Here is a 144,179-nt window from a genome sequence, read left to right as displayed (position 1 = left end):
ATATATATATTATATAACTGAGCAACCTTAGGTAGGTTTTTAAATTAAGCTTTTTATTTAAAAAAAAAATTAATATAAAGTAACAGGTGACTGTCCCCTAAAGGAAGTACGGACTAGGGATCGGTCAACAGCTGTTCTATGGTGTCCTTGTAGGATTCTTGGGAGTTCTAGCATAGATGAAGATCTATGGAAGGGCAAAGGCAGGTGTTGGGGAAGAGGAAGATGATCTCAGGGGAATAGTTAATGTCTGGGGGAAGCCCAGGCTGTTGTTGCTTTGAGGGCTTGGGACCAGGAGCCTTGGAAAGTGAGTGGAGCAAAGCTCCCCTCTCTCCCAGCCAGCTGAGATATCTCTGGGCAAGATGACTGTATCTAGTCTGTCTCCTCCCACAGAACAGGATAGGCATCAGCAGGGAACGGCCAGCAACCCTCTCCCAGCCCAAAGGAGGAGATCTGTGGGACTTGTGAGCAGAGGAGAAGGCTGACTGAACCACTGCAGACGCCAGAAAGTAGGGGGCAGGGTGTGGGTGCTTGGGACTCCTGAATGAAGAAGGAGGGTGGGTCCAAAGGCCTTAAAAGTCTGTTTTTGAAAAAAGACTAAATTCCCCCCATTAAGGGGGGAATACTCTGGCCTGAGAGTAAGTCATTACCAAGGAGGGAACTGAGGGCAGGCGCCTGCAGGGCCACCTCAAGCCACGAGGAGGCACCCTGTGATGGCATCCATTTACTAAAATCATAAAAAAAGTGTGTGTATGCATACAGGAATGTGTCAGTAACACACATGCTGATTTGAGCTGTTTGAATATTATTCACTGAATAATGTATATGCAATTTTTTAGCAATTAGACAACTAGATTTTTTGCTAACTTCAGGTGAAATTCACCCCGATATTGAGAGCACAAGATTCATATAGTAATCAAGTCTTCAAAATAGGACTTTAGTAGGACTTAGGTGGGGCATGGGCCTGCACTGGTCCTCTGAACAGACAGGAGGTAATTTAATCTTATTTGCAGAGTTCAGCCAGTCCTGTGGCTGGGTGACTACTGCTCATCAAATAACTTATTCAATGTCAAACGGCAAATAAATAATTTTTCAAATGACTCATGTCAGAGCCAAAGCTGGTCAAACAATGCAGGAAGTATGTAGCTGACAAAGGAGTTTATGGTTTATCGCTCAATAATACAGTGGTATCAGGATGTCTGGAGTTAATACTGGTAACTTATTTAGTGCAATTCCCCAGTTACAGTAAATCCTCTTTTCTGTACGCTAGAAGCTAATGCCTGGTGATAGTTACACATTGCCGTAGAAACTAGGACAGTTCATCTGTAAATCAAAGGTTATAAAACAAAATTTGTCATTATAGATTGAAGTTGCCCCAAACACATTTCCTTACGAAACACCCCATTATTTTGATTCAAGCACATCTTTGTGTGTGTCAACATGGTTTCTGTTGGTTTAAGGAGGATTCACCTTAAGGTGTTGTACAAGATAACTCATTGATTTTGTGTGTTTGCAGTTGTTTGCAAATGCTAGAGTGAATGACAGCACAAACTCTCTGTGGGATTGTTGTAAGCCAGCACATTGATGACTCATTGTATATGATGTTGTTTCACACTATAGTTGCTTGCTTTACATACTGTACATATGTGCAAGTCAGTAAAATAAAATTCAAAAGCGAATATAGCATGGGAACAAATATATTTGTGCAGTATACTTCACATCCAAATTCACAGGGATTTGGACAATTGTTTGTCAGAGGGTGAAGTTCACCCTTCTTCAGAAGACAAAAAATTTCACATAACATAGGGTTTAGGAGGAACCTAAGGATGTCTACACTGCATTTTGAAAACTGCTCAGCAAGTCTCAGACTTGAGCTTGTGGTATTTGTGCTATGCCACTAAAAACAACTGCATGGACATTTGGACTTGGCTCTGAAGCCAAGGTGGAGGCTGAGCTGAGTCTCAACGTTTACACTGCTGTTTGTAGCCGATCCCAAGACTGTAGACCTAGTCTTTGAGAGTCGCTGCTGCGGCTTTTTAAAATGCAGTGTAGACATACAGAGCAGTGCACAGGGCTTGCCTTACCATGAGGCGAACTGAGGCGGCCGCCTCAGGTGCCAAACTGTGGGGGGCGCCACTAGGACCCAGAGTGTAGAAAATTGTGTCTGTTGCTGGTGCATATGTAGTCTCTCTGCTCTAGATGCACAGAGATGGTGGAGTGCTGTGCTGGAGGAAGGAGCACACAAGAGACATAACAGGCAGGCAGGAGAAAAGGTGAGAGGGAATAACAGAAAGCAGCAGGAGCTGCAGGGAGAGGGAGGAGGAGGAGCCTCTTATGTACCTCTCTAGCACCCCCAGGAGCCTGGACTGATTAACACCAGCTTCTCCGGGAGCTTCCTGTTTCCTGCTGCTTCCCTTGTATCCACTTGAGGAGAACATGCAGTCAACTGAAGCAGTAGGAGCCAGTTAGCCCTTAAGACGCGGATATCTTCCCTCACTCAGGCCCTGCTACCGGCCTGCTTATTTGTCCCCTTCAGTTGAGTGTTGAGAGCCACTATAGCTGGCACAGAACAGCAGTCATGAATGAAAGAAGAAAATGCCCCTTTGGGGCAGCATTCAGAAAAAGAAAGCAAGCAAAGGAAGCTTTTCTATCTAAGCAGGAAGGAGCTGTCCTGAGATACATAGACACAAATGTTCACAGTGAGTCTTCTGGCCCCAGTGAGGATGTGAGTGGTGAGGAGATGCCTGATCTTCCCGTTATTCAGAGTGCAGGTGACCCGGCAGCTACTGCAGCATCCATATCTCCATCTCAAATGGATGTAACCATGCACATTCCCAAAGAAAAGTGTAGATCAGAGAAGAGTGTGGTGGAGGCGCAAGAAACAGCTGCTGTTGAGTTTAGTTCCTTAAGTCTAGATGATCCAGGACTGTGGACCCACTTGAGCAGTAGCCTGAGGGACTTCCTTGTACTTCATGGGCCACAGCAAGTGAAAAACTTCATATTCCTGAAAGACTATGAAAATAGAAGATTCCATCCAACGCATTACGGATGTGAAATCCCCAATGGTGACACAGTGGAGAGGCCATGGCTTATGTACTCAAAAACCCAGAATGCTGCGTACTGTTTTTGTTGCAAACTCTTCCAGTCTAACATTCCAGCCACACTGGGCTCTACAGGAACAAAGGACTGGAAAAATCTGGCTAGAAATCTGGCATGCCATGAGAAGGCAGCAAATCACCAGAGAGCATTCCATAGGTGGAAAGAGCTTGAGATGAGACTAACGTTAAAGGCCAGCATAGATGATCAGCATCAAGAGAAGATTGCATCAGAGTCTCTTTACTGGCAAAATGTTCTGAAAAGGCTCATTGCCATTGTGAGAATGCTTGCTACCCGAAACCTAGCACTGCGTGGCACTTCAGATCAGCTGTAGGTGCCAAACAATGGAAACTTCCTTAAAATTGTGGAGCTAATAGCTGAGTTTGATGCTGTACTCCAGAAGCATCTAAGAAGAGTCACCACCCAAGAAATGTACACACACCACTACCTTGGAAAAACAATTCAAAATGAGATCATACAGTTCCTGGCAACAAAAGTCAAACAGAAGATTGTGGCAGATCTGAAGTCAGCAGCATATTACTCTGTTATTCTGGATTGCACACCTGACATCAGCCATAGAGAACAAATGACTTTAATGGTGCGTTTTGTAACAACAACGGAACCTAGTGAAAATGTCCCTGCAATGGTGACTGTCAGAGAGAATTTTCTATAATTTATTGACATTGATGATACTACAGGAGCTGGTATGACAAATGTGCTTCTTAAAAAGCTGGAAGATACGGGAATTGCGATAGCTGACATAAGAGGTCAGGGCTATGATAATGGTGCCAACATGAGAGGAAAGAACAGAGGAGTGCAGACACGGATCCGAGAGTTAAACACTCGAGCTTTTTTTGTCCCATGCAGTTCTCATTCGTTGAACTCGGTGGTCAGTGATGCAGCATCAGCTTCTAGTGAGGCTGCTGAATTTTTTAATGTAATTCAAAGCATCTATGTATTTTTCTCTGCATCAACTCATTGATGGCAAATTTTGAAGCAACATCTGGGAACATCCTCTCTGACACTGAAACCACTGAGTGCCACACGATGGGAAAGTCGAGTGGAGGTGATAAAGCCTATCAAACACCAAATTGGGAAGGTAGATGATGCCATAGTTGCCATTATGGAGGATAATGCTATGACAGGAACTGTTCGTGGGAGAACAGTGGCAGAGGGAAATGGAATCACCAGAAACATACATAACTTCAGATTTCTGTGTGGCTTAGTGTTGTGGCATGACATACTGTTTGAAAGAGAGACTGCAAGGTGTTGACCTTGATATATCTGGAGCAATGGAACAACTGGACAAAGCAAAGTCATACCTACAGTCTTACCGGTCAGATGAGGGATTTCAAAACGTTCTGAAGAGTGCACTGGCAGAGAAACTTCACGCTGAAGCTATTTTCCCACCCACTCAAGAATACAAGAGTCACCGAAGAACACATTTTGATTTTGAGGCATGGGATAATCCCATAAGAGACCCCAAACAACAATTCAAAGTTGAATTCTTTAACCAGGTGCTAGATTGTGCAATACAGTCAGTTGAAGAACGTTTCATGCAGCTGAAGGAACACAGCAGTATATTTGGGATGTTGTATGATATTCCAAAACTCCTCACTATACCTGAAGAAGACCTACACCAGCAATGCAGCGCACTAGAGATACTGTTGACACATGATGACATGCACGATATTGATGCGAGTGACTTAGGTGATGAACTGAAAGCCCTTTCAAGATACATTTCAGCAGGATCAACTCCAAAGGCTGTTCAGGAATATATGTGCACAAATAAAATGACCACCCTCTTTCCAAATGCTTTTGTTGCTCTGCGCATACTTCAAACACTTCCTGTAACAGTTGCCAGTGGAGAACACAGCTTCTCCAAGCTGAAGTTAATAAAAACACATCTACGCTCCACAATGACACAGGAGAGGCTGGTCGGCCTTGCAACCATCTCAATAGAGCATGAGCTGGCCCAGACTGTGGACCTTCAGGAAGCAGTTCAAATCTTTGCAACCAAGAAGGCACGGAAAGCACCACTTTGATTATTCAAACAGATAAAAATGCCAGTGTTTACTATGTAAAGAAGAAAACTTACATTTTGCTGTTCAGGCGTTTGAAAGTTAAGCGTTACTTAAAATTTTTGAACAAGGCATTTTAAGTTGTTAGTTCTCCTTTATTGGGGTAGGTAGCAGAGCAGTACCATGAGAGGAGTAGAACAGGAAGAAGGCAGAATTGAGACCTTTCAAAGTTTTGGCCCAAGCGAGGGGGCATGGGGGCGTCATTTGAGCTCCCTGCCTCAGGTGCCAAAATGTTGTGGGCCAGCCCTGGCGGTGCATAGGCTGTGTGCTGACCTTCTGAAGGGGGCAAAGTTCATGCGGAGTGTGGAGCAAGTGTTCTGAAGGTTTCTGATGTTGTAAGCTCTCTGGGGGCAGGGACTGTCTCTTTGTTCTGGGTTTGTATAGCACCTAGCACAATGGGGTTCTGGTTCATGACTGGGGCTCCTAAGTGTTACCACAATACAAGCAAATATATAATAAAATAATAATAATTAGGGTGACCATAAATCCCAGTTTGGCTGGGACAGTCTCCATTTTCAGGTCTGTCCCGGCTACAAGGCAGAGTATAGAGCTGCGGCTGCTGCCCAGGGCTCAGATGAAGGCAGTGCTTCCCATCAGCAAGAGAGTGGAGAAATTTGCTGCTGGCGGGCAGCGCTGCTTTCAGAGGTTACCTCCTGGGCGGTGCAGAGCTCAGAGGGTCAGCCCCAGCTAGAAGCAGAGTGCGGCTCTGGCAGGCCCTGTGCATGGGGGGCAGGGTGGCTCGGGCAAGCCCCGGGCAGTCCTGTTTTTACTTTAAGAAATATGGCCACCCTAATAATAATGAACTTTGCTTTTATTTTGAAAGGATTGAGAGACTGCCAAAGGATAGCTTGCTTTTTCCCCCCCTCTTTTCTCCAGAGCTCAACCCAAATCTGAATAACAGCATTTTGCAGTGGGAGGGATTAATTTGTTTTGTTGCCACATTTAAAAAAGTTAAACTGTGATTCTGTAAATATAATTTAAAACATCGAGATTTGATTATACTCTGAAAGCGTCTCCTGGGAACAATTCCAGTCTGAGGCCAGTTCAGTAATGGTGGTGTGACCCCTCAGAAAGTTTGCCTCTTCCCAAAAGAAATAATAAGGCTCTGAGATAACTATTATGTTATTTCTGTCCATCTGATGTTCTTGACTGTTCCCTTAGACCTCATCTCCTCTCACTAGGAAAAAAAATCCAATATTTTATTGATAGATTTCAAATCCTTAGGGACATTTTACTGAACATATAAAAGCAATTCCAACTATTGTTGCATATCGTCAATGAACACAGGAGGAAAAAGGGACGGTCTGTCCAGGAAATATTTTCTCAAAATGACTGATTCTTTTTCAGCTAAACTAGGAGACAAATCTGCACTCTTAAAACAAAAACAAAAAACCCCTCAGGCAATGAATTTATACTAATGGCCTGATCCAAAGCCACTGAAGTCAATGGAAGTCTTTCCATTGACTTCAGTGGGCTTTGAATGAGGTGCACATAAATTCCCCTTTGTATGAAGTGCCAGACCATTTCAGACAATGCTGTCAACCCTTTAGCAGCAAGGGTCCTCACCGAGTCTAGGTTGTGCTCCTGTGAGCTGTAATGTGCACTGCAAGTACGTTCGTGTTAACCGAGTGTTCTGTGATGATCATTTGAACACCTTGGGAACTAGAATGTCTGCTACAGCATCATGGCCTTGTTGGCCATTATCAACATCCTTTTGTTGAACTGAAAATCCCAATCACTCTTCCCCAAGCTCCCTAAACAAGCACACTCATATCACTTAGACATATTACTCACTCCCCCAATCCTGTTTGTCTCTGAAATCTGGCTCCAGCTGTCGAGGCATAGGAATTTGGATCAGATGATAGAAGGAAGGTGGCACTCAAAACCTTGCACCCCAAATGTGAATTACTGTAGATTTAGTGGAACCACACAGGCGGGGAGCTAAGCAGGAGTTAGGGGAAAGGAAATCATATAGGCAGGCCAGAGGATTACAGCACAGCTCCTCCGTTGGCTCTTTCAGACTCTGGGTTGGAATAGTGGTTGCTTCCTCTCTCTGCCACCTCCATGCCAGTTTCTAACCATGGAGGACAAATTTGGTCTCGATAATATGCAGGTATAATGTGTCAAAGAAGTAACAGACAGCAGAACTGAATGGGATCCTTCTTGTTTTTCAAAAAGCATTTCTGTTCACTTGTAATTTCCCTAAAGTGGACCATAGTGTGGTGTTGTAGTGAAAAACTAATGAGGATTTTGAAAAGGCCTTGAAAAGAATGAGTACCTCCTAAAAACCTTTCTTAAGTCTTTTTTACTCAATAGTTGTGTACTACATATTTTTTAACTGTAATATATCAGCTCTCTAGTTCTGAGCATGTTATTTCTGAATTTCCGGGATTCTGTGGATTTAAACTTCAGACTTATTGAATATGTAGGATTCATGCTCCAATTTTGCAATTAAGTAAACATATATTACAAACACCCTCTTAAATGAATACACAGGCATACATTTCAGTGAAGACTTTAAACAAAATGAACATGCTATAGGTATCCATCCCACCTTGCAGTTAAATTCCATGCCTCTGATGGATTTCCCTAAACTGTTGCTAGGAGACCAAGATACTGCCTAACAAAGGGCATATTGATAGATTCTTTTTGTAAAAATTTTCAATCTTGTTATGGTAAATGCTGTTTTACTTAAAATTGATGTCATAGGATCTATTAATACAGCTGTTGCAGTGGAGAAATTGTACATGTCAAGAGAAGGATGAAATTTTTCCATCATGAAGGCTGGGTTTTTCTTTTTCTTTCTTTTTTTCTTTTTTTTAACGTGATGCTTTTCAGTGTGTTTAGTGCAGGGCTAGTATAATGAATGCATTACTCATTGATATTTTTCCTCCTTCCTTGACTCCATTATTTCTCCTTCTTGGAACACATTTCGCTTATTATTAAGGTTTCCATTAGTCTTATGGGAAGCATTGATTCTTTCCTTTACTTTAAAACAGAACAAATTATTCATGACTCCTGACATCATAGGATTTTGGCATGTGGGTAGCTGAATGCAATGGTAAATTAGGACAAACTGTTCCTTTAGAACCTCGAGTACCTCTAAATTAAACTCTAGACTGCATAGGAATCTAGTTAGGAGGGGAAACTCAGCAAGAACACTGCTTGAGATACAAAGATCCAGAGCTGTGAATTCTCACTGAAAGAGATAATTTCTTCAGAGTGATGAGTTTCTCCCTTTTGGGGGGTAAAAACAAACCAAAAACCACCCCAATAAAATAAAACTCTTCTCTGGAGAGTAAGGTCAGCTAAAGCCTAGCAACTATGTTCAGTTCTGTTCACTGTCATCCCAGTAGTTTATTATTCAATAGCACAATGAGCGTACTTGGCACCTTGCTTGTTTCCAGGGTCTCTGGCTCCAGGGCAGACCTTCTGTTCAGACTGCCCTAAGCCAAGCACCCCAGAGCTTCAAGCATCTGCAGCTCTGGGGAATCCCCCATGCCAGGGCTTCCAGGCTCCCTGTCATGTAGCCAGAAGCCCAGGAGCCCTGGCTGTAGCCAAGCCGCTCAGTCTAGCTCTTAGCTACACATGATGGAGTCTGGAAGCCCTGAGCCTCAGCTTGAACTGGGCTCTCAGGAGTTCCAGGGTCCCTGAGGTGGAGTTGGGAGCCTGGAAACCCTGGGAGTCTTAGCTCTTACTGGAATCTGGCTCCTGGTTCCTATGCAGGGAACCTGGAAGCCAAGAGAATCCCAGCTTGTGCCAGGTGTTCAGGGCTTCCAGACTCCCTCCTGTGGAGCCAGGAGGGTCCTGGGAGACCTAGCAGCCGCTGTCTGAAGTTGATCTTCAGTTTCACTCAACAGTTGCAATGATCCCTGGAAACATATTGTGTTTTGGAAACACCAGGTGTTGATATTTCCAAAATGATTTTCTGGCGACTTCTGGTTTGTGAGAAATTTTAGCAAAATTGGTTTTATTCTGATTCAACACAAAACCAAAATTTGAAATATCAAAATTTCTCATGGGCTGGAGATTGCAAGTTTCAGATTTGTGTAGCCAAAATGGTACTTGCTCTCCATCCCAGTTAGAGAATGCACATACCTAGCATGGGTGTTCAAAGCCAATGAATTCATGTATTGGAGAGAACATTGTTTGGATACGAGTCTGTAATAAGAACCTACGTCTGCAAATGACAGACCCGGTTATAATATAAATCTCTCTCAGACTCATGTGCACACAGATACACTAGAATCCCGGTCCTTCAAAACACAGGCATCCCCCACTTGCACTAAGGTAAAACTCCCATTGCTGCTCAACAGTTGGTCCCTTATCTTCTCAGTATTGTGGGCCACCACAAAGAGGACAGTTTTATTTGCTCGTAAATGGAAAGCCAGTATGTTACAACAGGGGAAATATGAGGGAAGCTGTTTGGGTCTTCTGTGGGAAAAGGTGGCTACTGTGGGACAGAGAGTTTGGGGAGAGGAGGGAAATAAAAGATTTAAAAAAACAGATTTGTGAAGAAGAGTGGGCTTAGAGGAAAAGAAATCAAATAAGATATGGAAAAAGGACTGACACATGGACAGCAAGTGTGGTGAAGAGGAAAAACAACGGAGGAAATTAATGGAAGAGAAAAGGGAAAGAAAACATGGAAGAGGGAGGTTTCTTTTTTCCTTGTAACTCACTTTCTGTAAAGCGTGTGTGTGTTTGTTTCAAAAAATGTGAAGCTACAACCAAATGGTGATTTGGGCTTGTAGTTAAAAGCCATCAGAAAATCATCTAGAACTTTTCCCAGCTGTGAGCAATGCCTTTTTCTGCACTCCTTTTTTGGGGGCATTCTACTTGACCCATGTTTTCTTTTTTGAAAAATGTAACAGGTATTTGCTACCCCAAGTGCTCCCAACCTCTAGCGTTCATGTGCTACCCCACTGAGCTCCACACTCTCTTCACCCTTGAACTTCAGACAGCTTCAGATGTTGTGATGGGCAGTCTTCCAGAGCCCCACAATGGGCCTGTACTCCCTGCAGATTACTTGCCCACTGTTGCTCTTGGGCTTGATCCAAAGCCCATTGAAGCCAATGGGAGTCTCTCTATTAATTGGAATGGCATGTGGGTCAGGCGCCTCTGTGGAGGCCACACACACATAGTGGAATGCATGTCTATGAGGTGATTGTGTTGTTTTGATTTGTAATGGAAAATTTCTGCTCACCAAAGAATTCATTTCAAAGAGGCCTGCACAAACAGTCGCAATGAATCTGGATCTCTGTCCCTTGGCAGGCATTTATAGATGTTCAGTGAATTTCCTTCACCAAACTTGAATTAGAGCACTTTAAGTCACTCAAATGTAGCCGAACTTGGTCTCTGCTTCCTCAGGTTCAGCTGTAAAACAATTAAAAAACTTTTTTTTGTCCTTTGAAAGTTTCTGTGTCACTGACCAAACAAAGTTTCCACCTTCTTGATTGCTTTAGCATAGGGACAACAGTTAGCCATGTATTTCTTGAGCTTATGTGTTGGAAAGTCGAAGTGGGAAAGGCCATTTGATTGAAGTGGATGCACAGAAGAAACTTGCAGCTGCAACCACAAGGTACTGTCTTCTCTGATTGCCTTTGCAGTTGCAAGGAAAAGCCTCACTTCTCCTAGTTCCCATTATCTGTCAACAACAGGCACTCACTTTCCCCAAGTGCACCAAATTTAATATTTTTAAGTACCCGAATATAACTTTCAGCTGTCAGAAATAGCTTCAGACTTGCAAAGAGTGAATGAACCTTGTAGAGAGAGAGGAGTCTTTGTTGAGCCTGGCAGAATTAGCCTTCCACTAGTTTCTCAGGCTAGCTACTGCTGATATCTAGAACTCTTCAGCTCATATAGTGCTATACTCTTTCTTCCTCTCTGTTCCCCACTCTCTACACTTCACTCTACTAGGTACAATAATTGTCCAAAGACACAATGAAGCCAGGAGTAGCCAGAGAACCAAAGGATGTAATCAGAGATCTCACAGGTATTTTTATGTTTGTCTTCTGTGAAATCCAGCCACACCTGAATATGAATTTAGCTGAATAGTCCTGCTAAAATGATCAGCAATAAAATAGTAATAGTTTAAATGATGATCAGTAACCTTCAGAGTTAACATCCTACTGAGATGAATACAGTACACTCCCATTTATACTAACTCCCTTTTTTCCAAAAATCCTAGTTATCTGAATCCATAGTGGGTCCCCCAGGTAGCCCTATGTTAGTTAATCATCCACTAATAGCTTCTTGATTAGCCTCTTGGTACCTGGTGAGTGTTAATCAACAGCTTTGTATTTGTATAGTATGTCTGAATGGTTAGCTGCTATTATAGAGACCTAATTTTTTCTTCAGTAAGTTTCTATATCAGTGAAACTGCAGCTCAGATTAGCACTTCTGTTTATCCAAATGCTTCATTATCCAAACATTTCGGATGTTCCCCAGGCCACTTGAATAAAGGGGAGTATACTGTAGTAGCCATTTATAATAAAGCTATCAGTAATGGCGCTCTACAAACTGAAGGAGAAACCACTGCATCAAATAACCATGTGAGGCCACAACTTTCAGTTTTTAAATAACAGCTTAAATTCTTCAGAAATTCCCAGTGAGGTGCAAATATCACCTTCACAGATCAACTGCTGTAGAGGGGTAGAGAGTAGCTTTATTGTAATCTCTGCTAAGTACTAGCACCATCTAGTGCACACTGTGTGAAATATGAAACATGGTCAGCACCGCATTACTTTATCCACTTTAAAATACTTGAGGGAGTTAGTTAACTGAGAAGAGAAATAACATACATTTGTGTTGTCATCGCTTAGCCTGGTTTATAAATTGTATATGCAGAACGGCAAGTGGGAGAGCTCCTCAATGAGATCCCTAAAATCCCCAAACCGGTAGCTGCCTTGCCGAGTCATGATGCAGTGGTTAGAACATACCATTATCAGATCCAGTATACTCCCCTCCCATTAAACCATTCACCTAGCTCTGTTGGGTGGCACGTGGGTTCTGCCTCCTCTCATTCCCTCCCTGCCTTCTTACGCATGCAGGGCACTACAGGTGCAGGACCCCTGATCTTGATCATATGCCTGTGTCCTAGAGTCAAATATTTTAAACTCACATTCCATACTCAGGCTCCCTGGCAGCAGGAGGGGCAGTGGCAATAGGAATCAGTATAGGATTTGTCTTTAGGAAATCAGAGGGAATTAACATTATAATTAATTGTTTTCTTCAGAGAAGGATCTTGCAGAAAACAATAATACATTTATCAGCAGTCACTGCTGTAGCCATAAGACAATGACTTCTACACAATAACTGCAAATGGCACTTATTCCTGAGAGACATCCTATATTGTATCTTGGTGACCTCTAAAAAAGGTGTACTTGTGGCACCTTAGAGACTAACAAATTTATTTGAGCATAAGCTTTCGTGAGCTACAGCTCACTTCATCGGATGCATCACGAAAGCTTATGCTCAAATAAATTTGTTAGTCTCTAAGGTGCCACAAGTACTCCTTTTCTTTTTGCGGATACAGACTAACACGGCAGCTACTCTGAAACTTGGTGACCTCTGTGTAACCTACACTATTGTTCTCAGCTGGTACTGTTGTTGTTCACTGCTGCTGAGTTATCTACTAAGTGCTAAAGCTTCAAACCTGCATGTGTATATTCAGATATATAAAGTTTCCTGTGCTCCCCTGTCTGTATCTATCCATTGTCTCTCGTGTTATACTTAGCCTCTGTCCCAAAGAGCTTAAAATCTGTCTTTTTGTTCTGTTTGTACAACACCCAGCACATTGGGGGCCTGGTCCACAAGTGAGGCTTCCAGGCACTCTGGCAATATAAATATGAAATGATATATGTACATGTGGGAAATACACACAGGAAATTTTGTAATTTCATAAATGTTTCTGCACGAGAACACTTTTTTAAAATCGGGCAATGTGCAAGTACTTACACTCATGGAATGCCCCTTGCCTTTTCTGTAATTTGCTGCAATGATATGCTTTGATCAGGCAGACATACACCACCAGATCTTCAGCTGGTATGAATGGATGCAGCTCTGGAGTATCATTAACATGACATGTGTTGTCTGTGTTCCCCCTGCTACTCTGAGAAGTTTGACTATAATGTAATGCCCATTTTTAGAAAGAGCTCAATAGGTGATCCTGGCACTTACAGATCAGTGCATCTAACTTCAGTACCAGGCAAACTGGTAGAAACTATAGTAAAGAACAGAATTATCATAGACTCACACTTTAAGCCTAGAAACTCACCCACCCCCTTCTATAATAGACCTATAACCTCTGGCTGAATTACTGAAGTCTTCAAGTCATGATTTAAAGACTTCAAATTACAGAGAATCCACCATTTACTCTAACTTAAACCAGCAAGAGACCCATGCTCCACAGAAGTAAAAACCCCAGTGGTCTCTGCCAATCTGAGCTGGGGGAAAATTCCTTCCTGACCCTAAATATGACAATCAGTTGAACCCTGAGCATGTCCACAAGACACACCCCTAGACACCTGGGAAAGAATTCTCTAAACTTAGATCCCTCAGAGCTTGGAGTCACTGTGGAGAGTTCTCTGAAAACTTCAGCTCAACGTCCAGTGGCAGTCAAAAAGGTAACCAAATGTTAGGAACGGGGAAGGTATAGAAAATAAGACAAAAAATATGTCACTGTGTAAATCCATGGTGTTTCCACACCTGGAATACTGTGTCTTGATTGCCCAGTCTCAAAAAAGATATAGTGGAATTGTAAAAGATTCAGAGAAGGGCAACAAAGATGATCAAGGGTAAGGAACGGCTTCCATATGTGGAGAGACTACAAAGATTAGGGCTGTTCATCTTGGAAAAGAGGCGACTAAGGGGAGATGTGACAGAGGTCTATACAATCATGAATGTGTGGGAAAAGTGAATAGAGAAGTATTGTTCACTGTTTCCTAACAATACAAAAACCAGGGGTCACCTGATGAAATTAATAGGCAGCAGCTGTAGTACAAACAAGAGGAAGTACTGTTTCCATATGACACACAATTAACCTGTGGAACTCATTGCCATGGAACATTGTGAAGACCAAAGTATAATTGGGTTTAAAAAGAACTAGATGAGTGCTTAGAGGATAGGTCCATCAGTGGCTATTAGCCAAGATGGCCAGGGCTGAAACCCAATGCTTGGGGGGACCCTACACTTCTGACAGCCAGAAGCTAGGAGAGGATGACAGGGGTGGATCACTCCAACTGCCCTGTTACGTACACTCCTCCTGAAACTCTGGTACTGGTCCCTGGTGGAGACAGGATACTGGGCTAGATGTACATGCTGGTCTGACCCAGCATGGCTGTTCTTTTGTCCCTATAAAGTACTGGCTAGTAAATGAGAAAATCCCTCAGATTGCTCTTCTGGCTCTCAAGAGGTCATCCATGGCAGTGTTTGTAAAGCCCTGGCACCAGCTCACTGGAATAGATTGGTCCATACTCGACTGAGACTGAAGCCAGAACCCTATATCTGAACAAGCCTGAAACTTGGGTGACTTCAGAGCAGGATCCAAACTTAATGGCAGACAGAATGTGAAAGAAAAATATCCCGTGACACAGAACCTTATGGAGATAATCAGCAAATGAGGGAACTTGCTTACATTCAAAGGATCTTAAACATTTCATGGATGCTAGGGGCATGAAAATATATTTCCACCTTAGTTGTAATTGTTCAAAAAGTTATTCCAAGTGAAAGCCTTTCATGATGTGCAAAATGGGAACAGTCAGCTATAGAAGGTAATAATTGCATCTTTTTCCTTCTCTGTGTGGGTATGAGTTATAGCAACAGGACTTTTTTCCTACAATCTACATGCACTGTTCTGGTCTCTGCATGCTTCTGGCCTGTATCGGGCACAGGGATTACTTTGTCCCATTGTGTATCAGTGTGTCAGGTATATTTGCGGATGAGTCCATAGTGGATCCTGCAGTTGGTCTGTTCAGGGTGGACATGGAGCAAGTTGATCTCTAGACTCTTACCAATACTGGGATACAGTACAGAATGGGCAGTGCAAGGTATCCAGACTGTCATGGGGAGGTGGGTGAAGGATGTTCTCATGTCAGTTGTATGTGTTTTTAGAAAGAGGCTGGTTTGCATGGGGGGGGGCTCTGATTTGGGGAGAGGAGGACAGAGTTTATCAGGCTGGGAGAGCTATTTAGGGCAGGAAGGCCATGCCAGGGATGATTCTTCCCTTTCTTATATTGCAGGCCACAGGAAGGGAAACCACTGTAAGATTTCTTTCCTTTCTTCGCTCCATGAGAAGAGACTCAAGAATGAAGGAATGAAGGTAGGTGGGCCTTCTGAGGGAGGGTAGTCCGCCTAGTGGCTCAGATGGCTAGAAGATGTCTGAAGGAGGGAACGGGAGGTGTGACTTGTCCTCTGCCTGTGCTGAAACTGGACTAGAGAAGATAAGCAGAGCCAGCCTGATGTTCCCACACAGGCAGCACTGGCTCTGGATCACATGCCAAGCATTGTCCAACTGGACAAATGCGCAGCTGCTTGGCAGGGCATTCTAATCCTGATAGCTGTAAAAATGTGGTTGTCAGATGCCTCAGATTTTTATGATGACTAGAAGAGATAGAGTACATAGAATACTCAACATTTGGGAACTAGCTGCTCTGAGGGGTGCTGAGATTCTAAGGGAAATTATTTGGATATGTAGTAATAATACTCAGAGTATATACGGTAATGAATATAAACATGGGTGATTTATCTTTTTGCTCATACCCACAGGACTGAACTCCACACCAAATTAGTGGTAGCCAAGAACTGTTTTCCTATTGCAGATTTTCAGACTTTTGGGGGAGGGATTTTTTTTTTTTTTTGGTGGGGGGCTGGGGTGAGGTGGTCTAATGGATAGGGCACTGGACTGCGGCTCAACAGCCATAGGTTTGATTGCTGTCTCAATCACAGAGACCCTGTGTGACCTTGGCCAAGTCATTTACTCTGTCCGTATGCCTCAGTTCCCCACTGGGGTGTGATAAGGCTAAATTAATTTATCCAAGACTGCATGGCATTCAGATACTCTGATGATGAGGGCCATATTGGCATCTAGATAGATTCCTCTGGAACATAGTAGTATGTGGTCATATTCCATGATTTATTTTCCTCAGTAGCAATCGCAGTTCATTCTTTCCTGACTTCAGTTTCTGTGTTTCCTTACAATTTACTGGCATGTTTTTTGTTTGTTTGTTTGTTTAGCTGGCTACTCAGAATAATTGCTGCAATCTGGGATCTACTGGTGAGCCACTGGTGTTGCTTTTATTTTGTGGACATGAATCAAGATGGGTAGTGGCAGCAGAGCTTGCATCCACTGAGCAGAGACATTAATAATATAAGGGAGACACAGCCTTCAGATTAGATAATCAAAGGCCGTTGTTTTTATCTGACCTGCCATGAGAAAAAAAAAAAGACTTCCTTCAAAAACAAATAACAATGTTAGCTTTCCCAAGGAAGTTGCACACATTTGTTTGTGTAAGCTCGAGAGATGTTTTTGTGAGTGAAAGTTCTTCTTAAATTAATCTTAAGTGAATAGATTAAAATAAGGCAGTGGCATTTCTTAATGAAACAGTATGTGTTATAGCACGTAAGCAAGAGATCTTCAGGTTCCTGCATATCTGGATAATGTTGCCACAGGATTGTCGTTTATTTGCTTCTTAATCCAGTGGACAATGTGACTATTTATATCACATAATAAGCCAATTCTGCAGATGGATCTAAATATTTTGTGCCCAATTCATGCAGTGGTTGTTGCTATTTGTTTGTAAAGAAAACTTCCCAGGGTAAAAAGGACTTAGACATGGAACATATAGGGAATCAATGCCAGTGTGGCTGAGTTAAAGGTGCTGTCACTGTTCTGGCAACCATATCTCACAACTTCTTTGGTTTTGTGTCTGAGTCTTAACTCTTTATCGTATAGTTTGGGGCATTTTAATATGGACATAGCAGTTTAGCCAGATTATTTTAATACTGCAGACCTTTTATATGTTGTGCTCAAACCATGCTATGACTTTCACTGGGAAATCTGCATTAACTGCCAGATTGCATGCTGATATCAGGAAATGAGTCTTCAGCTACTGGAAATGTGCTGCCAAATATAACATTCTTAAGTAAACATGGAAGCAGAGATGGTTGTTTACAGTCCACCTATTCACTCATCGGAGTTGCTGTGCCCTGTACCTCCAGAACAACAGGGGAGTTCTGAGATCTACAGTTCTCTGAGTTCTGAGAAGTACAAAGGAGATCACTTCTTTTTTTCTCCCTCAGCTAACTAAGGGTCCGAAGACTTGTCTACATTTACCGGGGGATTGATGCAGCGGTCGATTTAGCAGGTCTAGTGAAGACCCACTAAATCAACCACAGGTTGCTCTCCCATCAACTCCTGTACTCCACTGGATCGAGAAGAGTAGGGGGAGTCGATGGGAGAGCGTCTCCTGTTGACATCGCATAGTGTGGACCCTGAGGTAAGTAGATCTAAGCTACGTCGATTTGAGTTACGCTATTCACATAACTCAAATTGCGTAGCTCAGATCAAATTTCCCTCGTAGTTTAGACAAGGCTTAACTGTGCTCCCATTGAAATCAGTGAGTGTAGGATTAGCCCATCTGTGGTAGACGTTCCACTTCTGGAGGTTTCCTTTCTAACTTGGAACTGTGATGCAACTGAAATTCAGGGACATACCCTAAGAGTCTTAGGATCATTTAGTTATGTCTACACTGGAATTAAAAACCCATGGCTGGCCCATGCCAGCTAATTTAGGCCTGCAGTGTAGCCCAGTGGGCCAGCTTACCTCTATTATATTCATTGCTTTAAGGCCTTATAGTCCACTTTATTATATTCAGCAGTAATGCAAGGAACCTCCAGGCTTGTGTCCTGTAAGTCATTGGCTTCAGCGGTTAGCATGAGGGTTGAGGCCTAAGAATTTTGGCATAGATAAACTTAGGTAACTCATAAGTTTTGAGTAACTGGAATTTTGGGAAACTGGGGGGAATTTTGTCCATAATGACATCAGCCAACCACAGAACATGAATTGACACCGGCTTCTGGAAGGTCTTGGGTGGAACATCCGACTGCAAGAGTGCCAAGGCAACGAACTGATGTATAGGATAATAGGGTGAAATCATAAATACATTAACCTATAGAAGGAGGACACCTTAACATTGGTAAGGGGAGGAAATACAAATAAGGAAGAGGGGAGAAACCCCTATTGAATATGCATTAGACGTGGTAACGTCAGTGTAACATATTACAAAAGTGATGTCCCAGGGCAGTAGGCGAGAGAGATGTGGCCCTTGGGAGGGACCAGAATGATGGCCACTGGGGAAGATGAGAAGATAATGGCTAACGTTTCAGGCTGTTCTGCAGGGGATGGTGAAAGTGTGGATTTTCAGATGTACTTTCTGTATTATCTCTACCTTACTGAGTTAGTGTGTATGTGACTTTAGTAAATGTATTAATAAATTATTTATAAATATAAAAGAGTTCCTATAGTGTGAGTGTACACCTGTGCACATTGGGGTTCCCAAGTACATACTAATTTTAATAATACTAGGCCTGATCTTGGGACAAGAAACTGTCAACACTGAAAGTGATAACTGGGAATTTTTCTTCATAATCTATAGATCAGGCTACAGCAGGGTTCAGGGTGTGGGGCTGTTTAATTGCAATGTAGATGCCCGGGTTACAGGACACTGTGAGGTGAAAGGGTCCCTGGGCTCAAGCTGGAGCCTGAGCTGGAACGTCTACACTGCAATTAAACAACCCTGCAGCCTGAGCCCTGTGAGCCCGAGTCAGCTGGCCTGGGCCAGCTGCGGGTGTCTGTTTGCAGTGTAAGCATACACTGAAAGTGTGAGGCTTTCAGAAGTGCTCAGCCTTGGCCTAATTCTGATCCCATTGACTTGACTTAATATTTTCCTTTAAAGTGAATCTGAGTGCTTATGAAAGGTGATAGATAGAAATGGAGACTGAATGATTCAATACAGAGACCACAGATAACACAAGCAGTGGTAGTGTATGGCTTTCCCCTACTCTACCCAGCCAACCTTTACAAAATATCTCAAACGCCATTCTTTTCTAAAGTCTGTGCTTAAGTAAAGACTACTTGTGCCAAACTGGAGGGGTTTACTCGGTGTTTACCTGAGTTCTTACTCTGGGAAAACTCCCAGTCAAGTCAATAGAAGCGGTCTGAGGAATGATTGAATAAAAACTAAGTAAATACCTCAGTATTTCGCCTAGTGGTAGCTCAGAAACTGCATCAACACTTCTCTGGAGGTATGCCTTCTATGCAAGAGATGGCGATTCAGTTCCGGGGCCATTCAATCCTTGGTCTGTCTGCTGAGACTGACGACAATGCTGTGCGCTTGTGCTCTCTCTCTCTCTCTCTCTTTATATATATATATGCACACACACACATCTAATATTAAATAGTTTTTATTGGCACGTAGCACCACTTACAGTGTACACAGGGAGAGATAGCTGGCTTGGTTGAGGCTGATTTGTGCAAGTTCACTAATTCAAAACAGACCTAAATCTGGCTGTTATGGCCATTCCAGGGATTCCTCCAGTGGCGCAGGGGTATGACGAGGGCAAAGAGGAAGTGGCTTGGACACTGCTGCATCCAGCTGATCCCTAACTGCTCAGCTGGCCTATTGAGACTGTTGGCAACTGGTATAAGATAGAGTAACCTAATAGCTGCTCTATGAGAACTGGGGCAGTGCCAGCCAGCCCTGATACCAGGGAGCTGGTTCAGTGCTACCTTTTGTTCCCCTCTAACCGGACATTCACCGAGCACAGGGGGGATGATACGGAGGATATGTATCATCACCTCATTTCACAACAGTCTGTGTCACATTTATTAACTAGCATCATTTGATTGTATTAGAGGTTGAATATTTCATGTCATTACAATTGTTTATTCTATTTTGGGATATTGCAAAAGGTCCATCAAACAAATTCCTTTTGACCTTTTATTTTAAAGTTATGGCCTAAAATAATTGCTGTCTACATCCTCTTGTCCATTCTTTTATGTACCTCTTCTGCCTTCTTAATATCATGTTTTCATATGTTGTTTTTAAAATTGAGTATGTAAAATATGAAAATTTATTCTGGGGGCTAATGTGCCCCCCCCCTTTTTTAATATAGTCATGATTTTTTAAAAAGCCTGTAACCAGTCTCCAGACCCCCTAGAAGTTTACAAATTGGCTCTGTTTCACTTTCTGGGCCACGTCCTCTGAAGTTGTTGTTGTTATATTTATGTAGCATGTTAAAGATGGGTGGGCACAGTGTGAACCAAGAGGCTGCTGCTTGATTTTCTTTTTTTATAGGGTCTGATTTTTGTATGGAATTTGAATATATAGATCCTTAAACCCTCAGTACTATATGACCTATACCACTGCTATATCAGCTTTCGCTTAACATGCTGCTGAATTCTCCTATATCTGTTTAATGTCATGATAAAACCTGATGCTTTCTTTGTCTTTATAATCATGCATAACTACAAAATATATCAAGAATGCCAGTTATGGCGGCCGTTTATGTGTTGTAGATGTCTGTTAGCTTGGAAATAATTAGATAATTTTTTTTAATATTAGTATGAATTGAAAGTAATACAATTAAATTGGCCCTCAGATAGTAATATGTAGATAGACCCCATCAGTACTTCTGGGACAGCATCTGGAGCCAATTTAGATGGCCCCAGTACTCTTTGGAATCCTGTTTGTGTTTGGGGAACACAACTTTAGGGAAAATTCCTTTCAGTTTTAAAACTTGGCAACCTTGGCTTCAATCTGAAAAAAACTTTGTTTCCAAAACTCTGGCAGGCTTTTAAATCTAGGATTGGAAAATAAATATGTTGTTTAACATGTATTTTGTGGTCATACAACTCAAAAACGGTTTTTAGAAACTAAAAAATGACTAGATGTCTCCACTTATCAACTTACCATTTGCCTAATCAAAAGTATGTAAATGAACCGACAGCCCTGCTTAAAAAAATGACATTGTTTTATGTGGAACACAATACCATAACACCTGTGGAGCCAAAGCTTGCAGCCAAGGAAGTCAGTGAGAGTTTTGACTGAGTTAGGACTGAAGTGTTTCACCTGTAATGACCAATAGAGTTTCTACCTATGCCCTGAACAAGAGTTTGGAAAGGTGATATGAAGCTCTCTAAGTCAAGATTTAAATGAATTATAATCTTATTGGACTTCACAATACCCTATAGGCATCAGATTTTTTTCAGATAAGACAGTAAGGTGATGGAATTGTAGCAGACAATGGTGTCTTTCTGAAGTCAGTGTGAATTTTGCCATTAATTTCAATGGGGCCAAGACTTTACCTTTATTTGCGGATCATATACCACTGAAGTTAAAGGCAACACTCCCATTGACTTAAGGCAGGGAAGAGGAATCAGGGCTATAGTTTTGTAATACATAAATATTCTTAAATCTTGTTTAAAATAAAAGCAGCTTAAAAAAAAAAAAAGAGCCAAATAGGAAGAACAGTGAATTCAAAAAGCAGCCCAATGGGGCTGTGCAGCCTCTTCTGAATGTACAAAAAAATTAACTGTCTTTTAAAATAGTGTAGCTTAGGAACAGATTATTTCAAGGTGGTAAAAACCTAAAGAGTGGAATTTTCAACAGCGTGCAGCATCGGCCTAACCCTGCTCTCGCTGAAGGCAATGGGATTTTTACTGTGAATAAAGCAGTCAGGATAGTGTTGTCGGAGATTATGCCCTGGTTTACACTAGGACTTTAGGTCGAATTTAGCAGCATTAAATCGATGTAAACCTGCACCCGTCCACACGATGAAGCCCTTTATTTTGACTTAAAGGGCTCTTAAAATCGATTTCCTTACTCCACCCCTGACAAGTGGATTAGCACTTAAATCGGCCTTGCCGGCTCGAATTTGGGGTACTGTGGACACAATTCGACGGTATTGGCCTCCGGGAGCTATCCCAGAGTGCTCCATTTTGACCGCTCTGGACAGCACTCTCAACTCAGATGCACTGGCCAGGTAGACAGGAAAAGAACCGCGAACTTTTGAATCTCATTTCCTGTTTGGCCAGCGTGGCAAGCTGCAGGTGACCATGCAGAGCTCATCAGCAGAGGTGACCATGATGGAGTCTCAGAATCGCAAAAGAGCTCCAGCATGGACCGAACGGGAGGTACGAGATCTGATCGCTGTATGGGGAGAGGAATCCGTGCTATCAGAACTCCGTTCCAGTTTTCGAAATGTCAAAACCTTTGTCAAAATCTCCCAGGGCATGAAGGACAGAGGCCATAACAGGGACCCGAAGCAGTGCCGCGTGAAACTGAAGGAGCTGAGGCAAGCCTACCAGAAAACCAGAGAGGCGAACGGCCGCTCCGGGTCAGAGCCCCAAACATGCCGCTTCTATGATGAGCTGCATGCCATTTTAGGGGGTTCAGCCACCACTACCCCAGCCGTGTTGTTTGACTCCTTTAATGGAGATGGAGGCAATATGGAAGCAGGTTTTGGGGACGAAGAAGATGATGATGATGACGAGGTTGTAGATAGCTCACAGCAAGCAAGCGGAGAAACCGGTTTTCCCGACAGCCAGGAACTGTTTCTCACCCTGGACCTGGAGCCAGTACCCCCTGAACCCACCCAAGGCTGCCTCCTGGACCCAGCAGGCGGAGAAGGGACCTCCGGTGAGTGTACCTTTTAAAATACTATACATGGTTTAAAAGCAAGCATGTGAAAGGATTACTTTGCCCTGGCATTCGCGGCTCTCCTGGATATACTCCCAAAGCCTTTGCAAAAGGTTTCTGGGGAGGGCAGACTTATTGCGTCCTTCATGGTAGGACATTTTACCACTCCAGGCCAGTAACATGTACTCGGGAATCATTGTACAACAAAGCATTGCAGTGTATGTTTGCTGGCGTTCAAGCAACATCCGTTCGTGTGTTATCCTCAGGAGAGTGAGATATAATCCATGGTCACCTGGTTGAAATAGGGTGCTTTTCTTCAGGGGACACTCAGAGGAGCCCATTCCTGCTGGGCTGTTTGCCTGCGGCTGAACAGAAATGTTCCCCGCTGTTAGCCACAGGGAGGGGGGAGGGTTGAGGGGGTAGCCACGCGGTGGGGGGAGGCAAAATGCGACCTTGTAACGAAAGCACATGTGCTATGTATGTAATGTTAACAGCAAGGTTTACCCTGAAAGAGTGTAGCCAGTGTTTTATAAAATGTGTCTTTTTAAATACCGCTGTCCCTTTTCTTTTCTCCACCAGCTGCATGTGTTTCAATGATCACAGGATCTTCTCCTTCCCAGAGGCTAGTGAAGATTAGAAAGAAAAAAAAACGCACTCGAGATGAAATGTTCTCCGAGCTCATGCTGTCCTCCCACACTGACAGAGCACAGATGAATGCGTGGAGGCAAATAATGTCAGACTGCAGGAAAGCACAAAATGACCAGGAGGAGAGGTGGCGGGCTGAAGAGAGTAAGTGGCAGGCTGAAGAGAGGGCTGAAGCTCGAATGTGGCGGCAGCGTGATGAGAGGAGGCAGGATTCAATGCTGAGGCTGCTGGAGGACCAGACCAGTATGCTCCAGTGTATGGTTGAGCTGCAGCAAAGGCAGCTGGAGCACAGACTGCCACTACAGCCCCTGTGTAACCAACCGCCCTCCTCCCCAAGTTCCATAGCCTCCACACCCAGACGCCCAAGAACGCGGTGGGGGGGCCACCGGCCAACCAGCCACTCCACCACAGAGGATTGCCCAAAAAAAAGAAGGCTGTCATTCAATAAATTTTAAAGTTGTAAACTTTTAAAGTGCTGTGTGGCATTTTCCTTCCCTCCTCCACCACCCCTCCTGGGCTACCTTGGTAGTCATCCCCCTATTTGTGTGATGAATGAATAAAGAATGCATGAATGTGAAGCAACAATGACTTTATTGCCTCTGCAAGCGGTGATCAAAGGGAGGAGGGGAGGGTGGTTAGCTTACAGGGAAGTAGAGTGAACCAAGGGGCGGGGGGTTTCATCAAGGAGAAACAAACAGAACTTTCACACCGTAGCCTGGCCAGTCATGAAACTGGTTTTCAGAGCCTCTCTGATGCGTACCGCACCCTCCTGTGCTCTTCTAACCGCCCTGGTGTCTGGCTCCTCGTAACCAGCAGCCAGGCGATTTGCCTCAACCTCCCACCCCGCCATAAACGTCTCCCCCTTACTCTCACAGATATTGTGGAGCACACAGCAAGCAGTAATAACAGTGGGAATATTGGTTTCGCTGAGGTCTAAGCGAGTCAGTAAACTGCGCCAGCGCGCCTTTAAACATCCAAATGCACATTCTACCACCATTCTGCACTTGCTCAGCCTGTAGTTGAACAGCTCCTGACTACTGTCCAGGCTGCCTGTGTACGGCTTCATGAGCCATGGCATTAAGGGGTAGGCTGGGTCCCCAAGGATACATATAGGCATTTCAACATCACCAACAGTTATTTTCTGGTCTGGGAATAAAGTCCCTTCTTGAAGCTTTTGAAACAGACCAGAGTTCCTGAAGATGCGAGCGTCATGTACCTTTCCCGGCCATCCCACGTTGATGTTGGTGAAACGTCCCTTGTGATCCACCAGAGCTTGCAGCACTATTGAAAAGTACCCCTTGCGGTTTATGTACTCGCCGGCTTGGTGCTCCGGTGCCAAGATAGGGATATGGGTTCCGTCTATGGCCCCACCACAGTTAGGGAATCCCATTGCAGCAAAGCCATCCAATATGACCTGCACATTTCCCAGGGTCACTACCCTTGATATCAGCAGATTTTTGATTGCGTGGGCTACTTGCATCACAGCAGCCCCCACAGTAGATTTGCCCACTCCAAATTGATTCCCAACTGACCGGTAGCTGTCTGGCGTTGCAAGCTTCCACAGGGCTATCGCCACTCGCTTCTCAACTGTGAGGGCTGCTCTCATCTTGGTATTCATGCGCTTCAGGGCGGGGGAAAGCAAGTCACAAAGTTCCATGAAAGTGCCCTTACGCATGCGAAAGTTTCGCAGCCACTGGGAATCGTCCCAGACCTGCAACACTATGCGGTCCCACCAGTCTGTGCTTGTTTCCCGAGCCCAGAATCGGCGTTCCACAGCATGAACCTGCCCCATTAGCACCATGATGCATGCATTGGCAGGGCCCCTGCTTTCAGAGAAATCTGTGTCCATGTCCTGATCACTCACGTGACCGCGCTGACGTCGCCTCCTCGCCCGGTAGCGCTTTGCCAGGTTCTGGTGCTGCATATACTGCTGGATAATGCGTGTGGTGTTTAATGTGCTCCTAATTGCCAAAGTGAGCTGAGCGGACTCCATGCTTGCCTTGGTATGGTGTCCGCACAGAAAAAAGGCGCGGAATGATTGTCTGCCGTTGCTCTGACGGAGGGAGGGGCGACTGACGACACGGCTTACAGGGTTGGCTTCAGGGGGCTAAAATCCACAAAGGGGGTGGCTTTACATCAAGGAGTAGTTCAGGCAGGACTTCATGGAGGGTTCCAATAAGAAATGGTGCACCTAAGTTATTGTTCTTATTGGAACAAGGAGGTTAGCCTGGCCTCTGATTGATACATGGCTAGATCTACCTCGCTGCACCTTCTCTGTGAGTGACTGCAGTGTGACCTAGAGGAATGAGTCCCCTAGACAGGGGAGAAGGCAAATGTGTACAAAACAAATCTGGTCTATTTCTTGTTTTGATCCACTCCATCTATCTTTTACATCTTTGGCTGGCAGCAGACGGTGCAGAACGACTGCAAGCCATCCACATCTCATGGCTGCTCGGCAGAAGATGGTACAGTACGACTGCTAGCCATCCTCATCTCTTGCCTGCCTGGCAGAAGATGGCACAGTACGATTGCTAGCCATCCTCATTTCTTGCCTGCCCGGCAGAAGATGGTACAATACGATTGCTAGCCATCGTCATCTCTTGCCTGCCCGGCAGAAGATGGTACAATACGACTGCTAGCAATCCGTATTGCCTGCCTGCTCACCATTAGACGGTTCAATACGACTGACTGCAGGACTAAAGAGAATGACCTGGTCAAGTCACCAAAAATTTAGTCCCTGCGCCCATGTCTGCCCAGGCGCTCCCAGCCAACGTGGCCAGGAGCACCTCGGACATGACGAGGACGGCTATCAGTCATACTGCACCGTCTGCTGCCAGAAGGCAATGGGTTGCTGCTACTGTGTAGCAATGCCGTACCGCGTCTGCCAGCACCCAGGAGACATACGGTGACGGTTACCTGAGCGGGCTCCATGCTTGCCATGGTATGGCGTCCGCACAGGTAACTCAGGAAAAAAGGCGCGAAACGATTGTCTGCCCTTGCCTTCACGGAGGGAGGGAGGGAACGGGGGCCGGACAATATGTACCCAGAACCACCCGCGACAATGTTTTAGCCCAATCAGAGTGCTCCATTGTGACTGCTCTGGACAGCACTCTCAACTCAGATGCACGATTGTTTGCCATTGCTCTGATGCAGGGAGGGGCGACTGAGGACACGGCTTACAGGGTTGACTTCACGGAGGGTTCCAATAATAAATGGTGCACCTAAGTTATTGTTCTTATTGGAACAAGGAGGTTAGCCTGGCCTCTGATTGATACATGGCTAGATTTACCTCGCTGCACCTTCTCTGTGAGTGACTGCAGTGTGACCTAGAGGAATGAGTCCCCTAGACAGGGGAGGAGGCAAATGAGTACAAAACAAATCTGGTCTATTTCTTGTTTTGATCCACTCCATCTATCTTTTACATCTTTGGCTGGCAGCAGACGGTGCAGAAGGACATATTGCCTGCCTGCTCACCATAAGACGGTTCAATAGGACTGACTGCCGGACTTAAGAGAATGACCTGGTCAAGTCACTAAAAATTTAGTCCCTGCGCCCATGTCTGCCCAGGCGCTCCTGATCGACCTCACACAGGCGACCAGGAGTACCTCGGACATGACGAGGACGGCTACCAGTCGTATTGTACCGTCTGCTGCCACAAGGCAATGGGTTGCTGCTACTGTGTAGCAATGCCGTACCGCGTCTGCCAGCACCCAGGAGACATACGGTGATGGTTACCTGAGCGGGCTCCATGCTTGCTGTGGTATGGCGTCCGCACAGGTAACTCAGAAAAAAAGGCGCGAAACGATTGTCTGCCCTTGCTTTCACGGAGGGAGGGAGGGAGGGAAGGGGGGACTGACGATATGTACCCAGAACCACCCGCGACAATGTTTCAGCCCCATCAGGCATTGGGATCTCAACCCAGAATTCCAATGGGCAGCGGAGACTGCGGGAACTGTGGGATAGCTACCCACAGTGCAACGCTCTGGAAGTCGACTCTAGCCTCGGTACTGTGGAAGCACTCCGCCGAGTTAATGCACTTAATGCACTTCTGTGGGGACACACACACTCGAATATATAAAACCGATTTCTAAAAAACCGACTTCTATAAATTCGACCTTATTCCGTAGTGTAGACATACCCTAAGACCTAATCCATTTCCCATTGAAGTCAGCCTGGTAGGTTCCCCCACCCTGCGTCACACCCTTATTGATGATCCCCATTTTTATAATTTTCTATGTATGACAAGTGGCACTTCCCAGTGTCCGATGGCTGTGTAATAAAACAGTCTTGGGTCTTTATTGTCATGCTAATACACAAGAAGATAAGAGATGTTCCCCCATCACCTATTTGGGTGGATTCCTTGAACTTTTTTGTATATATGAACTTAATATATATGGTCTGCGTAAGCTGGTCTTGTAAAGACTCTGGCTGGTCCTCAGGAGAGTTCAGTTTGGTGCCCAGCTCCACTGTAGGCTCTCTGCATGATTGTGGGCAAATCACTTAGGTGCTAATTTTGCAAATTACAATGTTTGGGCTGACCCCAGCTCATATGTTGTATCTTGCAGGATCAGGGCTTAAATCTCTTGTGCCTCAGTTCCAAATCTATAAAATGGGTATAATAGATTCTTACCCCCTCCTTTTGCCTGTCTTGTCTATTAGATTGTAAGCTCTTTGAGTAGGGACTGTTTGTACAGAACCTAACACAGTGGGGCCCAATCTCAATAGAGATCCCTAGGCACTACTATAAAAGAAATGATAAATAATAATAATTCACTTATTTGGAAATGGACATCTCCATCTTCCCCCCTAACCCCCCACCCCCCAGCTCTGTCTGTGTATTTGTTTGCTCACTTGCCAAGCAAAGGGAATTGACTGGCGGTTCCCGCCCCACTCTGAATTCTGGGGTACAGATGTGGGGACCCGCATGAAAGACTCCCTAAGCTTATTTCTACCAGCTTAGGTTAAAAACTTCTGCAAGGCACAAATCCTTCCTTGTCCTTGGATGGGTACTGCTGCCACCACCAAGTGAGTTAGACAAAGATTCAGGAAAAGGACCACTTGGAGTTCCTGTTTCCTCAAAATATTCCCCCAAGCCCCTTCACCTCCTTTTCTGGGGAGGCTTGAGAATAATCTACCAACCAGATAGGTAAACATGGTGAGCACAGACCAGACCCTTGGGTTTTGAGGACTCTAAAAACCAATCAGATTCTTAAAAAACAGAACTTTATTATAAAGAAAAAAAAGTAAAAGAAGCACCTCTGTAAAATCAGGATGGAAGGTAATTTTACAGGGTAATAAGACTTAAAACACAGAGGATTCCCCCCTAGGCAAAACTTCAAAGTTACAAAAAACAGGGATAAACCTCCCTCTTAGCACAGGGAAAATTCAGAAGCTAAAACAAAAGATAACCTAACGTACCTTGCCATGTTTACTTACACTTTTTGTAATATCAGAGACTCGTTTCAGGATTGTTTGGAGGAGATGGATTTCCCTGACCTGGTGCCTCTCTGCCTCCCAAGAGAACACAAAGAAACACAAAACAAAAACCTTCCTCCACAGATTTGAAAGTATCTTCTCCCCTTATTGGTCCTTTTGGTGCCAACCAGGTTATCTGAGCTTCTTAATCCTTTGCAGGTAAAGGAGGGATTTTATGCTACCTTTAGCTGTATGTTTATGACAGTCCTATATTCAGGTTTTAAGAGTACAGTACTCAAGTTACTTCCCAAACTAGAATCCACTTAACAATATTTTAAACAGCGATTGGCAGGATGAAAGGGGGGGGGGGGGAAATCAGTGATTCACTGAAGGTTCACTGCCCACAGCATTCCCATCTGTCTTCATAACGGTTTACCTGACTTCTCTACCTAGTCAGTGATATGCAGTTCTAGAAACTCAGAAAAGCTGCCAGCAATTATTGCAGGAGCAAAAGCTCCATTTATAATGTCTTATGGACAATAGCTTCATGGCTTTATAATTTCTTCCCATGCAAACTGTTCAAGTTTTCCTTGCTGCAATATTGAATTGCTCTTTAAGATGAGCTGTTCCAAAGCCATACATCCTTATACTGTTGTGACATTCCCCAGGGTACAATCTGGACAGCTGAACAGCTGTGTCCTCTCAATCTTCCAACTTGGGGTGCCTTTCACACTTCTTTGAGAATACCCACTCCTGGCCTGTTCACACACAGCCTCTAACCTGCAAAATCACTCCCAACTGAATTATATGAGTGCTTCTAGCCAGCCATTTTTGAATTATATTGCAGAGTGACACCAGCAAATTCCCAGGCCTAGACTTGTCCCCAGAAATGTGTGTCTTGTACTGCCTAGTTCTTTCCTTCTGTGCAGTACAAGCTCATAGAAAGTTTGTCACTTCATTAATAGAAAATGATATGCACAAACTCTGTTATCTCAAATGCAGGTTTCAAACACTTCAATCCAAACACACTGGTTTAGATAAAAACAATAAAACAAGTTTATTAACTACAGAAAGATAGATTGCTTGTAATCACTTAAAATGAGGCATAAAGTCAGAATTGGTTACAAAGAAATAAAAGGTAAAATGCAAACTAATACCTAACTTATCTAGCTAAATTAATTCAAAGCAAAGGTTTTTCTTATCACCTGCTTTCATTAGCTGAAGTCCTTCAGTCAGGATCCCTCCCCCAGTTCAGTGTTCCTTCAGGTGCCGATGACGTGAGCAGAAAGAAAGGGAGGAGTGGTTGGGGGCTTCTCTTCTCATTTCTATAGTTCTTTTTTTCCCCTTTGAAAATCATCTCCAGCTGGGGTTCAGGCAACAGCAATTCTGTCTGCCAAGATGTAAATTTCTCACTCACACCAATTTTCCCAGTCAAAGAATTGCTGCTTACCCAGGTGTTTATTCAATTGATTTTGTTGACACCTGGCTGAGGTGTCAGTTTGCCTTTTGTCTTTGAGGAATTGGTTTGGGCTGCTTTTCTAAACTTGGAGCCTGTCTCAGCAATGTCATACTGTAAAATCTTAACTTTACATACAGTGTTGCTACATGCATTTTACCAGGACAATAATGTTCAGTAGATTGAATTTTCAAATGATGCTTCACAAGGCATATTTCCTACTAAATGTATCATAGTCTTGTAATAGTGGTGAACACAGGGGTACAGTCTGCCACAACTGTTACAAGAACAAAAAATCTTGCATTTCAGCATAGTTCACTTTTCTTAGCTTCCACTTAATTTGTCTCCTGTCATTGACTGTTTGGTACTTGATGGTAGTTACTTTTTAGGGATAAACAAGACCAACCCAAACCAAACCTCTGATATCACTAGCCGAGAATTTAGGACCATTCTAGGTCTAAACTTTGCAACAGATGTCTATTACGTTTTAAATATGTAGACTGGAGTGGGACTAGGAGTTTGTGCATTGTATCTACAGCAGCCCCATGGGCAAGCCACTGAACATATAATTCTGCAAAGCCTTTCTGCTTCATGTGTGAGCATGTGTGTGCTTGGAGGTCTTGAGAGCAGTGGTGGATTGAGGAAGTGCAGTTCCAGCACAGCACTATATCAGGGAATGAAAGGGGATCCCTGCAGTAGCAGGAACACAGTGTCTTTGTCTCCTGCACTGGTAGCCCTTTGCTGCACTGGATCCCAAGGGATTGGGAGATTGTGGGAGACGAACCTGCCTATTCATCCCATAAGGAATTAATCACTCCCTCCCTCCAGTGGAATGATCTAAGGGTGAAATCCTAGTCGCATTGAAGTTTTGCCATTGACTTAAATGGAAGCAGAATTTCAACCTAAGAGAATAACCTCATTGAGTTTCCATCCCCATCTGTCACTTCCCATGGGTCTTTCTGCAGAAAGAGGCACTCTGGCCCACTCTAAGAATTGCAAAGAGATGGGAGTGCAGAAAGAGGAAAACTATCTTTGGTACAATATATAGATAAAATCCAAAATATATCAAATAGTTTCAGACACAATTACTAAATTTCAGGGGTAGGTCTCACTTAAAAATTTGTAAATGCTCCTGTTATGAGTCAGGGCAAGATGTACCTTTCACTTCTGTCTCCCCATGGGCACCTTTACAAATGAAAGGCCTATATCCATACTATTTAGATTAAAATCCCACAATTCACCTTTACTCTTACACTGGTGACCAGGACACAGTACCCCTGTTTTATTAACTGTATCCTCAGGTCCAGCTGGGTTTTGGCTCCTGTTATATACTTCACTCCAGGAGCCGGTGGCCAGTATAAAAGTGTCGTGATAGGGAACAGCTTGTTCAAAACAAAGAATTATTTATCCATAGGAACATAGCACACACAGAAGAAAGAAAAGTTAAAACAAAAGGCCTATATGAATACGATTTTACCTAAACCTTAGCCTTTCTTGTAAGATGAAGTAGGCCCCCCAGCACTGAGGCTCAGTGAGACAGACTGTACCCCTCCAACTTTTGCCTCTTAGTCTGACCCACCAATGAGTGTCTCTTCCCTGAGTTCTCAGGCAGTCTTTTATTCATTTCAAAAGTTTGTCCTGGGACCCCTGAACCTAGTCCATCTTGTTTATGCACCTTTGCAGTTGGGTTGGAGGAAGACTTTCAGCGATGGGTTCACTGAATAGTCCATCTGAGCACCATTAATTTGATTACTCATTAAATGGTTCCTGGTATAACTGGAGAGCTCCAGCTGGAATTAATCATATTTGACCAGAGATACATACAATAGTCATAAAAAATAATACAGATCTCTCCCATATTCTTCACAGATAATCAACATTTCCCTCAATAAACTGTCAACAGCTACAAGTTGCTAGTATTGAGTAAACTGTGAGCATCTGATAAATTCCATTTTATCTTCTGTAACTTTCACAGTTCAGACTTCGATCCTATGAGTACCTTTATGCATCTGAGTATTGCCACTGAAGTCAAAGGGACTACTCACATTTGTAAAGTTACTCACTTATCACCATTGCATGCCCATAGCTGTCAGAATTTTTGCAGGTTCATCTTGCACTGAGCACTGCTCTACCTACAACAGTTGAACCATCAGTAAGGAATGAACTTAAACTAAACCAGCATAAGGCACTCTGGCAACAATTGAAGGGTCTGTGCAAGGGGACTGCACCGATCAAACAAAATCAGTTTCTAAAGCGGATTAGTTAAATTGCTGCAACTTTTTATATGTGGACAAGGCCTGAGACGACAAAAGTTGAAATTTTAATTTTACTTGAAAAGATTAGTTTCTAGAAATAGGATTGTACATTTGGATTTAATTTGTAGTTAGGATTTTGGCTTAGTTTATGTCTAAATATGGAATAGGTTTGAGATTTGGCTTTGATTTTTGTTTAAAGTATAGTTATATCCTGTTGTTATATTTCCTAGATTGTGAAGGGTCCCGGCAAGGTCAATAAGGCAATTTTAACAATTAATCAGTTAAGTATCTTATTTTTGTTTATCTTCAGCTCCCCAGGGGCCCTCCAATTGTTATGTAGGAGAGAGGAATCCACTGTTTTATTAATTTTGATAGAATATATGGGCCAAATATGTTAATATAACCCAGTTATTGTTGCATTAGGGTTCAGGGTTTGGTCTACAGAGACTTCAGCCTGATTAGTACCATGGCAAACACACCATTAGAAGTCTTTTAACCTTTTATTAAAGATACAGGAAAGGAGGAGGAAAAAGTTAAAGCATTTCAGATGTAAAGTATTAAATAAGGCTTTCATTTTAATAAAATCCCTTGTTACCTTTCCCCTTAGCTGTAAAGAGTTTTTAGAAAGATTCCCCCCCCCCACCTCTTGTCCAACAGTTTTTAGATATTATTAAAGATGCTAATAACTGTTCGTTTAGGGAAGAAGTGTTAATAGAAATGGACTGGAGCTGTCATTGGTGGTGTTAAAGTACAATCCAATTTTCTAAAAGACAAAACAAGATGAACACACAAAAGAATGAGAGAAAAGAACAGCAAAGATAGAAAATGCAACTTCTGTCTCTGATGTTCCAGGGGAAAACAAATGAAAAAAGAGAGCCACAGAAGTTCATCTCATCACCACTTTAATGTTCTTAAGCATGATGCCTGCGCATATTGAAAATGACAATCAGAACAGAAAGTAAATATGAATGTACAGGACTGAGATATGCTTTAGGTACCTGTCTTCCCACACTGCTGTTTATTTTTAACCATGCCAAGAAGAATTAGCTCATTTCAATTTAACACAATGAAGACAAGATTTGTGTCTGGAAAGATAGTGGTTGGGTTTATTCAACCTTTTTTGGAAAATTAAGCCCTGGCCCAAACACATACTTCTGTTTTGTTTCCTCTGAGACAGCCACGATTATCATCATTCCATGAGTTTCAAATCACAAGAGAATCTGAGAATGACTCATTGTTTCCCATTTCATTAGCTCAGGACAGGATGCAAAGCTCATTAACACATTTTGGAAGTCTTTACATGACATAAGTCTGTAAGCTTCCATATTTAATTTCCCCCTGAATTGTTGTTTATAACTTCTCTTGCAGCTCTCTAGACTCCCCACTCATAAGCATACAATTTAGCTTGATGCAGCCAGTCACATTCTCTCCATCACCCTCCCTCCACTGTTGCTGTCAGCATGTCTGAGTCTGCCTCTAATCAGTGATGTGGCAATATTAACACATCAGTATTAATAGTTCTTCGAGAGTGCAGCTTCTCATGTTACCCAAAAGTATCTCCTCCTCCTTTCCTTGTGGTGTTTAGATGGATATTTGTTGTTAACCAACACATTGCCTCTCCAAGTCAGGAATGTGACTTCTGATCAGAAAGGCAAGAGTCAGCCAAGCGGTGGATGGTTTAGTTGCTAAGTAACAACAAAAAGAGCCAAGTTCTGCTCTCAGTTACACCATATAAGTCTGGAGCAGCTACCAAAGCCAAAGAACCATATCCTCAATTGCCATAGCTCCATTAAAATAATAGCGCTATGCTGAATTACTCCAGCTGAGGCTCTGGCCCAGGGGAGATAAACTCCATTTATACCCATGTCACTTTAAGGAAATTTTGATCCTATTTTCTCATAAATAAAGATGCATACATACAATTCGGTATCAGCTGAAAGTCTAATTGCTACCTCAGAAGTTTAATCAAATGATATGGGGTAGACCTAGTATTTTACAAACTCTCTATTGGCTTACGACGCAAGATGGGTGAGGTGATATCTTTTATTGGACCAACTTCTGTTGGTGAGAGAGACAAGTTTTCGAGCCACACAGAGCTCTTCTTCAGGTCTGGGAAAGGAACTCCCAGAGTCACAGCAAAATGAAAGGTGGAACAGATTGTTTAGAGTAAGTAGTGAGCACATATTGGAAGGGACCATTGAAGATAGAGTGACCTGTTAACACCTCTGCAGTCATCAGACAAAAAGAGGGCATTAGTGGGTTACAGATTGTTGTAATAAGCCATAAATCCAGTGTCTCTGTTCAGTCCATGATATTAAGGCTATGTCTATAATGTGCAGCTTACAGTGGCACAGCTGTAAGGTATGCAATGTAGCTGCTCTTTGTTGGCAGGAGAGAGCTCTCCTGCCGACAAAATAAAACCATCCCCAATAAGGGGCGGTAGCTTTGTTGGTAGGAGAGCGTCTTCTGCCGACAAAGGGCTGTTCACACCAGCACTTCTCGTCCGTAAAACTTTTGTTGGTTGGGGTGTGTTTTTTCACACCCCCGAGCAACAAAAATTTTACCAATGAAAGTGCAGAGTAGATGTAGCTTTAGTGTTAAGCAGAATCATGAATTTAAACTTCCAGGCTCGTCTTTTGACAGTGTTGTGCAGGTTTCCTTTGACGATGAGAACTGACAGGTCAGATATAGAGTTAGCACTTTGTGAAAAGTGTTCACCCACAGGTGATAATATGTTTTTTTTCTATCATTTTTCTCTGTGAGTTTGAGAGCATAGTGACTGTCTGGTTTCATCCACCTAGTTGTTGTTGGGGCATGTAGTGCACTGGACGAGGTATATCACTGTGACGGGATCCTCAGGGTACAACCTGGACTGTGGGCCTGGTGAGCCCCCTGTCCCACCAACCTGGGGTATTCTTCTCTCATTGTGATGCTGTTCTCATCTGATAGGCACTGCACTTACACACACTGTGATACATGATGATCTCCCTGCCACTCATGAACCATTAAGAGGGAGACTCCAGCCAATTTCCCCCAGCTCCCCATTCTTGCACTCCAGAACTGTGCCATCTTGCAGTGGAGAGAAGCCTGGCCAGTGTAAGTTCATTATCCAGTTTGCTCCTCCCTTGTTGTGGAAAGGACACACACTAGCCTTTGTAAACTGAGCTGAGATTTCCCAAGCACTTCAACCAAAACACACTCTTTAGGTAAAATATAAAACAGGTTTATTAACTACAGAAACATAAATGGAAAGTGATTACAAGTAGCAGGCGTAGAGATCAGAGTTGGTTACTTAAGAAACAAAAAATAAATTTGCAGTGTAAGTTCTACAAACTAAACAGGATTTGAATCAAGCAGTGTCTCACCCTGATAGATAGTACAAGCAGGTTACAGATCATCAATACACAGCCTGGGACCACACTCCCCCAGTTCAAAGTTTTTGTCTTGCAGACATTCCTACAGGTGTTGAGTTTGGGGAGGGAGAGGCCAAGTGATGATGTCACTTCCCCTCTTTTATATGTTCTTCCAGCTTTCTGGAAAGATCTTTTGCTGTGACATGGGGATCACACAGTCTCCATTGTATATGTGCTCCCTCTGATAAGTCTCTGGGATGGCCCTTGGGAGAGTGGATTCCACTGTTGTGCCTGACAAGCTGATTGTGGGTGTTTCCAACCTCACAACATATTTCAGTGACGCATACAGCACTGCTTCATACATTTCCATATAATGATAGCACACACAATCAAACAGGATATTAATGTTCAACAGATCAAGACTTTTCAAATGATATCCCATAAAGCATGCATTGTACCAAACATATCCTAATCATATCATAGTGGTGAATATGGGAGTTCCATGGTGTTATTTTAAGGTATTGAATGTCACAGCCATGTGCTGGGATAGGCATGTGTAGGATCCATTGAAATTGAAAGGTGTGTTGTGGGGGGGAGGAGGTTGATCATTGTAGCAGTGGAGATATGTCTGCAAGCTTTGCATCTGTTCTTCTGGTGGGGTCTGGTGCTGCTTAAAGTTGGTGTGTCATGGTCTGTGAGAAGCTTGCTTCTGATAATGAGCTTTGAGAGGTTGGGGCGAGGGGGAGGTGAAGGTCAGAAGTCAGGGTCCAGGAAAGATTTCTTTCAGGTTGGGATCCCCACTGAGTATGGGTTTTAGTTGTCTGATACCCTGTATGGGTTCCAGTGTAGGGTGCTAGGGTGCTATGTGCAGTCATAGAGGGTTTTATTTCTGCATTGAAGCAGGTTCTCTTGGGATATTTGGGTATCACGTTTCATGATATGATCTAGTTCTCCGGTGGAGTGTCCTTGTTTGGTAAAGGCAGTTTTAAGTTTGTTAAGCTATATATCCCGGATTTTCTCCTTGGAGCATATTCTGTGGTATCTGAGTGCTTAGGAGTGAGGACTGGGCAGGGCACAAAAACAAGATGATCTGTACTGACTCCCAGGACTCCTAAAATAATCTGCAGTTGCACTATGAGCTCTGGAGTATAGTTTTGGTTTTATAAGACCTAAATGAAAAAAGATATGAGCACCAAACACGTATGTGTAGAGCCTCTTTCCCCCCACCCCATTTTCTTGTTTTACCAGCAGCAGGAACAAATTACCCACATATTACTGTATGCTGTGCTAATTATTAGATCAGGCAGTTCATGAGGTCAGTTGTTCCTCATGGTTTTCTCGCAGGACTCTGCCAGTCCTATTTTGCTTTTCAGGTTACCATTAGGTCCACCCCAATTCCTGAACCTGCCTTTGAAGAGCATTCCCTTGTACTATCTAGTCCCTGTCTCTGGCCATTCAAAGGAATAACCCAGTAAGCTGCCTCCTAATGAGACAGGATACACACAGCTGGAAGGTTAAAACTCAGGTTTCACACATTTGCTTAATCGCAAAGCACTGAGATGTATTTATCATAACATGAGAATAAGTTTATTAACAAAGATAGAGATTTAAGCAGTGCTTAATTTGTAATGAAAGAAGTGCTGGGGCTCAAGCAATTTTTTTACTTTCATAACTGACACGACAAACCCAGAGGTGCTACAGTTATTAACTGTCGAGCCTAGAGGTGCCAGGGCTCAGGCCTGGCAAGCTCTGACACAAATTAAGCACTGCATTTAAGTAAGGGTAATGGAAACAGAATTGGGTACAAATCAAACAAAAGTATAATGCACTTTCTAGAAACTACATCTTAACAGACCACAATTCTTGACTGATGCTGTTTTGCACCCTCAGCCTTTCTGCAGAACTTGCTGGTTTTCAGTCAAACCTACAACCAAATGATCAAAAACCCTCCTCCTCCTCCTCCTCCTCCTCCTGCTTCAAGAGTGTTCTTCGGTAAATTGAATAACAGGGTGTTGTCCTTATATGTTCTGTTATAGTTCAGTAAACCTTTGAAATGCGTTCCAGATGGTTGTTCTCCAGTGTGCTTTGTCATGTTGCCCTCTCATCCCCATGTTAACTTGTTTTTCCTGTTTACTTCACCTGTAAATGTAGCTCCCAGTGTGTCTGGATCACAATGCTTAATTTACATATGGGAGTGATAACTACCTTCCCTCCAGTCTGGAAGAAATATGTTTCTCCCTTGGATATGTATTTGAAAGCATAATATGAGTAGAAAATATGTAATTCCTCATATAGTGTCAATGCACACATTTCACTAGGACAGTGGTTCCCAAACTTCTGCCGCCGCTTGTGCAAGGAAAGCCCCTGGCAGGCCGGGCTGGTTTGTTTACCTGTAGCAGTGAACCACGGCCACTGGGAGCCGCGATCGGCCGAACCTGTGGATGCAGCAGGTAGGTAAACTGGCTGGGCCCGCCAGGGGCTTTCCCTGCACAAGCGGCAGAACAAGTTTGGGAACCACTGCACCATGATATTAATGACCAGTGTGTCTCACCGCCTTTCATGTGATACCTTACAAGACACTTGCAGGATAAATACTATAAATAGTGTTAGAAGTAGTGAGTTTGTCAGGCCTGTTAGGAGTTGCTGGCACAGAGTTTGCTGAACCCTTTGCCAGCTGGCACCAACGGCTGTATCACAGAGCTCCACCAAGGTCTCTTTTGAGAAGGAGGAGGAGGGGAGGTCAAAGTAGAGGAGGACTCTAGCTCATTAGAAAGCCTGGTAGAGAGTTATACTTTTAAGGATATAGTCTCATCACATGGTGCAGTGAATTAAGATTAGAAATCACTGTACAGCAGAACAAGAATATACCTCATGGTACTATGAGTCCGACTCTGGATGCAGTGATTAGAGCTGGTTTTGAAATTTTCAACATTTTTAGAGAAAAACTGAAGGGTATTTTTAGCCCATTTATGACCAGCCGTATCAGTAGTGACTGACCAAGGATCGTTTGAATGCTTCTGCACTGAGTACAGAATGGGAGTTAGCCAATCTAAGTTTCTCATAGGCAGTCCAAATGCCTCTCCTTCTGGCTATGGAATGTGGCTGTTAAAATGACCTGCCATTTCATATCAAATGCAGAGTATGACTTACTCAGACTGCATTTCATAATTAGATCTTCCCATCCTGGGACATAACCTTGGGGTAAGGGAAAGGTATTCTGGGTTCATGGTGCATTCCCTTCTCTTTGGGAGACTGCAAAAGACCAGCAGCAATTACCTGAATGCCAGGCCACCTGGTGCTCACTGTTGATTCTGAGTCATCTCTGGCCATGCAGTTGGAATTCCAAGGTTTCCTGTCTTAAAATATTACCATTTATTCAGTTGCAGACTATATTAAATTGCAGTTTGCTCTCTATTTCAATACCTTGCTATAAAATGATCCTTGTTTGGACCGTCACTATTAAGTGTCCCCTTTTAAAAATATCCAAAATATGTTACAAAAAATTGGTCTGATGTACACCATTCTAAAGAAAGATCTGCCTCTCTTTAGAACCTTTCCTGGCCTCTGGGCTGAAAAAAACACAAAATAAAGTATTAACAAAAACACAGTTGACTGCCAAAGGAAATGAATTCCTGTAAGGACTGAAACAATAAGTCTCCTCTGTATTGAACTCTCGGAGGGAATATGCTGCATTTCCTCCTGTTCTTTATCAAAGTCCCCAAAATAAGCTGGAATGGGCAGTGACTTTGTACAGTCTCTGCACACCTTTTCCACTTACTAATTAGGGCCTGCCTCACAGAGAGAGAGAACACGCTGCCTGGCTCTGCAAGGGAATGCCCATGCTACAGATTACAAGTATGAATCTGCTTGGAGCTGCCCTCCTCTCCCTGGCCGTGTTCAGCGTCTGCACTGCAAATGGTAAGAGTGCACTGTTCTCTGTCACTCTTCTGACTTTCTTGGTAAGCAGCTAAGTGCGCTTGGGCACAGTTTATGGGTTTCTGCTAGGCTTCACCTCACTGTACTATAGCAGCTCAGTCGTTCATTCCCACATGTATGGGCTGAGTAACTGCATTTGGAGGAATGCAAGGAGGGCATTGGTTTTTAATCAAATCAAATGTCTATAGTGAAATAGCCTACTGACCGATCAGTTTCTGTGGCCTATCTCTGTCCAGCTGTCATGAGCCTCCCAAACCTGAGGGATTAAAAGCAACCAGCAAGTGGGAAAAGCCATTTACTCAAAAAATGTTTTCCCTCTTCTCCTGTGAAAAATATATTTTGGGGACTTTTAAAAGGATTTGAAATGTTTGTCAGATTTGAAAATACCATTTAACACATTGGGGAATTTAAAGTGTGTCCGGGTGTAACCCTGCTGACTTCACTGGAATTACACCAGCAATGAATTTGGCCAAGTCTGCTTATCAGAAGCCAGTGTATGTTGACCACAAATACATGTAGACTTTTAACATTCCTCCAGTGTAATCCCACAATGCCCAGGGCAGTAGTGTTTTAGTTCTGCAATATGAAAAAGTTACTCCCGCCTCCAAATACTTGATGATACTAGGTGACATAATGGCCATTGACCTGCTTTTTCTAATGTTTTTCTGCATAAAAGTTTGTGTACTTTCAAAGCAGAATAAATTACTTTTCATTAGAGTGGGAAGCAACTATAACTTAAACTATCATCTCATCATCTTTATCAAGGATTAATTTGAAAACAAAGCTGATTTTCTCTCTCTAATTTTTTGGCCCATTATGCAGCAGATCTGTAGTCATAGCTTTTACAGATGTCATTAGAGCAGATGGCTTTCAGTGACTGGCTACTAACCAGTGAATAGAAACTCTGTTATTAATGGATTAAGTAATTGCAGGCCACTGTGTCCTCAAACTTTTACTTGGGTTACATGTTAGAAATTGATGCACAAATAAACAAGTGTGTCTTGTGTGGTGTAACTTGTGTTGTTATTCTGGCTCATTGCTGTTAAAAACGTGATGGAGATTGACAGGTAATATTGTTGCTACAGGAAAATTTGCTTTTCAAACCCTGCCAGGTCAGTATGAACTCTGTAAGTACGTGTTTGGGCTGCTATTTATGCTCTGTCTGCCGGGGTTAGAATGAGCAGCCTTCCTGCCATTGTTAAACCTTGACTTCATTGCAGGTCTTTTGAAAAGCAAGGTGGGATTAGTTCAGTAGGAGCAGGCTCAGCGGTGCTGTTTGTAAAAGCTTATTAGAAAGCAACATGCACAGGTTAAAGGGGATGCAAAGGAGAGCTACGATTTCTGTCAAATGCATTTCCTAACACCTCTCCTGTCGCTGAAGGGGAATGATTGGGTAGTGCTCATCACACTGAATTAGCCAATATCATCAAGTAATGGTCATTTGCTTGTAACTATTTTATTCTGTTATAAAAATCTTAAACTCAAGAATCTGAAACTCCACTGGTAAAATAATAAGAAAAAAAGGAAGACCATGGGTGGAAAAATACAAAGCGTATGTCTCCATCTCTACCATACAAATGAAATGTGAGTGGAGCTGGAAAACTTCATAAATTGATAATCTGTGGAGGACAGAAAGGAATCCCCTCATGTTTGACACAATCCTATTGAAAGGGACACTGTTAACTTGAAATCTGACCAGTTTCAAAAAATGAGATGAGCAAATTCAGGTACAACACTTGCTACTGAATCCCCCTGCTAGTTTCTGTTATTTTATAATCCCACTTTCCTATTTTTTAAAAATATTTTTTTCTCCTATTGCCGTGTGAAGGACCCACCCAGAGACTATATGGGGAGAGTGAAACTGTTATATGCACAAAGTTCTGTCAAATGCTCAAAGTGAACAGACTGAGAAAACTGAGGGTTATTTTTCCTTTAATTTAATTTGATTAGTGTTCCTTGTCGCAACAGCAGGTAAAAAATGTCAGGCAGTAACTGTGATTTAAGTTGACAGTGTCCCTTTAAGTAAAATGCAGTTAAGGCAACCTCACTTTTTTTTTTAAAGTCAGTCGACATATGTTCCCCATCTTAGGGACCTAGTAAGTGGCCCTCTCAAAGCTAACTGGCTGCTCCTCTAGTCTCTGAGAGTATGCTTTCATTGCAGCTAGCCGTGACCTGGGTGGAAAGACTCATGGTGGTGGGGCTCGTGCTAGAGTGGGAAGTTGCAGCTCTGGCAGAAATTCTGACTAGCCACTCAAGCTCAGATCCAGGGCCCTGAGTTGCAACCCCACACTGCTGGTTTTAGCAAGCTAGCTCCACCTCCGCTATCTTGAGTGTCTGCCAAGGGTAGGAGTGTTCCATTCAGCTGCACTTTAGACATACCCTGAAGACTTCCAATGGTCTCCCCTTCTCATATCTTCAGATAATGTGGGGCCTTTCACAATTGTCTGGGAGCATTATAGGGTGTGTGGGGAGGACATACATCACCCTCTGAAGCATCAGGTATTGACTACCAATGGAGGCAGGAAATGACAGAGCCGCTTTTTGCATCTCCCTATCTTAATGTGTGTTGCGTGCCTTCAAATGCATCTCAAAACTATACAGTCCTGTGTGCATTCCTTTTTGTGCAATGGATTGTAAATATTCCCACATTCTGGCAAAAGACTTCGTCCCACTTAATAGGAGGCACTGTCATATTTTAGAATTATATTTAGTTGAAATTATAGATTCAGCCAAACCATAGCCTAAGAGGTGAGCACTCCCATCCCAACACTATTGAGAAGTTTGGAACTGCATCCAAATTGTGCATTTTGGGCCCAACACTCATTGAAATGTTTGCGATTTGTGGATTTGTCTGGAACCTCTCCACACACATACACACATACAGATGCAACTATTATGATCTGCAGTGTTTTTGAATGTTCTCCCCAAAAGGACATATAGTTGTCATCTTCCTTAGCCTGCAGGGATTAACTGCAGCTTGATGAATACTGGACTCAGCCTCCTGCAAGAAACAAATACAAAGAGAAAGAGAAGTTGGCAGCCCCCACAGGACTGGAAAATTTTAGGATCTAAATTCAGTCTGTGAGCTAGCAATATTTTCCTAAAATTTTTCCATTAGAGTTTCGATATGAAATTCTTTGGACACTCATGCACAAGCGTATTATTGGAGGCTGGATGAATCTAGAAATGTTCAGGATCCATTGATAGCAGAATAAAAGCCCCAGAACCTTCCTGACAACTCAACTCTAGTCTAAAGGCTTCTCTGAATCCCAAACTTCATAGTGGACTTGGGAATTCCTTGACTCTAGAATTAAAGTGCTCTCGCCTAACCACATTTCCCGCTATCCCCGTCTGCACCAAAATATACATATACCTTAGCACAGAAGTGCTTCCTGGGCTGATTCATCATGCTTCCAACTACCTATTACCTGGGGAAAAGCGCTAACAGGGAGGGAGGGACAGCTGGGAGAGAAATTGGGCCAAAGAGCTGTGAGCTATGGGATCATAGAAGATTAGGGTTGGAAGAGACCTCAGGAGGCCATCTAGTCCAACCCCCTGCTCAAACAGGACCAACACCAACTAAATCATCTCAGCCAGGGCTTTGTCAAGCCAGGCCTTAAAAGCCTCTAAGGATGGAGATTCCACCAGCTCCCTACATAACCCATTCCAGTGCTTCACCACCTTCCTAGTGAAATAGTATTTCCTAATAGCCAACCTAGACCTCCCCCACTGCAACTTGAGACGATTGCTCCTTGTTCTGTCATCTGCCACCACTGAGAACAGCTGAGCTCCATCCTCTTTGGAACCCCCCATCAGGTAGTTGAAGGCTGCTATCAAATCCCCCCTCACTCTTCTCTTCTGCAAACTAAATAAGCCCAGTTCCCTCAGCCTCTCCTCGTAAATCATGTGCCCCAGCCCCCTAATCATTTTTGTTGCCCTCCGCTGGACTCTTTCCAATTTGTCCACATCCTTTCTGTAGTGGGGGCCCCAAAACTGGATGCAATACTCCAGATGTTGCCTCAACTGTGCCGAATAGAGGGGAATAATCACTTCCCTCGATCTGCTGGCAATGCTCCTACTAATGCAGCCCAATATGCCGTTAGCGTTCTTGGCAACAAGGGCACACTCTTGACTCATATCCAGCTTCTCATCCATTAGACTCCCCAGGTCCTTTTCTGCAGAACTGCTGCTTAGCCAGTCGGTCCCCAGCCTGTAGCAGTGCATGGGACTCTTCTGTCCTAAGTGCAGGACTCTGCACTTGTCCTTGTTGAACCTCATCAGACTTCTTTTAGCCCAATCCTCTAATTTGTCTGGGTCACTCTGGATCCTATCCCTACTCTCCAGCGTATCTACCTCTCCCCCCAGCTTAGTGTCATCTGCAGACTTGCTGAGGGTGCAATCTATCCCATCATCCAGATCATTAATGAAGATGTTGAACAAAACCAGCCCCAGGACAGACCCCTGGGACACTCCACTTGATACCAGCTGCCAACTTGACATCAAGCTGTTGATCACTACCTGTTGAGCTCGACAATCTAGCCAGCTTTCTATCCACCTTATAGTCCATTCATCCAATCCATACTTTTTTTAAACTTTCTGGCAAGAATACTGTGGGAGACCGTATCAAAAGCTTTGCTGAAGTCAAGATATATCACATCCACCGCTTTCCCCATATCCACAGAGCCAGTTATCTCATCATAGAAGGCAATCAGGTTGGTCAGGCATGACTTGCTCTTAGTGAATCCATGTTGACTGATCCTGATCATCTTCCTCTCCTCCAACTGCTTCAAAATGGATTCCTTGAGGACCTGCTTCATGATTTTTCCAGGGACTGAGGTGAGGCTGTCGTCTGTAGTTCCCTGGATTCTCCTTCTTCCCTTTTTAAAAGATGGGCACTATATTTGCCTTTTTCCAATCGTCTGGGACTTCCTACAATCACCACAAGTTTTCAAAGATAATGGCCAATGGCTCTGCAATCACATCAGCCAACTCCCTCAGCACCCTCAGCTGCATTAGATCCGGCCCCATGGACTTGTGCATGTCCAGCTTTTCTAAATAGTCCTTAACCTGTTCTTTCACCACTGAGGGCTGCTCACCTCCTCCCAATACTGTGTTTCCCAGTGCAGCAGCCTGGGAGCTGACCTTGTCTGTGAAGACCAAGGCAAAAAAAGCATTGAGTACTTCAGCTTTTTCTACATCATCTGTCACAAGATGCCTCCCCCATTCAGTCCCACATTTTCCCTGACCACCTTGTTGTTGCTAACATAACTGTAGAAACCCTTCTTGTTACCATTCACATCCCTTGCTAGATGCAACTCCAATTGTGCTTTGGCCTTCCTGCTTATACCCCTGCATGCTTGAGCAATATCTTTATACTCCTCCCTGGTCATCTGTCCAAGTTTCCACTTCTTGTAAGCTTCCTTTTTGTGTTTAAGCTCACCGAAAATTTCTATGTTAAGCCAGTCTGGTCGCCTGCCATATTTGTTATTCTTTCTGCACATTGGGATGGTTGTTCTTGCACCCTCAAAAAAGCTTCTTTAAAATACAACCAGCTCTCCTAGATTCCTTTTTCCCTCATATTAGCCTCCCAGGAGATCCTGCCCATCAGTTCCCTGAGGGAGTCAAAGTCTGCTTTTCTGAAGTCCAGGGTCCATATTCTGCTACTCTCCTTTCTTCCTTTTGTCAGGATCCTGAACTCGATCATCTCATGGTCACTGCTGCCCAGGTTGCCATCCAGTTCTACTTCCCCTACCAATTCTTCCCTGTTTGTGAGCAGCAAGTCAAGAGGAGCATGGCCCCTAGTTGGTTCCTCCAGCACTTGCACCAGGAATTTGTCCCCAACATTCTCCAAAAACTTCCTGGATTGTCTGTGCACTGCTGTATTGCTCTCCCAGCAGATGTCAGGGTGATTGACGTTCCCCCATGATAACCAGGGCCTGTGATCTGGAAACTTCTGTTAGTTGTCCAAAGAAACCCTCATCTACCTCATCCACCTGGTCTGGTGGTCTATTGCAGATGCCCACCACGACATCACCCTTGTTGCTCTCACCTCTAAACTTAACCCAAAGACTCTCAAGAGGCTTTTCTCCAGTTTTGTACTGGAGCTCTGAGCAGTCATACTGCTTGCTTACATACAGTGCAACTCCTCCACCTTTTCTCCTCTGCCTGTCCTTCCTGAACAGTTTATACCCATCCATGACAGTGCTCCAGTCATGTGAGTTACCCCACCAAGTCTCTGTTATTCCAATCATATCATAGTTCCTTGACTGTGCCAGGACTTCCAATTCTTCCTGCTTGTTTCCCAGGCTTCTTGCGTTCATGTACAGGCACCTAAGATAACTAGCTGATTGCCCTACTTTCTCAGTATGAATCAGGAGGCCTCCCCTGTTGCACCCTCCTACTTGTGATTCCTCCGAGTATCCCACTTACCTCCGGGCTCAGGTCACCATCCCCCAGCGAACCTATTTAAAGCCCTCCTCACTAGGTTAGCAAGCCTGCCAGCGAAGATGCTCTTTCCTCTCTTCATTAGGTGGATTCCATCTCTTCCTAGCAATCCTTCTTCCTGAAACAACATGCCATGGGCAAAGAATCCAAAGCCCTCTCTCCGAGAGCACCTGCGTAACCATGCATTTACCTCCACAATTCAATGGTCCCCACCTTTGATGATGATCAAATACAGACACTCCTTCTGAATCAACACCAAGATTTATTTTCCTGAAGAAATGAACCAAGACTAAAGTGAAGCTTGTTCTCTAATTGTTTTCAGTGGAGTGTAGGCATTAGCATGTGCTTATAGAATAATATCTAGCACTTTTACAATGCATGTCTTCTTCACAGCACAGTACATATATTCACTAAGCATCTGATTCTGTGACTTTTTGTGACAGTGAGTAGCACTTTGCCCACCAAGCACTCCTGTCAAAATCAGGCATTCGAAACAAACAGGAGTACTGGCGGAGAAAGGTACTATTAAATTAGTGTGGGTGGGCAGGTGTGTGGGATGGTGGTGAGGCAGAATTTGGCAGTACAGGCCTGATCCAAAGGGCACTGAAGTCATTTGAAGTCTTTCCACTGACTTCATTAGGCTTTGTGTCAAACCCTAAATGAGATGAACCTAAACCAAAGCCCCCAGATCTGAACACTACTGAGCTTTGTGGGTCACCCCATCTCTATAACCAGACAAACCAAACAGCCAGATTCCAGCTTTGCAGCTTGAGACAATTGATGATGACAAAATGATACTAATTAACAGGAGCACTTTCAAGTGATGGTTGTTTGCATTTCTATTTAGATGTGCTTTGAGTTTGTAAGTATCGTTAATTGTAGCCAGAAGCGATGGACAAACTGTTCTCCTCTCCTTCCCTCGCTCATGTCCCCATATACACAAACCTTCATTTGTTTTAGGAACTAGATGCAAAGGGAACCATTTTTTTGAGCTATTGCAACACTTGAATATGTTTTCTTCCCATTCTGTGTCCCTTTCCCCTCCTGTTTTGGTTGAGACCTCAAATGCTGTATCAGCTCAGTTTTGCAGACTCAAGAAATTGAATAGGCTTTGGGTAATTGGCTGAATTTTGGATGCTTATCTGAACTGAACTTGAACTTGCACTCTAAACATTTTGGGGTTTGCCGGTTGTTCGTAGGTGGGGACATCTGAAATCAGTTTGCAAGATGGACATTTTCAAACATCTAATTGCAGTAAATGGAATTTACTCTAGCCTTTAATAGAGCTTTAGTTCCTGGGCAGGTGGTGTTCTCCCTCCCGACACATTCCTTTGACTCATTACTGCTGTCTCATGTTGGGCCAATAATGGCTTGTGGATTTCAAAGGTAAACGTACAATTTTTGTTCTGTTCTGTAGTATATTTTACTCCCAAACACAAAGGCAGGTTCAACACAGGTGGATAAGATAAGGAAACACAAGCTGAGAATAGAAATAGCTCACTTGACCGGTGAGCAGGGCATGATGTGCAGCCAGAACAAATGGAAGCTGGATCCTTAGGGAATATTAAATTCAGCCACCTCTGGCTGCAAACACGACACTATATAATATTAAAAATACCAAACTAGAGGCTGTCTTGCTTTCATACATTTTCTCACTTGAAATGATTTTGGAGTGCTTTTTTCTGGGTTTTTCTGTCTCCTATATCTGGACCAAATCCAGAGGCAAAATATCCACTGAACTCAATGAGCTTTTCCTAATTAAAGAATGAGTAAGAAGCTCAGTGTTTGACCTTCTGTTTACCTACATGCTTATCTCCAGCCTCTGCAAAATCTGTGGATACATAAGTGACAAAACTCTTTCCAGACATACTGTCTCCGACTAGACTAATGAAGGTTCTAACTGGTGACATTCTGCCGTGAAGCTATCATTACAGTTTAAAGAATGTTCAGACCACAGAGCATCAACCCACAGAGAGATGTTACTGATTTTGTACTGCAGTGAATTTCTAATTTTATGCTGAAGCAAATTTAAGACTGATCATCTACTTTTTATAAATACCATGTTTAAAAATGTACATTGTAATTGGTTAGGAAAAAGGTATGTCAAGGTTGGGATGCTATAAAACTATGGCCGCTGCTGGAAAAATTCTCCCCTGACTAAAACTCTTGGCAAAACTGTCAAAATTCAATAGTATTGCAAGGGGTGTCATTTGACACAGAACTTGGCCCAGTGGATATGTAGGAACTGTTGCTTCCATACAGCAAGTCACAAATCTAGGCCAAGCTCTAATAAAATCCCATAATCTGCACTTGGCAAGCCCAAGACCAGGCCAGCATGCAAGGAAACAGGTATCCCATTTTTAAACTGGGGTATTGGAATCCCTGGGCCAGATCCTGGCCTGTGATATAAGCCATTTGAATTGCTCCAGTAGTGCATAAGGCCCCCTAAAGAGGAAATGGGTCCAGTTCTCCTGTGGTGGGTTAGGTCCTTCCCAACTAGGCCTGATAGAGAGCACCTGGCCTCTATGAAGACTCAGGCAGCAATTGTGAAAAGGGAATAGGGAAGGAGCAGTAAGGAGCTGGTGACAGTTGCCAGTCAAGAGCTCTATGAGACTCAAAAGAACAGTAGTCAAGAGCTGCTGGTGAAGTTCAGTGAGAACACTGTTGGGAGAGTGCTATGGATAGGAGTTGCTGGAGAGAACTGGCCAGAGTGGGGGAACCCTGCTGAGTAGAAGACTTGTGCAGAGAATCCTCGATAAAGGGGAAGAACCAGCTCACTCAGTGCAGGCTGAGCCCAGGAACCAGAGAGTTGATTCTGGAGGGAGGTTCCCATGAGCAGGGGTGGGACTCCAAACAAAGAGGCCCGAGGAGTGGAATGCTGCAGGGAGCCCTCTTGCAGAACAGCTGAGTGGAGGGCTGTGAGAGAAGAGCTGCAAGAAGCATGGAGAATTGCTGGAGATGTGGAGGCCCTGGAATAGGTGCATAGTAATTGGAGGAATTGTTGACTCTTGGATGTGTGGCTTGGAGATGGGCCCCAGAGTGCAGGGCTGGAGGACTGCTGCATTTTAACCTGCCTTACTTTGGGGTCGGAGGGCGGGGGTGAGAATTCTGACTTGGAGGAGCTTGCTGAATATGGAATTGTGGTAATTATTCCTGGGTTCAGGCCTAGAAGTGGACTCTGAGAGGGACAATGTTCCTTTTCCAGGAGGGGGACGTGACCATTAGTCTAATCTGAGGTGAAGAAGATGGGCAACTTGGTCGGCTCCAGGGACTGTAGGAGAAAACAGACAGGACTCACCTGTATCACAGTCTCCCCCCTGCCACCCCAATGTGTTGACAAAGTATTTTCAAAACAACATTTAATCTCATTTTTACTTGCACTTGGATGTTCTGGTGTGTTTGCTGTAGGTTGTAGATAGCAGCACACTGCAGGTGGCTGAGAGCAAGGAGCAAATACCAGAGTGGAATTTCCTCATCACATACATGTTCTGTAGCCTTTCTGCCTTGCCATATCATTCTAATGAAATTGTGCATCTTGCCAGCATGGGAGATATACTCCAGCATTGCTATCCTACAAGATATTTAATCCTTTTAAAGAGAACATTCAGTTTGTATTAATATCTCAAGTGCACAGAGTTGAAGCTTTTTTGAAGAACACTGGTGCAATTCAAGTGTTAGGGTTAAGTTAATTGAACCATTGGTTGTCGTAATGAGTTGTTAATTCTTTCTTCTTATCATTTTTAGCAGAATATTAATATACCAAAGGGATTCGTATTTGGGCTTGACATGTATGGCCAGTGAGGCAACACTAACTAACATTCCAAAATCCTTGATTTTTAGCTGGGGAAAACAGTGGCAGTAAGGTGAGCATCTGCTGCCTTCCTGGCCAAAGAATCTAGCTCTTTTCTATATAATAATTTATATACACTTTTATAATGTAATTACCCTCCTGGTCTGAGATGTGAATTTTTTGCTTCATAATGACTAGAAATAATCAGTCTGGCATATCCCAGGACTTCCTGGCTGCAGAATTTGCCACAGGTTCCACCCCCCAACACAGAACGTTGACTTTTATTTAAAAAATAAATACATCTTAGCCTTTAAGGCTGCGACGATAACATTTGCAGTGTAAACAAATACAGTGATTATATCTCAATAGCTGTATATATCTCAGAGAGATGATTTCAGGCTAAGGGCATTACCCATATTCTCAGCGTGATTGAACTTGGACATCTAATAATGTCAATGTTGCTAATTGTTTTGAAGCTGGCCATTTAAGTGAAAAGTTGTTGTTAGAAGCAGTGGGAAAGCTAGTTGCTAACAAGGAACTAGAAAGTCAACACCCCCTCATCCCCAAAAATGATCACATCAAACCCTTCAAGAGAAGAAGCAAAAGAGGAGATTCATCCCTTCAGCCATGCCTATAGCTTCAACTGCCCTCTGGCCCAATTACTTTCCCAGATGCCAAAAAGCTCCACATAGCCCTCTCAGAGCTGACAAAACTTTCAGCTTCCCCCTGACAGCTTCTCCTATATGTGAATACAAAATGCTGCAGCACAATGAAAATTGAACGTTCACGCAATTGAACTGAATATCTAAGTAAATGACACTGGTGATACTTTAATGACGGTAGTTATTCAGTTTCTTAGGGGATTCAATAAAAGTTAAAATTTTAAAATTTGCTTGAGGGCTGCCATGGAAATCCGAGCCTGCAGAATCCAGGGCTCCCTGCTGCACAATTTAGCTCCAGCTTGAGCACAGCATGTGAGCCTTGGAAATATATCACTTTAGTGTTAAAAGGATGGCTGTCCAAACACCCTATTATATTAATGCAACTTCAGAGTGTCTTTTGGGGAATGGTGTTCTTTTAACAGAAGGGTGCTATAGTATATCACTGTATTTGTGTAAATGACATCGGCGGCAGAAAATATATTTGCTGAATTACTGGATTCCGTTTGAAGCTGTTGGTTGATGGGGGTTCCAGTGAATATCAAGAGGAAGATTGGTATTAAAATACTTGCAGAATAATGAAGTACTAGAGGTATGCTGCCAATAATTGAAACACTACATATAGGTACCCCGATACACCCCTTTTCATAAGCATGCCAACTTAGTGATATAGTTGCACCTACTTTGTAATGTCATAGGAATTTAGAGATGAAAGTGACTTAATCTGCTAGTGTAATGCCGACAGACCCTGGCTGTAGGCGGGCAGGATTGAACCTGGGACTTCTGAAGCTAAATGCATGAGCCTCTGCTGCAAGAGCTAAAAGGCACAGGGCTGTTAGCTATGGCTGTAGCAGATTCATTAATTTCTAAGTGGTCTCGGTGCCACTACACAGGTCAGAGCACTGCACCCAAGAGGTGTGTGGGTTACACTAGGACACCTTATCTAGCTGTCTCTCTTTCAGCAGACAGTGGCAGTAGTGCCATGCTCTCTACCTCCTCTGTTTCTTCATTGCCCCTTAACAGCATCCTGTTCTGGATGCTGTATTGACCTACTGCCTCAACTGTTAGTGACACCCATCCCTCCTCTGCAACATCAAAGCATACGAGAAAGATACTCGTTTAGAATCTGGACCCAACTGTACCCTCTGGCTGGTGCAGATTCAAAGTAACAATGGCTAATTAAAACAAGGAGGAGTCCTTGTGGCCCAAATAAATTTGTTAGTCTCTAAAGTGCCACAAGGACTCCTTGTTGTTTTTGCTGATACAGACTAACACGGCTGCCACTCTGAAACCAATGACTAATTAGTGGACCCAGTCAATTAGTCAATATCCATGGTCAGTTAATTCCCCCAGCCATTTGCCTGCCCCCCGTTACAGGTACCAGATATTTTATCCTCTGCATGCATCAATAGCTAAAGTGATAACAAATATCTCATTTTTGCTTTCTTTAATATTGGGATGTTCTGTACCTTCTAGTCCTTGTGGCTTTATTCTAAGCATTGTGGAAAAAGATGAACAGGGACTTAATTCAGTATGGAATTAAAGTAATTATGAAAGCAATTTCTAACATTCCCACAGAAGTTCATGTGGGAGTCAGGCTGTATCCGAGGCTCCAAACGCAAATGCTTCTGGAGAAATAGCAGCAGCAGAATGGCAAGTGTGGGTGTGGCTGGAGTGAGTGTATAGCAGATACAGGATATGCTAAAAATACATACATAGTGGGAGCAGCTGCGATGACCCCTTCCTGCATTGTACAGTTAGGCCAAGTTGAATCTTACTCTATTAGAGCTAGCCACAAACCCATGATTTTACTGCATGCTACAGCGACAGTGCATGATAGAAGATAACTACCAGTTGACTCATACTCGGGTTCTCCTTTGTCCCCTTATTTTCATACACAAAATTTACTGATTTGGGGGCAGCAAAACAAGTACTGTAATAAATCTATGACCTAGGACTTCATAGTTGTCACACTGGTGTGCATCTTGACCACCTGGTATTTCAAGGCAATAGAAAGAATAGAATTAAGATCTTTGTGTTCTGAAAGAACAGGCCATCCCCTCTAATGGAGAATCACAATAAGCTGTTAGCAGTATAGAGCCCATGGCAAACAGCTAAGTGGTTCTGATTCCATCCAGTGCTGGGCAGTATTCGACAGTTCTCAGTAATCATTAATTCCTTTCCCTTCACGTTCTTAAAATGTTTTAGGGTAAAAACTTTGAAAAGCACCTAAGTAATTTAGGGGTCCAAGTCACATTGACTTTCACTTAAGATTTTGAAAAATCTGACCCCAGCTATCAAAAGTTGAGTGAGAGATCCCGTTTAGTGACTATATGACAACTGCATGTAAAACAACGAAGGCAGCTTTATACTTGTCTGTACATTTGGCAAACTTTTTAAGTGACTAGGATAAGTGCATCAGCATACCAGTCCTATTCCATGTCGTCAACCCTGTACACTACCCCAGAAAAGCAGACTCTGTTAAGAGTAAGTACATTCTGCTTTTTTGGGAAATGTGCAGGGCTGAGTACATTGTGCTAAACAAACTAACTATAATAAAAACAACAAGGAGTCCGATGGCACCTTAAAGACTAACAGATTTATTTGAGCATTAGTTAGTCTTTAAGGTGCCACCGGACTCCTTGTTGTTTTTGTGGATACAGACTAACATGGCTACCCCTTGATACTTAACTATAATAAAAGACTCTGTTTGTTTTAAAATGTCTGTTTCTTCTTATAGGTTAAGATCTTCTAGGGCTTCCATTTTATCTCCTTAAAAATATGGTCCAGGATTAAACTTGGCAATTAAGGTCACAACATAATAGCAATTAAGCATAATTCAGAGTCCTATAGCCTTCTCTCAGCTATTGGGTGAGGTGAGTTGGAAGGGGATCAATATTCCCACTCTTGATTGTTGTGAGGGATAAGGGTTTTTAGTTTGTTCTCTCTCTTACTCCTCCAGATGGTGCACAGGAGGAGCCTGAGGCCTTGTCTACACACAAACTTGCACCAGTTAATCAAAACTGTATTTTAAAATTGATTTAGTTAAACCAGCCCAAGTTTGTGGGTAGATCCCTTAGTGACTCCTGCAATTCCTCTTCCTTCTCCCCCCTTCCATCCCCCCAAAAAGGAAGAAGGGAGGGAGATGGTCTGGAGCAGTGGCTCTCATCCTTTGCACACTACTCTACCCATTTCAGGAGTCTGATTTATCTTTCATTCCCCCAAGTTTCATTTCACTTAAAAACTACTTGCTCACAAAATCAGACATAAAAATACAAAAGTGTCACAGCACACTATTACTGAAAAGTTGCTCACTTTCTCATTTTTACCATGTAATTATAAAATAAATCAACTGGAATATAAATTTTGTACTTTTTTAGTGAATAGTACATAGAGCAGTATAAACAAGTCAGTGCCTGTATGAAATTGTAGTTTGTACTGACTTCGCTAGTGCTTTTTATGTAGCCTGTGGTAAAACTAGGCAAATATCTAGATGAGTTGATGTACCCCCTGGAAGAGCTCTGTGTACTCCCAGGGTACGCATACCCTGGTTGAGAACCACTGTTTTGGAGGTGTAAATACTTCCAGATCTTTCTAGAACTGGGAGCCTAGCTTCCTGGATGATTGTGAAGTGTTGCCTTTCATTGCTAGTATAAAGCACAGGTAAGGTGTACGGCACTCTAATACACAAAAATAGAGTGACCCTGCACCACTCAGCATAGTATGAGAGACAAGGTCTACGCAGGGAACACTTTGACCAGATAGCTATACTATACCAGCAAAGTGTTCCTAGTGTAGATGCAGTTTATACTGGTAAAACTCATGCTTTTGCCAGTATAGCTTATCTCAGCTCCAGCCCCAGTGAAAAAAGCTATACTGTACCAGCAAAAGCTCATCTACATTAGGGGCTTTTGCTAACATGGCTATGCCGGCCAGGGACCGCATATCATCACCCCCCTGACAGCTATGCTGGCTGAAGTTTGTAGTGTAGAGCTTCCCATAGACACGCTGAATTCATTGGAAATGCAGAGTGGAGATACTGTAGTAGGGATTTTTGATTGGTTTTTGCCTAACTATGTAGGGGGATCAGTGAAACTGACTATACTTTGTTAGGGCACAAAATTTGCAAACTGTACAGCTAGTGACAGAAATGCTTTTTCTTTAGTCCATTAGTTATTTTAAGTGCTATTTATGACCATGGGTAAAAATGTTTAGGCAGAAGTTTGATCTGTAAGCTGATAATTTGCCATTAACTATCTATCTTAAGCCACTGTGCCAGTAGTTATTCACTATTATCCTGTTCATTCTCCTCTATAGTATTTTGTGTAGGAACAGTTTTCTGTGCACTTTGCATATAAATAGCTTTTATGGACTGTTTGTCTGGTGCACAGGGAGTGCTACCCATGTGTTCTGGGAAGGGGAAGAAGGAGAAGTATCAACACAGTGTTTCACTTCCTGCTCCTCTTTGTTCTCTTGTAGAGAAATTGCATCAAGTTCCACTGCTTCCACCCCTTTCTTCCTTTGGTCACTCCCAGCTGTCATGGTAAGAGGCCTCCTCTTCTGTGAGGCTTAGATTCCATCTCAGCAGCACCGCTACCCTCTTTCTCCTTTCGCATTGCAGTAGCTTGGGTTCTGGTTCCGTCCTACTCATTGCCCTTCCTTCCTCCTATTCCCAGCTACTTCTACTCCCTTCGCTTCCCACGTCAAAGCAGGGAGCCGCTGCCCTACCCTCAACAGGTCATAGTAGGACTGCCCTCCTGAGACTCTCTGGCCTTGCTCGCTTCCCTCAAGGCCTGAATGTCCCCCTGCTGTGGGAGTGGATGGCTCCCTCCTTCTTTGCTTCCAGAAGAGGGGTCTGCAACTCTGAGTGTGTTTAAAAACTGAGGTTTAATTTGCCCTTTATGGGGGACAGTGTTTGAAGGGAGGGTGTCTGTTTGGCAAACTGAAATGGGGGGGGGGGATTGCTTTACGCTGCTCTGCACCTAAGCCTAAAGAGACTGGCACCTCTCCTTGGCTTACACTTTTTAGCCTAGTCTGCACGAGAAAAATGGCCCTTGACAACTTGAAATGGGGCAATTAAACCTCGCCATTGTGAATCTGTTCAGCCTGTCCATATAAGCAGAGGTTCTCTGCCTTTTTCTTGCTGAGGCCCACGGCAACATGTGATAAAAACTCCACGGCCCCTCTGCGCCACGACGACTCGTTTTCTGCATAGAAAAGCCAGGGCCCATGTTAGGGGGTAGCAAGCAGGCCAGTTGCCTGGGGCCCCATGCCACAGGGGCCCCCACGAAGCTACACTGCTCAGGCTTCGGTTTCAGCCCCAGGTGGCAGGGCTCAGGCCCTTGGGCTTCAGTCTCATGTGATGGGGCTTTGGCTTTCTGCCCTGGGCCCAGTGGTGAGCTGGAGCTGGTTCCCACCGGTTCGCTAGAACCGGTTGTTAAATTTAGAAGCCCTTTTAGAACCGGTTGTTCCGCGAGGGAGAACCGGTTCTAAAAGGGGTTCTAAATTTAACCGGCCAAAAGTGGGCCCTAAGGCGCCGACTCCACGGGTGCTCCAGCCCTGGAGCACCCACAGGGAAAATTTGGTGGGTGCAGAGCACCCATTGGCAGCTCCCCTCCCGGCCCCAGCCCCAGCTCACCTCTGTTCCGCCTCCGCCTCCTCCCCTGAACGCGCCGCCCCGCTCTGCTTCTCCGCCCCTCCCCAGACTTCCCGCGAATCAGCTGTTTGTGCGGGAAGCTGGGGCAGGCTGAGAAGCAGGCGGCGGCTTCACGCTCAGGCCCAGGGAGGCGGAGGTGAGCTGGTGCTGGGGCGGAGGGCGTGAGGAGGGCCGCCTGCGCCACAGCAGGTAACCCGGGGGGGGGCGCAGGGGAACCGCTCCCCGCCCCAGCTCACCTCCGCCACCCTCGGGCTGAGTGTGAAGCCGCCGCCTGCTTCTCAGCCCTCCCAGGCTTCCCGCCGAACAGCTGATTCGCGGAAAGCCGGGGGGTGGGCAGAGAAGCAGAGCCGGGCGGTGCGTTCAGGGGTGGAGGCGGAGCAGAGGTGAGCTGGGGCCAGGCGCGGGGTGGGGAGCTACCAGTGGGTGCTCTGCACCCACCAAATTTTCCCCGTGGGTGCTCCAGCCCCGGAGTACCCAGGGAGTCGGCGCCTAAGGCGCCACTTTTGATGTGATCGGTGTGGTGAGCGGTTGCTCCCCCTGCTCCCCCACTAGCTACACTCCCCTGCCCCTTGGAGCCAGAGGGACCTGCCGGATGCTTCCTGGGAGCTGCCCCAGGTAAGCAGCGCCGGGACTCCCCATCTTCCCCCCCCCCGGCAGGTCCCTCTGGCTCTTAGGGGTGGGGTGGACACCCACTACGAGACCCTCCTGCCCGGTTCTGGGGGCAGTCAGGGGACAGAGGAGGGGGGTGGATGGGGCAGGGGTCCTGGGGGGGCGTCAAGGAACATGGTGGGTTGGATGGGGCAGGAGTCCCGGGGGTTGGGGTGGGCAACGACCCCTTCGAGGGGTGAGGAGGGAACCAGTTGTTAAGATTTTGGCAGCTCATCACTGCCTGGGCCCCAGTGAATCTAACACTGGTCCTGCTTGGAAGATCCCCTGAAACCTGCTCGCGGCCCCCCAAGGAGCCCCGGACCCCTGGTTGAGAACCGCTACATATAACTACTCCCTCCAGTCATTGCACTGCAGCTTCCAAAACAGAAAACTTGTATGAATAAAATCACAGAAACTGCAGTAGCTCAAAGCGAGAAACAAAGAGGAATACAAGAGACGGTGCACAGAGTCATCACAGAAAGGACTACACAAGCACTAGGGACTGTGCTGGGAAGACCACTTTCAATGGCGTCCCTGCAGCGCCAGCACTTTCTATCCATGCTAGCACTAGAGTGCCAGCGTAGGGTATGCTGGTGATAGGCAAATGCAATTTCAAACTGGCTGGTCATATTCGTTTACCATTGCAAGCACTTTTGAATGTGTGCATGACGTGTGTTATAACTGCTGCACGTGCTTGTGGGAGAAATATAAACAAACTGGGAGGCGGTTTGTCTTTTGCCCGATGAAATTAACAAATGGCTACATTTAGTGTGACACCTTTTCAGTGTTGCTAACACCCACCATTTTATCACAAGTCTTGCAGTATTTGGTGTTTCTCCAAAAGCTCCTGCCCCTGGGTTCAACACGTGCGAACTTCAGCTTTTACGTTTTTTAAAAAAGTTAGTTTTTAGTCCTCATGGTTACAGAGGAAAGTGAAAGAAAAGGTGAAAATGTGAACCCAAAGGGCTCCAAACACCAGAAGACAACCCCTCTCCTGCACCTGAAGTTTATTACTTTTAAAAACTAATTCATTTTATTCTAATCTTGTGAGTTTTGAATGCCTGGGTTGGCAATAATGATCATACTTGGTTTTAAAGAGAAACTTCTAAAGTTAGGTTTAAAAATCTTGATAGTGCATTCTGTTTGGAAGGATTTGGGATACAAATCCTTTTCCCCAGAATTTCTGTGGTGCCCACTGATCTTTCTGATATGTATAGTATGGTATAACAGCGTTTACTCAAACACCACTTAACTGACACACTATGGCTACATTTCAGCATTGTCCTGCAGCATATGTAACTTTCAGGTTACTCCTGGTTAACTGAACCATCAGTTCTCTGTTTTCAACGTCTCAGAAATATTTTGAATAACTAGAGTTCTAATCAATGGTATGTTTGTCTGTACCGCACCTAACACAATGGGGCCCTGATGTGGTTGGCTTCTCGGCATTACTGCAATCTAAATGTTAAATAATAATAAGTTACTAATGCTATGCAATCAAGATTGTAATATGAGAGCCTAGTACAGTCCAAAATGTGACTTCTCCATGACCTGTCACCCCTGTTGCTGTTTGACTTTGGCTTAATGGTGTACTTTACAGGAAGCTCAAAAGTATTATAGGGAGGGTTTATACTGAGTTGTTAGTTTTGTACCCAAAGATCAAAAACACTCTGCTCTTAAAAGTATCTGGAACTTTTGACCCTGCTGATTACTAGCAGTGAACTGCTCATGGAACTACATGACCCTCTTAATTGCAGTGAGCAACAAAAATCACATCTGATTGAAATGAACTAGTCATGTACAGCGCATTGCCTACTAGAGAGAAGGGGCTAGAAGAATTCCTTTAATGAATTCCACTCCTTGTCATTATCCTGGTTGCCCTTAAAATGTCATTCATTACATACATAGTATTGAAAAGGCTGTAGTAAAATGTGATCAATTTCCACTCCTCCCATTCAACACTCGGTGTATGTCAAAACTGCAATTTTTAACCCAGGGTTAGTAGGACTTGAGTTAGCAGACCGTGGGTTTGTTAATTTAGGGCTTGAGCATCTACAAGAATTTGTAACCCCAGGTTAGGAATTGTTGAACCCTGGGTCCCAACCTGGAACTCCAACATCTATACTGGGGCCAAATCCAACCAACCATATCCCAAACTTCCTTTGTTTGTGGTGCACTGTGGGAAAAATTGACTGTCACCACACCTCACTGTCCAGAGGACAAAAAGTCAGCCCATGGGATTGTGAGAAACTTTTGGTAGATTCTCAGAGCACTGCGTTGACACTGCAAAGCTCGAACCTTGGGTCTCAGCTTGCCTCATGCTTCAACCCTCTATCCCTGCCTGCGTCCGAGCCCTGCATTTGTGTGATTTGTGTGTAGTTGGAAGGAGGGTTAGGTTTGAGCCTGAGTCTGAACCTTGGACTTACACTGCAGTGTAGACATACCCTCATTGTTTGGAATAACTGTACAGGAAAGATGAGAAATCCAAATAGAGGTGTAATTGAAGCGGCAGATTTCCATCATGGCTCCTCTTCTATCGTATCATCTGAATCACTCCTTATGTGCACATTTTCTTTCCAACAATGAACTGTCCACAATTATTATTATCTATATTATTCAATTAAACATGAGATGTACTGCGAGGAAATTATGCTGAAAAGATTCTGTGATCTGTATTGGCTCAATGAATACCTTTTGGGTAATATCTTTAGAGATGGCTCTGCACCAAAAACAAGGCTCCAAACGACTCCAGACTTCGGGGAAATGGAGATCAGCCTTGCAATACTGATGACCCATGTATCTGAGCTTGGGTGGGTAGCCTGAGCCTCTGCCAGTGCCACAATGTCCACATGGTTATTTTTAGATCATGCCAAGCCTGCATGAGTCTGTCTATCTGGGCTGGGTGGCTCACTGCAGTGTAGACATACATTGATCAGTGAATTTAGAGTAACCTGTGGACATGGAAAACAATTTATCACAGTCTTATTTATAACAGTGCTTAACATATTTGAAGACTTATCAAGTTTCCCTCTTCCCCCTAGATTTTTTTAACCTGTCTTTATAGATCAGGTTTTCCAAACATTTTCATTTTTGTTGCTTTCCTCTGGACTCTCTACAATTTGTCCAATGTGGAACCCAAAACTGGACACACTACTCCAGCTCAGCTCACCAGTGCTGGCAGGACAATTACCTCCTGTGTCTTATATACAATGCTCTTGTTAATACACCACAGAATATTTGCCTTTTCCGCAATTGCATCATATTGTGGACTCGTATTCAATTTGTGATTCACTATAAACCCCAGATCCCTTTCTAAAGTATTACCACCTCACCAATTATTCCCCATTCTGTAGTTGTGCATTTGATTTTTCCTTCCTAAGTTAAATAATTTGCACTAGTCCTTGTTCAATTTCATCTTCTTGATTTCAGACCAATTCTCAATTTGTCAAGGTCATTTTGAATTCTAATCCTGTTCTCAAAAGTGCTTGCAACCCCTCTCATCTTACTGTCATCTGAAAATTTTATAAGCATACTCTCCACTTCATTATCCAAGTCATTAATGAAAATGTCAAATAATGCTGGACCCAGGACAGACCTCTGTGGGACCTCATTCGTTACATCCTCCCAGTGTGACAGTGAACCATTGATAACTGCTCTTTGAGTGTGGTCTTTTCAACCAGTTGTGCACCCACCTTATAGCGATTTCACCTAGCTCACATATCCCTACAGTTTGCTTATGAGAGTGTGCAAACTAGACTCTGTCAAAAGTTTTACTACAATCAAGGTATATCATGTTTACCGCTTCACCCCATCCACTGGGCCAGTAACACTGTAAACCGAAGAAAGTAGTTTGGTTTTGGATGATTTATTCTTGACAAATCCATGTTGGTGGTTATCCTCTCTGTGCTTACAAATTGATCGTTTAATAATTTGTTCTAGTATCTTTCCAAGTATCAAAGTTAGCCTGACTGGTCTATAATTCTGCAGGGTCTCTTTGTTTCCCTTTTTAAAGACAGGTCCTATGCTTGCCCTTCCCCAGTCCTCCATGAGTTCTCAAAGATAATTGCTAATGGATCCGGGATGGCGTCAGCTAATTCTTTAAGTACCGTAGGGTGAATTTTGTCAGGCCCTGCTGACTTGAATACATCTAATTTCTCTAAATACTCTTTAACCTGTTTGTTCCCTACTTTGGCTTGTGTTCCTTCCCCCTTGTTGTTAATATAAATTATGTTAAGTATCTGTTCACAATTTATTTTTTTAGTGAAGATTGAAGCAAAACGGAGAGAATATTTTTAAGACAATAGGGCGGTAGGTTGAACCCCATACTGGAATTTGTGTTTACTTTATGCTTGTGAAAGTATTTTACTTTCTTATTTTATAATAAGCACATGAGGAAGAAACTTGGTTGATTTACACAACTGTTTATTTCTGCTGAGTTGTTCCACCACTGGATACAATGGTTCCTAACTATTTTTGCAGGAACCCCCTTTGGCTTGTTTTGGCAGATGGGTGTTCCCGTTCCCTTCACATCCCTCTGCATCATGTCCCAACACAGTTCTGTTGCATCTCATTTCCTCTGTTCTTTTGTCTACCTCTCCTGTCCTTCCTCTGTCCTCTTTTACCATCCTGTTATTTCCCCCCTCTTTCTGTTCTATTTTTAGTCCTTTTGGCTCTTTCATTATTTTTTGACTCCCCATCCGAGCAGCTCTATCTTCTCTATCCTTTACTTGACAGACGTTACAAGCTGCTCAGGGACCATGCTATGAACATGCTGCCCAGGCTTGAGACTTCCATAGCCATAGGTCACATGGCTGCATTTAGTGGCAGGGGAACACAAACAAGAGAAGTTTGAGTGAGGAAGTTGCTGCCCTGTAAGCATGAGATGCTCCCACCGCTGGCTATATTAGGGATTACTGCTGACACGGGGAGGACAGGTAAGCATTTTCAAAGAGCTGACAGATGCTTACGTACAGCTGTAGGAGCATGCATGCTTGGGGCTATGGTGAATCTGAAGTCAAGCATGAATTCATCCCTCAGGCCAGGTCACTCATTTGCATCTGCCTCTTTTGGGTATATAAAAAGTCCAGCAATGGAGTAGTCCTCTGAGGCAAGGGGCTCCCGGCTTCCCCTTGGGTCCGGGTCTCATGGTCCAGATTCTTCCGTTTTCAGGGCCTTCCCTGAACTAGATTTCCCCATACCAAGGGTTGACTTTTGTCTTTGGCACTCCTTAGGGAGTGGTACATGAACACAGCCTCTCCACCAGGTTCCATTCAAGGGCCCAGTGGTAAGCAGCTAAGTCCTGCACCCCAAAGTGCTATACTTCTGCCTCCCTGGATCACTTCCTACCAGCCCCTCTCTTCCCAATGGATAAAATCATTTATTAGCTGAACTCAAAGATAAAGTCCTTTGGAGAGGTGTGACTTCCTCCTTCAAGGACTTGACCAAATCCTTATAACCAGACCTCAGGAACTCCTGCCGTGCTCCTTCACAGGAGCTCCGGATGTAAATCTCTTTACCTCCACTGTCTGCCACCTCCTGAGATGCTCTGCTCCCCTTTTAAGCGCCTTCTCCAGCCTGTGCATGTTTTTCAGGTGTGATGGGGCCAGAGCAGCTTTTTAACCCCTTCCTTTCCAGTGTGGGGTTTGTATGCCCCATCACAGATGAAATATGGGATACTGGGCTAGATAGTCCTTTGTTCTATATCAGTGTGGCCATACTTAAATTATAGTCTTAAATCAGTTTGTTACCACTGACACTATCAACACATTAGGGTTCCTATACTCAAAACATGCCAGCTCAGAACTGTGCATACATCTATTTTGTAGCCTCACATGTAAAGTCAAGCTTCCTAGATCCTCTGTCAAGACTGTTCATAAGGACCTAATTCCTTTTTGGCTTTCAGTGAGAAGTACCCTATGCACAAGGCCAAACTACTGTTGTGCTAGGCAACTCACCTCACTGATGTATTTTTAACGAACACCAAAATGGTCATCATACGTCTCACTTATTCTTCTAATTGTAGGCATAAATCTAGAAACCAATATTAATAGGGCTAGTTACCTATTTCTCTGTTTTATATATATATCTTTAAACCTGTTTGGATTTTGTATAATTGTATTCAGTTGTCCTCCTACTGAAATTTTTTAAAATAATGGTGGTGTAGCAAAGTGAAATAAATATATCTTGCCACAGTTGCATTTTGTTGACTTCAGCAAGCCTGTTTTATTCACTCATGAGAACACACCACAGCAAGCAACCAGAGAGAGTTTAGATCCACTGTTAGTTATTCAGTATTTTTTAAAAAAACATTGAGGTATGTGATGAACTGTTCTGACCCCACCCAGAAGTTCAGGAGGCAAGGAGTTAACCTGTAATTCTAATTAAACAAGAGACCACAGCTATCTGCCTTTAGTGTGGGGACCTGTAAAGTATCAAGGCAGAGCCAACTGTAGGCAAGCAATGAGTCACCCTAGAAAAGGGATGTGCCATGGGAAGTCAGGGGCTGGGCACTGACTAACTATATTTAGTCAGAGAGAAGGTGGGGTGGAGAGGAACGTGGGCAGGATGAGCTGCTCTGTACATTTGGGAGTTGGCTGAAGCAAGCAACCACTTAAATGTTACTTTAGCTAAAGAAAGCTGGGATTGCATTTGTGTTTAGCACTTAAAGTGGTGGTACACTTTTAATACTAGTGCTGATCTGCAATCAATTGCACTGTGGTATTGTCTAAATTATATACTGATGTGTAGACTTTCTTTTTTTTAAATGGCCTTCCCCTGACTGCCATATCCCAAGGGCATCGTGGTAATTTAAGGGTAGTGACTACACTAAATTTTGACTTATAAAAGGGGATCAAGTTTATCATTCTCATTTAGTTTTTATAGTGGGTATATTTTAATATACTGTTTCATCTTTGAATATATCTTTGGGTATTACAATATCTTCTGATTGTAATACTTTTTTAATGGCGATTATCTTGTATCACATATAGACCCTTTCCTGGAGATGGATCCCAGGGCATTTTACAAATTATAGTTTCTATATAAATTATTGGACTAATTCTACCATTAGATACAGACTGACAGACACATGCACACACTCCTATTAAGAAAGGCGTGTGTGTGTGTGGGCAGAATTTGGCCTTATGTACTGTCATTGAAAGGCAGTCAATTTTTTGGTGAAAAGTGATAAATGTTTCCCAAGCATATTGTAAAACTACACAACATCTTAAGGAGAGGAAAAGAAGAATGTGATATTGAATGAAAGAGGGAATTTCAGGTAGGCAGATTATATCCACCTTGGGATTTGGCCAGAATGCTGAAGTTAAGTTAATATCCTTGCTTTCCTGAAGAGTGCTGTGAGATTTTTCACTACTTAATGTTTTACATCTCATTTGAATGATGATAATTCCAGCAGCATAGTGCCAGTGTGCACCCTACTGGGAAGTTGTTCAAAGAGAAGAGTCCGGCAAATAAAAAGTTTTCTTCTGAATGCTTCCTACTGGGCTTTTCCCAAGGACTCTCATTCAATTACTTATCTGACCATAATACAAGAAGCCAAGCTTCTACACCCAGAATGGAATTCAGGAAGACAGCCCACTTAGAGCAGATCAGGATATGTCCAGGACTACATATTCAACACCCCGTAGTTAGGTGCTACAATTTTAGTAGTTTAGTAGCTGTTACACAAATGTAACTATGACATTTTAAAAGAAAAGATATGAGGTCAAAGTTTGAAACACACTTCTTAATTATGCAAGCAAAATTTGCAGCGGTATCTCTTCGCAGGTCACTGAATGCACAAAATAGATACACTTGCAAAATTTGGAGGAGTATTTAAGGAGGCTATTAGAAAACACACTCCAAAAGAGATCAAATGTTTCTTGGAATCACAAAATGCACAAAACAATTGGCAGTTTTTAAAAGATAAGGTTAATCCATAAACCATCAAAGGAAAGTATTACCAGCTGCTCAAAGAGAGCTGCTCTGCAGAAGGACTCCACTTTTCCTTCCTTGTTTGATTATTGATTATTCCTTTGACAGACATCTGTTCAGAACAGTGGTTAACTGACTAATAGTGTTTCTTTTATCAAAATATCAGCAAAAGAAAATTCATCTATGACTCCAACATCCAACAACATTCAGTCGACTCCAGGTAAGAGTACATCCTTTCACAATCTTATTTATAATCTGTTTAGAACAGACATATTAATCAATGATGTTTCATAGATTCTTGAAGTTTAAGGCAACAACGGACCATTAGATCTTTTAATCTGACCTAATGTATAGTACAGGTTGTTAAATTTCATTCAGATACCCCTGTATTGAGTCCAATCCCTTGTGTTTGGCAAAAGCATATTATCCAGAAAAGCATCCAGTCTTGATCTGAAGACATCAATAGATGCTTCCCTTGGTAGCTTGCTCCAATGATTAATCACCCTTACTGTTTAAAAATGTGGCCTTATTTCTCATTTGAATTTTGTCTGGCTTCAGCTTCCAGCCTTTGGTTCTCCTTATGCAGTGATGAGCTGCCAAAATCTTAACAACCAGTTCCCTCCTCACCCCACAAGGGGGTCATGCCCTCCCCCCGGACCCCTTCCCCATTCACCCCCCCTCCCCTGTCCCCTGAATGCCCCCGGAACCAGGCAGGAGGGTCTTGTGGGCCACCGTAGTGGGTGCCCACTCGGCCCCGCCCCTAAGAGCCGGAGGGACCTGCTGGGGGGCAAGGTGGGGAGTCCTGGCGGTGCTTACCTGGGACTGCTCCCAGGAAGCATCTGGCAGGTCCCTCTGGCTCCTAGGGGCAGGGTAGGGTAGCTAGGCGGGGAGCAGGGGGAGCGGCCATTCCCCCCACCGATCACATCAAAAGTGGCGCCTTAGTCGCCAACTCTGTGGGTGCTCCAGGGCTGGAGCACCCACAGGGAAAATTTGGTGGGTGCAGAGCACCAACCGGCAGCTCCCCGCCCCGTGCCCAGCCCCAGCTCACCTCCGCTCCGGCTCCGCCTCCTCCCCTGAATGCGCCGCCCCGCTCTGCTTCTCCGCCCCCACCCCCCCGGGGGGCGGGGGGAGGCTAAGAAGCAGGTGGCGGCTTCGCACTCAGGCCCAGGGAGGCGGAGGCAAGCTGGGGCAGGGAGCGGTTCTCCTGCACGCCCCCCCGGGTTACCTGCTGCAGCGCGGGCGGCCCTCCTCACGCCCCCCCGCCCCAGCTCACCTCTGTTCCACCTCCTTGGGCCTGAGTGCAAAGCCGCTGCTTGCTTCTCAGCCCTCCCAGGCTTCCCGCGTGAACAGCTGATTCGCGGAAAGCCGGGGGGGGGGGGCGGAGAAGCAGAGTGGGGCGGCACGTAATTCAGGGTGCTCTGCACCCACCAAATTTTCCCCGCGGGTGCTCCAGCCCCAGAGCACCCACGGAGTCGGCGCCTAAGGCACCACTTTTGGCTGGTTGTTAAATTTAGAAGCCTTTTTAGAACCGGTTGTCCCATGAGTTGTCCCTCATGGGACAACCGGTTCTAAAAAGGCTTCTAAATTTAACAACCAGTTCCAGCAAACCGCTGTGAAGCGGCTCCAGCTCACCACTGTCCTTATGCCCTTCTCTGCTAGATTAAAGAGCTCTTTAGTAACTGGTATTTTCTTCCCGTGAAGGCGTTTACACACTATCATCAAGTCACCACACAACTTTCTTTTTAATAAGCTCTTTAAATCTCTCACTTTAAGGCATTTTCTCCAGCCCTCAAACCATTTCTGTGGCTTTGTAATGCACCCTTTCCAATTTTTCAATCTTTTTTACTATGTGGACACCAGAACTATTTATGCTATTCCAGTATTGGTCTCACCAATGCTGTATGCAGAAGTAAATCACTTCCCTACTTACTACTCCCCTGTTTATACATCCAAAGATCGTATTCGCCCTTTTTACCATGGCATCGCACTGGAAGCTCATGCTGAGTTGCTTGACCACTATGACCCATAAATCCTTTTCTAAGTTATTGCTTTCTAGGATACACGCTCCAGTTCAGTACTCCAACAACCAAGAACATTCAGTCCACTCCAGGTAAGACTACATCCTTTTATAATCTTTTTTATAATCTGTTTAGAACAGACACATTATTGTTTAACAGTGCGATTAATCGTGCAATTAATCGCAATTAATTTTTTAATCATGCGATTAATCACGATTAATTTTTTTAATCGCTTGACAGCCCTAATTAAAATGCATTTTATCCAAATGGACCCAGTTTATCATGTCATCCCAATAGCTCTGTATGACTGCTCTGGCCCCATCATAACACCAATCCACAAATTCTATCAGCTGTGATGATATATCTACTTTCGGATCATTGATGAAAATGTTGTATAGTATCAGGCCTAGTACTGATCCAGGTGGAACCCTGTGATAAACACATTATTTGATGATGATTCCCCATTGACAACTAACGTTTTAGATCAGTAATGTATCAGTGGGAAGGGCAGAACTGTTTCACTGAGTGACCAAGAGGAAAATGTCAAGGGAAATCAGAGAGTATTGACAGAGTGACTGCATCCTACATAAAGTGCTTTACCCTGCACTTTCAAAGAGGTGCACAGATATTATGCTATTTGATCCTGTTAACATTAAGAGTAGTTGCTAGGCTACAAAGCCTGTGCACTATGTTGAAAGTTTAGTGGTTAGACTTCCCTTATTGCCTTGCAGCTCAGATGAAAGAATTTGTGCATAGCAAGGTAATGCAATGAGCTAGCACCATATGCTGCAGCTTGAACCTAGTCACAAAATGGTAAACACTTGGGGGTGCAGGGGAGGACTGTGAGGCTCAAGGGTTTGTAGAGTCTTTTATTTCTAGCCCATCAATTCAGATATGGCCAGATATCACTAATAGTAGGGGAGAGAGGGGGAACCACCTCTTAAGACCATACAATGAGTCTTGTGTTGCCATTTACAGCTGTGCCAAGTGGGCACGAAATATTATGAAATCACACTGTTATCATTTTGCATGCATTTGGCACAAATATAAATGATAAAATAAGGTGAAAAATTAATCCCTCCTTATATTTTTAAAAGCTCCATATCTGACCCCCTCCCTCCAAGATCTCTAAGGCTGTTTCCATACTCCAGCTTGCTTGATAGTTGTCTCCGTAAAGTGAAAGGATGCACTTCTGGCTATGAAAAAATTGGGGGAATAGAAACCTTTCTTCAGAAGAAGTCATTGTTTGGAGACCTTGAAAAGAAAAACCGAGATTAGCATCATCCAGAAATGTGAATTGGTGACCATGGCTTTCTTCAAGCAGATTGTGTTAGCAAATTATTAGCAAAGTATACTTCATACCGTATAATGCACACTTTACAAAGCATAGACTAGATTAATAGACAAGGGGGTGTCAAACCAGAGCTTTGTTGCCCTAGTATGAAATATGGGCAAGGAAAGAATGACTCTGCTATTTTAGGCCAGCTTTGTTAATATACCATTCACATATATATAGTATGGTATAGAGCACACAGATTCCTCTGGTTTCTAATCAGCTAATACTTTACAGGTCATATCTCAGCTCTCTCACTCTGGCTGGTCTCAGAAATGCAAATGAGAGTGCAGTGTGCTGAGCAAAGGGAACAAAGCTGACTGGTCTACCCAGCAGCCAATACAGGGGGACGACATCAAAGTACTATGAATGGAGACACATAATAATAGCAAAAAGAAAAGGAGGACTTGTGGCACCTTAGAGACTAACAAATTTATTTGAGCATACGCTTTCGTCAGCTACAGCTCACTTCATCGGATGCATCCGATGAAATGAGCTGTAGCTCACGAAAGCTTATGCTCAAATGAATTTGTTAGTCTCTAAGGTGCCACAAGTCCTCCTTTTCTTTTTGCGAATACAGACTAACACGGCTGCTACTCTGAAACCTGTCATAATAATAGCAGTGTGCTGCCCTATGTCTACACCATAGGGTTTTAATACATCACCACAGTATATCATGATGCAAAGCCAAATGTCAGGGTGTCACACTGTGTGATGATTTTGTGCCTCTCTGCTGATTCTATTCACTAATGAAGCTGATCTCTTCCACCTCAGACTTGATTATCATGGCCCTGATTGTCTGCCGCCCTGCACCTTGTGAAGTCATTGGCAGCCATATGGGGTGGGTGTAAAACCCTGCCATCCTGATGTAGCACTGTTTTACACCCACGGTGCAGTCACATTGCCAGCCCCAGTGTGCAAAAATCATGACTCAAGCAAAAAAAATGGATTTAAAAATCAGAAGATTTTAAAAATATATAAATTTGGGGTTTCTTTAAATTTGACTTCTAATTTCTGAGCCTTTAGTGTGCACTTGGGTCATGTTCTCCACAACCGTTTCTCCACAACCGTGGAAGCTAGAAACTTTTTGTGATGAAAGCTGAGATTTTCACAAAATTACCTGGTTCCAAGCACCATTTCTTGTGATAATCTCCCAAGAGTTGTCTTTGCACTAGTGTAGATGATGACACAAGACACATGCTGCACGCCCATGCGTTGTTGCTTGTCTCCCATTCCTTTGGCCATGCTCTAAACAATAAATCATGGCCAGTCTAAACTGTGCCTTCATTAGGTCTTTCAAACACAGACAAGGCCTACAGCTGAGTGTAGCTATCACTCCATTGTGAGTTAGAGCATGAACAATTGAATAGGAAGTGGTGGGCCAAGGTCATACTCTGGTAAAACTGCAGTCGCCTGAAAAATTTGGGCACCTCTGTTCTAATCCATGCAGTTTATATTCATCTTTTTTATACATCTTCAGGAAAAATTAGCAAATCAATGGTTCACCAGTTAAATTCTCTCTATACCGCCAGGGATTATAACAGAAACCCCTATGCTTTCCATGTGATTTAGCCATGCAGCTCCCACTAATTTCAGTTTGGTGTGAATGTAAATGATATAGCTAAATCCTGCACATCTTTGGAAACATAAGGGAAAGCACTGTGATCCTAAATGTTACAAATGCTTTGTGTGCACATTATTAACTTTCATATTTTAGCACCAAACAGACCTGGAAGATGGCTGCACTAACACAATCCTTTATATTACTTTTCAGTTTCCAGTGATTCAACCATTATTACAAACAGTAGTACAGATGTCTCAGGTAAGCTTCCAAGGTTTTCACTTTGCCTGGGATTCAGAGGTCTCTGTCACCTGCTGTGCATGTAAGACAATGAGAGAGATCCTCTACACCACAAACTTGGGCATGCATTTAAAAGAAGATTTATTTATTTTTTGCTTTTGGAATATAAATGTCAGTAGAAAATTGTGCTGAACTCCTCCAAGCTGCATGTGCAACCTTAATTCAGTCCCATTGTGCGTATGCATTATGGTACAGTCTTTAATTACATGATTGCATACTATTTTTTCCCACTGGATCCCTGCCTCATTTGTTGCACAGGATGGATATTGCTCAACTGATGAGCAGTTTTTCAATATTTTCTTTTATCCTCATTGATCAATGTATGGCCCCATGCACACGATTGAAATCATGCTCTGAAGACAGAATTATTAATTTCCTTATCAGCTTTTCTCGGCAATCTGAGGGTTTATAGAATATGAGGGCTTCACAGTCATTTACTCATTTATCTTTACAACTGTTATGTGAGAGGAAGGTGTGTTGTTATTCGTATTTTACAGATGGGGAGCTGAGGCACAGAGAGATTAAGGTCAAAATATCCACTAATTTTGGGTACCCAATTTGAGCTGTCTCGGACATGACTTTTCAGAGTTCTTAACATCTTGCAGCACTTCATATGTCTGAGCACAGCTCCCACTGAATTCAGTTGCAGCTATGAGCACTCAGCACTTCTGCAAATTGGACTACAGGGTCTCGAGTTGGGCAGCCAGTAAATGAGAAACACACAATTAGTGACCACCTGTAAAAAGTTTAGTTTAAGTGATTTGCCTGCCATCACACAAGAACTCTGGCAGAGAAAGGGATAGAATCCAGTTTCCAGAGCAGCATTCAGCTGTCTTAACCATGGGACCATCCTTTCTCTTCCTGCGAATGCTTGCCTCATCCACTACACACCTTTCAACTTCTGCAACAAATGAAGCAGGGGTCCACGGACAACAATTTCCTTCACTACATAACTCTGGTTTGTCCCTAGCACAAGTCCAGCATATGCACTGAATGACACAGGAGTTCTGTGGAAAAAATATGATGTGATCATGCAATTAAAGACTGCATCATAATACATATGCACAAGGGGGGGATGAATTAAGGTTGTATTGGCAACCTTAATTTTGGCATTTCCTAACTTTTGAGGGCTTAACTTTGCAATCCTAATAACGTTCTTATCTATTAACATATGTGCAAACACTGGGTCTAATTCTGCTCTCTCACCAATGTAAATCAAAAGTCATATCTCCACTGAAGCAAATAGTTACTTCTGATTTACATCAGTGTCAGTGAGAGCAGAACTGCCCCCCCCATCTAAGAAACATACTGCTTTTCACTGTAACCCATTTTAACATATTTCCTTTTCCCTTCTTACTTGGAGTCTTTCCAATGCTGGGTCCACTCCTGAAGTCTTTATTCAGTCCCTAGTCAGCTAAAACTATCAGTGAGATGCATTCTCATTGAAATTTTGCCTAAGGACTTCACTATTGGACCCCCTATGAGGAAAATTTCTCAGATCATAAAATCCAGTACAGTTGGCAGTCTATACTGGATCATTACTGGATCATAAAATCCAGTACAGTTGGCAGTCTGTACTGGATCATAACTGGATCATAAAATCCAGTACAGTTGGCAGTCTGTGTTCCAGAGTGCTCCAGAGAGACCTAAGGTTGAAATAACAGGTGGTAACATAGCTAGCTGGAATTGAGTTACATTGGCAAAGTTATAGTCTGCAATATGCCTTGCCCTAGCCAACAGTAAATCTTTCGCTTCAGTAAACATCAAGGGCCTGATTCTGATTGAGCAGCTGCAATGAATTCTGTGGTGTTACATTAGGTGTAAAATCAGTGTGAGTCTCTCAGAATGGGCTCCTCACCCTGGATTTCCCTTTGCAAGCAGTCCTCACACACACACACATGTAAATTCACCACAGTGTACTTCATTTATGTCTTATGTACCTTCGTGTCCCATCACCTTAAGGCTTTTTCCAAGCTTCAACATACCCCGATGGCACAGAGTGGGGGAACAAGAGGTCTCAACTCTCTAAGATCCTGAGCTTCTTTGCCCTTCTTCCAGCCTCCCTCTCTCCCATTTAACAGTCCCAGCCGATGACCTGAATCCCTTTAACTGTTTAATCATCAAGTCCTAATAAATTATCTCCCAATTTGGCCCATGTGAGCCAGTCATAGGCTACCTCCCCTTCACCCCTTTTAAAAAAATGTTTCCTCCCTGGGCACTTTCTTTCCTCTAGGGCTGCTGTCCCCCCCACGTGCAAGATTTCTTTAAACTGGCTCTCTAACATCTTTATAGGCACCCTCTCCATTTTCCATCTGTAAAAGGTACATTCTGATGGAGGGGTAGCCTCTTGCTCTCAGTGTCTGCCCATCTGTCTTCACACCATGGGCAACCTTTTTCCGTATCAGACTTTTTGCCCACTTCTGAAGTCTCCCCATCTACAATATCACCCAGCTTACCCTGGATTTCAATAAGCTGTTGCCCTTGCTTCTGGATCTCTCCAGCCCTCAACCTCTTTGCCTTGCCTTTCGCCGTCTTCATCTAACTCATCGGCTTCTACTTCTTCCTCCTTTTCATACCCTTTACCTTCGGGTTCTCCCCCAGGAATTTGGTTCTTAGCTTGTCTCTTGTCTTATCTGTCCTGTTTCTTCTTTTGGCTTCTTGGCCTCTTTCTTGTTGTCTCACCTGCTCCAGTCCGTCCCCCTGTAGCCATTTGCTTCTCTGGGCATGTCTCTTCTTCCTCAAAGGAAAAGGGCTCAAAAGGGGTTGCAGTTAACACAGGTTTGGGCTATGTCCTGACCATCCACCCCACTTCCATCGAAATGTTCCCCAAATCTCCAGAGACATCCTGGCCACTGGACAGACTTTCCCTTCCCCATGAATGCACGTTAGTTTCAGTCTTTCCCCCGGCTTCATCCATTAGGGCTTCATCCCGTCTCTCCTAACCAATGAGCACCCTGTGTCAGTATCTACTAGGCCCTTGGCCCTCATTGCCCCCTCCCCCTCCCCAGCTCTCATGGAGTTGGTGGGTGTTTGTTTTGACTGCTTCCCAAAGGTTCCATCCACACACACAACTCAGCAAGATTACAGTCCATGTTGGGGCAGTCCCTCTTCAGATGTCTTGAGCCCCAACACTGGTAACAAACAATTTGACAGATTGTGGGCAGGGTTTCCTTCCTCCCCCCTCTTACAATTGGTTGTTCCCCACTTTTCCTCCCTGAGACAGTTTATTTTACTAGGGACAACAGCCTCCATGAACTCCTCAGTGAGTTTAACGGCAGCTTCTAAAGTAGGGGGTTGGTGCCTCTGCATCAAACCCTGGTGACCTCAGGGAGATTCTGCAATCGCTGTTCCAAAATAATAGATGGCCTGATATCCCCCACTCTTTGGTCATCTGGCCTCTTCCATCTAGTGGCCCAATCTGATACTTTTTGTGCAGTGCAGCTTGCTGCTTGAAACCTTTGCCTGTTTCATTCTGCCAACGGACTCATATGATCTAAAATGGCTGCCTTTACGGTATCCTAATCTGCAGCTTGTTCAGCGCCATGTAAACAGCTTGAGCTTCTTCTGAGAGAGAGGGAGCTAACTGGAAGGCCCCTACTGTCTTTTCCCAGCCTGCTCCCAAAGCCACCTTCTCAAACATAAACAAAAAGCCATTGGGGTCATTCATTGGGCCTATTTTGCCCAGGCCTGTGCCTTAGTTATCACTCCCTATTGAGGGACTCAACAGCTTCTCCAGGAGCTGTTGCTGCACTTGCAATTGGCCTGCAATATATTGCTTTGTTGTTCTGCTGGCCAGGAAAACAAGAATTATCTCTCGGTGCACTGGGTCATCTGAAACTCCTGACGGGTTTTCTTTAACTCCATTTGTTGCTCAACTACCCAGCACAGGAATGTTTCCATATTGCCCAGTCTGCCGCTCCTTCTCATCATCTTCTCTCTCCAATTCTTTGCCTACACCAGAATGGGAAATCCCAGATAAACCCACAAATATCACAGGGGCACTCTTGGCAAGCAGGCCTCATATGCTGTCAAGTTGATGGGTGAAATCCAGCCCCCTTTGAAATCAATGGTAGTTTAGCCATTGTCTTCAGTGGAGCTAGGATTTCACCCCATGTATTTAGATAGGCTTTTCCTTAGTGGAGTGAGTTATTAGGGTGGTGCATTCTGGTTTGTTGGTTTTCTGTGTGGAGAGGAGAGTTCTTTCAGTATTGCTGAAGTTGTCAATTTAGATGAATTATGGTGTTTTAAAAAAGATATTAATGCAAGTGGGCCTAGAGATATTTGATAGATATGCTACATATATTGTGGGGGAAATAGGTAAAATAAAGAACTTGAATGTTTTTTCTTTCAGTTACTTCAAATGTTACCTGGGAACCAGTTTCCCAGACCAACTCTTCACAACAACCAACACAGGTCACTACATCACCATCATCAATAAGAGACGCAAATGACAAAACTAGTAGTGGTAAGTGATAACTTTTGCTGATCAACTGCTGAACCCATTGGAGGCTGCATTTCTGAACAATAGTGTGGAACAGTAGAGAGCACAAACAACGTAGTTCTGATGGTAGAATTAGGGATTTGAGAGCCGGTGTTCTCTTAACTATTAAGTTTACTTCTCAGATACTTCGTTCCACAGTAAACCTCTCCATAATGAAGTCCTACTCCAGTGGCTCAGACACTAAAATGTTTCATTTTTATGAGAGAGATGGCTTTGAACCAATGCACTGGATTTGAACAACCTTGTAATTTGAGGAGGTGGAATGATAAGGTCTTTTGTTTGTCTGTTTTTTAAAAGAAAGTGGATAATCAAGACATGACCATGTAAAGTGATCAGAGTGGTCCCAGAATAGCATTCCCATATGTAAACAATAAAACCCAGATTTTAAACAGTTCTAGTACTGGCTCAAAACAGATCAGTGTGGCATTTATTAAGGAGCTTTGAGAGGAAAATGGAGGCAGGGTGCTGCAGAGCTACTCCTGGCCATGAGGGGGAACTCAGGCGGTGGCTGACCCTGTAGCAAACAAGCAGGAATAGAATCCAGCTGCCTCTCCCACAGCTGTGTTGACTGAAAAGGGAGTTAAATTCAGTACACACTTTTGTCCCTAAAGTAAATAGATGTGACTCTGAGCAGATCTATTGAGTAAGAAAGTGCCATTTTCACCATTACTTTTCAAAGCTAGAATAATACTTTGGACCCATTTCAGCAAAACACTGACGGATGCACTTTTTACATATGCTTAGGTGCTTTACCAAATAGGAAAGGACTTCACCATGTAGCTTGATTATAGCTTCACTGAATTGGGGCCTTTAAAATATTCCTTTTTTAAGTTATCATAGAACTTAAAGATGGAAATATTTATTTGGTCATGTAGTCCAGCACCCCAACAGTGCGCAATGGCTTCCCAGCGTATTCTCCAAAATGTTGTTGAGTCTAGTTTTAAATGGCATAAGTCACCAGGGCTTCTTTTTCTTTCCTTATGTCTGTGTTCTATAATCTAATGGATTTAACTGCTTCAAAGTAAGCATAGGATAATTTAGGCTAGGGAAGTGTAACAATTTCCAAACTATTACTCCCAATCCCCACCCTTTGGGCCTGAAAATTAGTCCTCTCTTTTACTTGTCAGTTACACTTTCAAATTCTATAGGCATCAAAATTCAGGCTTTGCCTTTCTATTGAACAGTCTAATGTGTTTGGTCCTCCTTCACTGTATTTTGGCTAGCCATTCAGATGCTGTTATTGCAGAAGGCATGGCTAAAATATCCCCAGTGCAGAAGCTGTTGAAGTGTGGGAGAAAGTGTCAAAAGCCCTTTGCAAAAATCACTAATGTGGCTCCTTTTGGTTTGATAGAGGTTCCTGACTCAAGGGTATCAATGCAGCACAGCCATCTGGAACTAAAACATACCGATAGGTAGGGCTCCTGGCATGTGAGGAAATGCTGATGAGGAAAAGCATGCCTGTCTGTGCAGCTTAGTTCCAGGTGGTGGTCAGTATTGATATCCTGGAGTAGGCCAAGCTTGGAAACCTCTTTTATATTTTGAAGCAGTAGGGGAGAAAGAAAGGAGGGGGAAGTCTAGTGAGTGGTATATTCCATAAGCAAAACATACATTAATACATAGAGATGGCCCCGAGCCAGAAAAGGCCCAAAGATATAGGGCCTCAAAATCTGTGGGTATTTGAATGGGTGCTGATATTTTAATTCAGGACCATTTCAATAGATATGATTTTCCCTGTTCACCCAACACACCCTCAGCCTGTGTGCAACTTAATGGATGGTGCTTATTATGTGATCTTCTTATAAAAAGCCCTGCCACTTGGAGCAAGAAATTAAAATGTTCAATTTAACCAATTAATTCCCATGTATAGACTACTACCATAGAAGCAAATGTTCCCTGATTATATTTGCAGTCCTTACCCAACCTTTACTCTCTTTAAATCAATGGGAGCTTTGATTAAGGACTGTGGGATTTAGCCCCATAATCAAAGTAGGGGCTTCACTGTTAAGGCTTTGATTGGAAACAACATGAAGGGTGGCCTTTCTTGCATGCCCACTCTCGGCGGAGAAGAAACACAGCACGCTTTCTTACATCCATCCCCCTGCCCTCCAACTGCATCTGCAAATTAATAAGACAGTATATAGCTGTTCCATTGGCTATTCTGGGGTGTCTCACTCTTGTTTTGATGCAGAATGAAAACAAATTTTGAAACAAATTTTGAAACCTCATAATTTTTCACGAAAGGTGATCGTGGCTTCATTACCTGCATTCCACCATCTTTATTTGCACACTGGAGGGGTGTGGCGGGGAAAAAGTTTCCTGTGTCCTCATTTCCCTCTGTGACAAGTACACAAGACAGACCAGATTTTGTCTGTAAAATGGAGACTAGTCTAGTAGAATATTGGCCACTACCTTTCTTTTTCAATTACGCTTCATTCCCTCCCACCACCCCGTCTTCAGTGTGTCTCAGAGGACAAATGGCAATAATTTAAGATGGCCTAATGAAATTTTAAATTTCACCTTAAAAAACCACTAGGCTGGATCAATAATAAAAATGAGGACATTCTGCAAAAGAACGTTTATATTGCTTTTTAACTGGGGAAATCGTTTTGCCCATGCCAACCCCTGATCCCATCCACACAGCAGAGATTTGACAGCTCTCCCCATCTCTGCTACTATTTCTGTTGCTGCTGTTACCTTTCATTATAGATTTGGAAAAAGCCCTCACAAAGTCTGTGTGCTTTGTGAAAGAATGCAATAGCCTTTTTTCTCAATCTACCATATTTCTTCCCCTCCACAGGCACTCTTTCCCTCTCCCTCTGTTTATTGATATATTTGGCCACTCTCCTTTGTCTTTTACTAATATTTGAGGACAACCCCAGTAGCTTTTACTAAATCAAAACTACTGCATCAGCCCTGCAGTCCACACCCCCAAACAAGAGCTGTGTGTAAGATCCAGAGCTTGTCTCTCTCACCAGCAAAAGTTGGTCCAATAGAAGATATTACCTCACCCACCTTGTCTCTCTGGTATTTTTGTTTGTAGTGAACTACAGATGCAAAAGAGCACAATCAAGTGTGTCTATAAATAATAGAATTCTATACTTAATAGAATTTAGACCTCTGACTACCAGGGGCACAATCAAGTAGACATTTACTGTGAGATTTTCAAAGCTGCCTTGATTATTTGAACAATGATTTACCATTAATTTGAATGAGGATTGGGCATTCCAATCCCTGAGGATTTTGATGTTGCACTATGCCCTAGTGGATAGAGCACTAGACTGGACCTCAGGAGACCTGGTTCTGCCATTGGCCTGCTGGGTAACCTTGGAAAAGTCACTTCCTTGCTCTGTGCCTCAGATACCACATCTGTTAAATGGGGGAATAATGATGCTGACTTCCTTTATAAAGTGCTTTTGAGGCGTGGTGGTAAGAGCTGGGTTTTACTGCTGATTTACTGCTGCAATCAGCTTCATGTGCGATTGATTATAGATGCAAAATTAGAGGCCTGAGTGAATCCTCTTTTAAAATTTGGTCCTGTGAGTGTATGTGTAAGGTGTAAGCTCCACAGAAATCACTTCGTTTTCTGCTTAAAATCTCTTACTGGAAATAGAAAGATTTTGACTGGAAACACACACAGTTTCTTTTGGCCTGAAAGATGCTTAAACAAAGTAGCCTCAATTTTTGAAGCGTGTCCATGAATTACTGAGATGGTTGACCTTACATCATTTTTTACACACAGATAATTTTGGTTTTATGTTCTCTGCACTTCGCAATCATTTTTGGCTTATTTGATGTGGTTCTAATATCAAAACTAGTTAGCCTGCTGGGAGGGAGATTAAGAACACTATGTAGAAAAACTGAAATGTATGTGGATTGTATGTAAGATAAGTGGTAATTCACCCTGAGATCAAGAGAAGATATATGTAAAATTTCAGTTCATTAAAAGAAAACTAAGGGCTATTGGACACAAGTAGTAGGCAAAACCTGATGCTCAGACAGCAGATTTACAGAAAAGCTCCAGTTTTCCCCTTGCTTTCCTGCTGATTATTTCTTTGACAAATATGTGTTGAGAACAGTGGTTAACATACTGTCGTTTATCCTACCAAAATATCAGCAGAGAAAACTGAATCACTGCCAGCGAGTTCTGTGATGGCAGCATCAGACTCCACTTCGATGATGGCTGGTAAGGCATCCCTTTAAAAATCTTATTTATAATCAACTGTTGACAACAGACCCATTAAACAACGATGTGATTGTTTTACAGCAACAACCTGCTTTCTCTGTTGTGATGCTTTGCTGTGAATTCAGCCTCCTCCTGTTAAGCATGCAGAAATCTTTTCTGCAGCTGGAGGAATAGGCACATGATGAATTACTGCAGTGATGTGTCAGTGGGAAGGGCAGATCTGGATCACTGAGTGCCCAAGAGGAACCAGCAGGGGATTCTCTTACAGAACACTGGCATTGTAATAAGCGGAGAACTCAGATTTACACTGTCTCCTTCTACTTCCTACATCAAATTAAGTCTCTCATAGATCTGAGTTATGGGTTTTATCAAAACCCAAATCTCTAGCAGGCTCAGTGCTGCTCTTCCATTTATAAGCACTGGCTGTGTCTGAATGAGTCAGCCTCTTTAGGGGATTGGCACAAGAACTGCTCCATCTACTTAGGAGATCGCAATACTGTGTATTAGACACAAAGCTTAGATACTACTGAAGGCCCCAAATCAGGTGTTAATATTTCACTGTAAAGGAAATTACAAATAGAATTAAGAGAATCTCCTCATTAGGTTGCCTCTTTAGGCTCACGTTAGATCCAGTGCAGAGGGCCCGTGCACAACTTTGTGCCCACTTCAACCCTCAATATAGGGCTTAAGGGCCTGATCCAAAGCCCATTGAATTTAATGGGATTCTTTCTAAATAACTGCAATGGGCTTTACATCAGATTTTAAGTAAGACATAAATAGTACTGTTACCCCTTCTGACTAGGGATGTAAATATTATTTAAATAGCTAACTGTTTAAACAATAAAAAGTATATCATTTAACCGGTTAGCCGATTAAAGGGAGAGGGGCTGGAGCCGCTCCGGCCGGCACACCAGGCGTTAACAGTTAGGTTGGGTTAACAGTAAGACTAATACTTACCGGTTAATCATTTAACCATTTAATATTGTACATCGCTACTTCTGACCTGAGCATCTAGCCAAAAACTCAGGGTCTAATAGGTCGTTCCAGTTCAGAGGAAAAATTGGTGACATTGAGGCCTGATCTACATTAGGAACTTAAATCGGCATAGCTACATCTCTCAGGGGTGTGAAAAATCCATGCCCCTGAAAGACGTAGCTAGACTGACCTGACCCCCGGGGTAGACAGTGCTAGGTCGACAGTAGAATTCGTCCGTTGTTCTAGCTACCACCTCTCAGGGAGGTGGATTACCTATGACAATGCGAGAACCCCTCCCATCAGCGTAAGTACTGTCCACGCTGAAGTGCTACCGCGGCGCAGCTGCAGTGTTTTAGATGTAGACATACCCTCAGGTATTTCTTTGAGGCAGTTTTATTTACAAAGAATGTACCAAGTCCTGTGTCTCTGAATGCAGCACGAATCAAAGTAACAAGAAATAGTTTCTATTGCTCACAGACCCAAGCTTCTTTTCAGGCAGCACTCCTGACCCAAATAACCTCTCCCCAGGTTTCTTCCAGGGTCCCATGCCATGCTTTCAGCTGCACCTACAGTGACTTTTGTGGTCTTCCCCTGTGTGTGTGTACGTGTCTCTCTCTCCTCTTTGTTTCTGTGTGTTCTGCCTTTGCCCTTCACCCTGACCCAACACACGCACACACTTACCCAGACAATACGCAGCAAAACACCTCTGCCCACTCAGCCCAAAACTCCTGGGCAGGATGAGAACCACTTTTGTCTTGTGTGGAGGGCCTTGTGATTAACTTATCCTGACAGTACTGGTAATAGAAGGGTGTGTTCATGCCCAATCTCAAGGAGCTTTTAACTCTGTTTTACCCAGCTTATACCTTGGCCATCCCTCTGTACAGGGGTGAATTTTGCCCATGCTGAATAAATTGTATCAAAAAAGATAAATGAAGATTATGTTCTCCCACTGATCCTCCATTGTGGAATATACATGTTCCCCAGAACAATCTGTTCTCACAGCAACTAAATATGAGTAGAGTATTTAGACCTGGGTTCCTGCCAGTAGTGAGGCAGCTCTTGGAACATGTGATCCCTGTGGGATTACAGCTGTATGTGGGGTTACCAGACAAACTGGTGGTTGATGTCAGAACAAGATGCCTGGCTGCCTCCCTCCTTGTTTCTCCCACTCACCTGATTATTCTGCACAGCTTGCTGAGTGTATTTATGGTTGAATGTCTCCGCAGATGAAGGATTACTGCAAGTCTGGCTTTCCTTTCGGTCTCTGATCAGAGGCTTTTATTAATATTGTTGTAATAACTTCATATTATTGCTTCTATGATAACAGAACCATTAGTGGAACCTGCTGCAACTACCATTCTCATTATCTCCTATAATAAGCCCCTACATGTTAAGAGGGTTTTGTTTGTTTGTTTTAAGACCTCAGGTCAAAATTCAGTGTACAAGGTTACAGAGCCTGGAGCAATTAAAATAAAAATGAAAACAAAAAGAAAAGTTTGTTTAAAAATCTGTTTGCCTTTTAAGTTACGGGGATTCAGAAATGATCAGAGGTTTCGGAGGCTTTGTGTAACTCTTGCACCATAATTTTAAAAAGCTTTTTTAAAATTATTTAAATGAAAGTTTGCAAATCATTAGCTTCTATTATAGACTAGACTTCCATATTAATTTTAAAATATGTGATCCTGTGTGCAGAATGAGCGAGGTACAGGCAGTTCAGCCTTACCTCAAAATTTCTAGGCTTTCCAGAATATAGCCTGAACCTTAAGGTGCAATTATGGCTCTTATCGGCTTGAGTCATGCTGGAGGGGGGAGGCAGCACACACCTCCAGAATGGTGGGGCCTGGAAACGCAGGCATTATGCCTTTGGAGAGAGGCAAGGTGCACTCCTTGTTATACGCCTGCTCAACGGGTGGGGCCAGTGTTGCCTGCAGCACAGCTATTTGGATGAAATACATACATGAAGCAGGGAAGGGGCAAAGGCCCCAACCTGAAATCCCTCCCCCCCCCCCGATGCTGCTGCCTCCCCTTGTGTTTCTTAGCTCCCTGGGCCCCTGTAGGGGTATTCTGGGAGGGGAAAGTGCTCTAGCAAACTCAGGCAGGGGGAGCATAGTTTAATTCTGTAATGTTGTACAAATGTACTTTTTGGTATCAATATTATGTTTACAAAACTGGTTTTAGAATAAGACCTAAACCTACCCCAAAAAAATGAAGGGGGGGGGAAGTAGCTCATGTGCTGTTGGGTTACAGCGACTTGCAGTCCACTTGCCCATTTAGCTAAGCGTGGCTCCAGGACCCAACCCTGCAGCGTGTGGAATACCTAAAGAAGTCACTGAGTTCTGAGCGGAGCTTGACAGTGGGATAAAATCCAGAAGGCCTTGGAATTTGGGTGCCTGAAGCTAGACATCTTAATTCATATTTAGACACCTAAATAAGTGATCAGCTTTTCAGAGGTGCTGAGCACCTGCTGCTCTCTCTGAAGTCACTGGTTACTGCTGGTGTTCAACATGAAAATCAGGCCTCAGGGGGATGTCTACACTGCAATAAGACGCCCGTGTCAGCTCACTTGGGCTTGCAGGGCTGTGAAATGTCAGTGTTGACATTGAAAAAATTGGGTTTGTTTAGTCTGGGTGTTTTATTGCAGTGTACACATACCCCAGGTGTCTGGACAGAGATTCTGGAGAAGGGCTCTCTCTGGGAAGACTGGAGGAAATACAGAGACTGTACATATTTGAAGCATACACTCCCAAAGGCTGACATGGTCTAGATACAAAATTTGCACCAGTTTAAATGTATAGGTTTTTAAAAATGGTTTGTTAAATCCCTTGTGTGGACACTCTTCCATTGGTTTATAGCTGGCTCTTATAGACTTTGCATAAGTCAGAAAGGGAGTATTGTGTTGCCATCGGGTACCTGCTGTTTTTATCCAATAGGTAGCGTCTTGCCTTTTGTTAGATTAAGGTATGAACATAAAATATAAATTATCCACTCGATCGTGACAACTTAAATTCTGTTTCATTGTTGTTCAATGACCTTCAGCTCTGCTGCTTCACGGGGTGCGTCACGGGATCATTTTAGACTCACCTCAAGTGCAAATCTCATTATTATACAAGTAGCCCTGACCCTGTATCAAGCATATGAGAACTGAAATAAAGGCGAGAATAGACATTTAGTTGTACTTTTAACGATCTCCGGATATTGTACTTTCTAAGCAGCAGGATAAATCCTCCCAGTGGCAGAGAATGAAGCAATTGACCCTTGTAGCAGGGTGCTGGTGCAGAAGCACCTAATTAGCCCCTGCCCAGTCAGCTGCAATCCAGGGAAGCCGATTGGGGCTGATGGAAAAGGCCTGATGCTGGCCTGAGGATTGGTAACACCTGCTGACCTGAGAAGCCAAGGGCTATAAAGGCTCGGAGGGATCCAGAAGGGGGTGTGTGGCAAGGGAGACATCAGTCAGGGAGGGAGCTAGAGGCCTCCTAGCTGAAGGCTGACCCTGCCTGTGAGGGAGGTAACCCTCTAAAGCTTGTATATAGATGGACACTGGTGGTGGGACAACATTAAGTAAATAAAGACACAGGTGTTGCACAACCCTGAGGCCTCTCCGAGCCCTACTGGGGAGGGCAAACAGGCCCCAGGAAGAGGGGCGGGCCATGAACCCTGTTACAACCCTATTATTAATTTCTATCTGTAAAACTTGTATAAGATCAAACCATGTGACTGTCAGGTGTTTAGCTGTAGAATTGACACAGACTTTATCAGGAATTCAGTTTCTCTGTTCTGACCAGATTGTACTCAGCACAGGAATGGGGTAGGGGTGGAAGTGGCTCTAAGCTATATTTCCGTTTCCCTGATCCTGGAAAAAGGGCCTGAGGCTATTTTGGCCACTGGTATGGCTTAGTGAGGCCTCAAGGCTGCTCTAAATTATGCTAGTAGTAACAACCCCTTAGCGGCTGGCTGGCAAAGGATTGCCAGAGTGGGAGGTGCTCCAGCTACACACTCTACACTAATGGGGCTGAGAGCAAGTAAGGTGTAAAGTTGGGGGCGGGAGGGCGGGCAGATAGGTGGGTGTTGAGGATCAAGCATGCTGTTTGTATTGGATCAATGCTCATTTGACTGCCTTCTTTTCAGATCCGACTACCAGTGTAATAACCTCAGAACATAGCAAGGGTCATCAAACCACATCTAATGTTGATGGGTCACCTCCAACTCCGGTAACAGGAACCAACGCAATAATCATCAAGGCTGACACTATAAGTAAGTGATGAGTCCCTGCATCATCAGTCACACCGTGTTCTGAAACAGAACCATTTCTCTGAAATAGCCATGCTCAGCGTGAAATGTCAATTACAGTTTGCATTACAGTTAGTATAGGTGAACTTCAAAAGATTCAGAGTTTTCCCCACTCAATGAAATTAAAGGCTGTAATTTATAAAATGAGCTGGAAAGACTAACTTCAGCCACATACAGTTGTTCTGTGGCATTCACTGCTACAGGAGGTCATTGAGTCAAATACTGTGACTAGAATTTAAAGTGAAAAATAACTATAATGTTTATGATCACTAACAACCCTACAAACTGGTTCACAGTCAAGCTGGAAGGGCATATCAAGTGGGGTCCGATAGGGATCAGTTGTGGGTCTGGTTCTGTTCAATATCTTCATCAATGATTTAGATAATGGTAGAGAGAGTACACTTATAAAGTTTGCAGATGATACCAAACTGGGAGGCATTGCATGTGCTTTGGAGGATAGGATTAAAATTCAAAACGATCTGGACAAACTGGACAAATGGTTTCATGTAAATAGGATGAAATTCAATAAGGACAAAGTCAAAGTGTTCCATTTAGGAAGGAACAATCAGCTGTACACACACATAATGGGAAATAATTGCCTAGGAAGGAGTACTGCAGAAAAGGATCTGAAGGTCATAATGGAGCACAACCTAAATATGAGTCAACAGTCTAACACTGTTGTGGGGGGCGGCAGGCAGGGGGAAGGGGAAAGCAAACATCATTCTGGGATGTGCAAGTATTAGCAGGAGTGTTGTAAGCAAGATATGAGAATTAATTCTTCTGCTCTACTCTGCCCTGATTAGGCCTCAACTGGAATATTGTGTCCAGGTCTGGGTGCCAGATTTCAGGAAAGATGTGGACAAATTGGAGAAAGTCCAGAGAAGAGCAACAAAAATGATTAAAGATCTAGAAAACTTGACCTTTGAGGGAAGATTGAAAAAATTTGGTTTGTTTAGTCTGGAGAAGAGAAGACTGAGAGGTGACATGACAAGTTTTCAAGTACATACAAGGTTGTTACAAGGAGAAGAGAGGAAAAAATGTTCTCCTTAACCCCTGAGGATAGGACAAGAAGCAATGGGTTTAAATTGCAGCAAGGGAGGTTTAGGTTGGACATTAGGAAAAACTTCCGAACTGGCAGGATGCTTAAGCACTGGAACAAATTGCCTGGGGCGGTTCTGGAAGCTCCATCACTGGAGATTTTTAAGAGCAGGGGAGACAAATACCTGTCAGGGATGGTCTAGATAATACTTAGTCCTGCCTTGAGTGCAAGGGACTGGATTAGATGACCTCTTGAGATCCCTTCCAGTCCTACAATTCTATGATTCTGTGAAACTAAGATAATGCTATAAGATAATGCTATAACCAAAAGATGTTGTTCAGGGTATAAAATGATCATCTGTGAGGTCATGAAGACATTCATTTTCCACAACCTACAAATAGCATGGTACAACTGGCTGTTGTGGAGGTTTCATCTTTGAATCATTAGGTACTGGCCATGGCTGAAGGTTGATGACAGACTAGATCAGGGGTGGGCAAACTACGGCCCGCGGGCCGGATCCAGCGCCTCAGGGCTTTGGATCCGGCCCGTGGGATTGCCCCCCGTGGTGCCGCAGGCCCTGCGCTGGCACCACGTCCATGGGGCCCGGGGGGAGGGGGCAAAGGCGGAGGGCTCCATGCATTGCCCTTGCCTCCAGGCACTGCCCCCCCCCCACAGCTCCCATTGGCCGGGAATGGGGAACCTCAGCCAATGGGAGCTTTGGGAGAGGTACCTGGAGGCATGGAAAGGGCAGCGCGCAGAGCCCTGTGTTCCCCCCTCCCCCAGGGGCCGCACAGGGACGTGGTTCCGGCCGCTTCCCAGACTGCCTTGGTGTGGGGCCAGGGCATGTGGCTGCCCTCCAAAACTGAAGAAGTAAACTACAGGCTATTGAGGCTATTTAGGTAGAGGACCTTTGAGAATACAATGGAGAGAGGTTAGTTATTGGTCTCTTTCACCATCTGTCAATCTTCTAACCATCTCTGAATTGATTGAGTCAGGTATTTTCAAACCAAACTGGGGTCAGTTGTGCCAAAAAAAGTGTTTTGCTCACCACCCAACAAGGATTTAGTGCCACCAATGTTGTACTTCACTTTTCAATGATGAATCTGGAAGTCTTCCCAGATTATTTATACAGAGCATCTGCCCCTCTAATTTACAGCCCCAAAGGATGAGGTTGACTAGGAACAGACAGAACAACTACAGTATCTGTTACTCCTGCCTTTCTGCCCATCTCTCTTTCTGTAAAACCACTGTGCATGACCCCACCTCCAACCACCTGTCTGTTGGCTGAATATTTAGAGAATACAAACTGAAAACATCTACTGTGTTGGCCACCTGAACATGTGGGTTTATATACCACAGCTGAGCCACCTCCAGAACAAACAGGCCAGTTGTTTGACTGGATACTTGAGATGGAAGGAAAAGAGAGAGGGTAGGAATCTCTTCACTATTCTCTGTTTTCTTTTTTCTATTTTGGCAGAATGTAGATCTCATCTGGAAAAGATGCTTCATACTTGTGCAGCTTTAATAATGGTCATGAGTTAGGTGATTTTTGTAATCCCTGGATAAGGTGGGCTGCTAAAGTGGGGAATATCCCTTTAAATAGTTTGAGTGTCCTCTAATGGCCTTCACTGGCTGTGTCTGCAGTGACCAGAGATCTGTCAGAACAGCAGTGTACATTATTCATAGATTCCAAAGCCAGAAGGGACCACTGTGATTATCTAGTCTGACCTCCCACATAGCACAGACCAAAGAACTTCCCCCAAAGTAATTCCAAGAGCATGTCTTTTAGAAAAACATCTGATCTCAATTTAAAAATTGCCAGTGAAGGAGAATCTACTACGACCCTTGATAAGTTGTTCCAATGGTTAATTACACTCATTTTTTAAAAAAATTAATCTTCCCTCCAGTCTGAATTTGTCTAGCTTCAACTTCCAGCCATTAGATCATGTTATACCTTTCTCTGCTAGACTGAAGAGCTGTTAAATATTTGTTTCCCATGTAAATACTTATAGACTGTAATCAAGTCACACCTTAACTGTCTCTGTGTTAAGCTAAATAGATAGAGCCTGGTGCCCAGGCAGCATGGAGGAGGAAACTGAAGCATTCAGCAGAGGTCTTTGTGATGGATCTCAAGGCTCCAACCCTTCTGCTGAACCCTGTGTGTGTCAATATGAGGCCACATGATGGGATTTCTCTTTTTTTCAATTTGCTTTTTTAAAAACCTAGGAAATTACACAAAAAACTGCATAAGTACAAGGAGGCCAAAATAAGGTTGCATTTCCTGACTCCTGTGTGCTTGACTTTGCAACGTTAGTAATGTTCTTTAAAAGTAGGGTTTGTGGGAGAAGTAATATGTAGGTAGCTCTGTGTGTTTATTTTGATCCCACTCTTCCCATATGATTATTACATTTGTGGTGCAGATACAAACACACAACAGAAGTCATTCTATTTTTTAGGGAGCATATTCTGGCTAATAATACTAATGTTTATAACCAATAGCACTTATGTAGTGTTTCAGACATTCGGTAAATAAATTTCACACTTGTATGATAAGTAATATCTTCATTTTATAGAGGGGCAGTATAAGAACCAGAGGATGAGTGAACTCTTCAGGATTACACTTGAAATAATTGACCGTTATGCAGAGGGCCAGCACAGGGTATAGCATAGAAAGCACAGCACAGGGGCAAAAGTGACTTTACACACCTCCAGGATTCTGGTCTGCTCTGGGGCTGATTTAGCCCCTGGTATCATTTAGAGTAGCCAGAGGACTGCTCTGAATTATGGCAGCTTTCCCTCAAGCAGCATGTGGGCTGCTTCACCATCCAGAAGAGTTGGAGTGCAGAGCATGTGCCAGTCTCTCTTGCAGAGTTGTAGTCTGCCTCTCCTTACAGATTCCCCCAGGATAAAATCAGAGAACTGCAGTCCCCAATATCATCCTGCAAGGAAAGAGCCTTAAAAAAATAGATGGGCCTTTCACTAAACACAATATTGGCTGGTTCTGTCAGACAATTGGAGGAAGAGAATTCCAGAACTGAGAGCTCACCAGAGCCCTGCCTTTGAACTCCAAACAATCCTAGTTTGAGGCTGTTAGCAAAAACATCCTAGCTCCTCTCAGCTGCCAGGGTAGCACATGAGGAAAGAGGCAGTTTCTAAGGGAACCAGGCCCAACTCAGGTAGGACTTTCATGATCAAAATTAACACCTTGAATTGCACCCAGGTCAAACTGGAAGCTTCTAAAAGCTTTGGAGAACAGCTGCTATCTGGTTGTTGTTTTTCACACAAATAATTTATCAAGCCTCATATCCTGCACCAGCTGTAGCTTCTGAATATTCATTAAAGGTAGCCCCCTTTCAATAAGCCAGTTTGGAGACCACCAAGACAAAGATGATGACAATGAGGTGCACACCAGATAGAAACAGTCACAGTCAGCTAGCCCCTGGTTTGGGGAAGCCTGTGTCACACTAAAAGGTCAGCATTCCACTGCCAGTATATAAAAGGGGAGAGTTTCAAAGAGGAGTTTGGTGCCCAACTCCCATTGACTTGCACAATTCACATGTGAGAGGGTTTAGCACTGTGTCATAAAGAGCACTGTTGGGTGTGATGACAATCTGTGGCTCCAAATCTGAAATATTCATTAGCCTTCTTAATTTCCAAAGATGTTATAGTCTAGACATGGCACAGCAGCCTTCTAACAAGAATAGGAATTACTGTACCACACAATTACTGAAGTAAATGTTGCATCTGACAGTAAGCATTATGCATGATGCATTGTAAGGTCCATTTCTTCTTCATTAACGATGCACGTTACTCCTGCTGCTCTGCAGACTACTAGCCAAAATCACCAAGATAATTAATGAATATTCATTTTTAAAAGGGTTTATGACACTTGAGGGTCTGGAGTAACTCTTTACCTGTCACAATGAGGCACTTCAGTTTGTTTTAGGAAGACACTTAAGGTGTTTGCCAGTTAAATGCCAGCTATCTATTGAAAGGCACTTACTCAAGTTGTAGTCTCAGAACTTTTTAGGAATATATTAGTTGCAGCAAATAGGCCCTTGGCTACAGCCAAGCGGCACATAGCCCCAGTGGCTTTACACTTCTCTGATCCGGCTGATGCTGTGCAAGGTCACTTCCACCTCCACCCAGTCCCATAAAAGTAGGAGATCTGTTATTGTCACACCAGCTAGGAGTCAGTTGGCAGTTATGGAGGGGATCAGGCAAGGAAGAGCAAGGGTTACAGCAATATGGTCACATGAGATGGTCAGAGGTGGACAGGAGCTCTTAGATCACTGAGAACATAATGATTAAACTTTTACTGCTCTTGCTCTTAAGCTAAGATTAAGCAATTAGAACTGTTTTCTTTCTTTAAAAAAAAAACCTGCACTGTACACAGTGTCTAATATTATCTTCTAAAAACAAGTCTGAGGGCTAAAATCTTCTGAGGAACAGAGCAGACTGAAAGCCCCCAGCAGCTCCATACCATGCAGGAGAGATCTCTGTCTGTCCATAACATGGCTAGAAAGCAGAGTCACTGGGCCCAGGAGGGGCACGTACTGCTGTTTCTCAAAGTTTCACTGCGCAGATTGTAGGTAGCAGAAACATAGAGGAAGAAGTGGGGGACAAAAGGTGTAGGTAGGGGCTATTTGTTTTCTATTTAGATACTGTTTTTTTTCAAATGTGCGTGCTTTTATTTTTTGCTCCCCCTTTTTTGCTACCACTCCAGTGTATTCTGTTGTAATACAGACTTAACCTGAAAGACAGTGTGTATGTAACCGGGTAATTCTACAATAAGTAACCTCCACGTATTCTGAATAACTTGGCGCTAGGGATCTAAACTCTCTTAAAACAAGAGGTTGAAATTCACACCCTGTACTATGAGCGAACCCAAAGCCGATGTACTACTCAAATCCTCAAAATAGGCCTAGTCCTGGCATTCTGCATAGGGTGAATTTCGTCCTTAGAGAAATCATACCTACCCCCATGTATCTTCTGGGCCACACATGCATTCTTTGTAGAATCTATTGGTCTGACCAGAGCTCCTTCTGCTGAGCCTGGAAAGAAGATAAAAGCTATCATGTTGAACAGAATCGAAGAGAATCACAAAGTAACCAGAGCCTTACATCTCAGCACTGCTTTGTGTTACTGCAGTGATGCACGGTGGTGTGGACCCATGATGCTGCAAAAATAGCAATGCAATACCCGGAGAGCCTACCCCAATTACTTTGTAGCTCACTCGCATGCCATTCACTGAATAAGTGGCTATCTCGCTCCTCATAAATAAGTCCTACTGATTTAGTATTTTTCCAGCTGTATCTTTCTAACCATCATGCAAAAAAGCTTTACCTCCCTTAGTGAAAAATGTTCACTGCAGCTGGGACGGCATTAAATTTAAAGCCTGTTCCCCCATCATATAACAGCATATAGCAAAACTTTTTCAAACAAACAAAGTTTCAAATTCTTTAAAGCAACACCAGCTTTTGGGGTTTAATAGTTTCTAAGGCATGCAAGCAGTTTCCTCCAAGTATCCGTTCAGTACAGTGCTGCTAATCTTAAAGCAACTGCTAACCATAGTTTTCTTTTTGTCTTTTTTATAGGCCCACACAAGAAATCAACATCAACACCAAGTAAGACTGAGAAAAGGACCTAGTCCTTACACATTCATTAAAGGGAATTGAATGCAGGGAAGGGAGAACAGAATGAAAAAGGAAGCATACACATAAAGGACACCAGGAAGCTCCAGGGAGAGAGAATGAGTTCAAAGTATAGCACTGAAATGGACAGGAGACACACATTTGTTGCTGCAAGAAGTGGTTTCCCCTGATAATTCAACTGAACATAATATTACAGCAGGAGACACTGAAAACATACAGGGTACAGGCACAAAATTAAAGATATCTAACAAGGCTAAAGAGAGATTAGGTTGCAGCGGAAAATTGATACAAGAATAAAATATTTGCCAAGACATTCTAAGATGCTTATTATAGTCACTGTTAATTCTTTTATCGTGTTTCTTTTAATTAGCAAGTACTGGCAGATCTCAGGGGACAACGGTTTTCTGTGCCAGTCCCTCAGCTGGTATTGTCCTTTCGAATGCTCTTTGGAGTTATCAGAGAGCAGGCTCTTCGGTACTGTGTTCTTTTGTCTCTTCCAGTTCTTTCTAGCACTTCCCCTCCTGCAACCAGGAGGACTAACCCTCTCCCCATACTCCAAGACTTGCATAGATCATTTTCTATGTGTTTAAACATCTTCCAAATTCACATTCAGGATGGGGAGTACAGGTGGGTGGGCCTGGTGTGGGGGAGAATTTCAACTAATGAAACTGATAATTGAGCACAAGTTTGTATTCCTTGACCCATTTTATCCTCTTAATAGAGATTCCTTTTAACTGTTGCAGTTCTCACTGAGAGTCTCATATACATAAAATACCATGTGATTTAGTCTACTGGTTCCTGTAAATAGTTTATTCTTCAGTCAGTCAGTCACATAAGTGGGTGTTTCTATGCATCATTTAATGAAGTGAGCTAGAAAAAAATACAAGAATGAATTAAAATCCTTAGCTTCTCACCTGAGAACACACATGCCGAGTTCTGGGGACCACATTTACTGTGACAAGCCTTTCTGTTTAATTAGTTTCCGTTACTGGATTTAAACAGTATCCACGATCAGTTGAATTTGTGCTTTCTGTTTGCTTGCCTAATTCTTGCTATAGCAAGTACAGGTAATGTAATGAATGTTTTGATAATATTCCTCTGAGAAATCTGACGAGATAGCACTGAATTATGAAAGTTATTAGAATTATCTCAGGCTCTTTATGATGGCTTATGAATTCCATTCTTGCATTTTCACTTCCCAGCAGACAGACACCCTGGGAGAGGTAACTTGTACTTTGCAGAGATAAGGGCCTTAGACAATGATTGTCTATATTATATTATAGCACTTAAAGGTGCCAACCAAGATCAGGGCCCCATTGTGCTAGGCACTGTACCAATACATAGTAAGCAATAATCCCTGCCACAAAGATCTTAAAATCCTAGACAAGACAGAAATAGGATGGGAAGGGAAACAGAGAGAGGAAGTGACTTTCCCAAGGTCACACAACCAGTCAGTACCAGAGCTGGGAATAGAATCCAGATATCATAACTCCCAGTCTAGTTGCTGCCAACCACACATGTAGCATGTTAAACATTCTCATGAATATCTGTTGTTTCTAGTTATCTGGAAAATGCAACAAACCTGTAGAGAAGCAATCCTGCCCCTTCAGCTGTAGGCAAGCTACTATTTTATAATTGAGCAGATCAGTATGTTCTGAACACAGGGTTATGGGCAATTTAAAAAGAATAGATTAAAAACTGAAGCTTCCCTCAGGACTGACTTTGAGTTTGAAATTAGTACAGCAGGGGACAGCCCATGCTCTAAGGTTTAGCTGGGTCTGACACTCAGTTTGTTACTACAATTCTATGCTATCCCTACATATTTACAGTACCAATATAAGAAAATGATAGTCTAGAGTTTAAGGCACTGGACTGGGCCTCAGGCCCTTTGAGTTAAGTTTCTGGCTCTGCCACAGATTTCCTCTGACCCTTGGGAAAGTGACTTAATCTCTATGTGTGCCTCAATTTCCACCTGTAAAATGGGGCTTTCCTTTTTCTCACTCTATTTAGATTATAAGCACTTTGGGATAAGGACTGTCTATTACTGTGTGTGTGTGTGTGTGTGTGTGTCTGCATGTGCAGTATAATGGGACTCCATCTTGAATGGGGCCTCTAGGGGCTACCATAACATAACTAAAAAAGTAGTAACTATACTATGTGCTGTACATAACACTACTATATACTCTGTCTGTGGCACATAATAGGCTAGTCTCCTGTGGGCTGTGTAATACTTTGGTCTACTTTTGGTTGTTGGGTTTAGTGTGAGGGTGTTGTTGGTGGCCTGTGATATACAGGAGGTCAGGTGAGTCGATCTATTGGTCCTTTCTGGCCTTCAGCTCGATGACTCTATGTGCTATTAGTTCTATTGAATCCACCTTTCTCTTTTTTTACTCCATTGTAGGAGAGCTATTTCTTATCTTGTATCTGTATGTAAATCCTACGTAAATGCTATGCTTTACCACTGTTTTATTATTGTTAGGCATCTAACGCTTTGTTTACACAGGCCATTTGCCTAGGTTGTACGCTCAGTTGCAGTAATTGCACATGCAGTTCTAGGTGCACAATACCACGTCTTGTGTGACTCAGAACTCCTTTTTTTTTAAAAAATGTTGTCGTGTGTGCAGTGAAATGTAAGCATAGAAGCACAGCTGTTTGCTTTTTCTTTCAAATTCTTTCAAATTCAGTGATTTTGTTTTTCTTTAATCTTTCTGCAGTGAGGTAATAAATTACTTGGGTAATTGATACCTGACTCAGATTCAGATTAGTGCCCAAAGGTAGAAAACAGTGCTTAGAACACAGATCCTGGAAAATCCCTAGAGAACTCCTCATGCTGATTAAACCAACCAACCATTTCTGTCTATAAACACAGCAGAGAGAGCATTCATCTCCCACTAAAACACTTGACTCTCAAGAAAGTGGTTAAAGTTCAGAAGTTTCAGCCTGTCGTGGTGTTGTTGGTTTCTGCCTGTGGATTCTTTTAGTCAGACTTACAGTGCATGTCCCTGATTCCTGATGAGTATTTTCTCCTAGCCCACAGCAAATTCCCCTCAGCTAGACTCCTTCCCATTGCAGAGCCCAGGTTACCAAAGCAATTTCTCAGCCCAAATGATACCTTCTCTGTTCTTTAGAACACATATGTCAGTGGGGAGGAAGGGAAGGAGCCATGCTCCTATTCCAGGACGAGTTGCATAAAATTCAATAGGGGGGTGCTATCACAAAACAAGGTTTGAATTAACCTGAGAGATAATTACTTTCTTTGTCAATAGGTCAAGGCAGATCTGGTAGCAATGACAAACAAGCGGATACTGACCAATATTCCAGTGAGTACATATGTTTCTTCGTTCTCCGTCTTTAGAATTTGCTGGTAGAAACTGTTTGATTTTAGGTGAGTGATCAGCAATGAAACTAGCAGCCTTATCTCAGTCCTTCCTGGATCATGGACCCATTACTAAACCAGTTGCACTGTCTCTGTTATAAGGCTTGACTCACAGAGAAGCAGGGCTTAACGAGCACTGAGCTAACACTACTCTCCACTCAGAGCAGTGCAATTATTCCCAGGGACTGAGGGCAATGGGACATGAGTGAAAAACCTCAACTCAGTTGCTCGTACTGAGAGATGACGTGGGGAAATGCATAACTAAATTGTTCACCTTTCACAAACCTTTCATTTAGCACTGAGAGAGCCAGTCAAGGCACAGGGTAAATGTGTGTAGTCCTAGGCTGTATTCTCCAAACTTCTTCAAGCAATTGGTATGAGGGTGCTACTCCCTTTCTTGTATATGATAAAACACATGTACATCTTGTAGGGAAGTGCTATTGCAGGTCTGGTTTCTGATCTCCTTTCTAATATTTACTCAGCTGTATACAACTTCAGTTTTCTCTAAGATCTAAACTTCGCTCCAGTACAGATATAACTATATTTTAAATCACCTCAAGAAACATTTTGGAAAGGATCAACTCCATCCTTGGTGGAGCCATAAAGATGCTACATCCCCATTTTATCCCCCTACCATGGAGGCCCTTCTGAGTGGCTGCCATCTTTTTTTATCTAGATCAGCTCTTCCTTTGGATCCAAGCAGTATCACTGCTAGTGCTTCGCCTGTCAGAAAGACTGCTACTGAATAATGCAAAGTATCTCCCCACTTCCCCAGAGTCTGAATCTATTGCTTCTTCATCAGTCTTAGCCTGGAGAGAGCTGGCGGTGTTCTGGGAACTAAAGCCAGGTTTCCCAGAATCCAGACAATGCCACTCTTTAATCAGTGAGAGAGGTTGCTGTTGAATTGATGCAGTGCTCTATCAGCTTGAGGAGTGCTAGTGTATGTCTGGGAATCTCCCACGTTGCAGGGCAGAGAACCCTCCTTTAGGCCACCAGGCTAGCCTGTTAAACTTGAACCTGAAGGATGGAGCCATGAAAAATTATAATCAGAGAGAAACTGGGCCTGGCATATACATTTTCCAGAAAGTGTCTCTATTACATAAATCTGTCCTTTTACACATTCTTACTACTTGGCTGGGAAACACCTGTCAGGAAACAACAGATGGTAGGAAATAATAAAAGGAGACAAACTGCCTCCTTTTAAAAAGGGGGCCTTTTTTTTTGGTATCCCTGGTCAGAGGTATTGTGCAGAATGTTACTAGATTGTGTAACTCCTACACACCTTTCTGTGATTACCATATTGAAAGAGAAATCATCACTTTTGTCACTGAATTTCAAATCTGCCTTGTTTTGCAGTACATGGGTTTTGGTTTTTTTAAATTGTTCCTGGAACATGGGTGCTGAAAATTTACATTGGGCTATTAACTCTCAAGGGGAACATTTTGTACTTTTCTTGTGATTAGAGTATTCCCATGTGGGGAGAAATTATAACCCTAATGGTCCAAAGACATGTGCATGTGAATACACTCTGTCTAGTTAGGAGTCTGATATTTAAGACACAGACTCCAGAATGATGAGGGATGGTGGAGGAAGCTACTAAATCTTCCTTTGTTGCCTAAAGTCCTGGTTTTCAAAAAGGCTGCAAGCCTGACACCTAGTGAATGCATGAGGAGTAACCAATGTAACAAGATTCAAGAGAAATCAATAGCTTCAGCTATACTGATGGAGGAGAGGCTAAGAGAAGAGATTAATTTGTTTGATATTTATATGTTTAAAGTTATGCAAGTGGAATGTGGTTGGTAAAATAATTTTCTCCACTTTTTGCAGGTATTATTTTGCCAGTTGTGATTGCCTTGATCGTAATAACCCTTTCTGTATTCATTCTGGTGGCTTTGTACAGAATGTGCCAGAGGACAGCCCCAGGTATTTGTTCAACATTTTTCTGCAGCCAGGAAGTCTTCGATATATTATTAAAGGAACACTGCAAATGTTTGTATTAAAATCTGACCTATCATACAAATGTTGTATTCAGATAGATAACTGTGCTGATTTTAAAATATTTAGTCAAGAAAGGAATTAACACTTCTTTATTAAGATCACCATGGGGTATATGTAGGGGAGGAAACAACACCTGTTGTAGAACACACAAATCCAATATGTTTAATGCTACCTCTTCTTTAGCAGTTACCTAACAAACAGCTGGGCTGACACTGTCAATGAGTATAGTCTGCAGAGAAAAATTGCTTGGAAAAGCAAGGGGCAAAATAAGTTGCATCTGTTGTTAAAATCAGCTGTGTTCATTTTAGCTCTGTTGAAAACACAAGGGGAAAAAATCAATTTTTCCTTGTTTTGGAGAGACCCCATGTTTATATTTTTCCTTGTCCACATAAAATCCAAGGGAAAACAGTATTTTCATCAATAAAGCAGTGATTTGGACAGAGCAGTCTGCCACCGTTTCCAATATTGCCCATAACATATTGAGGCTCACAGTGGGAAATAACGTTACTACATTAATTTTGCCAAATATATTGAACTTAGTGGGCTAGAGGCAAATGCAGTGCGGTACTAAGTAGGAGACACAAATGTGAATCCATAATGTGGTCTCTCTGCTTTCAAGCTGACAAGAGCTGGGAGCTCTGTGCAGGGATTTAGCTGTGAAATTCCTGGGGGCTGGAAATGTGAAGTCATAACAAGGCCTTGAAGCTACAGGCCAAGGTAAATAGCATGTTGTAATAAATTTTGCAAATGACAATGCAACCGCAAAAACAGAGAAGGGAAATGATTCCTTGCCTGGAAAATTATTGAATCTTCATTGCCAAGGAGTGAAGATTTTAGGTGGAGAGAATTTCTCTGGCTTTCCCCCTGCAAATAAACTCAATCAAAGCAAATTTATTTTAAAATTGTAATGAATATTTGTGGATATCTTTTGAAGTATTTGCCTAGCTCTAGCTCACTACCTAAACATCCACACTCTTACAACCGGTGCTGTAGAAATATATCTAATCTAATCCACCACCCACAGGACAAGAATAAAGAATGTGGAATACACAGCATGCATAATACATTATTTGGGTGTGTCCACTTCTCGTCTAGAAGGCTAGAGACTGTAACATGGGAACTTTGGAGTGTTTACAGATATGTAAAGGAAGGGAAAACTTTTTTATCTCAAATCACACCATGATGATACTGTCATCACATTGTACTCTGATTTTCTTTATTGATGCAATGCCATGAAATTAGGATCAATGTAAAAACAATGATGCATGAGAAGCCCCAAACAAAAAATTCAGGCCTCCAACTGTCCTTGGTGTGTGGGGTCAGTGGGAGTTCCAAACGTGGCATGGGTGCAAAATTAAGCTTGCAAGATCTGGAACAAACCCATGAAAATTGGGATTATTCCATGATGGGCAGTGACTTTAACTTGGACAATCTATATAGGAAAAACCATACAGCAGTTCCCTTTAGCTTCATGGTCTTGGAGCAAGGACTTGTTGTGTGACCTCTTGTGAGTCATTTAATCCTTGTTCCTGAGTTTCGGTAAAAATGATAATTATACTTATCCACCTTTATAAATCATGTTGACCCTGCATGATAAGTGCAAGTTATCATTCCTGTTTGTTTGTTGTTTTATTAATATTTGCTGCAGAGCTACAAAATCTCAAAATAGGTTTATGCTAGTCATGGCTGTGTTTGAGCCTGTTATTTAGCCCACATCTAGGCAATCAGAATAACATAAATTTGTTTCCTCTTCCAGAGAGACAAGAGAATGGAACTGAACAGTAAGTTAAACTATGCCCCTGCATTCCTTTAAGCCTAGTCATGTGGCTCTTATGAAAGCAGCAATTTCTGCATGTTCTTAATTTTTTCCATTGAAATATAATAAACTGTTAACACCCATAAAAATAGCAAAAAGAGGGAGACACCATTTGAGAGTACATATTTCAGGGCACAGTTGAGCCTCTTTACTTTTTTCTTTCCATTTCCTCTTTGTTTCCTTTTCTTTCCCATCTCCCTTCTTTTTTCTTGTTTCTCTTTTATTGGTTTTTATTTTATTTTATTTTTTTGCTCTCCTCCCCATTTGCTAACTCACTAATTCACTTCAATTCAATTAGACTGCATTGGTACAATGAGCTGTACATGTGTTGTCACAGAGTAAAACTGAGACAGATCCATCCGGCTATATGCTTCTCGGGATGGCTGGAGGGTCCGTTGCTGACTCAGTGAGGCTCAGACATGTATTCATGAAGCTGAACTGTGTTTTGAGTGAAGAAACACAAAGCTTTGGCTGGCGAGCTGCTTCTTGAACCTATAGCTCTGTATGTCGGAGCTGCTTCTGTGGCCAGGTGCATTAGAGACATTGCAGGAGCAGAAAAGGAAGCTTCCCATCTTTCATCCCACAGCAGCTTCTCCCATTAGCCCTCTCCTCTGCACACCCACTTTGAGAAATGTTGGTTTAGGCCCTACAATCAGAGTGATGCAAGAAGACCTTTGTACCCATGCAAAGCCCTACTGAAATCAGTGGGGATTCCCAACATGACAGATTCCACCAGGATGGATCCTGTTACAGGATCATACCCTTAGTACTTTCTGCACTGACAAATATGCAGAAGTCTGATGCTAACTGTCTGTTTAAATGTCTCCCAACTAAAACAGAGCCCCAACAGATAAAGAGGGTGTCAAACTTCTTTCTGTAAAGACAACTTCTCCTGAGACTGGTAAGTGGATGCTTTTCTTTGACTGTAGAGGCTGGGGAGAAGAAGAGTTTGGATGTCAATTGATTTTTACACTGCCCCTGCCCCCCACAAAATCACAAAATAATTCCTTAGTAGCAGCCAAATAGTGACTTGAAGTAAATGCAGACTTTGTCTTTAATGAAAGTTGGGGGGAATTACTCTTGTCTGAGGAGATTAAAGCTATGTTTATAGCCCAAACCTAGAAACAATCATAATGACAATTAGTATTATGAATTTGCTCCATGCTAGGAGCAAGTTCAGTATTCCCCTGGAATAGCCATTTCCTGTGAGCAGAATTCCGACTGACCCAATAGTGTGGACAGAAGGTATTTTCACGCTGTCAGGACGCCACATATGGAATAAGGACCCAAAATGCAAGTACTCAAGGACAATGGTTGCAGAGCAGCTGCCCCACTCAATAAACAGTGGTCTGCAATATTTGCAGCCTAAGCAATGCAGCATTGAGAAGCTGACTTCACTGATTCTCGTTGTCCCAGCTGAGAGAAATGCCAAATGGACGTAAAAGATCTGATCTAAAGCTCATTGAAGTCAATGGGAGTCTCTTCAATAGGCTTTGGATCAGACCTAAACATTATAGTGAAAATAAGTGTTTTTTTCAAAATTTGTTCACATTTAATTTATGAAACATGATTTTTAAAGTTTTTGCTGTCCCTTTAACACCAGTCATTAACAAGAGCCCAAATCAAGGAAACGTAGTAAGTCTGGATAATTGATTCTTGTGACTTCACAAGAACGACTTCTTTCTTTTATTTATTTCTTTATTTATGTGGGACACTTGCATTCTTATGTAGAACAGGGTGAACTATTAACAATATATTTGACAAATAATCCCCTTTTTCTGTTGGCAAATTATCTGCGAACAGACTTTAATTATTTACAAATCTGTTCATTATTCACAACTCTTCAGCAAATGGTTGCTTGAAAACTACTTGCTAATGTACTTCTAGTATTTGCCGTTTATAATCTACTGTTCAAGTTATGTCCGGTCAGCTGTTTCTACTCTGTGTATAACTCCCATCCCCACAAAGACCTTGGCTTTTAAGATGACCCAGGAAACGTTTCCAGGAGTGTAATCATGTGTGACCCATTATGCAGATATTTTTGTGAACAAAACTTGGCTGATTATTAGTATTTGCAGAAAGCAAATAAAGGGAGTTGCAAATACTGTCTCCAAAATTCCTGCTTTTGGTTTGAATTAATGTTTGCAATTACTTTTTGCAGTATGCGCCCAGCTCTGCTTCTATCGCTCAACAGTCTCTTTTGTTACAACATACTGCCCTCATTACAGATTTACATTACAAATTACTCTGTTGTGTGCTAACTTGATGTTGTTTATTGTAAATTATTTACATCATAAAATCTGGAGGAAACAGAGGATATATATAATGTTTGTGAAAGGAATTAAACCTTCCTCATTTTAAGCATAATAAAATAATGTCCCTACAGGACTGAAGGTGGAACTAGGAGCTGCAAGAAAAAGCTGTGAAATGTAGAAGGACTGAGATAGTGATGTTTAGATCAAGACTCAGACCGTGCTAATCGGAATCCCAGTTACTGCACCAAAAAAGCAAAACCTCTCATGAGAACAACTGTCCTCACGAGATTTCAGATTTCACTCCCTCCCCATCCCAATACAGGACCCTTCCTGACCTACATAGGCCCTTCCCCACCGCAGCTCTAGGCACTCTCCATCAGAAATCTGCAGGGAAAGAGTTCCTCAAGTCTCCACCCTTCTTCTTCCTCTTCCTGGAGTCTTTAATGGGTCCTGGCTGACTGCTTCCCCCCAGTGGCAGTTTCAAGGGGCTGCTACATAGCTGCTGTGCCCTCCCCTCAAAATCCTGTGTGATCTTCTGGGGCCTGGTAGCCGATCCGAACCACCTCTTACATATGGCAGCAAGGAGTGGCATGGTCTGCGGTCTACTGGCTGTACTGCAAATCCCGCCACTCCCGTTGGCCTGCCTTGGAAGCTGTTGCAGTCAAAGAGATCAGGCTCCAAATGCTTTGTCTGGCTGGAGCAGTACCCATTTATCCTAGGTAGGATGCAGAGCCACGCTCCTTCACTCTCTAACTGACCCTGGCCTGCTGTTGCAAGACAAATGGAATCCAGGTCTTAGAAAACACGAAATTGAATTCCAGGGTTTGCTTGGGGTTTTTAAAATGTATTGTTTGGAAACTGAGATCATAGGTGTATTTTAAGGGGGGTTGGAGGGGTGTGTGTGTTTGTAAAATTGCAGTATTTCTTTAAAAAGTTGCATAAAGCTTCTGGTAGGTACTAGATTTCTTGGACACCTACAGGACCTGATGCTTCCCTCTCACCAATTTTAACACTGGAGTAACTCCGTTGATTTCAGTGGGTTACTCCTGTTTTGAATCAGTGTCAATGAGAAGAGAATCAGGTGCCCTGTGTTTTACAAGATGGGGCCTGAGGTCTTTTTAATCAGCTTCTAGATCACAGGTTGGCTATCTGAACACCTTCTGTGGAGAGAATGCTTAATATTCTCTTTTACTGAGGTATGCTGTATGTTTGCTATATTTGGAAGATATGAGTCATAACCACTTAGGGAACATGAATTTTCCCCCTGGTTAATGCTATTCTTATTTAATACACCTAACTCTTTTGCTGATGAAATTCTACATTTTAATAAATGTCGAAATTAAACACATATCCACAGGTATAAAGGCCATTTTTCTTCCAAGTTTCCTAAAATGATTAAATTAATTTTTTTTAAATCCGAAAAAGGACCCATTCATATTACAAACCTTATGAAAATACTTCTTACTCACACAAGTCCTAGTCACCTCAAGGTATCTATTCATGTAAGTAAGATTTACTCACTTGAATATAGGTTGCAGATTTGGGCCCAAAGACAGTCATTTCATAATAGCACAAATACACAGAAACGTATGGCGTGTCAGACTAATTTAGGGAGTATACTAAAAAACAATTACATTGTGAAAAAGTTATTCTGGAGCAATGTAAATTGTTGCAGTGCACCTGTATCCCCCCTCCGTGATCCAGCAGTGGCACCCACGGTTATGCTCCCAGCTCCTCAGCCATCAACTCTCTTGAGAAGAGACCCACATCTTTCTCCCTGATGATGAAGTGTTTTACCAGGCTGCCTAAATGGCCTGCGTCTGCATTTTGCTTTCTCCTCATAGGCTATAAACAGTGTAATTGTCCACAGTTATAGGTTACCACATAGATCTTTTTAAGCATGTAAATTCATGTGAGAGCATCACAGAGAAAACCTATTAAAACCCAATAAAAGAACGAACACACATGCTAATAGGTTTACCAGAGATCACCCCTCAGCTCCAACAATGGCTCTGGCAAGTGATCCATCTTTTGAAATCCACCAAGGGGTTTTCCTGTGATTAAAAGTTCATAACAGCTGCTGGCTCAGAACAATCACCTCCACGAATCTGAGAGTCACCCCTTTGTATAGCTTAGGCCTTTGATCTTTAGATACCAGGAACAGGTAATCAGCAGACAAAGGTGCCCTCCTCAGAGTGTAGTTTCCAAAGGCTGGGTTTTTGCATAATAGCGCACACCACCCTCTAGAGATTTCCTGGGAAACGCACTTAACTTTGTCCCAAAATTCATTCTTGTCTGGCACATTGTTTTAAATAGTCCTTTGAAGCTCATAATCCTTCCCAGTGTTTACATTGGCCACATCTCCCCCCAGAGGAATTACATACAAACCCACAACAGCACATCAACTTTGCATTTATAATACAATGGACTCCAAAACTATTTAAGCTTAATTTAATAAGATCTCCCAAAGATATTGCAGGAAATTGCCATATCTGTCATATAAACTTTTATATGCATTCCTTTTTTTTAAACTAGATTCAGGAAAAGCAACTCAGTTAAAGAGGAAAGCATAGTATAAGCAGCTTCATATTCACAAACAGTGTTGAAAGGACTTCACTTTGGCTGCCATTGACTCTATTACTATTATTATTTATTTATTGTGGTGCATATGTAATCTGCAAAAAGTTGAGTCTTAATCCAGGAAAGCAGCTAAGAACGTACATGTGTGAGTAGTTCTACCAAAGTCAATGGAGCTATTCAGTTGGTTAGTTAAATACACGCTTAAATGTTTTCCTGGATCTTAATCAGCTCTCAGTGGTTTTAGATGTGTCTTGCCCTCAAGGTGTATATTCAACCAATGGTAATGCTTCTCTTGTTTCACTGATTGGGTATGTTGTCACTCAATATTCCATGGAGGTTGAGTGCTTTGGGAAGTTTACATGAATGGCTAATCTTGATCTTGTATTTGAGGTAAGCTTTGTCAATAAGCACAGTTGGTATTTTTGGATTTATCCACACAATTTGGTGATGAGGAAGGAACAATTACTTTTTAGAAAAGCAAATGAAAGTACAAGGAAACATTCTGCCTTGACATGCAACCCTGGAAACTCACTGTCTTCAATGGAGTTGCATGGGATGTGTGTCAAGGCAGAATTTTGCATCTGGTCTTTGGCAATAGAGACCAAAGGAGACTGGCCTATTTCAGCAGTGCATTTGGATCATACTTTAAAGAAGTAATGAAGAATTTTAGAATATATGGAGGGATATCTACAATAATGCTGAAGAACTGCAGAAAATGTCTTCCAATCAAGAAGCTGGCCCAAACACATTTGTTCTGCCAATGGACCTTATGACATTAGGAAAACCACATAAAACGAAGTTTAGTGTTCTCATCATTTTGGAAACAAATAAGAAAAATGTGTGTGCTGAAGGATATATGTCTATAAGGTTTGGATTTCATGTGAGAGTTTAATAATACATTAGAACATCTGAGAAGTGAGATAAAGCTTAAGTGCACCCTGTGGTGAAAATTTGACATGGACAAGAACTTTGGATACTGTATATAATTTGGAAAGCCTTACATGGACCATGCAGAGAAATAACTTTGCCACTCCAGACTGGCTATGTGGCATGCCAAGGGCTCTGCTTGCTAGTAACAAGAAGTCATCACATACTGTAGCGTGCATCAGAACAATCAGCCAGGAAAATGGGTGAATATATGACCTTACATTGGGTTTTCCTGTTCTAGGACTGAACATCCACCATGGAGTTGCATACATGACATTTCAGCTTTAGGCATGTATGTCTCCGGAGAATGCGTAATAATGCAGGATTTTCTATGACAAGTGAGAGACAAGTACAATCATCATCCAGATATAGTTGTCTAACATCTTAAAAACCCCAATATGACAGCCTACCTACCTCCTTTTGTAGTGGGAGCTGGGTTCTCATATACTTCATTGTAGACTGTGTATTTATTAACCTCCATAAAAGGCAACTGAAAGTAGTGGATCACAGATCAGTAAAAAGCCCTGAGGCATAGTATTTGGAGTGAGGATGTCCCATAAATATGAACTGCACATGGTAGAACTGTACTGATTACATAGATAATGGATCATAAATCATCACTTTGGAACCAAGGCTGGAGTAGCTGCACTAGCAGCTGTCTAACTCTAGCGATGGTCTTTGGTTTTATCGCACCAGTATGATATTTAATATAAAGTCTCCTGAGAATGTGGCAATGTAGAAGTTATTGCAAAGTTGCCTAGAGAAATCCAGACACCTGAATGTAATCTGATATACCAGGTGTCGTTCCTTCCAAAATAACCTGTGCTGCAGAGAGAGAGTACAGGGTAGGCTATATGACAGATAGGATTTTGGTCATGGGGAAGGTAAAGAAAGTAATCAGCCCTGGAATGAATTTGCTGGAAGTAAATAAAAAGTATGCCAGAACTGATTTGGATCAGATATTAGCTTGTCATTTCAGAATGCTGAGTGGCCTGCAGAGTCCAAAGTGGGCCACGGTAATATCTGCATGGGAAATTCCAAACATTTCCACTGTGATAGAAATGGAAATTGTAAGAGTTTTTATTGAACAAAACCAGCAAAAACAAGGCAAATGTATGGGTAGTCAATATGGTAGTCTGTACATGGCCCAGACATCTTATACTTGCCCTCCTGTGGTATTTTGGTCACCATTTCTTTTCCCCTCCTTTCCTCTTGGGCTGCTGTACTTTTTCCCAGAGGATGAACGCAACCAGAAGGAAATGAGGCAGAATGGATGTCTGTGAACAGTGATTTCCCCTCAGCTGGTTCTTATTTCCCCTTCCTGGTAGATGTTCCATGGTTCCTAAGTAGTAACCACGTTGAAGGAAAGAGGCATCTCTCTGTTCAAGGTGCTCACAGATAGCACAATACAACATTTGAACCAGTCACGAACCCAGAACACACAGCCACACTCCCCAGTATTTCCCAGGTCCATTGTATACTTGAGCATCTCCAACCACTGCTTTTGGATATTAATAATACTAATGATCTTAGGTCTTCTAGTATCCAGTGGTTGTAATTGAACCTACCAGGTTTCCATGATATTGCCCACAGGTATGTCCCGTGCACAGTCATGTGAGCTACATATTCTGAAGATGTGAGATACCTGACAGAATGGATTTTTATTTTTATTTTGGTACTATGGCCTGTGAATTCTTTGTGCCATTCCCCTGTTTAACATACTGTTCTCCACCATGACCTCTATGATCCATAACATGCAACTTCCCTCTCTATGATAAGGAATACCGCACGCGGTGTCTGACCATTCATTTAATCAGCGAGAGACAGAAAAAAGGAGTCTCACATACTTCACTCAACACTCCAGACATTGGAATATGTGTGCATTGTGGCACTTACGTCTGAATACCTAGCACAGCTCTCCAGAGCAAATGCTTGTGCAACTGTGTTTTGGATCTGTGGTATTTCATCTGTAAGCAGAGTCAGGATGAGCTCTACCCTGACATCTGGTGGCGAGTCATGGTGGGTTGTGGAAAAGAAGTTCAGATCTCATTTGCATAGGCACACCCACCCTGCCTGGATGGTCACTTTGGCTGCTGTAGGAGCCCCAGTTTCTCTGTTATTGGGGCAGGAATAAACTGTTATTATCCTGATTATGTGAATCAAGGACAGTGGAACTGTACTTGGCCTTTTGTTATGATGGACGGACTCACCATCAACTAAGCAGCACTCGCTAGGCAAGGGTCATGGGTTCCAAAACCCAGTCAATGGAGAGAGGCTGGAGACAGGTATTAATACTTGGTGGTATGGGCCCCATGTGCTAATTGCACTTTCTCCTCTCTCCACTGTGGAATATCAGAGATTTTGATTCCATTAGGAGTCTAGTTACAGGTGGCTGAGCTGAATTCACTTTAGGCTAATGGTGCACCAGCACTGAGGCTCCCCTACTACAAACTGAAATCACAAAAGAGCTAAACTTACTAAGAGCTGAAATCACTGAGTGTTGTGTTAAGTAGTGGGGGAGCCTGGAGATATATTGCAGAGCAGTTTGTGAGACTGCTGGCAGAGCAGAGCGGCTGGTGGAGCAGAGCAGTTTGTCGGACGCCTGGAGCAACTCATGGGAGCGGCTGGCAGAGCGGAGCCCCATGGAGAGGTGGGGCAATCAGCTTTGGACCATGTAAGGTGCCCCTTAACTCCCCCCCCCATCTCCACCCAGGTTGGGAGGTAAAACTCTGCAGATAAACTTTCAGACTCTGGGGCTGCCCTGACCAGGGACAGAGACTTTTGGGTCATTGGACTTTTGGGACTTTGGGTGATTTTGGGTTGCTGGACTCAAGAACCAAAGCGAAAGGACACGCCCCAATTTGCTTGGGGTGGGTTTTTTGTTCATGGGTTGTGTTATGAATCCTGTTGGTGGTGTTTCCCCAACATAATGCCACATTGTTTCTCTCTGTTATTAAAAGGCTTTTTGCTACACTCAGACTATGTGCTTGTGAGAGGGGAAGTATTGCCTCTTGGAGGAGCCCAGCGGGGGTGGTATATATTTGTCCCAGGTCACTGTGTGAAGGCTCGAGCCGGTTTTGCATTGTGTTATTGGAATGGAACCCCTAGATACTGAACCCGGCCCTTGTTGCTGCCAACTCTGACGGGCAGAAGGGTCACACATCCTTTCACAATGAGGCCATACCCCCATTTTCACTCCCCTGGAGAGTCAGTGATTTGTTTAAGCAATTTGTTCTGTCAAGCACATTTAACCACAAATATGTCCTGAGACACGATCCCCTCATGCTGTTGTTGGAACTTTGTCAGAGGAAGACAAGAAATTATCCCTCCATCTACAGGCCCAGAGGCCAGCTGTCTTCTGTGATGAGCACATGCACATCTGGGCGATGGGGCTTAAGGAGGTAATGCATCTTTTCGTTGTTTTTTGAGGTTTTCAATGTCTGTTTGACCCAGTGGGGGCTCAATCCTGGGGGCCCTGTTCATGCCAAAGGGAGTTTGGCTTTGGGGAATGGTTCCACATTAGACCCCATTTTTCAGTTTGCACTAGTGGTTTCATTCTCTCTCATTTCCTTCATTTCTTCTAGTATCTACAGGGAGGAATCCAGGATCACCTGAAAGCGTAAGCCCCTCTGATGCAGGAAGTGCTTTCTATTCCCTCTCTCTCTTATGAGGAGACCTCCAATGCATGTCAGCAGGGAGCAGACCACTGGCAAAATGAAAGCCTGGAAAGGGTACGGGCATTCCTATGTACTTGAGGTGGTGACTTTGGCTACTTAGTAAATCTTTGCGTCTGTTATTGTGAACTGTGCTTTCAATGCCTTTTTTTGTTTTTCTCCTTGAGGGTGGATAGTCTTGGAGCTGCTTCATGGAAAGTCGTCCCCAGGGAGGAGAGCAAGTACTCCTTTTCTTTCTGTCTGATTTTTCTCTCACCATCTCTTTTTTTGTGTCTTATTTTATAATGACCTGTCACTGTTGTTTCCTCATAGAAATTGAAGAATAAACTCCCCACATGGTCTTCCAGGCAGCGACTGTCTTTTATTTTGGTTGTACAGCACCCAACACACGATTCTGACTGAGGCCTCTGAGTGCTACTATCTAATACAATTACACATTTTTTTGCACATCTCTGTGGCTGTGTTTTTATGAGTGTTATTTTGTTTGTGTCCTGTATGTGTTTCCAAGAGTTTTTAAAGCAAAGTCTACCCCCACCACTGAGGAGAACTCTTGGGACTGCTAGGGGATCACAGCATTGTGGAATGATGTATGCACCTGAATTTTCGGGATACTTGGTTTGCCAGCTGTACCCTGAGACCTCCTTCTCTCAGAGAAATTGCCTTTTTCAGCATTTTTTCCCTGGTTGGCTATTGAGCAGTGGACAGCTACTTATCCCTTATCTTTCTATTCCAGTGTGCCCCATAATTGACATTGTTGTCTGGATAGGTACCTCTGTCCTGCTGGTTGTGAGAAGGAACTATTCATTGGTTAGGCCCAGTGTGGCCAGGAGATCAGCATTGGGTTCAGGACAAGGGAGAGCTACCTCTGCCCTGATTTTTCCCCTACTAGTACCTATCTCACACTGTCTCCTATTTCCTAGTATGTTACTGAGAACATTACTAGCTGAACAGGGCACAATCAACTGTGTAGTAATCACTGGATTTATTTTTGCACTCTCGTTTTGCTGTGGCTGCATTTTCAGTCCAGCACAGTTCTATTTTCAAGCATTATTTACACTCTCTCCCTTTTTAATTATAGAGGTAAACAATTAGCTTCTGGTCTCTACAGATGCCTTTTGCACTTTTATGGAAAAATTAGCCTCTGTTGTTACATTTTCATCAGAGCAAGAGACACTTACACTGCAATTGCTTTATACCAAAATGATTGTTACATATGCCAGGTTTTTTGCTGTTAGATGTTTTGGTGGAGTGACAATGGAGCACACTTGGCCTCATTCATAACATGCCCATAGAAATCTTACACAAAATACAGCTTCTTATTTTTGATGGCCTACATTGCTTACTTGGGCAGAGCTCCCATTAAATTCAAAGAGCTCCTTGTGCTTGTCTCTGCAGTATAAAGGCCTCTGGATGACCTATCTGTAGGACAGCTGCTGTTACTCCTCATGCTTCTCTGGTTATGTCCTGCATGTGTATTGTGCTTGGGATTATCACGGTTCAAGGCAACTGCACATGTATTCCCCCTCTGTGGCCCAGAAAGGGCACCCGCTCTGGGCTACCATCTCCCCAGACATTGTCTACCTGGGGTGGAGACACACAGCTCTCTTCCCTTCTGATGAGGGTATTTCCAGATGGCATGATCCCCCTGACTATGCTGTGGCATCCCCAGCAAAAGACAGGCTGCCAAAGCAGGCTTCTTTTGCCTTCTCTTCAGAGATTGATAACAGAGTAATTGCCAAGAGTTATAAGTTACTACACAGTTCCTTCTAAGCAAGCATGTTTATTTTAAGATATAAAGCATTGCACATAAAACATTTAAAACAATAAAAGAAACTGCATGCAGGCTAATAAGCTTACCAAGGATTATCCCAACACCAGCATGGGCTTTGGCAGATGAGCAGTCCTTCAAACCCCACACAGGGTTTCAAGTTCATAACACCCTTTGCTCAGAACAAGAACCTTCATGCCTCCTGTGAGTCACTCATGTAGCCAGTTTGCCTTGAAGAGAGCGTGAATACTCATCAGCCTGACAGTGGCTTTCTGCTCAAGGAGAAGCATCAAAAAAATGCAATCCTCTGTGGGTCATTGGCATTCACTTCCCTGCAAGTGTTTCCTAGGAAATGCACGTCACATGTAGTGTCCCAAAAATTCCTTTGAAGTTCCTAACGCTTCCCAGATTGCATTAATCCTGTCTTCCTCCTAAAGAAATTCTGTACAATACCACAATAGTACATGCAAGTTTGTCTTTTTAATACAGTGGACTCCTAAAATAATTCAATAAGGTTTAACTTAATTCCATAAATATTGTCCAGGATATTGTTATATCTGTCCCAGGGGTAACAACATTAGCATCCTGAGTCAAATTGGAAACCCAACATCCCTGTTATAAAATTTCAAGTACCTGAATAAATGTAGAACAGAGAAATGTCTATTTCAGAACCCCAAATTCCCCTGTAGAACAAAGAGTCACAATACACTAACTAATGACACACAAGTCAGAAGCAAAACGGTGTCAAAATAAATGTTCATGAGCTGATCAGTCAGGACACTCTGTGTACGGCAGAAACTTGCAAGAACGAATTAACATGTTTGTAGGTGTTACGTATGCCATATGTTCTCCAACCCAAGTGAAAGTTTCATTCAACAAATAAAAAACTGCTTCACTAAATACAATATTTTTCCTTTCATATCATCAATTTATTTAGTACTCTGTGTACTTTTTAGTACTTTAGGCGTAATAGCTGGAGACTCTTGGCTTGCTGCAGGTTAATGGTTTTATTCAATAACAACACTTAAGTTTTCATCTGTGCTATTTCTGAAAAAATGTCAACCTGACACTGAAACTTTGGACTCTGTGGAAACTTTTTTGCAGTTAGCTAGCGTCAGATCTACATTTCCCATTTATTTCAAGTAAATAGATTATTGAATCAAGAACTGCATTTACCTTCACATGATAATCAATTTCTGCTCTTTATCTCCTCCACCCTCATTCTGATTAAGGATGACAACTGGCTTCAGAAGGAAGGAAACTGCATATCAGATTATAGTCTGGTGCCTGAATTTCACTTGATGACTTTGATAAAAGTATCTGAATTGCTTGGCTGCAAAAACCAATTTTTCATAAGTGCCATAATAACATGCTAATCATATCAAAGACCAATGCTGAATTACAGTAGCTCCTTGTGAAGCTATCCTAATTTTAACATTATTGTTGTTTATGTGTATTATAGCAATGCTTAGAGGCACAAACCAAAATCAGGGCCACATTGTGCTAGGCCCTGTACATGTTACATGATCCTTGCTTTGAGAAGTTTACTATCCATTTTAAGACAAAACACAGCAAGTGAGCATGACCACTAATACAAGGGAATGAGAGACAGGGAGGATGCAAGTAATAGAAATAACATCTTAAGATTTTCAGTAAGGTTTTATGGTTAGTTGTCAAATAAAATTTCTAGGCTAGTTTCTGTGTAATTCCATTATCCTAATACTGTACCTAAGGCCTCTTTCTTAATCTGTGCATCATTTCTTTCCATTTTTGTAGCAGTGTATGATTTATGTGCAGTTGGCTTCTCACTGCCCTCTGCCAATCTATATGAGATAATTCCTACTCCAACTGGAGAGGTGTTGCAAGTCAAGATCACAGGTAAAGTGGGGTCCCATTGCACTTACACCTGTGCAGCTGACAACACTTGTTTAATTGCATCCAAAATTTTCTGTCAATACCTCCTAATTCCCACATTTTCACCTTTTTATAACAGTTCCGTCAGTAATTTTAACAGGGTAAACAATCATGAAATGAATTTTCCACAGTAATTAGCTGGCACCAGGAAAATTCATTAGTATTATTACACTATTACATATCTGTTCCAATTGAGACTGGGGCCCCATTGTGTTAGGTGCTGTACAAACATACAGTGAGAGGCAGCTCTGTGTCAGTTGTCACCGATGACCTCACACTCTTTTATACAGTCCTTCAGTATGTTCCATCTACTACACCAATGGTGCAATTTCTTAAACATGCTGCTTAGCTTTGACTAGACAATCTTGAATCAGCTAATGGAAACAAAAGCCAGCTTTTCACTGATTTTGAAGGCTGGCTATTTTGGTGTTTCTGGTGATTTGTGTGTAATGTCCTTTCTCTGAACAACAGTCCCCCAAGGTGCCCGTATATTCTATCTAGACTGCTTGAGAACAGCAATGTTTTTGCAGTGTGTCCAGTACTTTCAAAATGATTCACTATATTCAGAGATTTTGGCCAAGACAACTTTCCCCTGTAAGCCACACTTAGCAACGTGCTGCACCGTTTAGTGCTAAATAATTCTGCAAGTAAATTGAAATCTCATCTGTTCTAACATGCTCATGGAAGCCAACCTTTTTGACTTGCTATAAAATACCTGGGTCAAAACATGTTTTTTTACAGACTTGGGAACGATATCTTTCAGTTAAGGCTTTTTTTGGATTAATAAAAATCTCTTCATATTTAAATAAGAACATTCAAATTAGTTTCATCTGGGTTTTTTTCTGGTGCCTCAAGATATTCAGCAAACATCTTGGATCCAGCAGTTGTAATACTGCTCCTTTTCCTGCTCTCCAATATCCCATTTGTAGGCTTGTCCAGGCACTGCACGTTTATGCTAAAATTCTCTATTGCTTCTTCGAGGCATAATCCGATCTTATTTCTGAAACAGTCCATTTATTGCCTTAGTTTCTTTTGTTCAGAGACTTCCTGTGTTCCCTTTTCTATTCTGAAATTCTATTCTATTCTGTCCTCCTCACTAAATTGTTGGGTTGGAGTAATACATATAGACTCTAATACTGTGTTTATTAAGGATATGTGATCCAAATATGTAAGTACGGATGGAGCAGGCATTGTTATGGTTTATTCCAGAATGCTACCCACAAAACTCCCCACCAGGCGATATGTTAACACAGACAACCAACTAAAAAAAACCATGGAAGCATTGCACTGTCAGATCAAATTCTTAGTGGCTGCTCATTGATCTTGCAAAGAGGTCACTGATACCTAGCAATTTCTGAGTGGATCAGTCCTGCCGTGGGCGTCACATACATCACACTGGACTCTCTAGATAGATCATGTGTTAGGCAGGGTGCCTAGCCTAAATGTCTCTGCCAGCGGCATATTAACGCCTAGGCCAACAAGGCCTAGGCCTAGGGCGGCAAATTTGCAGGGGCGGCAAATTTATAATAGCAGCCAGAGGCTGCTTCTCCCGCCCCAACTCCACCCATTGCCTGCCCCCTCCCTGCCCCTATTGGTCCCCTTCCCCAAATCCCCACCCCAGCCCCGCCTCCTCTCCTGAGTGCGCCGCGTTCCCCCCTCTTCTCCCTTCCTTTGCGAAGCTGTTTCGCGCACAAGCACTGGCAGGGAGTGGGGAGAAGCAGGACCCGGCGGTGCGCTCAGGGGAGGAGGCGGAGGCGAGCTGCGGCGGGGGGGGCCGGGAGCTGCTGGGGGGAGGGGGCGGCAATTATTTCAGGGCCTAGGGGTGGCAAAATCATTAATCCGCCACTGGTCTCTGCTATCTAGGGAGAGATTAATGGCAGAGACTTGGACCTTAAAGAAAGCAAATTCACTACTCCTGGCAGGGATGAGTCTGGATATTCAGCTTTCAAAAGCTTATGCCCAAATAAATTTGTCATCTCTAAGGTGCCACAAGTACTCCTCATTCTTTCTCCTGATACAGACTAACACGGCTACCACTCTGAAACCTGTCAGCTTTCTGAAGCAGTCATTGTTGTTCTAAGAAACACACCTCATTTTAGATTCTGAGCCAAAGATCATTCACATCAAGGGGAGCCTTTACACTGATCTCAACAGCTTTGGATCAAGGCTGTAGAACTGTCATGTTGCAGTGGGGGCACTGTGATTCTTTTATAAAGTCTTCATGGTGGGTAGCAGGGACGGGGAGAATACCTTTGGCAGAAGAGCTGATCAGAAAATCTTAACAAATTTGAAATTCTACAAAAAAAACTTGGTAAATTTTTTTGTGGAATTCCTCCCCTTCCCCATTTTTTTTCAACCAGGTCTATTTGTTGTCATCCTCTCCACCCCCCATCTTTCCCCAGTCCCTCTATTTCTTCATGCTGTACAGATGACCGAAAGTGGAGCAAGGTTAAAACATGCAGGCCAAAAAGAGAAAACGGGTGGGGGAGATGGACTGTTATCACCCATAAAGATGTCAGGGAGGGTCCTTAAAAGTCTGTGGAGTTGGTTGGGACAAAACTGTATTGCATCGAGAATTGGTTGACATTTTTGGCATTTGTCTGAAAACAAAAACTGTCGCAAAATATTTTGTGATATTGTTGAAATGCTCCATTTTTCACCAAAAAACCCTGGACCTTTTTTTTTAAAATATTTCCTCTTCCCCTTCCCTCCCCCCTCCCCCCCCCTCAAAAAATCTGTATAGTAAAAAGCTGCTGAACTGGTGCCTGGTATTTTTTGTTTACTAAAAACTGGGGTGGAGGGCTGTTAAACAAGCATTTGTTGATAACCATTTCAATAACTTTTTTGATGTTTTTGATAGACATTTTGAACTTTTTTAAAAAATCGAAATAAACAAAAAAAAGGCTAACCACTTTGAAGTGAAAACAAATTCAATTTTTCTTGTCAAATTACTTTTGGATTTTTCAACCAGTTCTAATAGAATCCCAGTGGATACCAAGGTGTCTCTCAGCTGAACTCTGAAGATTGCATTGTATTGTAGGGCATATATCGCTGCCCATGGTAAGGTCACTTGAGACCATTAATTATTCTTTTAAAATAAATAGCTACAATTTAGTTTTCGGTTGAATAGAACATAGTGGATTTGTTGCACCTCTGATTTGTATTGACTTGTATGTTAATACAGTATGTAATCATGATAAATATTATACATTTTTACCAGGATGTTTCAAACTTTATTGTAATTTAACTATATATACACCTCTTAATTTAGTCGTCTCTCATACACCTATAAGTGAGAAATTCCCTTTGAGAAGTGGACAGAAAGGCACTCAGTTTATGTTTCTGTGTTTCACAAAACCAGTTTTTGGTTATATGGAGCCCACCACATTTAAGTGTGTGAATCCTTTTCAGCCCCACACAGATCTTGACTCCAATATTCTGCTCCTCCTACATGCATAGAACTCCCATTGATATTAGCAGAAATAACACGGGAAATAGGGTGTTCTGGAAAAACAGACATATATGGAACTAATGAGCACTTAGGCCACAATTCAGGAAAGCCTTAAGTGCATGCTTAAGTCCATCCCTGTTTTTCTAAATTGAAGCTACAGAGAATACAGAATAACCAAGTCAAGATCCACTATGTGGAGTGGAATGGAGAATGTTGCATGTCATGTAATTCTGACAGGGAAACTGGACTAATTTTGCAAAGCAGCCTGTGATGTATTCTTGCTGCACTTGTTTCTCATTATGTTTCTATGCCTAATTGATCAAAATGTACCTTCTCTTTGTTAGGTGAGCACATCTTTCAGGGAAAGAATAGAACTCACCAACCTGATGAATCCTCCTCACACCTGGGCAATAAATATGTATGTTTACTCTTTCATTCTGTTTTCTGTAACTTTCATTAATATGTGTTATCATTAGCATGGTTCAGTTAAGCTAAAACAAAAAGCAAAGAACTGTAAGCAGAAAAAAACTAATGACTTCTGTCAGTAAGAACCTTAAGGCCATTTTGCTTAAACTTTCATGAACTAGAATCACAAATTAGCTGGGTTTTTTTCCCGTGTTGCAAAAGCAATATTAGGATTTTGCTCCACTGCTCTGGCCTGATATTTTGCCACTCATGTACTCAAAAAGTTAAGATTTCTATACGGGCTACAGCTGATATCATGTGGTAGTATTCTACTAAAATAAGAGTCAATCCTGCACTGTGCTGACATTATTCTAAGAGGTGCTATTTCCTCAATACCTATTGAAGTCAATGAAAATGAAGGTACCCTGCACCTTGCAGGATGGGGCCTAATGTGTGCATTTCCTTGCTTTGACTGTTGACTATTATCTCCTATTGGATGGAGCTTTATATTTTTGTATGTGAGCCCGAACTAAACATATGTTTACCCTCTGAGTCCTGTGTCTGAAGTCAAGTGCCTAAAGAAAAGCAGCCAGATCTACAGGGGTGCTAGGCTCTCAACCCCATTGGCTTCACAGGAAGTTGTGTACACTTCAGACCTCTGCATATTAGGCCATTTTTATTTAGGTGCTTCAATGTGGATTAAGGTGCTTAATTTCAGTCACCCTAAATTTGAAAATGTTGTCCCACGTTTTTGAATATAGAAAGGCAGGGGTCTCTAGAGAATCCATCCAGGTCAAAAATTGAAACCCATCAAGGTCTCTGTGTTGTTCTTCAAATGTAAAGTCTTTTCAGGCAGTCATGTCTTTTCATCTTTTCCCCCTATGGTTGAACCCTTGCCCCTCTTTTCACAGAAACCACTTGTCATAGCTTTTATTATTATTATTATTTTATTTTATGTTATTTACTTTTTATTAAGGCAAAGTTATAACAAAATGTTAACATACTACACCACACATTACTTGTTACTCATGATCCGATTAATATTCAAAGAACCTTGCTAAAGATTCCGGCTGGCTGGCTAGGGAGATCTCCGACTCTGGGTACCCTACAAAGGGTACCCAAATTTCTAAAAACCTATCCTGTTTTTGGCATTTCTCTTGTGTATAAACTTGGTGTGAAAGCCTTTCCATGACAAGGACAGTGCATATTTTACTATACCAAAATTCCATAGGATGAGGAGTCACCGTTTACCACTAATGTGCAAAACAAAGTTTAGCTGCTTACAAGAAAAAAGAAATGTATTTGCCATGCTGTTTAAAATACAGATCCTTTACTAGAGCACTAAGTCAGCAGTCAGTGCATCTCTTAATAATTTCCTCCCCAAACTCTCCAGTTCCTAGACATGGCCACCAAATGTGCAAGTATGTTCCTCTTTTACCACAACCGCGCCAACAGAGCACCTCTCTACTAGCAAAAATATAATGGAGTTAAATGCCATCTATATAGTAATTTATAAAAATTTTCTTTATGAGCTACACAAATTGGAGCCATATAACCCCTTTCCTACATGGACACCCAGTCATCCAGATCAGTTTCTTTGTCCAAATTTGTCTCCCATCTTTTCATCTGGGTTGTTTTCTTATCAATATTTTTTTCCAGTCAAAATTGTATACATCTTAGAAATTAAATCTTTTATTTATTTATTTTATTTGCTCCTGGGCTGGCCAACTCTTCAAATGTGGTTCAAGGTCTAGACAGAGCTGCCCTGTGTCCAGTTTTCACAATAAAACATCTGAGTTGTAAATATTGAAAATATGGGATCTTCATATTGGTATGATTTCAAATCAGGCCCCAGGAACAGTTGTGAGAATTGAGTAATCTCAGCTTATATCCACACTGAATAGTCACTTTACTTCCTAGGGATCAATACCTGATTATTAATGAAAGTAGATAAAGGAGAGGGCCGAAGCAACAGGAGTTTACTAAATTTCTCCAGAGCTGCTAAGGATGTCTGGTTGAACGGGTGATTTTTTTTATTAATTTTTGGTGACCTACATTTCTTTTTAACCCAACATTGACTAGGAATGCCTATATTTGGGCTTCTGTTTTGTTTGAGTTTTACCCAATGTTTGGATGGTCTATTGTTAACTTGATTCACGTCTTTTAATTGTGATGCATAATAATAATAAACCAAATTAGGGAAAGCGAGTTCATCCCACATTATAGGCCTTAGAAGCTTAGAACTTACCTTTGGTTTTTTAGGTTTCCATACAAATTTTAATAGCACATTGTCATGCTGTCTAGAATGGCTCAATGACCATGAGAGATCACCTCAGGGCAGACTGTCAAAAACAGGGCAGATACCCCAACCTGGTAGTGTGCTCTACAATTGTTTCTCCACAGTATTTATTCTTTAAAATTTAAGATTTTAAGATTCCTTTACTCATTTAAATTTATATAGCTGATAACAATTTACGTTGATCCTTTTGGGAATATTAATTTCCTAAAAGTTCAGATTTATCACGGTTTATTTTGAAACCTGATAGCTCTCCAAATTCCAAAGTCAATTGTTCTGTAATTTCTATCTAAACTTCTGGATCCTGCAAATATTACAAGATGTCATCAGAATACAAACCTATTTTGTGTTCTAATCCAAGAAGGTGTTTTGATGCTCTTTATCAAGAGGCTGTTTCTAAACATTTATTGCAAATGGCTCCATTGCCAAAGCAAACAACATGGGAGATAACTGGCAACCCTGTTTCGTACTTACAGACAAATTAAAAGGAAGGGATTGATGACTATTAACAAAAGCAGATGTGCGAGGATGAGTATATAGGGGCAATATGCCCCTATAAAACTGATTTCCAAAATGAAACTTTACCAAAATCTGTCTGAGGTACTCCCACTCTAGCCAGTCAAAGGCTTTCTCAGTGTCCAAAAAAAGCAGTGCATGGGAAGAATTGCTCAAATGCACATTGTAGATCAAATTCAGAGTTCTTCTACTATTATCAGACAGATGCCCGTCAACAACAAACTAACATTGGTCAGGGTGCATATATTTGTACAATATAATACCCCATTTGTTTGCTAGCACCTTGGCATAAATTTTAGCATCCACTTTAATGAAAGAAATAGGTCTGTATGATATGAACTTGGTAAGGTCTTTTCCTTCTTTGGGAATGACCACAATATTTGCCTCTTTTTCAGTGAATCTGGAATTTCATTCCCCTGCAATATTATTAAACTATTAAACAAATCAGTTAAAATCAGGGCCAACAATTGCATTAGAACTTGATAATACTCCCCAGAAAACCCATTGGGACCTGCAGCTTTATTGTATTTTAAATTCTTAATTACAACTTCAACTTCCTCTGCAGCAATTTGCCTATCAAGAGCTGCCCCATCATCCTCTGAGAGCTGAGGGATTTTCATACTTCTCAAATATCTACTTATAAGTTCAGGATTTGGATGTTCCAAGTATGGAAAAGGTTAGCAAACATTTCTGAGATCTGTTTGACGCCAGTTACTAATCTCCCTTTATTTCTAATCAGAGGATGATGATTTATTCTGTTTCTTTGTTAAATTTTTGGCTAAAGCCCAATCAGCTTTATTGCCCTTTTCAAAATATTTTGTTTAATATATGTGTTTGCTCAGCTTTTCATCTTTGTAACAGATTAATCTTCCCTCTTACTCATTTATTTTCTTATACACTCTTTTTTAGATCCTGTAGAGTTATGTTTACTTTCCAAAACAGAAAGTTCTTTAACCAATCTCTCTTCTTCAAGAGCTCTCATCTTTTTGAGGTATGATGCTATATTTGTAAGTATCCCTCTCATTACTGCCTTTCCAGCATCCCAAAAACACTTACTGATCCTTTCCTTATCATTTTTTCTATATATTGCTGAAAATTTTAAGGGGGTCATACAACAGAGTTCTATTGTATTGTCAGACCCTTTGTTTTTCCACGGAGTCCCAGTCTTTTAAATTAATATATGCAGGGGGCATGATCAGACTGAGTTATAATTTCTGGATTAGGATTTTTGACCAAATTAGCCAAATCCTAGAACATTTAAATCATATAAATCCTAGTATCCATGAGTAGCAGACATCCAGTTTCTTTTCCCACCAGACATACACCTAGGTCCTCATTTTCTCAGTGATGCAACAAATTTGCACTTGCTGCTCCCACATGCTGTCTGTATACATTTCATTGATCTAAAGTGGGATTAAGTACTTTGTTAAAATCCCCCTAGAATAATATCCCCTTCCCTAAACCTTCTAAAATCCCTAAAAAAAGGATCATAAAAAGAAGCTTGCCCTTGATTGGGAGTTTACTTTTTAAGGAGTGGAGCCCTTAATTTAAATTATATCTGCTCTCTGTGTCTATTATAATTTCATTTTTTTTAAATATCCTTAGCAAACTTGGAACTCTTCCCTCATCTCCTTTATTCATCTTTCTGATTTCTAAACAGTGAGTCCTTCAAGTCAGCCTCAGTGACTGGGGCTTCTCCACCCACATCCATAGTTTGTTTACTGGAGGGGGAGTTACTCTCTTTTGTGGCCATGTCTTTGTTTTAGGGCAGACAGATCTTTTGTACTGGAGAATTTCTTTCCTTTCAAGACACCTAGATGATCTTATCTTAAATCCTTGTTTGTGGCACTTCTCCCAAGATGGCTGCTGCCACACTTTCCCTTTGTTTGTCTGACCTTCCCCAAAGGGCCACTGCCACATTTCCTCCCCCCAGCCACAAGCGTACAATTTTAATTAACTGTTTGGTTGTTGGTTTTTAATATTGCTTTATACTTCTCTGCAAAATGCAGACTGGTCTTTTGGAGTGGGAAGGGGAAGATAAGGGCCTGAGTACGCACAGCTATTTGCCTTGACTTGTGGGCTGTAAGCATTAAACATTTGAGGGGGGAGGGAATAGCAAAGATGTGCAACAAAAAGCTGCTGGTTGTTCGGGGGGAAACACAAGAGGTTGGGGAGCGGTTTAGTAAATATGTCCTGCCATTTAAGACTCTGCTACCTTAACTAGAAGTCATAATAGCTTCCACTGGAAGCAGTAAAGAGTATCAGTTCTGAATCACTGAAAAGAAACCTGGTTGCTGTGAATGAATGAAGCTGCTAAATTAAAAGTAATATTAATATTTTCAGAGGCATTGAAGAGGCTTTTGTAGTGTACAGAGGTCTTGATCACTATTACCACACAAAGTTACAGTTTCTTTCTATAATTCCTGTATAAAATGCAAATGTATTTTATATTCATACTGCACTTTTCACCACACAGAGCTTTATATAGCAGGGCCATAATCCTGCGAGCAGATCCACATGAGTGATTTACTGGTTCTCCAAATAGGTGCAGAGGTCTAACTGCATGGGTCTGATTGCAGGAATAGGACTCAAACAATCAACAGCACTGAAACGCAGCCATTCTGGGGGGGTCAGGCCAGCAGCCAATCAATGAGGAGCACACTGCACAACATTAGGATAGGTGGGAATTAGCAGTAAGGCACAGAGAGCGAAACTCAAATAAAATTTAAAAATACACTTCCCAAATGGGCAATTTTCAATTCTGGGGAATATAGAATGCATAGACTACCAAGCAATATGTACCAAAGCAAAGGCACCAGAGCCTGCATAAAGATATGGACAGCAAGTAGACAGAATCAGACAAAACGAACCTTTAACTAGAATTAGAAAGACTATGTACATTTAGATAAAAAGTGTTCAGATCAAAATGCATAAAACTTTTTCTTACATAAGAAGCGGTTTCTATCTCGAGTAGATAAAAAGAAAGCATTTAAATTACAGTACCTACTGGTGAAGAATATATTAATGAAGCACCATTTCTGGGGAAGAACCCATGGTCCTGCAAAGTTCTCCTGGGAGGAGGGAGGGTTCTCAACTCCTTTTGAAGCCAATGGGAGTTGGTGCTCAGCACATCACAGGATAAGGCCCAGAGTGAGTATGGGTAAGAAACAACAAATGAGAAATGTACAGAAGGCTCTGTCCTGCTTGCACTGAAGGAAGTGGCAAAACTCCCATTGGCTTCCATGAGTGTAGCAGGAGCAGCTCCTAAACAATGCACTCACTCAATGTTTTTACTGGTCATTTTGAGAGAAAAAAAAAATCTCATTGTACAAATGGCCAAACTTGCCCCTGTCCTTCATTCTAAGGCCTTTTGGAGAATAGTAGTAAATTCATAGGGTCAGTCTTTGTATGGGCATAGTGGGACATTTGGTCACTGTGCTCTTTTCTTATAGGCTGGGGCTCTGCTTGGTGCTCCGTTAGACTTCACCAGTGTGCCCCGATGTAGGCAAGTGATTTAAAGGAGCAATTTCATGAATTTGCACACTCATTGCACCAGACAGATTTGGTGAGAAATTACTGCTCAATTGAAATCAATTAATATTTTATAAACTGAGGCAAGTCCTTGTTCTCAGGTGAGGCCTTTGATCAAATATTGCTCTGGGAGAACAAATATTGTGAATTCCTACAAATGTAAGCAACTGAGAATAAACATTCCATCTACCATTCCAAGAGTTTTCTTTTGATTTTGACACCATAATAACAACCTTGCTTCTATGCCAATCACTGATACTGACTAATCTGAATCGGGATGATAATCTTGAGATTTTTATTGTCATTTCAGATGTGAAGCAGCCTCTTTTACCACGTTATAAAGGAACTGCCCTCTGACGTTGCAGTTCCACAGAAGACATGTGCATCAGCTGCAGCTTCCTACAGAGAGGCAGGACACTTGTGTTAATTGTTCTATGATTAGATTTCCATACTCTAAATGCCTCGTGTTTTCTGCTGGACTCTTGTGTTTTCTTGATGGCTACATAACTGATGTACTGTACATATTTATTATTTCTACATATATCAAAGCAGAGAAACTTTCAGGAATGATAAAAGTATTGTAAAAATCTGGTGGCGTGACACTAATAATGATGTCTTTCTTGTACATAGAAATGTTTTCTTCCCGTACAGGAAGGAATATGTTAATATATTTTCTTGTACGCTCAATGAATAGTCTTCTTAAATCATATGTACTGGATTGCAAACTTGGGGCCTGATCTTTCAAACATTAGTATGCAAAATTATCATTACCACATGTACATCCATTGACTTCTTTGGGGCTACTCATAGTAGTAAGCACTTCACCTGGTAGTAAATGTCTGCAGGATGGGGCACTTAAGAGATAATAGAGTGGTTTTGGTTTTGTTTTTTTCCATGAAGGGGGCAATTTTACCAATTACATCTTACATTAGAGTTTTTTTTAAAACACTGCACATGGTCCTTAAAATGCAAACTAATTACAAACAAATATTATAGTTTATTTTTGACTGTTCCTTGGGTAGTCACTTTGTTATATCTGCTGTAAAAATATTTCCCTGATATAATCTGCATAATATACTGAGGAATCAAAAGGCATTTACAATACTACAGGCTGCATTTGTCAAAGGAATAACAACAGTGATAGGCCTTGTTTCTCAAATTTTGAGTAATGCATGGAATTCCTATTCATTATTTATCGGCTCTGGAAATTTAATGATTCCTTCTAATGATAATTATAGAATATCTCAATTTATAGAGCACTTACGTAAATATCTAAATAGTGCTGCTCCCTCCATGTGTTCTGCTTTCCTAGATATATAAACCTTGGGAAATATAATAATTTGATCAGTCTCAATCTGTTGATTCGTTTCATTTATTTGCTGAAATATGAAAATGAGACACAGCAGTCTCAATAGTGGTCTAAACACAGGATTGAGAGCCAAGAATTCTTATTCTAGTTCTTCCCGCTATGCGTTCGGGCAAGTCACTGAGCTCCTCTTTCTAGTTTTGTCTCTCTGCAAAGTGGCAACAATAACATCTACCTACCAGTCTCACTGGGCTGTTGTGCAGATTAATTAATTAATGTTTGTACAGTACTTTGAAGATGAAAAGTGCTCTTCCAGTGGTAGGCATTATCAGCTGTGTTGTTTGCTCTTTGATGGGTCTGACCCTGTATCTAAGAGACTCAAAGGAAAACTTTTATATGAAGCACTGTGAAAGCTGGGCACCAAATCCACGAACCAGTGTACTACAGATTGCAGCTGAACTTTTATGCTTAGATAAAGCATTCTTTGTGCTGGATCACCTGAGTGACTCGGGAGAGTTTGGTTGAGCAAAAGCATCATGATGGCTGTACTTTCAAAAGGTGAGGCTATCTAAAATATGCAACTTAAGCGTTTATATAAAGTATTATACCCAGTTCAGCACCCTGACTGCTGAGGATTCCCAATAGAAAGAAGAATCTATGCGCAAGTTTTCATGTAAATGTAAAATAGGTGTTTCATAACACATTCTTTATAGGGCAGTTTGAAAGAGCTGAGAAATATGAGTGTGGAAGATAAATATCAGTGATTATGCAAGATTTGTTTAGAAACTGTCATGAAGTGTCCAGATAATGTTAATCTTATAATAAAACTTTATCTGTATTAAGAGCCTCTCTTCTCTCTCTCTGCAAATACACAATATATAATCCACACCAACTACAAATACTGGACCTGATCCTGTGTTCCTGTTCCACACTGCATGAGGCAGGCCTCAGGTCCAAATGTTACCCTGTTTCTGCAGCGAGGCATTGTTGGCATCGTGGCTCCAAGGGACACCAGCGAGTTTTAGGCCTTGCAGCAAAGCATACTGGGAAAGAGGCTGGGGGTATAAGGAGCTCTCTTTCTCAGTGTAAGAGAGAGAGGGGCAGGAGCCGGGCTTGCTGTAAGTCTTGCTGCTAAAGGAGCAAGAGAGAGACTAGGAAAGGAGCAGGCGCTCTGTCTCTCTCCTGTCAAAAGGCCTGGGAAGAGGTTTCAGAAGACAGCCATGCTAATTTCACAGGCGAAGTTACCTCAAAAAGTGAGTGTTTGTAGCAAAAAAAAAGGAAATATTCTCAGTGGGACAAGTTAGTGGTTAGACCTGCCCCCGCTTCATTTTTGAGGGGCCAAGGCTTTCTCTCTGAATGACCAGTAAGGGGCACTTGAGTTGGACGATTGACAGATGCTTGAGGAAGTGCTGTGACCCAGGGAAAGAGATTAGAAGAGTCCCTTTTGGGACTTTCTTGGGGTAACAGGGTGGCGTATAATGGTCTAGCTGGGGGACAAACTACCCACCAAGGAGAGACACTAGGCTTTTAGCTTAACAGAAAGGTAAACAGCTACACACATAAAACACTCATGGGATCTCTAGGTGAGATGCAAAATCAAGCCTAGTGAGATGTGTTCCAGTGGATCCAGTTTGATACCTGTCAGTAAAACATGGCTGAAATAGAAACCAGGTCCGAAGGGACCATTAGATTATCTAGTCTGACCTTCTGTGTAACCAAGAGCTAGATCCAAGGCATGAATCTTGCCCGTATTTGTTCTGCATGGCAATATGAACCGAATTCAAAAATTTCAGCAGTCTGAACATAATCAGAAGGTAATTAGTGTGCATTGTTGCAATTCAAGAATAAAGGATATTTTGGGTCGGCAAGCAATTTATGTTCAGCTCCTTCAGAGATGTATTGGGTCGTGAGTCGTGATTAATAAAGCACTTGGGAGTCAAGTTTGTCAGGGGAGAAGAATGCTCAGTGTTTGTATTAGGCAGCATTCAGCTTGGGTCCAAGTGCTTATCCTATGGTGTCTACATTTCATATGGTGTCTACATTTCATACGGTTTGTTCCTGCCCAGACTTACAGAAGACTTGGCAGCCTCGTAAGAACTATTTTTTCTAATGTTGACTTGGAAGTTCTGGCTAATCCTGCCTTTTAGAGTTTACGTTCATTTTTAGAAACACATTTGAACAGATCCCGCTTTAGAATGTTGATTTATTATTGTGCTGTGCCGGCTTGCTGGAAAGATGGGCCATAACTTAGTAGTGTTAAACAGTTGTATGTGGTTTACCAGATATAGGCACTGCCCTGGGTTGGAGATGATGCAGAGATACACAGCCTCAGTAGGAGCTCTGGGAGACATTATAGCCCAGATTTACAAAGGTATTTAGTAACCTAATTTGCATTGAAATCAAGTGGAGTTAGGCACCTAAATATATTTTTGGGGATCTGGCCCTGTGCTACAATGAATGGAGGGAGAAAGCCACCCTGCAAAATGTACTCCATTCAAGGCAAGTGGTAGCCCAGCCACCTCTCTGTCCCTCCTTTGCCCCATGGTTCTAGTCTATGTCCACACTTACACTTGCCTGAATGCCAAACTGGGGTTGTTTTCAACCCCTGCATGGGGAAGGTTCCTTGCACTCTCTCTCTCTCTGCATTTGCACACTGATGGTAGGACACAAATCAGTCTTTAAACCTCTAATTTCATTCAGTCCATATGTGAGCACAGCTCACACCTGCACCTCTGTGTAATGCCCCCTTCTTTACATAAACGTACCCCTCTCATTCCTCTTAATCCTACCCTCTTCTCTTTATGCTTATTACTAGTAGCATCTCTCCCTATAAGAATCTTGCTTCCTCATCTATGATCTTGTTGTTATGGAAAGAAAAAAAAACAAGAATTCTCAAACACTCTCTCGCTCTCTCTAATAGTTTTTTATTTGTGCTGTATAGTTATGTCTGTGCTGGAGAATTACACTGTGTATTCCAGTTTCATTCAAGACCTGCCATACAGTTATCTTTACAACAGCCTTTTGTACCTATTGAAAACATAAAGGGCCAGACTTTAGTGCCAACCTGCCAATGCAAATGTAAACGGGGGAATAGTCCCGCTCTTGTGGGGACCTTTCCTGGCTTCTGCACTACCCCAGTGAAGTGGGCTAGCGAAAGGATCTGAGTCCTCACTCCCACTTCCTTTACCCAGTGGCCTCCCTGCCCTTGAGGACTCCCCTTCCACTCTCTTGCCTGGCAGAGTCCTCGTAACCCCAACAAGGCTGGGCCCAGGATTCCTGGGGGGCTCGACCCCCAACCCTGCTGTGGCCACCTACGACAGGGGCTAGGGTGTCCCCACTCTGGGGTACTCTCTCTGCACTGGGCACTTCTCTGACCCACTGACCATTACATACAAGTTAAAGCAAATGAAAGTTATTTAATAAACAATTAATTTTAAAAAGAATAAGGACAAATGGGAAAGTTTAAAGGAAACACATCAACCCGCTCTGTGGCAGGGAACATCACAAGCAGTGTCTCTGGAATGTCAGGGCCGTTCACAGTCTGTTCCTTGTAAGTCCCAGGCCTCCTTCTCCGGCCCTGGCTGTGCTGCAGGGATGCAGCGGGTTGGACACTTGCTCTGGTGGTGGCCACACGCTCTCAGGCTCTAAGTGGTAGGACCCTTCCTCCCAGTGTCGTCCCCCCCCCCCCCCCACCCTGTCGGGGTTATGATCCAAGCCTGGCCTGCAGAGCCCCTTGGCTGAGGCGTCTCCCTCTGCTGGGCCCGCTGCCCAGGGTCCCCCTCGCTCTCCCCAGCTGCTCACCGCACCCAGCTCCGGTCTGCTCCAGCCCCAGCTCCCCCACTCTGTCTCTGCACTGCTGCTGCTGTTCTGTCTCCAGCTCCCTGGGCTGCTTCTCTGGCCCCTCTGGCTCTGGGTGCTGCAGCTCTGCTCCCAGGACAAGTCTGCTCTGCAGGCTGCCTCTGTGACTCTGCTCCCAGCAGTGACCTGCTTCCTGGGCTGCTTTTCTGGCCCCTCTGGCTCTGGTTGCTGCAGCTCTCCTCCCAGGGCAAGTCTGCTCTCTCTGGGCTGTGCCTCTGGCTTTGGGGCTGCAGCTGTGCTCCAAGGACAGGGTCTGCTCTCTCTGGGCTGCTTTTCTGGTCCCTCTGGATCTGGCACAGCTCTGCTCCCCAACTCAGCTCAGGCCCCTGCTTTCTCCTTAGCTCGGCCCCACTCTGTCTGACCCAGGCAATTCCAGCTCACACGGAGGATGGGACCTCCCTGGCCTCCTGACTCCCTGATTAGCCTGCCCGCCCTGTCATTCAGGCTGACCTGGAGCATTGGCCTCTCCCCATTGTTCCTGGGGGCTGTCAGTCTCAGGGTCCTGATTCCCCATCGACCCTTCCCCTTTGAGTACTGGGAGCTAGCAACTAAACCACCCCCACTGAATGTTAGTAAGGGGGCAACAGTCCCCGTATATCAGCATAGCAGTTGCAAAAGGTGGAGCTGGTCTCAGAGAACTTCACCATTCCTGCTCATTCAGACTAAACCTCTACTTCTCACCACTGAATGTTAGTAAGGGGGCAACAGTCCCCTTACACAAAGTTTATTTGTCCCCTGGAAAATGCCACCCTCTCTGTGAGAAGGGGGGAATTCCTCAAACAGCATAGAGCTACAATAGCAATGCCAGTACAATGGGCCTGGTTGGGTTGTGTCTGTCCACCAAAGATCCCCAGCTGCTGTTATGAGTCCTTGGGGCCATAGGCAGTTGGTACAAGTTCGAACAGCACTCAGGGGAATGGCGCTGCACAGAGCAGCCTCAGAACTGAAGGCATACAAAGGCAGCTCAAAGCTTCTGTTACAGCAGAGGATCTGACTCAACATTCTTTTAGAAAGAAGAAAAGTAAACCTACTATAGAGAGCAATTCTATGCTGGCAGGCATGGGGGCTAGATGATTTTTTTCATCTCTAATTTCAATGATTCTTTAAAATTTTTCCAGCTGTAGCTCTATTCAGTAGAGGAATAACTATGCTAATACTGTCGTTGCTGTTATTAACATCTTGTAGCTCTCTAATTAGATCAGTGGGACATTTCTCTATTCACTACTGTGTTCTTTAACTGATGTGATTTGTCATTTGTCCTCCCTCCCCACTTTCTTTTATTGCTTAGTCATCTCCACCATCCCAGCTTGAAGTTCTTGGGGAGCTAAATACACAACTAAAATGCAGTGCCATTATAACACACCACAAAAAGAAGAGCATAAAATAGCAACAAGCCAACTGAGTGGAACATGATGTGGATTGACTATGTCTGGATCAAAGACTGACTCTCAGCCTTCTGATGTAGGCAAATCTGTAAAACAAAATTCTGTTTTGTTTTTAATGAAGAGTAATAATTGAAGCCATTTTGCATGGATGGTAAGACCTGGTTGTAAATTACTCAAAAGCAGCTTCAAAGCACATTGCAATAGAATTAAGAAATGGAGATGAAATTGGTTCTGAGAAGTTAAAACAAATGTATGTGACCCATCGCATGTTGATATATAATAGCTGCTGCTCTTCAGGGGCTCCGTAAACTTTACAGTTAAGGCCTTTTCCAGTACCTCTGCTTCTGAACTCTCTTTTTCAGGCTTTTGTGCAAGAGGTGGGGCCCTTGAATTCAGCTGTTAAAATTGAAACAGTGAGAATTAGGGCTGGGGACCTTAGGGCTGGGGAACTCTGCAGCTCAAACCTATCTTTAGGGAGGACAGATGTGAAGCAAAGTAGAATGTTACCTTGTCCCTTGGGGCTATGAAAAGTGATACGTACTCTTCCTGAGTTAACAATTAAATGCCGTGACACCAGCCACCTCTGAGAGCGCTACACCTAAGTAAGGACTGGGGGGAGTTGATCTTGCTGGATTTTGATCATCCTCATCAGCCTTCGTCATATTTTCCAGTGATCTTCTTCTAAGTCTTACTTAAAGGAAAGGAACACTGTGAACACATTAATGTAATCCTTAGAGCATTATCTTTCAAAAGACTCAGTACTTGGGCTTCAGCTAATTTTATTTTTCAGTGGAAGTACTATACTGCCAAGAATCCAAAATTTGGAAGGGTTCCCCAAGCCAAGGCTTGTATTTAATGGATTATCTTAGTGAGACCAAGCCCTAGTTAAGAGACAATCTCAAAGAAGAAAATCAGCCAGACCAAGTGATAACAAAATTCATTAACTACTTAGTTTCCGTCAAAGTCGTTCAATATGTCAATTTCTGGCACCGGGTGCTTGAACTTTCAGGTCAAATAAGCAGATCTATGTGGAGTAAATTCACTTCCAAATTCAAAACCTGATTATGTACCTTCTTAGGTATGCCCTCGTACAGAAGCCGGTGCTCTTGTCCGGTACAGGTGGGGAAATAGGCTGGCCCTGGGTGAGGGGTGAGCGTTGGCTATCCCAGCCCAGAAAAGGTGGTTTAGCTGCTGCTACACATATAATACCTATCTGTCTCACGCCTCTCCTGTCAGGATGGGATGAGATGAGACCGCTAACAATAGCAGCTTCTCTGATGTGCAGGTGGTAGCATGCTATGGAATGGTGGTATTTTCCAGCATGTGTGGGTAATTGCACAGGACTGACTCAAGACTAATGCCCATAAGAGGATGAAAGCAGGGGTTCCCTGTCCATTCACCTCCATTCTCTGTCAGGATTGTGGTTTGTGGGTGTACACACTCATGCAGCGTAGACAGTGAGTTGGTAGGCCCATACTGCCAGGTTGACATGGACGTGGACTGATGATTTGTGTGCAGTACAACTTGGCTTCTAATACATCGGTGCACGTGCCACAAACTTACGGACAAGACCTCTGTGGAGACATTTTGGCAAGCTGCAATTGGAGGTTGGGCTGCCAGGCAACGGACGGCTGCTGGATCACGTGCCAGGGAGATGGCCACCAGCAACAAGCATCATCCCTCTGACTTCCCAAGTTGCTGTCTGCATGGGATACATAGCAGAGTACTTTATTGGGATTTTTATAGTGAATGCAGAAGGCAATGACTTAAACTTACTGCATAGCTGAGGCTTTGTTGAGCACTCTGGGCAAAAGTACTGAATTATGCCCACTGGGCATTCAGATAAAATGGGACCTAGATGTGAACCACCCCTAATGCTAGCTTTGCAAAACGACCCTGAGTTTTAACTATCTCTAGCAATATCCTGTTCTACTGAGTGAATTAAAATATAGCATTTAGTCCAAGAAGCTATTAGAGAAGAAGGTTATGGTTGAAAAAAACAGGGCTTCCATTATCCCTTTTCTAGTTTATTCAGGGTCTTATGTTGCTCCCATCACCATGGTTACTGCACACCTTCTGGACAATGTATTAAGCAAAGTGACTAGTATCTGTCCCATGTGTTTTTTTTCCATTCCTCTTCCCAAGTGGAAAATTGTAGGTGGCTTCTCTGTTTTTATTTTTTTCTCGTTTGTTTTGTTGTTTCCCTGGGGCTAAGTGCTCTTATTTATGAAGGCCAGGTTGAAGAAGTGCATCATGCACTGGTCTGGAAGATGGCAAGCTCTGAGCCAGTTCCCACTTCCTGCAGGAGTCCCCAGAAATACTCTGTCTCCTGCACAGATCAGCTTCATCCCTGCAGTAGTACGTGTAATGTACAGAGATGTGAAATAGACACTAGTCCTGACTTGCACTGCTGAGAGAACAGAATTAGGCTCCTAATGTTTGCTTTCTTCTCCCTCATTCAGATTCTCAGTCTTTCACTAAGCAAGACACACAGTAACGCCTGCAAATACTTACTGAACATTATTTGGTTGGGATATGGAAAAATAAATGATAGCTAAAGCACTTTTTTTTTTTAAAGAAAATGCTAAGTCTTTGCTTATACAAACTTTCTTTGCTGCATATTTACATCACATTTCAGCGTACCATTTCCCCAAATGCATCGTATTTCATGGCTATGTTGGATCTGCATGGTGAATAGCATCGTGCAACAAATGAGAGTGGTAGAGCAGTATTGTTAAAGCACTGCAGTAGTGTTATGTGACAAGATTCATTGCTCTCTACGACACGGGTTGTTGTGGTGGGGCTACAGGCTCTTATTTTCTCTGCTATAGCAATATTAGCCTTGATGCAAAACTAAAATAGACTGTACAGTGTACTTATTGCTATCTCTATTCACTTACATTATTTCCTCTCTCTAGTTCACCATGCTCCCAGTCCAGACCGACTGAAGAACCGCAGACCCAGCTTATATATCTTCCTCAGACATTCCACTCCCAATCAACACATCTAAAAAAGGCCTATTTTCAATGTCAATAATGAATCAATTAGTAGGTTGCCATATTCACTGAGTTATTGTCAAGCAAAGCAGCTTGTAGTGGCTTAAGCATGTTTTCTGGTTAGTTATTCCCACCCCCACCTTGGCTTCTAAATTTATGGAACTCAGATTTGTAGCAGACAATCTGCATTCATCTGAGAACACCAATGTAGTGTCTTTCAGTTAATGTTTATATCAGATGAGGAACAGCCTATCTGCACTTCCTCTCAGGAGCCTGTTCACGCCACTAGGTCTCATGTCTCATTTGTTGTTGACCAGTAGATGGGGCAATTTAAAGCTTTTTTGCCCCTCATCATGTAGAAATTTTTCCGAGGGGTAGCCGTGTTCGTCTGTATCAGCAAAAACAACGAGGAGTCCTTGTGGCACCTTAGAGACTAACAAATTTATTTGGGCATAAGCTTTTGTGGGCTTATCAGAGGCATGGAGTGAAAAATTCAGGAGGTAGGTATAAATATACAGCACATGAAAAGATGATAACGTAGAAATATAGAAATGGTAACTCAGTTCGGTCTGAGAAGGGTATTACTGTTTCTAGACTCTATTTTAGTTTCCTTTAACACACATTCCTTCTGTCACATGAGCTGAAAAGCTTCCCCACACACACCCCCATACACCCTTTAGGACACTGAAGTGCACAGTTATGCATAATGATTACAGATTCACTGTGAAAGTGATGCTGTCAGATAAAGAGAAACTTAGGTTTGGGGCCTGATTCTCCACTCTTTTTATCCCTGTTTTCCATCAGTATAACAGAAGTGTGATGGAGTTGAGGATAAGCCTCATTCTTTTAAAGTGTTTTCTCAAAATTGAACGTGACTAGAAATGTTTATGATCTTTAAACCTTTCAAAGAGAGGATTTTTAAAATATTCCTCTGTAGTTTTGCAAGCTCAGATCAGCAGCATTGTGCAAGAACACAAGAAGGTGAACTTGACTGGCTGATTTTTATTATCCAAGCTGAACTCAATGCAAACAGAAGAAACAAGCACAAGTAAACTTGATTTTCTTTTTTAAATCAGACACTTCACACAATCTACATTGGTAACTAAGATAAGGAATATGCTTGTTAAATAAGAGCCTTACTTCAACTGCGTCCCTATTGTCAGATCTTCTTAATTTATTGAACTGCTATTTTAATGTTAGTAACACGGTCAAACTGATCCAAATAGAAGCTGACAGAAAACATCCTCGGCAAATATGCACCATAATACCAATGAGGTCCTCTGCATCAATCATATTTTACCAAGGGTTGTATTTCAGTTCAGCTATTTTAGTTCTTGTACTTTTCAGTTATGGAAAGAATTTCTCCATGACTATAGCCAATCAATTAGATGAGTTGTCTTAGAGCAAGCTCTCGATCAGGTATCTGCCGTAGACCCTTGCAGCGATCCATTTCATAGAGCTTCTCTTGCAGCAATCTCAGTAACCTCTGTCACAAAGTTGATGAAAATTTGCTTTGCCTGGTGGCTTCCTCATGATGATTTCGAAGGATCCGTGGTTTGATCCTGCTTTGACTGCACATAGTTTGTGGTTGTTTTTTGTTTTGTTTTGGGACTGCAAACCGAATAAAAAGCTTAAAAGAAAATGCAGTTGATTGTCAATCCAGCCTGATTTGTTTAAAAGTGACCTGTGATGTCTTTGTGGTGTTGGCATTTATTTGTTTATCAAGGAGTGCAAAGGAGGTGTTTATTCACAAGCATTTTCCCTTAGAAAGGTTCTCCTGTGTTTCTCGTCAAAGGGAATTGTTAGAATGAGGTGATTATATGAAAATACCTTTTGAGCTACCTAGTATAGACATAGTTAATAATATTCACCTAATAGGCATGTCTTAATAATTCTTGTTAGTCCCATGACTTTGGTAGAAGAATAATTGATTGAACTTTCTCTGGTTTCAAAGACACCCACACAGGTTGTACATTCTAAGTATGCAAAAATGAAAAGCTTTCAGGCAACATTCAGATTGAAAAATGAAGTACTCAGAGGTCAAGCAATGTAAAATGAAAATTGAAAACTCAATCAAATCTGTGTTTCTTGTGGGTATGTTATAAAATATAAATAGACTTTTATAAGGAGAGACAATTACAATATAAAGTGTACATATACTCTACGTATTATGCTGCAGTATTGAGTAAAACAGACTCTATACCTTTATGACAACTTAGATAGCAATAGTTAAAAAAAAATTTTTTTAATTCATTCTTCATCTTAATTGTTGTTTTGTTGCTGTTTCATCATAGTCACCTGTCCTGAGGCCGTCAAGGATATTAGCATAATTATAGGTAAAGTTATACTTGAATTAATTAGCCTGTTCATTCTCCCTTCAAATGGTAAAACTGCCACTGGCTCCAATAGAACAGGATTGAAGATGGTGTGTGGAAAATCTCAACTAAGCTGCTTTTGGCTGAAAGAGTTAAGTTACTCACTCTTTTTCAGTTGCTTTTAATAATATTTAACCCATTCCTGCTGTGGTTTGTCTGTCTCTGTACAACACAAACATGTAGGACCTTGTTTTCAAAGGTTTCAGAGTAGCAGCCGTGTTAGTCTCTAAGGTGCCACAAATATTCCTTTTCTTTTTGCGAATACAGACTAACCAATTTATTTGAGCATAAGCTTTCGTGAGCTCCAGCTCACTTCATCGGATGCATAAAGTGGAAAATACAGTGAGGAGATTTATATACACACAGACCATGAAAAAATGTGTGTTTACACATTGTAAGGAGAGTGATCACTTAAGATGAGCTATTACCAGCAGGGGAGAGGGGTGGGGGGGAGAGAAAACCTTTTGAAGTGATAATCAAGGTGGGTCAACGTTCTTGTTAACTCCTGGAAATGTGCTGGAAATGCCCCACCTTGATTATCACTTCAAAAGGTTTTCTCTCCCCCCCCACCCCACTGTCCTGCTGGTAATAGCTCATCTTAAGTGATCACTCTCCTTACAATGTGTATGATAAACACATTTTTTCATGGTCTGTGTGTATATAAATCTCCTCACTGTATTTTCCACTTTATGCATCCGATGAAGTGAGCTGGAGCTCACGAAAGCTTATGCTCAAATAAATTGGTTAGTCTCTAAGGTGCCACAAGTACTCCTTTTCTTCTTGTTTTCAAAAAGACTTAGCAGCTCTGTCCACTTGCTTAACTGCCTTCTTGAGCTGAACCTTCCAAGATCTCAATCCTTGCAAGAAGCCAAGACACCTTATACAGAACCCTGGCCCCATGGAAGAGAATGCAAAACCCACACTGACTTCAGTATTTCATCCTGTGGGTGTATAATAAATAGGTAATTGGATCCAAAATAGTTGATGCCCTAAAAGCTACAGCGAAATGCAATTTGATAGTGTTCCACCTGGGTTTTTGTGTGTGTGTGTTGCGGGGGGAGGGTTCAAAATCTTTTTAGCCCCATAAATACACCTGACCTCAAGCCACAAAATTCAGATCGGAATTTCAAGCATCTCAAAGCTCAGGGTTGGTGTGGTAGATTCAAATCCACAGTTTTAAGACCAGCCCAAAAAAGAGATCCAGACTTTAATATTCAGATCCAATTCCACCCTCAATGCTCAGAATTGCAGTTGTAGTGGAGTTGGGTCCAAACCAAAATGCTGGAGCAGAACACTGCTGAAATTTGAGGACGTGCACCTCTGAATTAGGATCCAAACTTAACTGCTTGCCTCTGCCTTTCTATGGTCTCTACGAGAAGCCTCAATCCAAATGGCTTATCTCCATTTCTAATTTACTTATTGCTAGATCATTTAAATTGTTCAAGACCAAAATTGAAACCAGCTTCTGGGTATTGGCTTTTCTGCCTCACAGCTTTCCATGTGCCATTCTCTCTCCATTGAAAACAAACAAAACCAAAAATCACTATTCTTGCTGGCTCAGGGGTTCTCAAACTTCATTGCACCATGACCCCCTTCTGACAACAAAAATTACCACATAACCACAGGAGGGGGGACTAAAGCCTGAGCCCACCTGAGCTCTGCTGTGGCACTGACCCAGGCAGGGGTGCCAAAGCCAGAGCCAGAGCCCTGCCCCCCCGGGTGGGGGGCTTAAGCCGAAGCCCCGCTACCCAGGGCTGAAACCGAAGCCTGAGCCCCGTCCCAGGGCTGATGCCCTTGGGCTTTCACCCTGGGCCCCAGCAAGTCTAATGCCAGCCCTGGTGACCCCATTAAAGTGGGGTTGCGACCCACTTTGGGGTCCCAACCCACAGTTTGAGAACCACTGTGGCTTGTTCCATATGTGTAGAAATTCACAGTCTTCAAAGCAAGGGTAGCTCTCTTGCAAGTCTAAATGACAACAGGCTTTTAGCAAATTTAAATTCAAAAGGAGGCTGCTATCCCCATAGTGTGGAAATATGAGTGCGGTCAGAGAAACAGCCTCAGGAAGATAAACAGGCTCCACAAGTGTGATTGTGATGTATAAGTTATTCCTGTTGGAATATTGGTGTTGAGCTCAAGCATCACAAAGGTTTGTTACTTGCTTGTAGAGTGTCCAGACAGCAAGTGTGAAAAATTGGGACCGGGGATGGGGGGCAATAGGTGCCTATGTAAAACAAAGCCCCAAATATCAGGATTGTCCCTATAAAATCAGGACATCTGGTCACCCTACATGCTTTTCATGATACACTCCAATGGGCCGGAGGAGAAAGGAGTTACACCTACTTATATTTGCTATACAAACAATGAGTTACACCAGTAATGAAAATGGCCTAGAAGATGCCCCTTACCTAAGTGTAACCTAAGGTCTCTGAGTTTGGCCCTTATGTCTTTTTCATAAAACATGCAAATGTTTTACAATTTATTGCTACTGCTGTACTGCTCCCAGAATAGCAAAGCAGCGTAGAACTATTGAACAGATGCCATAAGAATTCTAATGGCCTGTGGTCACATGGCTTTAGTTGATGAGAACCTGGGGATCAGTTCTCTTCTGGGCATCGCCGCTCAGCTCAAACTGGCCCTCAGAGAGACTGGTGTAGGCCCCTGTCGGAGACAAAGTGCCAAAGTAGCTAGAGCAGTTTGGCAATGGCTGTGTTCTCATATTAAGGGCTACTCTGTTTCGGGGCATTAATAATTTGAGACACTTTCTAGGATCAACATGTGGAGCACTTACTTCTCCTTTCAAGCTGCAAATACTGACAATGTTCAGGCCTCACCAATTATTAAATGTTGAGCTGGCACATGCAGAAGGGAGAGAATGTAGGGTATGAGCTCATTCAAAGGAGGATTTACGATAAGCCCTTTTCCACAATTGCAAAACTAAACAGATTTAAAGCTCAACCCAAAAGGCACCCGTAGGCGCTAACTTCTTTGACGAAAGACGAGATAAAACAGGGCATTAGTTTCCATGCAAAGGGAGGGCAAGGAAACTTTTTTTAAAAGCAAAACTTGAAGAAAAAAAGAAAAGAAAAAGAAACGAAAAGAATTGACAGGCCAGAAAGAGCTACTGTAACTGAGGACTTGAACCAGCAGGCCTCTATTCACGTCAGCAGGGGCTTCCAGATAGGGTCCTTGAGGTCCTTTTTTTCCAGTACAGGTTGTTGATTTCATTCCCTCCTATAGAATATTTAATCATAGGCATCATTTGCAAACAAACCTACCTAACTTTCCCATTTTGGTGGCAGTGTTATAAAAGGACATGTGCTTAAAAAACCCACACATGTATTTGGATATTCAGAACATCCTGTGAAATGAGGACTAATAGTAGTAGGTCATTGGACAAAGCTGCACTGGGGAGCAGCGTGTAGACCTAAGAAAATGCTATAAACCCTCCTGGTGCATTCAGGCCATGTAGAGCTTTACAATCAGAACAACAACCGAATCAAAACGCTCACTTCCTGGAGTTCCTAAGTTATTTGAATTACACTTCACAGGCCCTCAGAAAATAAAGGAAACCAAACACTGAGAGTCAGATTATGCTTGGCGCTTTGGGGTGGGTGTGCTGGGCAGGGGTGGAGGACAGGACACAAGGAACTCCCTCATGATTCCTTCTCCAGTGCACAGACAGTTTGGCTTCTGCATTCTAGTGCCCTCAAAGCAGCCAATCCTGGGTAGAGAAAAGGTTGGGGCCTCTGGCCTGGCCCCTGGGCCAGAGCCATAAGTCGGCATTTTAGTGCCCGGAGCAAGCAAGCATATTTGAGCCCTCTATGGTTTTTCCCCCATCGTTTTTCTACCCAGAGCTGACACGTGTTGGGGGAGCATGCAGGGTCAGGTTCCCTGCTCATCCCCTCACCCTGGCCGCCTGCCCGCCCCAGAGATTTTGGTTGCACTCCCACAACCCAGACAGGCTGGGTTGGTAGGCCGCTGAGGTGCATTGAGGGTGGAGGAGGTGCTCCCTCCCAGAGCCCCGCCATATGGGGCTGGCCCGACCAACCCCGTCACACAGGGTTTTACATGTCACCTCTGTTTCCACCCCATTTTTCTGCCATCCCCTGGGGTTTTGCATCCTGGGTGGCTGCCCTGCTCACCCCGCCCTGGTTATGGCCCTGCCCCGGGCACAAGGATAGCTGTGCTGCATTGGGAGCGCAGCGCTATACCTTTTAAAATTTGTCTCCTGTGCAGCCTCTCACTGCACTCCTCCAGCAGCTCAGGTGGCAGTAAACCTTACGTAGGCGCTCCAGGTCTGGTTCTCCCTTGTACTGCACCATGTGTGGTCATTTACACCTCTGCAAAGTGAGTGTAAAGCACTACCAGATAAGAGTGGTAGCATGCTACACTCCCTTTGCACAGACACAGAGATGACATGAGTTGCGGAGGAGGGAAGAATCAGCCCAATGACTCACTCGGATGTTACACTAGTTCTACATCTCATTACAGAGGCATAATTTAACCCTAAAAGCATATGGGGTAAAATTCTGGCACCACTGAAGTCAATGGGAATGTTGACATCAGTGGGGCCTACATTGTACCCATGGTTCACTACATCTCAGTACAAAATTGGGAGCACTTTAAAACTGAAAGATGCAAAGAGTAGTTAGTAACAATAGGCATCCAGATGGAGCCAAACTATTGCATTTGGCCCTTGTTATGGGATGACTACCCACCCCCACAGGGCTGAAAGAGGTTAAGGTAGCCAGGCAGGTCAATTAAGTCCATGGGGTGCACCTGGAGGAGGAGAAGGACATGCCACTAATTAGAAGTAGGCTCGGCTGGGCAGGAACAGGTGGGGGCCAGTATAAAGCCCAGTAGTGGCAACCAGCAAGGGGTTGCTGGGGTAGGCTATAGAAAAGCAGGTAGTAGTTGTTCCCTGGAAAGAGGGTTTTGGCCTGATACACCCAGAAAGAGAGTGAAAGGGAACTAGGTGTGGTAGGAAACAGTCTGGGGAAGGAGCTGTGAGGACTAAGAGAAGAAAGCCCAGAAGTGCTGACTTGAGGGTCCCTGGACTGGAACGCAGAGTAGAGGGTGGGCCAGGGTTCCTATAGCAGCCACTGAGAGAGTGGAAGGGAGGATAACCTAGAACTGCTAGGGAGGAGAGACTCTGCTGAGTGACCTGGCTGAAGGGCTGAGTCACAAAGAGGATGCCATGGTTCTTGAGCTGATGGATGAGCTGCAGACCTGTGAGAAATGGAACAACAGTGGGCAAGCTGTATAAGGGGGTGTTGATTGACCTTGGTAGCTAATCCTCAGAGTGACCAGGAGGAAATGCCAGACCAGTGATCCTATAACAGCCCTATATATTTTTTAGGAGTCATATTAGTCAGTTTGGGAATTGTAGAACTTGGGAGGGGTAAGAGCAAGGACAGCAATGTGATCTCCATGAGAGAGGAGGGGGGGGAAAAAAAGCAGGAAGATGGGACATTGCTGTACCCAAATAAGAGTTGTCTGAAGATGTCTGGGACAGTAGAGATTTCAATATAGGGATGACCTCTGGACATATAAATGCTTCATTAATTATGTTCAGGACCTCTTACATTATGCTAAACTAGGGCTCCTGACTAACTATCACGGTCCTGTTTACTGCAACAATTTCAGGAGCATGATAATTAGTTTGAAATTGCTATGCAAAGGATAAACTTTAAGTTTAACTGAGCAGAAGCCGTTATGCAAATATGTTCCTTCTTTGCTTAGGCTGGTCGGATATGTAAAACCTGCTATCTTACCAGCATGTTTCTGAAGCAATATGAATTATTGTAGAATATGTACAAAGACCACATATCTGATGGCTGAAATAAGTATAAGTTAATGGATGGTGTTAGGAGACTGAACATTCTGGACGCTGAAATCTATCTTCCCTAAGACTAATGTAGAAAGAAGAACTGGGAGCTTTAATTATACTGGATAAAAGAATTTCCCCACATTCAGGGATCTATCTCAAACAGAGAATAACACTTAGTATTTGAATAGTAATTTTTATCCATAGAAATCAAAGTGCTTTCTAAAGAAGAGAGAGTCCTATTATCTCCAATTTCCTGAGAGGGAAAACTGGAAATCAGAAGTGCAGTGACTTGCCCCAAGCACACAATGTCTAAAATAGAATCTAAAGGCCTGACCTACACTAGGAAATTAGGGCAGTATAACTACATTGCTCAGGAGCACGAAAAATCCATACCCCTGAGCGACACAGTTAAACGGACCTACCCTCTGATGCAGACAGCTCTAGGCCAAGAGGAGAACTTTCGCCTCTCAGGGAGGTGGAGTACCTAGGCTGACAGGAGAACCCCTCCCATTGGCGTAGATAGTGTCTTCACTGAAGCATTACAGTGACAATTTGCACCTCAGTCATGTGTTTTACGTGTAGACAAGCCCTAAATCTCCTTACAATCTTGTGCCCTAGTCACTTAGACCATCCTGCCTCCCAGCTCTACCTACATGAACAATTAGGTCTTGATCCTGCACTCTTAGCATATGCTAAATGCCCTTTAGGGTTTTTCAGGGGGTCTGTGCCCCTACAACTGTAACTGAAATCAATGGGAGTTGTGAATACTAGTCACCTTTTTAAAAAAAGAATCAGGCTACTTACGACTCTCACTCTCAGCATTAGGTTTTAGAGTTTAAAATCACACTAATTATTTAAGTGTCAGTGATTTTAGCAGACATATCCAGCAATTATTGTCAACCGACAGTGCCAAACTGCATCCTTTAGTATCAAAACACGCAGATATCCCAGACCGGACTGTCCAGCCTTCCAATTTCACTCACTTCTCGGTACAGCCCTTGCATGTGGAATGAACTGAATTGGTAAGAAATTAAATTTTATATCAGTATTTCTTCTATTATTTATTTCATATTTGATTTAAATTTGGCTTTTGAAAAAAAAAATTAAATGAACCAGACACAGAATTGCCAGTCTGCCACAGAAACCAGAGACCTTTCTGTAGACTTTAGGTCCAGACTACCTTGGATGCTTATCGAAGTTAACATTTGATGTCCTGTGTCCAATCCTCATCAGCTCTAAAGCAAAAATGACTATCAAACTTCTCCTTGTGACAGAATGGTGAGCCAGCCTTAAGCTACTCATAGGCTGTCACCACTCTGGAAACTGGGTAAGCATCCACAGATGTGCCAAAATAGGGAGATAATTGATTAAAAAGTGAATGGTTAACCAATTAATGGGGTGGCTCAGCTCATCAGCTGAGGACAGCTAACAGGGTAGGGAATAGGCAAGGCTGGAAGGAATGACTAGAGAAGTCCAAGTTCTTAGGGAGGTGAGATCTCTGTTCACCCACCCTGTGCCAAGGTAAGAACCATGAGCTGTGGGGAGCCACTGTTCACACTGTAAATAGAGTAGTAGGTGTTGAACTTCCCACAAGTGCTGTTTCAGAGTAGCAGCCGTCTTAGTCTGTATTCACAAAAAGAAAAGGAGGATTTGTGGCACCTTAGAGACTAACCAATTTGCAGTAAAGGAATCCAGGGTGTGGGAGCCCAGTCTACTTACGTTAGCTGAAGCTCAGGTTTTGATAAAATTGAATGTTGCCTTTATTATATGTTTGTACTATGGTTCCCTTTTTAGTATTTATAGTAACTGGACAATTACCAAAATGAAAGATGACTAGTGGGCTTATTCACCTTTACAACCACTGCAAGCCTTCTGGTTCGCAGCACTATTGATCTTTCTGAAAGTAGTTTTCAATTAAGTTTAAAACTCCAGGCTTGGATGCTGAGCCAAAAGAAAATTTCTGGAGTTGGATGATATTTTTTTTCAGACAGTTTTATATTTTTTTGACTTATGGCCAAGGTTTATCCAAAAGCTGATTGCTGTTCTGTGGTAGAAGCACCCTCCAAACCACGCTTTCCAAATCAGGCTTCAAAACTGTTCTCGGTAAATAGTTCTTTCAGGAATCTATAGGGAGTTATGCATGTGTGTTGATAGGAATACTGTAGCACTGCCTGATGTTACTTGATTTTTTTTTCCAACAGCATCTACCCTGGGGTCCTGCTTAATAGAAAAGAATAAATTAACAAAAATTAAGTCAATATATTACGTGCCAATGCTCCATGAAAGTGTTAATTCTTCATATTAAAAAAAGCAAGTAATATGTTTCATGGTGGTATTTCCTAGTCCTACCCCTGTCAGCAGAGTTCATGAGAGTCCAGGACAGCATTGTGCATGTGTGATTAAAAAGGGGCTGCCCCATCAGCAGCTCAACAGCAATGACACAGTATTGTAGCAGGTGTGATCACTAGAATTGTCCTTAACGTGAGTAGCCCAGCTTTAACTACAGCAGTTCTAGATGAATATGTGCATGTATCAAACGACATCATCTATGTATAGGGCCCTACCAAGTTCACAGTCCATTTTCGTCAGTTTTACAGTTGTAAGATTTTAAAAACCATAAATTTTATGATTTCATCTATTTAAATCTGAAATTGCATGATGTTGTAATTGTAGGGGGTCCTGGCCCAAAAAGGAGTTGTGTGTGAGGGGGGGGTTGCAAGATTAGTGTGTGTGTGCGTGTGGTGGGGGGGGCTTGTGGTACTGCCACCCTTACTTCTGTGCTGCTGGGGTGGTAGTTCTGCCTTCGGAGCTGGGCAGCTGGAGAGCAGCAGCCGCTGGCCAGGATCCCCGCTCTGAAGGCAGAGCCGTCGCCAGCAGCAGTACGGAAGTACGGACGGCACGGTATGGTATTGCCACCCTTACTTCTGTGCTGCTGTCTGCAGAACTGGGCCCTCAATCAGCAGCCGCCACTCTCTGGCCACCCAGCTCTGAAGGCAGCAGCGTAGAAGTAAGGGTGGTACAGTATGGTATTGCCCCTCTTACTTCTGCACTGCTGTTGGCAGGGCACTGCCTTCAGAGCTGGGCACCCGGCCAACAGCTGCTGCTTTCCAGCCGCCCAGATCTGAGAGCAGCATGGAAGTAAGGGTGGCAATACTGCAACCTCCCTTAAAATAACTTTGTGACCCCCCACAACTCCCTTTTGGGTCAGGACCCCCAATTTGAGAAACGCTGCTCTCTCCCATGAAATCTGGATAGCATAGGGTAAAAGCATGCACGAGACCAGATTTCATGGTCCATGATGTGTTTTTCATGGCTGTGAATTTGGTAGGGCCCTATCCATGTATATTGCCATATCAAGAGTGTCCTCGTGTATGTGCGAGACTTTAGTGGAAGAACATCAGAGGAGATCCTGTTGGTTTGCCAAGAGATGTAGCACTGTGATTACTTCTGTTATCAGTCATTCAATTGTTTAATGTATAAAATTACTTGCTGTCAAAATTAAGCCAAGTAATATAAAAAAAAGCGTCATGGACTAGATGCTCCTTGACAATTTTTTTTCAAGGTGGGGGGGGCGTTTAAAGGTACTTTGTATGAGTACAGCAAAAACCTGATTTGTTGACTTCTAATTGTATAAGCTCCATGGCACTGGATTGTTCTCCTCCATATAGAGTATTATAGACCCAATTTTGCAAAAACTATCTATGCAGAACTGTCACTGAAATCCATGGAAGTCTTGTGGGCTCACGACTCTATAACAGGGTCGGCTTATATTTGTCATATCCTTCTGGTTTATGTTCTGTTTTTTTGCTTGGCTTTGTCTCAGTTCAGTGTTATGGTACAGTGGTTGTGTTGGGAACGTGTCTTGCACAGAAGTCAATGGGAACTTTCCATTGACAAGCGTTCTAACACACAAAATAAGAGAGGACCTGTAGAAGTGACATGGGACTGGAATTCCAGGGCTGCTACTACAACCATATTATATGTCTGCGGGTGGAGGTGAGCTGTTGGTATTTCTGATTCATGAAGCTTCATTGCTTTTGTTTTTAGCTTTCTTATTGTTTTGGTTTCTTAGGAACTGAGAGCCCTTTAGGCATGATCACCACAGAATTAGATGCATGATTTGTTTGTTATGAATGATTGTCTAATCGGAGGAAACTTATAAGAACAGACGATAAAATGAATGACAGAGAAAATGTTGGGTTTTTGTTTATGCAGGGAACAGAGGGTGCATTGGTAGACAAATCAAACTTTAAAAGTGATCAGAGAAGCAACACCAGCTGTCCAGAGTTCCACCTGTGGCAAGATCTGTTTGTGAGCAAATTGAGTCCTATCCATGATTCCAGAATGTGCAGACCAGAGATAAGAACTTCAGATGGTAAAAACCCTCGTGGCCTAATTCTGATCTTGCTTACATCCGTGAAGTTATAGCTGATTGATACTGAAGTCAACAGAGTAATACTTTTTTAAAAGTTCAGAACTGTGCCCTAAGTGTCCAGGGAACAGTACAGCAGATTTATCTAAAGCAGTGAACGTCTAGCTGAGCAGCTACCTAATCAAATACAATGCAATGTATTAGCAAGAGGTCATTTTAAGGGGTCAGGTTAGAACGTGAACCTAGCAACATTCAAAAGCAATACACAACTTGGCAAATCTGTTTTGTTCCTATGTTTAATATATAGGTAGAGATGGGTTATGAAGAACACGACATCTGAATGTTACTGTCTCTTCCCTGGACTGAGTTTATAAAGAGTCTACATTCCAACAATTGTCTTGCCTGTCTTTCGCTGCACTTCAGGGATTAAAGGACATTCTGGCTTTAAATAGCATCATCCTTTTTGAATTTGCCATAAGTTCTCCTGTGGATTTCTGAGAGGCATTAATGATAGCTGAGCTACTTAAAAAATCTGATGCACTTTTTATTTCCATCCAAGGTCTTAAAATTAATTTGATACATTTTGGTACAAAGCACAAATAACCCCTTGCTCCCAGTGCAGAGATTTGTCCTTCACACC

General features: G+C 42.8%; 2 protein-coding genes across 3 annotated transcripts; both read left to right on the top strand.

Moving 5' to 3' along the window:
- The first annotated feature begins 22,464 nt into the window (after positions 1-22,464).
- Positions 22,465-32,900, top strand: LOC141986111 (uncharacterized). The gene is made up of 3 exons (XM_074950254.1): positions 22,465-22,870; positions 23,450-23,707; positions 32,872-32,900. Exons 1-3 carry the CDS (start codon positions 22,465-22,467, stop codon positions 32,898-32,900), a joined length of 693 nt encoding a protein of 230 aa, XP_074806355.1.
- A 6,610-nt stretch (positions 32,901-39,510) lies between these two features.
- EMCN (endomucin) lies at positions 39,511-123,521 on the top strand. 2 transcript variants are annotated; one of them, XM_074949982.1, is made up of 14 exons: positions 39,511-39,912; positions 65,226-65,279; positions 67,116-67,169; positions 70,185-70,232; positions 74,623-74,736; positions 78,887-78,955; positions 84,056-84,181; positions 90,854-90,883; positions 94,177-94,230; positions 96,114-96,209; positions 98,041-98,065; positions 98,940-99,001; positions 115,014-115,087; positions 121,728-123,521. In XM_074949982.1, the coding sequence occupies exons 1-14, from the start codon at positions 39,828-39,830 to the stop codon at positions 121,731-121,733; spliced, it is 897 nt and encodes a 298-aa protein (XP_074806083.1). In that variant the 5' UTR covers positions 39,511-39,827; the 3' UTR covers positions 121,734-123,521. The 2 variants fall into 2 exon arrangements, with proteins under 2 accessions (XP_074806083.1, XP_074806084.1); XM_074949983.1 differs by lacking the exon at positions 39,511-39,912 and adding an exon at positions 61,975-62,061.
- The last annotated feature ends 20,658 nt before the right edge of the window (positions 123,522-144,179 follow it).

The sequence above is a fragment of the Natator depressus genome, chromosome 4, assembly GCF_965152275.1.
Source record: "Natator depressus isolate rNatDep1 chromosome 4, rNatDep2.hap1, whole genome shotgun sequence".
Lineage (NCBI taxonomy): Eukaryota > Metazoa > Chordata > Testudines > Cheloniidae > Natator > Natator depressus.
The sequence above is the reverse complement of the archived record's forward strand: the minus strand, read 5'-3'. Positions and strand labels throughout refer to the sequence as shown.

Bases quoted from the DNA above. Each gene is read 5' to 3' on its own strand.
- LOC141986111 (XM_074950254.1), top strand. From the start codon at position 22,465: ATGAAGGACAGAGGCCATAACAGGGACCCGAAGCAGTGCCGCGTGAAA. The intron at 22,871-23,449 runs GTGAGTGTACCT...TTTCTCCACCAG, and splicing joins AGGCGGAGAAGGGACCTCCG to CTGCATGTGTTTCAATGATC. The intron at 23,708-32,871 runs GTGATGAGAGGA...TATATTTCCTAG, and splicing joins AGCTCGAATGTGGCGGCAGC to ATTGTGAAGGGTCCCGGCAA.
- EMCN (XM_074949982.1), top strand. From the start codon at position 39,828: ATGCCCATGCTACAGATTACAAGTATGAATCTGCTTGGAGCTGCCCTC. The intron at 65,280-67,115 runs GTAAGAGTACAT...ATTGCTTTCTAG, and splicing joins CAACATTCAGTCGACTCCAG to GATACACGCTCCAGTTCAGT. The intron at 90,884-94,176 runs GTAAGACTGAGA...CTTTGTCAATAG, and splicing joins GAAATCAACATCAACACCAA to GTCAAGGCAGATCTGGTAGC.